Source organism: Hippopotamus amphibius, chromosome 10 (genome assembly GCF_030028045.1).
Source record: "Hippopotamus amphibius kiboko isolate mHipAmp2 chromosome 10, mHipAmp2.hap2, whole genome shotgun sequence".
In the NCBI taxonomy this organism is placed as follows: Eukaryota; Metazoa; Chordata; class Mammalia; order Artiodactyla; family Hippopotamidae; genus Hippopotamus; species Hippopotamus amphibius.
Genome location: NC_080195.1, coordinates 115,613,249 through 115,755,368, shown reverse-complemented (window position 1 = coordinate 115,755,368; position 142,120 = coordinate 115,613,249). Strand labels below are relative to the sequence as shown.

Sequence of the window (142,120 nt, the reverse complement as noted above, 5' to 3'; positions counted from 1 at the left end):
CCTGGCCCTGTCTGTGGCTGTGTCCCAGTTGGGGGGTGAGGGGGAAGCCTGGGGGTGGTCGCTGCGGGTTCCGTTGCCTGGTCTGTGGGGAGGTCCCCCACCAAGTCCCGGCCCTCCCCCCTCCTCACTATGGGGTCCTGCTGTCCCAGGAGCAGCTTCCCAGACCCCAGGATGGACCTTCAGGACCCTTGGGTGAGGTCCTGTCAACAAGGACAGCTCTCCAGTACCCTAGGGGACGTCCCCTCCCTAACGGCCCCTGAGCAGGAACGAGAAAGCCTTCAGGATGGAGACCCCGCGGAGAGGGCCCGGCCCCCAGTGGGAACCCTCCAGCTCCCTGGCCTGGTCACCCAGCAGGTCGCCATTCGGCTGCGACCCCAGGGCTGTGCTTGCTCGCAGGGCCACCCCCCCGCCACGCTCCAAGCCCCACCGGTAGCCCCAGAAGCCCCGGCATCTGGGTCCCGTCCCCCTGCCTTCCTGGCTCACAAACCCCTTCACCATTTTGCCGTTTTCAATAAAGATATGAATTTAGGTTAAAAAAAAAAGTTAATTTCTTATCTGCATCTCATGACAGTTCAATTTTTAAAAATTTAAACTAAATTTAAAAAAGACCAAGTCAACCTCCACTCATCAAGGGACATACATTGTTTATGTCACTTCTGTAAGAACACCTATTTTCTAAGTGATAACATTTTTAACGCACCACAAAGCGCTTGGTCAGGGAGCGAATCTGCTCTGCAACGTAGGTGACGTCTAACTTCCTGCCGCGGCTGCAGCCCCTGCACACCGTCCTCGGTCGTGCACGTCACACTGAGAAGTCACCTGGCCAGGTTTCCTCGTGTCCGAGTTCCATCTTCAAGTGAAGAGGGCGAGGCTGCAGGGGCCTCGGGTGCACTGCTCGGCAGAAAGCGGGGCAGGGGGGTTTCAGGCTCAGAAAGCAGCCCGTGGACCACGCCAGGAACCGACCCTCGGCGCCGGCTCCAGCTCCCGGGCAGCAGCGTGCGTGGCGGGCTGCAGAACCACCGAGTCCCCCTGTCCTGTCGCCTGCGAGTGGAAGGCAGACCCATCCTCTGCGGAGGAAGGAGGTAAAAATACGAGGCTGCACGTGTGTCATACGTACAAATCAATGAAGCTGTGTGGACACACGTCCCAGGACCACAGGACCTGGAAGGAGACGGGCCTGAGGCGCTGTGGGGTCCAGGGCTGGGCAGCGGACGCAGGCGAGTCCCCGACCTCCAGCAGGCGCATCTGATCCACCCCCAGGTCGCCTGGGGTTTAAAGGACTGGTGTCTGTCCAAATTCTTCTGCAAGTCGGCTCTTCCACAGAAATCGGGCAGATGTTGCCCTAATAAGACGCCCCTGTCCTGGCCCTGCGGGGACTCTGCCCAGGAGGAGGCTGGTTGTCCCCAGGAAGCTGTGCCCACTGCCCCCTGGACTCTGGACCCACCCCTTCCTCGCCCGAGGCTCGAGGCCTGTACAGCGCTACTGGCTGGCTGCCCTCAGCCGGGGATGCGATGCCCGCTCTCCCATGGCCGGGGCACCCGGCCTGTCTGCAAACGGACCCTCCACTCCCCCGGTGCCAGGATGCCACGTGTACTCTAGGCGCCCCGCTGCCAGGTGGGTGGGGGCAGCGGGCACATCTGCACCCGACAAGCGCAGGGGGCCCTGGGCACAGGGGCCACGGGGGCCAGTGTGGATGGAGGCCCGGGGCCTGCTGTCCACCTGAACCCGTCCCCATCGCAGCAAAGGGGCTGCAGGTTCCACAGGAGGAAACGGAGGCCCAGCCAGGTGGAGGGGCCGGCTGCCCCCACAGCCAGGAGGGCGGAAGCCCAGGCTGCTGGTCTGGGCTCTGGGCACGTCCCCGCTGTGACCCCTGCCTTCCAACCTCACTGAGCAGCAGGTCGGGGGCCCCCAACCCTGCAGGGCCATGGCGCTCCACACACGCGCCCGCAGCCGGCCCAGGGCTGGGGTGGCAGGCGGGCACCCGGGCACACGCTCGGCAGGAGCACCCGCCCCACCCAGCGCTGCACCCGCCAGAGGCTCTGCCCGAACGGCTCACTTCCTCCCACCCGCTCAGCCCCGCTCCCCCGTGGAGAAATGAAAAGTCAGGGCAAGTCCCCAGGCCGCTTCCCAGGAAAGTCCCCACAAAGTCCCGCTCCCTCCGACATTTTCAGGGGCTTATTTTAGCCCAAGGAGGAAAGGGGATTTCTTTCTCCCGAGTCTGACAGGCAGCGCCCATCACGTGTCCTCACCCTGCCCTGCCGACCGTCCCCAGCTCCCGCTGAAGCCACGGAGCCTAGAGCTTCCCGAGGGAGCTGACCAGGCGGCACCCACAGAGGTGAGGGGACGGGCCCCAGGCCAGCGCCCGCCGCACCCCAGGACCGGGGGACGGGCCCCCCGGAGCAGCGCCCGCCGCACCCCAGGACCGGGGGCACTAAAGTCTCCAGCAGCAAATGCTTCCCCTGAGCAGCTTGCTTCACACCTTTCTAGGCGTTTCTTGGGGCAAAGATGTCTGCAACTACCCGATCAGGGTGCCCCCCCCAGCAGGGTCAGAGCCCCTTCCCACGGACAGGACGCTAGATGCACTTATAAGTGGCGAGAGAAGAGGGGGATCTTCCGGAACAGGAGGTGTCCTGCGTTCCAGGCGGTGTGGGGGGCCCCAGGGGACCCTGGTGGGGGGGCAGGGGCTGGAGGAGGTGGTCACGGCCGCAGGAGACATACTTGGGTCCTCCTCCCGCGTAGCCGCGGACCTTGGGCTCACGGGGTCTCCTGAGCCTCAGTGTCCCCTGAGGCCACCTGGTTCCAGCCCCTACCTCCAGCTATCCAAGACCTGGGACCACCCACACCTGCCACAGTCCTGACATCCTTCCCTTCCAGTCTTTGTTCCTCTCTGCTCAACCCCAAGGGGTCGGTACTGTGGATCACTGAATTTCATCCAAGCCTGGACACACATCCACTCTGCGCCAGGCCCCTCCCTGGGTGTGGGGTGAGCACAGCTTGGGAGGGAGCCCTCCAAGCAGGGGAATAGCCCGTGCAAAGGCCCTGGGGCAGAGGCACTGGGACAGCACAGAACAGCCACGCTCAGAGGGGTCAGGGTCCAGGTGGGCCCGGATATGGCCTGGTGAGCTGGGCACTCTGGCGATGTCAGCTGGGGGAGCGGGCTCTGACTCCCGCCCCTCTGACCCGGGCAGGGCTCCCCCAGGCCGCTGGCTGCTCAGTGCTCTCCCGAGCTGCTGGCTGCCCTGGTGACCCCACTTTCACACGGGGTTTCCCCGGGAGTATCTCTGTGGCAAGGAGCCTGACCAGGGAAGTCCCAGACCACAGCCAACGAGGGAAAGCGGGCTCCAGGCCCAGCTGGGCGAGGCATTGGCGGCGGAGCCTGCAGCACTCCTGAGGCCTGGCGCTCGGGCTCCAGCTCCTCCAAGGGCAGAGGGCGCGGGGTCATGGGGACGCCAGCCCCGCGATACAGGAGGGCCCGGGAGGCGGCCTCCATCGGGCCTCGCCCCCGCACCTGGCGCTGGCCTCCCGGCCTCTGCGCTGCCCTCAGTCCTGCAGCCACCGCCAGATGTGGGCACAGCCCACGGACCTGAGGGCCTGAGAGCGGGTTGCCCCCTGGGAAGTGACCCCATCTCTGGGGAGAAGGGGGGCGGCAGAGAGCAGGGGTGTGGAGGGTGCGGGGTCCGGAGCACAAGGACCACCCCCACCCCTGACCGCTGGTAGAGGAGGCAGGAGTCAGCTGCACCGGGCGGGGCCGCGGTGTGACCAGCGGCAGGTGCTCTCGCCCAGCAGGCCCTGCCCCACCCAGAGCAGCCCCAGAGGCCGCAGGGCGTGCGCGTGGACGGCAGCTGTGCCATGATCCCAAGCCCGGCTGCGAGGCGGGGCTCCAGCGCTGTGATAAAGGGGTCACGCCCCAACGCGGAGGGACGGCAGGGGTCCTGGGCCTGGGCTGCCCGCCAGCTCCGGAGCGCTCGTGGCAGCCGGCGAGGCTGTGGCCCCCGAGTCCCTGCGCACGTCCCCCACCCCATTCTTGTCCTGTGAACCAGGCAGCCGGGGAGGCCCCTGTCCTGAAGGAAGGGACGAGGGGACACCCCCACCCTGCCACCGAGGGAGAAAGCCTAGGCCTCGCCACCACCCTGCAGGCTGTGGGCAGCGTGTCCCTCTGAGCCACCCCCTGGCCAGGTCCCTGCTGGACGATGCCCTTCCGGGCCCCTTCCTCACCCCTCCTGCTCTGCCCCGGGACCAGCGTCCCCTCCGAGTGTAGGGCCCACGTGGAACGCATGGGGTTCTCCCGAAGTGACCCCGCTAACCGGAGTCCGCTCAATGATGGACCTCGCGCGGCCGCCCCAGCCTCCACACCTTCTCCTGGGCGCCGGCGCAGCTGGGGTCCTGTCTGACCCCCCCACCCCGTGCCTCCAGGGTCTGCGTCCCCTCCCCCGCAGCAGCCAGCTCTCTCCTGCTGCTCTTCCTCCAGGGAAACCTCCAAAACCGGTGTCCATCCCGCGGACCGGCTGTGGCTCTCCCAGCGCCCTGACATCATCGCGGGTGTACCTTGGCAAGAACCCGCAGCCCGTCACCCCAGAACCAGCACCCCCCGAGCCCTGACTTCTGCTGGTTGGCCTTCTTGGCCCCACTGACCACCACCGCTCCACTCTTCCCACCCCCACCTTGGCCTCCCCAGACCCCGCTCCAAGGCAGCCAAGCCATTTCCCTTCGCCCCTGCCTGCCCACTCCAGGGTGACCTTCCAGGGATGCTGCCTGAGCACGGACCCCGGGCCCTAGACGGCGCTCATCCCCGTCGCCCTCCGGCCCGTGTCCTTAGCTCTGTCCGCACCCTGGTGGGTGCACCCTTGGCGTGGGGATGGCATCCCTTTCTGTGCAGTGATGGTAGACACCTGCCATGTCTGGACGTGAGCAAACCCTGACCCATCCCACGGAGCCCACTGCCTGGTGGCCCAGCCACGCCCTCACGCGCCAGGGCCCACGGCTGGACGTGCCCGTGCCCCTCGCCTGCGGCACCCACCTGACCCCCCACAGCCCCCTCAGGAAGCAGCTTCCTTACTCTCCCCATTTCACAGGTGAGGAAGCTGAGGCCCAGGGAGGTGGGCGGCTTGCCCCAGGCCACACAGCACAGAGGACAGAGCTTGTTTGGAGAGCAGGGGCTCTGCCTGCCCCCACGCCAGCCCACCTCGCGCCTGCGGGGCCGGCCCGCCAGCCAGGGGGAAGCCCCCGGGGGCATGCGTGCAGGGCCACCTGCCCCGCCAACATCCTACAACACTTCACACGTCAAAACGTTTTTAAGAGTGGAACGCCGTCTGTGTACAAAGCATTGCTTGTGGTATTTTGAGGAAACGGAGTCGAATGTGAAACATTCTTCAGATTGGTAACACCCCCGTCCGGGGAAGACTCGGCGCAGGCAGCTCCGAGCGTGGGCTTCTGGCCACCGCTCTTCAGCGCAAAGAACCGCAAGGAAATCCGAACCTGCCCCCCGTGCCGAGATCAAGGCTGAGATTGTGAAACCCAGGCGCTGTGAGTAATAGCGTGAAGTTCTTAGAAACCGAAAGTTTCAGTGCAAGGAAAGGTAACACAGCCAGCCAGCGCGGGTGAGGGCCCTCCTGATGTCACACTCGAGAGATGAAGCCATGAAGCCGCCGTGCCCGCGCTCACCTGTGTGTGCGTTTACTCTGTGCTCTGTATTCTAAGCTAGTTGATGGAATGCTCTAGACACACTGCCACTAGAAGCATTTGATCTTGCCTGGGCCTAGCTTTCAAAATCCCCTTCCCTCCTGAAAGGAACCCGGCAGGTGGCAGACCCGAGCCGGGAGGGAGGAGTACAGGTGCCGCTGGGAGGAAAGCGCTCGCCACCTGGGACGGTGCGGGGGGGACCCCAGCGGCCACACTGTGGACACTTTGAGCATCAAACAGAATAATGTCTGTATTTCACTGTAACACGTTGAATGAATAAAAATCCATAAATGCAGAGAGAGATTTTTTAAAACTCTGAGGCTAAATCTAAACCAAAAAAAGCAAAAGGGACTGGAGGAAGGGAAACGAGACTTTTCAAAGAGGAACACCAGCCAATAAACACAGAGGCACCGATGAAGTTAGAGCATCACCACCTGTGGCCGCCGTGTGACCACCCACCCCTCCTGGGATGGAGGCGGCGGTGGAAGCCACCGGGTGAATGTTCCTGGGGACCAGGTATCTCTTGGGGCTGAAGTGGGGCCCCAGGTGACTTAGGAGCTGGCAGGGGCGGTGTGCCTGCCCAGGGGAGGGGGCACAGATGCCCCACGGGCTGCCCTCCTGTGCTCGCTGCAAGGACCTGGCCAGAGGCGTCCAACCGGAGCGTGGCAGCTCAGACCAGGGGTTCCCACCCGCGGCGCTGCCGACCTGTGGGGGGCTGCCCTACACGGTGCAGGACGTGGAACAGCACCCCCTCCCACGTGATGGCCGCAAACATCTCTGGGTGTTGGCAAATATCTCCTGGGGGCAAAGTTAAGATTAAGGACTGCCACTCTAGAGCCAACCTCCAGGTTCCGGGACACCAGGCCGGGGGACAGCAAGCAAACCAAACCCTACGGGGGGCAGCGAGGCAGGTCCAGCGTGTGGACACGGTCCCGCGAGCAGGCTGGCTGGCATCTGGGCGGGGAGGGGGGCAGCTGCTGCCGCGATGTCCTCAGGGCGGCGAGGTGGCTGTGGGGTCGTTCTCTGCTGTTCTCCTCATCCTGGAAGTCTGCTGAGGGGTCTAAGGTCCAAATGTCTACAACTTGCTTTTACAATGGTACATCCAAAACCAGCATGTATGTTGGTATCAAAAGAAGTACAGAGAACTTGGTAACTGTTTTCCTGGCACAGAGAATGTGGGCGTTCAGTCTCCTGGTCTTCAAACTTTCTAGACACTTCGCAGTTTTCACCATGTACACCCATTAGGATGGTTATGACATAAAAACAAAGAAACAGAAACACAAGTGTTGGTGAGGATGTGGAAACATTTCATTTATTGGTGAGAACGTAAAATGGTGCAGCTGCCGTAGGAAACAGGACGGTGGTTCCTCAAAACATTAAAAATAGAATTGCCATATGACCCACTTCTAGACACAGATCCCAGAGATCTGAAAGCAGGGTCTCAGACAGGCTTTGTGCACCCGTGTTCAGAGCAGCAACACTCACAGTAGCCTAGGGGTGGAAACAATTCCAGCGTCCACCAGTGATGGATGGATAAAGAAAATGTGGTCCATCCACACAGCGGAATATCACTCAGCCTTCGAAAGGAAGGACACTGACACCTGCTACAACGCGGATGAACCCTGAGGACACGATGCTCAGTGACACCAGCCAGTCACAGAAGGACAAACACTGTCTGACCCACTTATATGAGGTCCCGGGAGGAGTCAGACTCAGAGACAGAAAGCAGGATGGTGGGGGCCGGGGGCTGGGGGAGGGGGAGTGAGTGTTTCATGGGGACAGAGGTTCAGTTTGGGAAGATGGAACGTTCTCGAGACGGATGGTGGTGATGGTTGCACCACGTGAGTGTACCCAATGCCACTGAAATACACACTGAAAAATGGTTAAGATTGTAAGTTTTACACTATATATATTTCCCCACAATTTTAAAGAAGGAAATATTGGTTCCAAAAAAGTTTTCACAGCAAAGCACGGAAGAAAACCTCAGGCTGATTTCTCTCTTGGACTCCAGGGTCCCTTCTGGAGAAACACCCCAGGCACCCCTGCTCGCGGGGCCGCAGCCTGCGCGTGGGAGGCGGGGGCTCGGGGAAAGGGGAACGGGGCCCTGGCCGCTCCCGTCGCTGGGCCACCGCGGGGCCGGGCGGGGGGCGGGGGGACTTCCGCTCTGTCCTCCGGAGTCTGACTGCTGCCCACTCTGTGGTCCTGAAATTCCGGCCCCACCGCCCACCAGCCTCCCAGCACTTCCCCAATATTTCCCGAGACCGCGGCCCCGATGCCCAGCTCTGGGGCGGCCGGCCCTGTGGCTGGGACACGCGCCCCCGCCGGCCGAGGCTCGAGGTTCCAGGGTTTCTCTCCGCTTCCCTCCAGGGGCAGCTGCCTCGCCCACCCTGTGTCCTGTGGCCCCTGCTGGCCATCCTTCGCTCGCCCCAAACCTGGAGGGGCTTGTGGGCTGGGCAGGCGGGCCAGGACCTGGCTTGTGGCTGCAGCCGCCCCGGGCACCCGGGAGCGGGGCGGGGGGCAGCAGGGCGGACGCGTCCATCCGCACCGCGGCCCCCCGGCCTCCAGCCGGGCCTCCCGCACCGCTGCTCTCCGGGCGCGGGCTGGCCGGCTCCTCCTGGACGTGGGGGCGACCTCCTGAGGCTGCGGAGGCGGGGTCCTGTGAAGCAGCTCCCGCTTGCCCCCGAGACTCCGCCCCCTCCCCTCGGGAGGTGCCTGGCAGCTTGTCGCTCCCGGGGCGGGGTGGGGGGAGGCGGACCAGGCGGAGTCGGGCTGTGGCTGGGCGGGCACTGCCTGGTGACGAGGGGTCGGGGGTCAGAGGGGCACCCAGAGGCACAGGAACCCCGGCGGTGGGGTGCGGGGAACAGGATTGTTGGAAGAGGTCCAACAGCACTGGACCCAGGACCTGGGGGTCCCCTCGCTCTCCCTGGGCTTGTGGGGGCCCCGCTCTGAGCCAGGTGGACCCCACTGCAGGGAGGGCGGGGGTCCCAGAGGGGGCGGCCTGGCCACCAGCTTCCTAGGGAGTCCCTGCCTCACTCTGAGGACAGGCTGTCCTCGGTCACACCGGCCACACTATAAAGACGGCCTCGGTGGAACCCCTGGGGTCTGAGACCCTTCGGGACGAGAGGCGTTTCTTCTGCATCTGTCTCTGGGTCTTCCCCAGGTCACCGCAGGCAAGTGGAGAGACGGAGGCAGCGGCCACCCCTCTGCTGGAGCCGGGCGCCCGAGGCCACTGGCTCTGAGCCCTAGGGGTCGGGGAGGCGGTGCGGGCGGTGGGGGGACGGGACACGCGAAGGTCTGGTGCGGCCTCTCTGCAGAGCGAGCAGCCCTCTGCGGTGCTGACCGCAGGCCGGGATGCAGACACTCGGAGCCCACATGAGAAGCTCCCTGTTGGATGTGCCCAGGGTCAGGGTCGGGTCAGCGAGGGAGCAGCCCTCGGGTCACTCCTCTCATGAGCTGGGCCCCCTGCGGCGTCTGGCCCTGGGGGGTTGAGGGCGGCGGGTCAGGCAGCAACGAAGGCCTTTGTTTTGCAAGAGGACAGCCTGCGGTCCAAGTTCAACAGCCAGGGCAGATGGGACGTCTGGTACTGACGTCTTTGAGCGGGACCGTCTGGTAGGGGAGGGGACCCCTCCCTGGGCAGCCGCACATGAGGCTGAGGCCCCCGTCTGGACAAACATCTGTCTGCCTGACCCTGCACTCGGCAAGGATCCCACTGCAAACCCCGGCTGACGGCGACAGGTCCCCACACGGCGCCCCGCCCGCCTCAGGCCTCGCCTGTCCTAGGACCTCGTGGACGCCGCGGACTCCGGGAGGGGAAGCCAGACAGGGAGCCGCCCGCTGTGCTGGTCACCCTCAGAACCCACACCCTGCTCTAACCCGAGTCTCTCGGCTTTGGGGTCGGGCCCTGGCTTTCCTGTGACCCCGCTGTGCTCCGCTCAGGACGCACATCCCTTTGGCTGGTTCTAGAACATCTTGGGGGCCCTCCTGCCCCCCGGTGAATGCACGTGGCTCCTCCAGGGACACGGCCCTCCAGGTGCAGGACTGGGGGCTGCTGGACACGGGGTTCCCAGCCTGGCTGTGCAGGGGGACCCCAGGGAGCTGTGAACACCCCGCTGCCCAGCCCATGACCCGGCCAAGCCAACCAGGGCACTTTGGAAAGCTCCCAGTTGCGTCAGAGGTGCTGCCGGGGTGGGGAACGAATGGTCTCGTTCCCTGCCACTCGTGGTCCAGAGCCCACCAGCACAGAGAAACGGGAACCAGTGGGAAACCCAGCCTCGGCCGCCCAGACACTGAGTCAGAGTCTGCTTTTCAGGAGGATTCCAGGGATTCCACGCTCAACAGCGTCTGGGATGCGCTGCTTCCTGAGAACTTGGCATCACTGTGAAAGCGGCCACATCTGGTCTGAGAGGGGCAGCCCCGCCCCTGCGGGTTTGGGTCTCCGTTCAGTGTCCTATCAGTTCCCTAGAGCTGCCGTAGCAAGTACACAGTGGCTTAAGGCAACAGAAAGTCATCCCGCTATGTTCAGGAGGCCGGAGGTCTGAAACCAAGGTGACTCAGCGAGAATCTTCTCCAGCCTCTCCTCTGGCTCTGGGGCCCTGGGCATCCTGGGCTTGCGGCTGCATCACTCCAGCCTCACCTCCGTCGTTACACAGTCTCCTCCTCCCGTGTGCCTCCCACAGGGACACCTATCACTGGACTCCGGGCTGATCCCTGTGACCAGGACCAGCTCATCACAAGATCCTGCATTTAATCACCTTTGCCGAGACCCTACTTCCAAAAAGGGGTCCAGGTGGACGTATGTTTTGGAGGGGGGCCACAGTTCAACCCTCCACGATCCAGGACGAACACCCTCCTCCCACAGAAAAGCAGCTGTGTCTGGGCCGTGCCGCCCGTGTGCTCTGCAGACCCAGCACCCTCGGGGACAGAGGGTGGGATGGCGCCCCCCGGGGGGATCATGGCCGAGGGGTAGGAGGGCTGGCCTTTTATGACGTCAACACCTTTAATTCGGTTCCCAGGACACAGGTCCCCAGGGCAGGTCTCCACGAACACGCCTGGAGCAAGATACGCGCAGAGAAGAGGGTGGGTGGGGTGGGTGGCCCTGCAGGGGGCGCCCCTGGGGAGACATGCGTAGGGCCCAAGACGTTCTCCCACAAAGGCGCCCGTTCAGCGCTGTTTCACCAGGCGTTTTCCTGCACAGGAAAGGCCACCTGTTGGGATGTGTGCCGGCCACCACCCCCACCCCCAACTGGTGCAGGGCCGCGGACCTGGCCCTCCTGGGCTGGCCGGCATCCTGGGGCCCCCCTCACGGCACCCCCTCTAGCCAGGCTCTCCCTCATCCTTGCCCCCAGCCGGGGCTCCAGGAAGCCCTCGGGTGCGAGATGGGAACCAAACCGGCTCCCGGCTCCTCAGAACCAGCGTGGGCTGCTGGGCTTGGGGGTCGAGGGCACCAGAGACCACAGGCAGAGGCCCGCGCGGACTTACGACCCGGAGCCCCCGGCCCAGGCTGGAGGGAGCCTGCAGAAGAGCCTTCCTGACACTCGTCTTCATGGGAAGGAAGTCACTCGGGGCCACGGTTCGGCCCTAGCACGGCGGGGACGGAGGGGGCTCGCGGCCCAGAGACCCCAGAGCGGACAGGACCCCTGCCGGGGGTGGGCGGGCACCTCGGAGGATGGTGGGGGTGGGGGGCAGATGGGCCACACACAGATGCCAAGCGGGCTCTGCAGGCTTCTTGATACAACTGGACTGGCCAGGGACGGACTTGGAAGCCCGGCGGGGGGGCCCGTGGGGGGGCCCAGAGGAGCCTGGCTGGTTTGTCCAGCCCCAGGCTCTCGGTCACAGTGTGAAGAGGAAGGAACCCGTCTGTCCCCAGGCAGAGGCTGGATGCCGGATGCCGGGGCGGGGGAGTGGGGGGAGTGGAGGCAGGGGCACCCAGGAGAGGAGCACGGGTGGGGTGGGAGACACGGTGAGCGGGCTGGGCAGGGGGCTGAGCCTTCCTCCCCATGGCAGGCACCACGATTTACCGGAGCTTCCAGGAGAACAAGTCTCATGAGAGGAGGGCCCCTGAGGGCCAGGGCCTGGACGCCCCGCGCGGGGAGCCCCGCACGTGCTCTGACCCGCCTGAAGTCGGCGGTGACGGGGGGGGCCACGGCAGACGTGGCGACGGGGTGGGAGGGCCGGGAGCTGGGCCCCAGCCTGCAGTCCTGCGCAGCCCCGCCTGCCCGGGAGCACAGCCTTCACTTACCTGCCCGCCACCTGCCCGCTCGTGCAGACGACGTCCAGTTGACTGTGTTCAGAACCTGGCTTCTCTCAGTCTAGTAAAGGGGAGCCTCCCCCTGAGAGGCAGCCGGCCCCCCGGAGCCACCCACCCAGGCCGCGGGAGTGGAGAGGAATCGTGCCATGTGGACTCGGCCACGGCACAGCGGCCTGGCACGGGGCTCCCAGGAGAAGGGCGCCTCTGCAGAAGCCCCAGGGAAGGCCCTGGGACCCTCCTGCCCAGTCCGAGGAGGCCCGGCCCTCCAGGACCCCGGCAGGCCCGGTCCCGGCCCATCATGCTGGAGCATCCTCGGACGAGGGCCTCCCACCACGGGAACCTCCCGACCCTGCAGCTTGGCTGGGCTGTGAACACTCAGAACCTCGATCCTGTCACCCCGTTTCTGAGAAATACCCTGAGGAAAAAGCCTCAGGGGCCAAAATGTTCTTCCCAACATTATTTTAATCAGGAAAAGCTGCAAACAACCCCAATGTCAGCCATAATAATGGGGTGGGGGAGGGAGTTTTATGTCAACACCCCTCGAGAAAACACCACGGGGCGTCCAGGAGTCCCCGCGTCCCAGCAGGAACGTGGGAAAGGCCGTGAGAGCACAGGGCTGCTCAACCAGGGTGCATCGCGGGGTCTGCACGTCTGCAAGCACGGAACACACCAAACACAACGTGAGGCTGCTTCAGGCGGCAGGACTGGGGGGTGATCCCCACAGAAACAACACACTTGAACACGGGCGGGGTGGGCAGCCCGGCTGTCGGAGGAGCCCCCGGACGGCCCCCTGCCTTCCCACACTGGTGTCACGACGGGGTCCCTCCCTGCTGGGACCAGGGATGATAAGGGCCTTTCCACAGTTGGAACCGTCTCCGTGTCCATCTGGACAAAGGGTGGCACGGCCACCCCCCCTGGACAGGCACCCCCTCTGCGAGAGGCAAGGCTCCCCACCGCTCGCCCTCACGGCCTGAAGGCCCCCTCCCTCAGCCCAGCCTCCTGAGAGGCCCCAGGACAGAAGCTCCACGTCACACAGCATCAAGCGGACCCCACCACAGGACAGCAGCTGTGCACCCTGACATCCTGGGACCTGGCCGGCGAGGGCGTTGCCCTGAGTCTGGGCGAGGGGCTCCACGGGGTCCTGGGGTTTGCTTTGGTGTCCCGTTGTCTGGCTTGGCTGGGATTGCTGGGGAAGAGGGCAGTGTCCACAGAATCAGAGGCTTACCTCGTCAGGACACACCCTCAGACACACCCAGAAACCCTGTTTAACGCGGGTGCCCCAAGGCACAGCTGACATATAACGAAGCATCACAGAAGGGCAGCGGCCTGCAGGGACCAGGGCTGGCCGGGGGGCCTTGTCTTCTGTCCTCCCGCAGGAGCCTGGTGTGGCTGAGCCCCGCCGGGCACAGCATGGGACTCGAGACACCGTGGCCCAGGCTCTACGTTCGAAGCAGACTCACTTGATAAACGACTGACCTCTCAGAGCCATCGAGCGCCTCCATAAAGGCTGGTGCCTGGATGGAAATCCCCTTCAAAATCCCCAACGGGCTCCAGAGGCGAACTTCCTCCTCCGGACCGCGCGGAGGGCTGTGACGCCAGCTTCACCTGCCAGAGCGCCAGACTCTGTGCCGGCCCCGCCCTGCAGGCACAGCCAGGCCGGTGAGAGGACGAGGTAGGTCCCACCCAGGGACAGCGCAGGCCCAGGGCTGCTGGCGGGGCCATGCTCTCACAGGTCACCCCCAGCCCCTCCGTCCTCTGGTGCCCCCCCCCCCACCTACCCACAGTGGGCACGTGCGGTGTCCGGCTCCAAGAACCAGCCTAGGCTCCCACCTGGGCGGAGAGGCACCTGGGACCCCGCGTCCCACGCCTGAGGAACGGGGAGGGGCGAGGGAGCACCGCCCACCTGGCCAGCTGGGACTCCGGAGGCCCTGCCAGGGCCCGGGATCCAGTGATCACCTCAAACCCGTCATGCTGGCCTTCCCACAACTGTCTGCCCACCTGCGCGCCACCCCCGCCATCAATCCCTCGGCCCCCATGTCTCAGGTGGCTTCTGGAGAGCCAGTCCCGGGCAGCCAGGGGGAGCCCCGGCTCAGAAGAGGGAGCCCCCGTGGGCACCCCTGGGGTCACGTCCCAGCCCTGGAGGCGCTGGCCATCAGAGGCTGGGCTCTGGGGAGAGAGTGGCCGCCAGGCAGCACCCTGGTGGCCGCCAGGCATCCCGGGCCCCACTGCTGTGCTCACGGACCAGCAGGGAGCGGCAGAATGTGCTCCAGGGTGGCTGAGGCCCCACCACCATCGGGGGAGAGCTGGGATCTGACCCCCAGACTGCCTCTTTCTTGATCTCTTCTCTGAGCACTAGCTCAGGAGGGTGTCCAGGATCTAAAACCCGCGTCCACCCGGCGTGGACGCATCCTCCAGGCAGGCAGGCGGGCGGGCAGCTGCTGGGTGGCATCTGGGGTCCTGGAACCGACTCTGGTGGTGGCCACATGGCACTGGGACATCCTTGTCACCACCAAGCCGTAAGCTTTAAAACAGCTGAAATGGCAACTCAATTATAAACAACAATCCCTGTCTCACCCCCTGAAAGCCCGCGGGCCGGGGTGGGGGGTGGGAGCCGGAGCCTCCGTGCGCCGCGTCCTGGGCTGTGCTGGGGCCAGCTTAGGGCCAGGGCCCCACGAGCCTGCCAAGTGGGTCCCAGACGGCAGCCCCATTCAGAGACCACCCAGGAAGAGCTCTGCTGTCAGAGGGGCCCTGCCTGACCCAGCGTGGTCAACAGCCTCACCTCCAGCCTCCGGACTGACTTTTAAAAAAAGATGGTTTTATGAGCTGACGTGTGCCCCGCCCCCACTCCCCAAATCCATCTGTGGGAGCCCTGGCCCCCAGCACCTCGACATGTGACTGCATTTGGAGGTGGAGCCTTTAAAGGGCTGATTATGTTACAACGAGGTCAGGTCACTACAATGGGTGAAACTCAACCTGACTGGTGTCCTCGTGGGAAGGGAAGGTCGGGACACAGACGCGCAGAGGGATGACCGTGCGGGGACACAGGCAGGGCACGGCCGGCACACGCCCGGGGGGAGGCCTCAGAGGCACCCTGCCGACTCCCTGACCTCACACCTCGCCTCGGCTGCCGGGAGCGGACGGCTGCTGGGTGGGCCGCCCTGCCCAGGTGTCTGTTGCTCCCCTTTTGACCCCCGTGGGGCACCGCCGTCATCTCCAAGACAGGGACGGGCCCCTGGGCTGCGAGCCGTGTCCCCGTAGGACCCCAGGCCACGTGCACAGAGCCCACAGCAGGCGTGGAGCCTTCCAGCAACAAGCCTCTCGGAACTTCCTGCTCGGGCCGGATCAGGGCACCACGAGGCCCTTGCTGAGGAGTATTTTAGTACTTCTGCTATTTGACCTCAGCCCACACCAGGAAGTGCAGGCGAGCATGAAAATGAGACAGAAAATATCAAAGAGCACATTTTTAAAGAGAAGCCACGGGTTATGATATCTGAATTCCATAAATTCTTCCCAAGGCCCCCAGCATGTCCCTGGGCCTCGGTCCCCAGCTGGAACACTCTTCTGGAGCCAAGAAGTGAGGCTGCACATGGGGGGGTGGCGGGGGGGGGGAGGGACATGGATCCAAGGGGCTGGAGCACCGACCAAAAAGGCCAGGGCCAACCGTGCCTCCGCGGGGGAAATGGTGGGCGGGGGCCCGAGCTCCTCACCGGGTACCGAGGGGCCCCGAGGCCCAGTCTCGTGGCAAAGGCAGGAGGCCAGGCCCGGGCCTTTGAGGGCCCCCGGGGGCTGGGCCAGGCCCCATCACAGCGGGAGTACATCACTAAGTCTTGCCTTTAAAACCAGCCACCACCCCACGTGGGGTCAGGACACCTCTGGCTTCCCGTTTCAGCACATCCAGCCCGAGTCCCCCTCCCCTCCAGGCAGAGAGGTGGGGACCCGCACGGCCAGGGCCCCCGGGAACTGCAAAAGCCTTTCTGTGCAGGGGAGAGGCAGGGGTAGGCTCTGGACTGCTCTGCTGTTGTCACAGCAACAGGGAAAGCTGGGTCCTGAAGTCAGACCCACCCCCACCCCACTCCCCACACAAGCTTCTGCAGCACTTGGCCACCAAGTCCAGGCACTCAAGAGACTGAGGGGTGGTTGTTTTCCTTCTGGCTGCAGTGGTTTTCTACGAAGGTGACTCAGGCTTCGAAATAAAAAATAATTACCGTTTACGCAATGCCTACAGGCTGGCATCTCCCTGACTCGACTCTAGACACTGACACATTCCTGTACACGCATGACGTGTGCACTCACACACCTACATGCACACACACACACATCCACACACACCAACACATACACACCTGCATACCAGCCGCACCCCCCCCCCACACCAAACCCTCGCGAGCCCCCGTGGGTGCTGCTGGTGGCCACGGGGCCCACGCGCTCACAGCACCCATCTTCCAGCGGCACCAGTGGGTCACGGAGCACCTGGCCTCCTCCAGCGCTCAAGCTTGTGCCAACATCTATCCCAGAAATCTGTCCCTGCCCCAGGCATCCAAATAGCCGACCTCAGCTCCCAGAGGACTCGCGTGGGCGGCCGGACCTGACCGCAGAGCCCGCGGGTGCCTGGATGCACATCGGGGAGCTGGGCCTGCCTTGCTGGGGTCGCCTGTTCCAGAAACACCTGGCACCCACCCTGGCAGCTCCTGTCCGCACGTGGACGAACCCCGAGCACACAGACACCTCGGGTGTTCCTTTCCCGTGAAACCACTCTGCTTTCCTCTTGGACGGACAACAGCTGTGGATGTTCACCACACCCGTGACCCTCCGAAGCCCCTCCCCACTCCCTTCACTGTGGACCCGCCAGCAACCCGGCTGCAAGGCCCGCTGCCCAGTGAGCCCCCCTCCTGATCCTCAGAGCCCGGCCTGGGGCACGCTCACGGCACAGCCGGGGCAGAGTCCGGCGAGCAGGGCCGGCCACCCAGGGCAGGACAGGCCCAGGCCCCACCTGGGCAGAGGTGGTGCTCACCAAAGTCACAGACGACCTGCTCCTTTGTGGACCCCCGAGGTGTGGGGGTCTCCTGCACCCTGGCCACAGATGGGCCGTGACCTGGCCTTCCCTCTGACCACCACCTGGATGTGAGGTGTCTGGGGACCTGCTGGCATTTGGCACAGACCATTCCAGATGCCACCCCTGCGGCCTGGTCACACAGGTGGGGCAAGGCGCCTGTGGGGCAGCTGTGGGAGCCCCAGGTGTCCAGGCCATGCGCTCACGCTACGGACCCTGGCTCAGCCTGACCTGGGCCCTGGGCTGGAGGCTTGGACTCGGTGTGAGCAACAGCCCCGCCCGTGGGGAGGTCGGCCAGAGGACAGACCTCACGTCAGGGGAGCTGAGCATGGGCAGCCTGCTGGACAGGCCTCTAGCCCAGCCTGCAGGGTGTGTGTAGCAGTTATCCCCTGCTACGTAACGAACCACCCCAAAACCTAGTGGCTGAAGACAGCCATCCCTTCACGGCTCATGGTGCTGCGAGCAGGCGGTCGGGCTGGTCTCCCGCGGGGCCGCTCGCGCCTGCAGCCACTCGGGTGGTGCGCGCCCAGACGCGCAGTCAGAAAGCCGTGCGGCGTGCACACCCCAGCCCACCGCCCGCGGCGGGACCGCAGGGTTCACACTCCTCACCTGCAGGGCAGCACCGGCTCTGGGCCCCGGCGGGGCTGAAGGATGCGGCACAGACAGCACCCGCCTGCCACCCGCCCCTCGCCGAGGCAGCTGCGGCAGCTCTCCAAAGCCAGCACGCCCCCCACCCCACCCCAGCACCCACCCACCCCCTTCTCACGGGAGTGCTTCCAGCTCCGTCAAGAACAGGCAGGGCTTCCAACACCACACCCTGCCTCCCGCAGAGGCACCTGACGCGGCACGCTGGGCCGAGGCCGGGGCCAATGCCACAACCGTCCGCCCGGCTCGGGTGTGGGGCCCGAGGGCTAACGCTCGCCCCGGCACAGCACAGGTTAAAGGCAACATCACGCCACGAACCCAGAACCAGGCACGTCAGAGTCAACCTGCAGAAGATCACGATAAAGAAAACACCCTGGAAGAAGCCAGAGAATAAAACACCTCACCTATGAGGAACAAAGGTAAGAACTACATCTGACGTCTCCTCAGAACCCACGTGAGCAAGGGCAGAGGGAAGTATTTTAAGTGCTGAGAGAAAAACCCACCTAGCACTCTATACCCTGTGAAATCGTGAACTTTTATTTTCCCTTCTCTCAGCAGATCTAACAGATAGCAGTCTGTTCAAAATAATAACAGCTACAACGTGGCCGAGGACGACAGCTTACGGACGAGTGAAGTGAAGGACAGCCTTGCTCGTACAAGGCGGGGGGAGGAGTCGGGAACGCTCTGTGAGCAGGAGGTACTCACCACCCGTGAAACGGCACAGGATTCCTTGAAACTAGACTTGGCATAGGTGTAAATGTATTGCAAACTCTAGAGCAATTACCAAAGTAAAAAAGAAGTAAAATCGATATGCCAAGGAAGGAGAGAAAACAGAATCATATAAAATGCTCAATCAAAACCATAAAAGGCAGAAAAAGAGCAGAAGACTAAAATAGGAACAAAGACCAAAGGCCACGAGCAGAAAACAGTAACAAGTATGGCAGCTATAAACCCAACAACATCAATAATCACTTCAAATGCTAGAGGCCAAAATACACCAATTAAAACACAGAGATAGTCAGACCCAACTACATGTAGTCTACAAAACCCCACTTTAAACACAAAGACACACATAGATTAAAACGAATGGATGCAGAATGACATACCGCGTAAACACTAACCACAAGAAAGCAGGAGTAGCTGCGTTAACTTCAGACAGAGCAGACTTCAGTCAGGAAAGTCATCAGGGATAGTGAGGGCATGACACAGGGGTGAAGGTCGGTTCCCCAAGAAGACTTAACGATCCTCAACAAGTGTGTTCCTAACCACAGAACACCAAGCCACACAGGCAAAAAGTGACAGAACTGCGAGGAGAGGTAGACGGTTGCAGACTGTGACCCCCCGTCTCAGAAATGGTCAGATGCAGGACCAGGAAGGGCACGGCTGAACTGGCCACCGCCATCCACCGTCCACCGCTGGAGATGACTGACATCTGTCAGCCGCTTCATCCCACACCCGCAGGACACGCGTTCTCCTCATGTTCGCATGGAACACTCACAAAGACAGATCACATTCTGGGCCGTAAACACATCTTCACAAATTTAAAAGAATAAAAATCATCCTCTTAGACCGCAGTGACATTAAGCTAGAAACCAGTAACAGAGAGACAGCTGGAAAAGCCCTAAATACTTGGAGATTAAACAACATACATGGATCAGAGAAGAAATCTCAAGAGAAATTTAAAAATATTTTGAACTAAGTGAAAACGAGAATACAACTTAAAATGTGTGGGATGTAGCTAAAGCAGTGCTTACAGGGAAATTTATAGTATGGAATGCATATATTAGAAAAGAAGAAAGATCTAAAACCAATAATCTAAGATTCTACCTTAAGAAACTAAAAAAAGAAAAGCAAATTATAAATCCAAAGCAAGCAGAAGAAAAAATAAAAATTAGCAGAAATCAATGAAATTGAAAACAGGAAGTTAATAGAGAAAAATCAATGACACCAAAGGCTGGTTCTTCTTTGGAAAAATCAGTAATATGAGACATCACTACAGATACATAAACGTTAAAAAGATAATAAAGGGATACTATGAAAAACTCCACAGTCACAAATTAACCTCGAGAAAATTAACAAACGCCTTGAAAGTCACATCTGTGAAAACTGCATAATAAGAAATAGACAGTCTGAATACACATTTATCTATTAAAAAAACTGAATCAATTACTAACTAATCTTCTAAAACAGAAAGTACCAGGCCCAGATGGGTTCAGCGGTGAATTCTACCAAACACTTAAAGGAAAAATTACACCAATTCGCTACAATCTCTTCCAGAAGACGAAGCAGAGGGAATACTCCTACTTCATTCTACGAGGGCCAGCATCACTCTAATACCAAAACCAAAGACATTACAAGAAAAGTGCAGACCAACAAATCTCATGAACACAGAAGCAAAAATCCGCAACAAAATATCAGCACATCAAATCCAACCATGTTTAAAAAAATGATACACCACAAGTAAGTGGACTTCTCTCAGGTATACAAGATTGGTTCAACATTTGAAAATCAATTAATATAATCTGTCACATCAACAGACTAAAAAAGAAAAATGACATAATCATATCAATTGATGCAGAAAAAGCATTTGACAAATTCCAAGACCAGTTTATGATAAAAACTCTCAGTAACTAGGAATACAGGGTAACTTCCTCAACTAGATAACACCTATGAAAACCTACAGCTACCATCATACCTAATGCTGAGAAACTAAAAGCTTTTCCACAAAGATCAGGAAAAAGGTAAAGATGTCCTCTCTCACTACTCCTTTACATCAACATACTGGAAATCTTTGTTTAATACAATACAAGAAAAGGAAATAAAAGTTACTCGGATCGAGAAGGAAGGCATAAAACTGTCTTTATTCACAGTATCAACAGAAGACCTCCTGGAACTAAGAAGTAATTACAGCAAAGTCGCAGGACACAAGGTTAATATGCAACACAACACAGGAGAGCAACCTGACTTCAAGACTTACTACAAAGCTACAGTAATCAAGACAGTGTAGGATGGGTGACAGAACAGAGAACTAGATCAGTGGAACACAACAGAGCCCAGATACAGACTCACATAAATACAGTCAATAGATCTTTGACGAAAGAGCACAGGCAACACAACAGAGCAAAGATAACAGAAGGTGCTGGAGCAACTGGACGCCACGTGCAAAACAATGGCTCTGGACACTCCTCATAGGAATTAACTCAACATGGGCCACAGGCAGGAACATAAAAGGCAAAACCATAAAACTTCCAGACAATAATATCAGAGAAAACCTAGGTGACCGGGATGTGGTGACGCCTTTTTAGATACAACACTAAGGGCACAGTGTATGACAGAAACAGTGGTAAGCTGGACCTCATTCAGACTGAGGACTTCCGGGACTCCCTGGCGGCCCAGGGGTCAGGACGCCACGCTTCCACTGCCGAGGGCTGGGGTTCAACCCCTGGTCGGGGAACAAAGATCCCAAATGCAGCACAGTGCAGCCAAAAAAAAATCAAACACTTCTGCTCTACAAAGATACAGTCAACAGAATGAGAAGACAAGCCACGACAGAGAAGAATAACTGCAGAAGAGACATCTGAGAAAGGACTGTTATCCAAAACACACACAGAATTCTTAAAATGCAACAAAAAGAAAATGAACAACAGATTTTAAAGTGGGCAGAAGATCTGAAAAGACACCTCATCAAAGAAGGTACACAGATGGCAAACAAGTATATGAAAAGCTGTGCCACATCACACGTCACCAGGAGGAGGAAAATCAAAACAGTAACAAGCTACCACTTAGCACCTAACAGGATGGCCAAAATCCCACCTGTCGCCAGGTGATGACCCCTGACGCTGGGGTGGACGTGGTGTCCTCACTCACTGCTGGTGGGAGTGCAAAACGGTGCAGCCACCATGGAAGACAGATTGGTGGTTTCTTCCAAACTACAGATACTCTCACCATACAATCCAGCAATTGTGCTCCTTGGGCATTTACCCAAAGGAGCTAAAAACTTCTGTCCAAACAAAAACCTGCACACATGTTTATAGCAGCTTTCTCCATAATTGCCAAAACCTGGAAGCAACCAAGATGTCCTTAAGCAGGTAAATGGATAAACAAACTGTGGCCCATTCAGACAATGCAATATCATTTCAGCATTAAAAAGAAATGAGCTGGACTTCCGTGGTGGCACAGCGGTTGGGAATCCGCCTGCCAATGCAGGGGACACAGGTTCGAGCCCTGCTCTGGGAAGATCCCACATGCCACGGGAGCAACTAAGCCTGTGAGCCACAACTATTGAGTCTGCATGCTGCAACTACTGAAGCCCACACGCCTAGAGCCCGTGCTCTGCAACAAGAGGAGCCACTACAATGAGGAGCCTATGCACCACAATGAGTAGCCCTTGCTCACCACAACTAGAGAAAGCCCGTGTGCAACATCGAAGACCCAACACAGCCAATAAATAAATAAAATATATTAATCAAAAAAAAAAAGAAATGAGCCATCGGGACTTCCCTTGTGGCACAGTGGTTGAGAATCTGCCTGCCAGTGTAGGGGACACGGGTTTGATCCCTGGTCCAGGAAGATCTCACATGCCATGGAGCGACTAAGCCTGTGTACCATAACTATTATGCCTGTGCTCTAGAGCCCTCGAGCCACAACTACTGAGCCCACGTGCCACAACTACTGAAGCCTGAGCGCCTTGAGCCTGTGCTCCTACAACAAAAGAAACCACCACAATGAGAAGCTGGTGCACTGCAACAGAGAGCAGCCCCCACTCACCACAACTAGAGAAAGCCTGCGCACAGCAACAAAGACCCAACGCAAAAAATAAGTCAAAAATAAAATAAAAAAAAAAAATAAGAAATGAGCTATTAAGTCATGAAAAAGCCTGGAAGAACCTTAAATGTATATAGTAAGTGAAAGAAGCCAACCTGAAAAGGCTACAGACTATGATTCCAGCACACGACACTGTGAAGAAGGCACAGCTACGGAGAAGCGGGAAGCTCAGTGGCGGTCACGGCGCAGGAAGGGGGAGGGAGGAAGGCGCGCAGGCTTTAGAGCCAACTCGCCCGCAGCACCGGAGTGGTGCACACGCGTCACCACACACACGTCCGTCTGAACCCGGAGGATGACCGCCACCAAGAGTGGCCCCCACGTCACCTGCAGCAGGGCCAGCTCACCAGCTGCAACAGACGCACTGCCTGGCGGGGGTGCTGACCACGGGGGAGGCTGCGTGCGGGGCGGGGTGGGGGGGCACGACATGGGAACGCTCTGTACTTTCCAGTCAACTCTTCTCTGAACCTAAGACCGCTCTACAAAATAAAGTTTATATAAAACAAACAAAAAAACGTATCATCAAGGAAGTCGTGCAGGAAAAGGAAGCTGCGGAAGGGCAGGTGCCATCCAGCAGAGGGGCCTCGGGGGAGGCGTGGAGCTGGACTGAGGGTAGCGGTACTGGGGCCTCCACGTGAACACTGCCCCCCCCCACCGTAGGCGAGCTGCACGGGCACGCACCTGTGAACACGCACACACACACCCCACACACACACGGGTCACAGACCATGAGCTCACAGCAGACCAGGCAGTGTGGCACGTCCCCTGCAGAGTGGCCCTGGGGCAGAGAGCTGAGGGCTGAGGGGGCTGCCGATAGAGGAGGGGGTCCGAACTTTCCAGATGGAAGGGGCTGGAGGGGTGGCAAAGAGGCGCCCACAAAGGGGCCCAGACAAGGGAAGGGGCAGGGATGGTGGGGTCCAGGAGGGCCTTGGGGAGATGCTTAGCCCTGACCCTGGGGGCGCAGGCGGGAGGCGGTGGAGGGTGGGACGGGGCCCGGGGAGCCCGCCTGCCCAGGCCAGGTCGACCCCAGGAGCCTGCGTCAGACCCGAGGACGGCCGTGCAGCACCCCAGTGGCCCGGCCTCCTGTCAGGGAGCCTCCAGGCACCCACACTGCCTGTGCTGTCCTTGAACTCCCTGGCCACACTCCTGGGAGTGTGGGGGGTTGTGCCCGTCCCCGCTGGCTCTGGGACGCCGCCTGGCACGAAGCAGGTGCTCAGTCCTCATCAACCTTCTCTGCGCCTGGATGCCCTGGCCCTGGGCTGCTGGGGCCCACTGGGCTCGCCCACGTCTCAGATGTGCTTCCAGAGCCAGGTTCTCTGCCCGTCTTTCTGCCTGACCTGGGCCTGCAGTCGGGGACCCCCTCCCAGGGCTGGCGCCAGGGTTAAGCTGGCAGATGCAGTGCCAACAGGACAGCGTGTGGGCTGGCACCGTACTTCACCTCCGCAGGGGCCATCCTGCACCGGGCAGCCCGGTATTTTGTATGGAAAAGTCAGGGGGACAACAGTGAACTGTGTGGTGATACCAAGCGACCCCACAAACATTCTTGGGGCTTTCTTGTGAGCGCTCCCTTCCCTCTCTGCTCACCTGCCCTTTGGCCGGGTCGCAACAGGTGGCCGCAGAGGAGGTGGAATCCAGGCAGCCTGTCTCTCTGTGCAGGGCCCCACCCCTCGGGCACAGACGCCCCGCAGCACCTGAGACTCCCCCGCCCCGCCCCGGCCGTGGGGTAAACCCGAGAGTGAGGCCCGGGTGCCGTGCGGTGCTGGCTCTCAGGCCACGGCACCCACTCTGCTCTGTGGGCACGTCCCCTGGCATCTCCAGAAGGGGCGAATCAAACGCAGAGCAGAGGGACCCAAACACGGAGTCGAGACGAACCGCTGATCTAAACATGGAGGTGAAACAGCAGCTAACACAGAGTTCAGAGGGTAACCCCGGAAACGCCTCCATCCCGGGAAGGGAGGGGAGGAGTTTTCTTCCACAGGATGACAGAAGATCACAAACGGTGAAGGTGACCCACGGGCCAGCACCAACTCAGGAGAGTCTGCCCATCAAGACAGCATGCAGCGGGAGAAGAATCAAGGTGGCGGAGTAGGAGGACGTGTGCTCACTCCCTCCTGCAAGAGCACCGGAATTACAACTAACTGCTGAACAATCATCGACAGAAAGACACTGGAGCTCACAAAAAATCCACCCCACATCCAGAGACAACGGAGAAGCCGCATGAGACGGTAGTAGGGGAGCAGTTGCATTAAAATCAAATCCCATAAATGCTGGGTGGGTGACTCACAAGCTGGAGAACAGTTATACCACAGACGTCCTGAGGGTTCTGAGTTCCACGTCAGGCTTCCTAACCTGGGGGTCCAGCAACGGGAGAAGGAATCCCCAGAGAATCAGACTTTGAAAGCCAGTGGGATTTGATTGCAGGACCTCCACGGGACTGGGGGAAACGGAGACTCCACTCTTGGAGGGCACACAAAGAAGTGTGCTCACCAGGACCCAGGGGGAAGGAGCAGTGACCCCATAGGAGACTGAACCGGACCTACCTGCTGGTGTTGGAGGGTTGCCTGCAGAGGTGGGGGGCAGCTGTGGCTCACCGACGAGACCGGGGCACTGGCAGCAGGGGTTCTGGGGGGTGCTCATTGGTGTGAGCCCTCCCAGAGTCCACCATTAGCCCCACCAAAGAGCCTGTAAGCTCCACGGCTGGGTCACCTCAGGCCGAACGACCACCAGGGTGGGAACACAGCCCCACCCATTGGCAGACAAGCAGATTAAAGTGTCACTGAGCTCCACCCACCAAATCAGATTAAAGCTTTACTGAGCTCCACCCACCCAGCCCAACCCACCATCAGTCCCTCCCATCAGGAAGCACCCAGGAGCCTCCTAGACAGCTTCCTCCACAAGAGGGCAGACAGCAGAATCAAGCAGTATCAGCAGTATTTCATCTTGTGGAACTGAAAATCACAGCCACAGAAAGGCACAGAAAATGAAAAGGCAAATGACTTTGTACCAGATGAAGGGACAAGATAAAACACCAGAAAAACAACTAAACGAAGAGGAGATAGGCACTCTTCCAGAAAAAGAATTCAGAATAATGATGGTGAAGATGATCCAGGACTTTGAAAAAAAGACTGGACACAAAGATCGAAAAGTTGCAAGAAAAGTGTACCAAAGACCTAGAAGAATTAAAGAGCAAACAAACAGATATGCAACACAATAACTGAAATGAAAAATACACTAGAAGGAACCAATAGCAGATTAACTGAGGCAGAAGGACGAATAAGTGACCTGGAAGACAGAACAGTGATCATCACTGATGCAGAAAAGAATAAAGAAAAAAGAATGAAAAGAACTGAAGACAGCCTAAGAGACCTCTGGGACAACGTTAAACGCACCAACATTTGCATTATAGGGGTCCCAGAAGGAGAAGAGAGAGAGAAAGGACCAGAGAAAATACTGGAAGAGATTATAGTTGAAAACTTCCCTAACCTGGGAAAGGAAATAGCTACCCAAGTCCAGGAAGTGCAGAGAGTCCCAGGCAGGATAAACCCAAGGAGAAACATGTCAAGACACACAGTAGTCAAACTGACAAAAATTAAAGACAGAGAAAAGTTATTAAAAGCAACAAGGGAGAAACGACAAATAACATACAAGGGAACTCCCATAAGGGTAAGAGCTGATTTCTCAGCAGAAACTTTGCAAGCCAGAAGGGAGTGGCGTGATATATTTCAAGTGATGAAAGGAAAGAACCTACAACCAAGAATACTCTACCCAGCAAGGATCTCATTCAGATTCGATGGAGAAATCAAAAGCTTTACAGACAAGCAACAGCTAAGAGAATTCCGCACCACCAAACCAGCCCTACATCAAATGCTAAAGGAATTTCTCTAAGAGGGAAACATAAGAGAAAAAAAGGACCTATAGAAACAAAAACAAAACAATTTAAATGGTAATAGGAACATATATCTAGATAATTACCTTGTATGTAAATGGACTAAATGCACCAACCAAAAGACACAGACTGGCTGAATGGATACAAAAATAAGACCCATATATATGCTGTCAGACCTAGGGACACATACAGATTGAAAGTGAGGGGATGGAAAAAGATATTCCATGCAAATGGAAATCAAAAGAAAGCTGGAGTAGCGATATTCAAAATAGACTTTAAAATAAAAAATGTTACAAGAGACAAGAAAGGACACTACATAAAGATCAAGGGATCAATCCAAGAAGAAGAGATAACAATTATCAATATATATGCACCCAATATAGGAGCACCTCAATACATAAGGCAAATGCTAACAACTATGAAAGAGGAAATCAACAGGAACACAATCATAGTGGGGGACTTTAACACCCCACTTACACCAAAAGATCATCCACACAGAAAATTAATAAGGAAACACAAGCTTAAAATGACACAATAAATTAGCTTCATTTAACAGATATCTATAGGACATTACATCCAAAAACAGCATATTACACATTCTTCTCAAGTGCACATGGAACATTCTCCAGGATAGGTCACATTTTGGGTCATAAATCAAGCCTTGGTAAATTCAAGAAAACTGAAATCGTATCAAGCATCTTTTCTGACCACAATGCTATGAGATCAGAAATCAATTACAGGAAAAAAACTGTAAAAAACACAAACACATGGAGGCTAAACAATACGCTACTAAATAACCAAGAGATCACTGAAGAAATCAAAGAGGAAATCAAAAAATACCTAGAGACAAATGACGATGAAAACACAACAATCCAAAACCTATGGGAAGCAGCAAAGGCAGCTCTAAGAGGGAAGTTTATAGCAATACAATCCTACCTTAAGAAACAAGAAAAATCCCAAATAAACAATCTAACCTTACACCTAAAGAAACCAGAGAGAGAAGAGCAAACAAAACCCAAAGTTAGTAGACGGAGAGAAATCATAAAGATCAGAGCAGAGATCAATGAAATAGAGACAAAGAAAATAGCAAAAATCAATAAAACTAAAAGCTGGTTCTTTGAGAAGATAAATAAAATCGATAAACCTCTAGCAAGACTCATCAAGAAAGAGGGAGAGGACTCAAATCAATAAAATTAGAAATGAAACAGGAGAAGTTACAACGGACACCGCAGAAATAAAAAAGCACCATAAGAGATTACTACAAGCAACTATATGCCAATAAAATGGACAACCTGGATGAAATGGACAGATTCTTAGAAAGGTATAACCTTCCAAGACTGAATCAGGAAGACAGAAAAAATGCAAACAGACCAATCACAAGTAACAAAATTGAAACTGCGATTAAAAATCTCCCAACAAACAAAAGTCCAGGACCAGATGGAGTCACAGGTGAATTTTATCAGACATTCAGAGAAGAGCTAACACCCATCCTTCTCAAACTCTTCCAAAAAATTGCAGAGCAAGGAACACTCTCAAACTCATTTTATGAAGCCACCATCACCCTGATACCAAAACCAGACAAAGATACTACAAAAAAAGAAAATTACAGACCAGCATCACTGTTGAAATTAGATGCAAAAATCCTCAACAAAATACTAGCCAACAGAATCCAACAACACATTAAAAGGATCACACACCATGATCAAGTGGGGTTTATCCCTGGAAAGCAAGGATTCTTCAATATATGCAAATCAATCAATGTGATACACCATATTAACAAATTGAAGGATAAAAATCACATGACCATCTCAATAGATGCAGAAAAAGCTTTTGACAAAATTCAACACCCATTTATGATACAAACTCTCCAGAAGGTGGGCATAGAGGGAACCTACCTCAACATAATAAAGGCCACATATGACAAACCCACAGCAAACATCATTCTCAATGGTGAAAAACTGCAAGCATTCCTTCTAAGATCAGGAACAAGACAAGGATGTCCACTCTCGCCACTACTATTCAACATAGTTTTGGAAGTCCTTGCCACAGCAATCAGAGAAGAAAATGAAATAAAAGGAATCCAAACTGGAAAAGAAGTCAAACTGACACTGTTCGCAGGTGACATGATACTATACATAGAAAATCCTCAAGATGCCACCAGAAAACTACTCGAGCTAATCAATGAATCTGGTAAAGCTGCAGAATACAAAATTAACACACAGAAATCTCTTGCATTTCTATACACTAACAATGAAAGTTCAGAAAGAGAAATGAAGGAAACAATCCCATTCACCATTGCAACAGAAAGAATAAAATACCTAGGAATGAACCTAACCAAGGAGGTAAAAGACCTGTACTCAGAAAACTATAAGACAGTAATGAAAGCAATCAAAGACGACACAAACAGATGGAGGGACATACCATGTTCTTGGATTGGAAGAATCAACACTGTGAAAATGACTATACTACCCAAAGCAATTTACAGATTCAATGCAATCCCGATCAAATTATCAATGGCATTTTTCACAGAACTAGAACAAGAAATTTTATGATTTGTATGGAAACGCAAAAGACCCCGAATAGCCAAAGCAATCTTGAGAAGGAAAGACGGAGCTGGTGGAATCAGGCTTCCTGACTTCAGGCTATACTACAAGGCTACAGTGATCAAGACAGTATGGTACTGGCACAAAAACAGAAATACAGATCAATGCAACAGGATAGAAAGCCCAGAGATAAACTACGGTCAACTAATCTATGACAAAGGAGGCAAGGATATACAATGGAGAAAAGGCAACCTCTTCAATAAGTGGTGCTGGGAAAACTGGACAGCTACATGTAAAAGAATGGAATCAGAACACCTCCTAGCACCATACACAAAAATAAACTCCAAATGGATTAAAGACCTAAATGTAAGGCCAGACACTATAAAACTCCTAGAGGAAAACGTAGGAAGAACACTCTTCGACGTAAATAACAGCGAGATCTTTTTTGATCCACCCCCTAGAATAATGGAAATAAAAACAAAAATAAATAAGTGGGACCTAATGAAACTTCAAAGCTTCTGCACAGCAAAGGAAACTATAAGCAAGACAAAAAGACAACCCTCAGAATGGGAGAAAATATTTGCAAATGAATCAACAGACAAAGGATTAATCTCCAAAATATATAAACAGTTTCTCCAGCTCAATATCAAAAAAACAAACAACCCAATCAAAAAATGGGCAGAAGACCTAAACAGGCATTTCTCCGAAGAAGACATACGGATGGCCAAGAGGCACATGAAAAGCTGCTCAACATCACTAATTATTAGAGAAATGCAAATCAAAACTACAATGAGTTATCACCTCACACCGGTTAGAATGGGCATCATCAGAAAATCGACAAACAGGGCTTCCTAGGTGGCGCAGTGGTTGGGAATCTGCCTGCCAATGCAGAGGACATGAGTTCGATCCCTGCTCCAGGAAGATCCCACATGCCGCGGAGCAACTAAGCCCGTGTGCCAAAAAAAAAAAAAAGAAAAAAAAAAGAAAATCGACAAACAGTAAATGCTGGAGAGGGTGTGGAGAAAAGGGAACACTCCTGCACTGCTGGTGGGAATGTAAATTGATACAGCCACTATGGAGAACAGTATGGAGGTTCCTTGCAAAACTAAAAATAGAACTACCATATGACCCAGCAATCCCACTACTGGGCATATACCCAGAGAACACCATAATTCAAAAAGACACATGCACTCCAATGTTCATGGCAGCACTATTTACAATAGCCAGGACACGGAAGCAACCTAAATGCCCATCAACAGATGAATGGATAAAGAAAATGTGGTACATACATACAATGGAATATTACTCAGCTGTAAGAAGCAATGAAACTGGGACATTTTTAGAGACATGGATGGATCTAGAGATTGTCATACACAGTGAAGTGAGTCAGAAAGAGAAAAACTAATATTGTATATTAACACATATATGTGGGCTATAGAAAAATGGTACAAATCAACCGGTTTGCAAGGTAGAAACAGAGACAGAGATGTAGAGAATAAACATATGGACACCAAGTGGGGAAAGCGGGGAGGGTTTGGGGGGAATTAATTGGGAGATTGGGATAGCAAGTTGTACACTCTAAATATATGCAGTTTATTGTAAAAAATTACAAATTACAAATTAAAAAAAAAAAAAAGACAGCATGCAGCAAAAAGACAGCGGAAGAAAACGTGTGTGACCTGCATAACTGACAAAGGGCCCGTAACCAGAGCACAAAGTCACTCCCATCATGAAAGATGGCCTGACAGATGACCCACAGGGAAACGGCCTGAGACTCCAACGAGCGCTTCGCCAAAGTGGGTCCCCAAAGTGCCAGGAAATAAACAAAGAGGAGATGCACCTCAGTGGACGTCGGAGAAGCCAGAGAAAACCACGGGAACACCACCCACAGCCACCGGGTGATGGGAATGAAATAGGAAGGCCTGCAGATCCCAGGGCCAGATGCTGTGTCCTGGGGCGAGGCACACAGGACCCGAACAGACCACACCCGGAGCCCAGCGGCCGCGGCCTCGGCACACCCCGCAGAGGCCACCCTCGCGGGACACGGACGCCCAGCGGAGGACCCTCCAGGAACGTCTCTGCAGGGGAAAGCCATGCAGCCGGGGCCCCTGCGCACGGACCGGGACATACACCATCGCCCGCGCCTCCCGCAGAGCCGAGGGGCCCAGGATCCAGGCAGCTGGTCATTCCATGGAAACTCAGCCAGGTGCCCGCCTGTGGTTTTGCTTTCTTCTCTGTACACACGCACGCGCACATGCTGCTGCGAAAACCTTTCAGTGAAGGAGTTCCTTAGGATGAGCTGTTAACCCCGACGGAAGCGGCGAGGCTCCCGGAGCTGCACGGGAAGGACAGCCCTGGCCACGGCTGTGCCCGCAGCTGTGCCTCAGGGGCTTGTGTCCCAGGGACCCCGCCTCCCGGGAGAGGGACAGGCCACCAGAGAATGCAGTTCCCACGTCGGAAAGACTGGCTGGCACGAGATACCGGGGGACCGAGGGCACCGGGCGGGCGTGGACTCAGGCTCCACTGTCCCTTCCACAGGCCCTGCCCACCCTCCCTCACGCCCTGGGAAACCGCTGGAGGCGCGGCCGTCATGCTAGCTGATGTGGGCGTGGGGCGGGGTGAGGGGCGGCGCGGTGACCTGTGACTGCACCCCCCCCAGGCCGCCGAGACACAGCTCCGTGTGGACTGGACCCCACTGACCCGCCCGCTGCACCGCACCCAGCAGCGCCCTCAGGGCCAGGCGAGGACGCGGTGGCACCGAGCGTCCGGGGCGCCCTCCGGGGTCGTGGAGCGCAGGCCAGGGGGCCATGCTGGGACGGGCCGACCCCCGGTGCCGTCCCGGAACCCAGCCCACAGGCCCGGAGGAGGCCCAGCCAGCCCCCCACGCCCCCTGCACTGCTCCTCCCGCACGCCCCCCCACCTCCCCTCCCCTCCCCTCCCGGCGCGAGCCCCCCGCCCGCTGGGCTCCGGGGGCCTGGGGGCCTGGCACGGAGCGGCCCGCGCCTGTCTGGGGAAGGCGTTTCCTCCCCCGGCCAGAGGGCCCGCCCGCCTCAGGAAGCCGCCGACGGCTGTGATGCGCACACGCACTCCAGCGTACAGACTCTTTTATTACTAATAAGAGGGCATTCTGGTCTCCCGATGATGAGATCCGCACACGTAAAGGACGTTCCCTTCCCAACGCCACGGGAGCCGCTCTGAAGAGAGCCCAGCCAAGCACGGCGGCGCCGTCGCCCTGCCGCGCGCACCGAGAAGCGAGAAGCGAGAAGCGGACCGGGTTTCAAGCCTGAGGCTGCAGGCGAGGCCGGGCACTAGCGCCCCTCGCGGAGGGCAGTCCCGCCGCCCCGGCCTCCCCCTCGTGAGGGGCAGACCCCTCACATCGATGCCCTCCCGACCCCGGCTGTCGGAAGTGCCCTCCTCACAAAGAAAACGCCTGCAGGTTTAAGCAAAGAAATCAATTTCTGCCCAGGTCCAAGCTGACAGGAGCGCGGCGCCGCCTGGGGGGCCAGGCTGAGCCCCGGCCCCGAGGGCCTCACTTGCCGGCGAGTTCCAGCACCTTCCTCACCATGGCCCCGATGCCGTCGTGGATGTGGTGGAGGGCGGTGTCACACATGAAGGCCGGAGTCGTGACCACCTTGTTCTTCTCGTCCACATGAGCCTCGTGACACAGGTTACGGAAAAACACCGTGCAGCCGGGACCACCGAGGACGTGGCATCCGGCGCCCCGCCCACCCACATCCCCGGGAAGGGGGCTTTCTGCACCACCTGCGCTACTTTCACTAAAGACCCTGGAACCAAGCTCCGAGCAGCTCAAGACCCAGTGAACAGGGCACTGCTTCCTAACGCGTCCCAGCAGCGGGCCGCACGGGACCAATGGCTGCAGGCTTGAGCCGGACGCCCAGAGCACCGGCCGAGACCCCATGGCCACCCTGAAGGCAGCAGCAGCACCTCCACCTTTCAGAGCAAGAAACTGGGCTGAGCACGCTTGTCTGAGTGCCCACTGTGAGGACAGGGGCCAACCCGACCTGGGCCGCACCCCTGACACAACCCCAGCTCCTGCCCCAGGTCCCCGAGACAGGGCGGTGACAGAACTGGCCTCGCCTCCCCGCTAAGACCCGCTTCCTGGACCTATGCCAAGGCCCCAGGTCCAGGGCTGGCCGCTCTGTGCTGGAGGAGGATGGACATTCACACCTGCAAGCGGAGACACAACCCAAAGAGAGCACGCCCCTTCAGGACAGACACGCTTCAGGACAGACGCTGGCCGGCGAGACCCCTGGGTCCAGGTGCAGAGCTGGAAGGTGGAAAGCCTGTGGCCCGAGGCTCTCTACGGCCACAGCACAGCTGGTGACCTCAGAACACAGAGGACCCGCTCACAGGAGGAACAGGGGTGACGAGGCCTCCTGCGGTGCCTATCTGCACCACCCAGGGAACTTACGCTGGGTGAAGGTGAGAAACCCCCCCTTCACCCCGGCCTCTGCCCCACCACCGGGCACGCGCTCTCCCTCCACCGCAGGCAGCCCCCGGCCTCCTCGTCACAGGGCTGCCCCACCCCGCACCCCCGCAAGCCCAAGGCCATCTTCGTGCCCAAACCAGCAAGCCCCGGGCCTGGGGTGTGCCGAGCTCCGGCAGCGTGGGTATTTGAGAACGCGGCCCCCGGGTGGGGGAGGGCTCACAGCCTCGGGCGCTGCAGCCCACCCCCACCACACACGTGCCCTGGGCACCCCCGCCCACGCCGCCCCCGCTGCTGGAAAGATATGGTCACTTCCGCCACACAGTGCTTGGCGCCCAGGGCTTTGATGACCTCCGCAGTCCCGGCATGCGGCCACGTGCCGCCCTCCTCCTGCTCGTGGCCCACGGTGACCTCAACGCCTCCGAGCACCTTGGCCGCGAGGACGGGAGCGATGCAGCACAGGCTGAAAGGTGAGGAGAGGGTCAGCTCGGGACTGCGCGTGGGGCCGCCTGCCCGGGGGGCGCCACAGGGCGGCTCGGAGAACGAGGTCAGCCTCGAGAAGGAGCTGCACGCCAGTGCTGCGGGCTCGGGGACGCAGCGCCACAGCCGCTGGAGCCCGCCCCGCCCCGCCCCGCCCCCGGGCCGCCCAGGGCGGCTGTGAGCAGTGAAGGGTGGGGGAGCCGTGGGGGTGGCCAGCTGAGCCCCGGCTGCCAGACACGCACCAAGCACCCCACGTGGTGTCCAGGGCGCGAGGGCCCCCCCCCCGCCCCAGAGAGAAGGCCCCAGGAGGTGCTGTCTGCGGCCCGAGCTGTCAGGCGGCCTGTCACACAGTCCCGGAGCAGCTCTGCTGTACCGACTGGCTGTGACCTGATCCCCTTCTCTGCAGGGGGTGCGGGAGGCCGGGCACATGGGCAACCAGCAGCCTCGCCTGGCCTGTGGGCGTGGAGCCGAGGGCCCTGTCCCAGCAGCGCGCCAACCCCTGTCCCTCCCCCGTGAGCAGGCTGTCCCCAGGGGCGCCCAGGCCTGCAGGCTCGCCCTGGACGCCTGCCCTCAGGGCTGCTCCCCTGTCCCGCTCTTCCCCAGGGGCCTGCTGACCAGCAGCTCCCGAGCCCCGGGATCAGCCAGCGCGTGGGCCTCCAGGAGCCAGGCCCGCGTCAGCGCTCCGCCAGCCCCGAGCACACACGGGGGGCCTGCCGCAGCAGCTCCAGGCTGGGCCGGGCCCCCTGCCCTGGGGTCCCCACCCCGCTGGGCTGCACCTGCCGCCCCCCTCTGCTCACCAGGCGCTGAGTCGACTGCAAAGCCCCGCACCGGAGCCACTGTAAAGGCAAACACGTCCCAAGGACGTATCTACCGCTCGTTACACACAGAGACAGCCACCTCCGCCTCTGTGCCGGGACCACGAGAGAAACCCCCCGCCCCGAACAGGGGAGCATCATGGGAACCGACACCTCGGGAGCCTGTCGAGTCACCAGGTGCACAGGTGCCTGGCGCGGGGCGACACCCAGAGATGGGCGCTGGGCCGCCCGCCTGTCTTTGGCCGTGGATGCCACCGATGGAGGCCGGCCAGGCGGTGCGGGCTCCTGCGCTGCGGGGAGGGAGGCACAGGCCCGGCTTCTGACGAGCAGGCCGAGGGCTGACGGCACAGCCTGGAAGGGGACGCGAGGTGCTGACCTGGAAAGGCCGTTTTGCACGTGGCCGGACAAGCCGCTGCTCTTAGAAAGAGACAGACGAGGGAGCGGCTGCAGGGGGAGCTGAACAGAGCTGCCCGCGGGGACACGGCAGCCGGGGCAGCAGAGAGGCCCCATCACGCACCCCCACCCCAGGGCAGTCTGCTCACTCAAGCAGGCAGGGTGCCCGCTGTGAGGTGGCCACCCTGCTGGGCTCCTGTCCCATTTGTGGCACTGTCCCATCCTTAGAGCGAGGGCGCTGGGTCCCCCCGGGCGGTGCTGCCCCAGGGGAGCGCCCGGGGAGGGGGATGGGCTGGGCGCTGTGCTGCCACGGCGCCGCCTCCTCCGGGCATCGGGGGCGTCTGGGGCGGGGGCAGGAGGCGCTGCTGGCTGCCGGGCAGACGTGCTCCTGGGCCGCCGCCGCAGGCGGAGGGCGCTCTGGGTGCTGAGTAGGCAGGGCCTCCGGTGTGGCTGCGGGTCTGCGAAGGATGCCAACCCCGGCGGGCCGTGCCCCCCAGCCTCTGTGCCCCGTTCAGACCGAGCGCTCTAACTTCCGCATTCTCTTCCAGTCTGTGGCGGAGGGCCCGGTGGACCCTGTTTCTGGTGCATCTGCGCACCGCTGTGTTCCTGGGAGAACCTCCCCGGCCAGGGACGACCCCAAAGCACGCAACCCACAAGCTCCAGCCCCAGCGTCGTGGACCAACCACGCCCACAGTGAGGCAAGACCGAGCACCCACACCCCACCCACGCTCGTGGGAAGGGCAGCCTGACGAGCAGGTCTGACGACGGGCTCGCCGTCACTCCTCCCTGAGAGCCCCCTGGTGCAGGTTCCGGCCGGCCTCACCCGTCTGCCAGGCCGAGGACTGCGGGCCAGGCTGTGAGCAGGGGCTGGGCCCGTGGGGGTGGGCCTAGCACGCGGCCGCCACAGGATCCAGTCCCCGAGGACGGGCAGCCGAGAGCGACAGGGCTCGGGAATGCTGCTCGCAATAGCCGAGGCGCGAGGAAGGGGGGGGCCCGCCAGCTGAGGGGCTGCTCCGAGCCGGACGGGAAGGCAGAGGCCAGGCGCAGGAGAGGGGCTGGCAAAGGCTAGGGCCAGAGAAGGGCTACAGAACCTTCTAGGCCCTGAAAGAACCATCCCCTCTCCTCCCTGTTAAGTCACCAAGAAAAATTAACGTAACCACACAACCACAGCATTTTCAGAGCTGAAAAGCACCTCTAAAATCACATGAAACCCCCTCACTTATAACAAGGAAAGGGACTGAGAGTTTCCAAAACCACACAACTCCAGGCGCCAGCTCCTGGCTACGGGCAACGGCCACGACCGCAGGCTCCGCCACTGCCCCTCCTGCAGCGTCGCCAGGCCGCACGTACCCGATGGGCTTCCCAGCCCGGTGGAACTCCTTCAGGACACGCTCCACGTCTGCATTCACCTTGCAGTCACCCCCGTCCACGGCGAACGTGCTCCTGCCACGAGAAGAGGCTTCCTCAGATCTCAGGGCTCAACGTCTGTCCGCCTGGGGAGCCCCAGCCCCGGCGCCACCCCCCGGGGTCCCGCGTGCTCCGTGATCTTCTCAGCCACCGAAGGAAACACTTAACATGGGTGTGCAACTACGTGTATGTGGCCTTCCACACAATTGCGTGTATACGTGTTTTTTTTGTTTTCTGACACATAAAGCAGCATAAAGAGCAAAAAGAGGGAGGCCAGCGGCGGTGAAGGGGCAGCAGACACGCCCACCGGGTCCCCAGCCACCCGCTCGGCCCCCCGGGCACAGCAGCACGCGCTGCCGGCCTAAAACCAGTGACAGGGCCTGTGCGTCACTGACGAGGGGAAGAACCCAGATGGAACAAGACCCCGTCTTTCTCAGCACAGCAAGAGCACTGGGGGGTCGGGACTGGTCTCCCGCCCGGTCGGTGGGCTCGCGCCAGCTCCATCTCCTCGGAAGGCAGACGGCCCGGGCCCGTCAACATCCACAGGCCGGGCTTCCTCTGCCCCGGCACCCGGTGCGATGACGGGACAGCCTGCGGGCATGAGGGACACTGGCCCCCCGACGTGGTTTCTCAGGGTGTGTAGGCGCCTCAACACGGGTCAGATCTCACACTTTAAATACACATACGTCAGCTACGCCGCCAAAAGCTATCAAGACACAGAGAGGACGGGAAGTCTTGGGGTCCCCTCAGCGCCGGGTCGCCGACGTGACAGGAGCCGCGTGTGCGGCTGTCAGACAGCGGAGGGACAAGCCTTGGCGTCACGTGGAAGACGCAATGTGCAGGACGAGAGGCCACCCCCTGGCGGGACCCTCAACACAGACACACGTGTGCATCTCTCGGGACGTGAAACACTGGCGAAGGGGCCGGGGGGCCCTGGGGTCGCGGGCAGCAAGGACAGGGTCTCCACAGTGAACACGTCACTGCTGCCCCATGTGCACTGCACAGACCACTGCCACGGAGCCGGCCTTTCCTGCGGAAGGGACACCGGGACCGGCGGCTCCCCCGGGGGTCTGCGGGCTCACAGCCGTGGACGCTGGCCCGAGGCCCCACTTCCTCCAACGCCGAGACGCGCCACCACAACGTCACCCGGGGTGGTCGTCAGCCACAGGGACACAACCCCAGCACACCCTCGCGCCACCCTCATGCCGGGCGCAGCCTCAGGGCCGAGGGGAGCACAGCTCCCCCTCCAGAGGAAGAGACCCGGTCCCACCAGCACCAGCCCGGCCATCGCAGGCTGTGCCCCGCAGCCTCCCGCCAGGGGCTCAGGACCACGGCCACGCGGGGCGAGCACTCCCGGGCGGGCTCTGCGAGAGGCAGGGCACAAGGCGGGGCGGGGGTCTGGACTGGCCCACCTCGTGGCAGGGAGGGAGGGAGGAAGGACTGTGGGGAAACCGGTGGGAACGGGGAGAGGGGAGGCTCTGGCGATGCCCGGGAGCGGGCGGAGCCTCCAGGGGTCAGGGTGCGGGCGGGAGCCTGGGGACGTGAGCACCTCCGCCCTCGCGTGCGGCCCAGGCCGTGACGCACACCGCACCGTGTTTAAAGCCCCGATGCCGCAGGCACAGCTGCATGGAGCCTTCTGGCAGTGCTCCAGCCACGGGCGGGCGAGTCCCCTCCGTCATGGGAGCAGCAGCCCTGCGCCACGTCCGAAAGGACGTGCTGGGCCAGGGAGGCCAGCGCAAAAAGATTTCCATGAAACGTGGAGGAGAGAGAAAGGAATCAGAGAACAGAAAGGGGACCTGAAACCCAAAGCACGTCACGGCAGCAGAGTGACGGCCTCCCAGGCTCCAGGTCTGGTCGCTGAGGCAACAACCCTAAGAGCAAACAACCCAAAGGGCTTCCTTTTTCCATCAGGACCATCCTCCAAACGGCCCGACCAGAAAAGGCAGTTTTCCGCGCGGCAAGGTCCACAGGAGCGAGATGTCTGCGGGGAACACGTACGTGGAGAGGTTCTGACATGACGAGACCCCCAGCACCGCACCTGGAGGACCAGGTCCCAGGAGCCTCCTCCCACTGGGGTTCCCTGTCACGCAGCAGCCACGTCGTCGCTGGGCCTATCCCCTCAAGAGCTGCTCCCACCACCACAGCGTCCCCATCTAACACTCCAGGGGAAATGCAGGAGACCCCAACCTGCAACACGTACAGGTTTTTGGCGGCTCCGAAGCCCCCGGGGAACACGGCCGCATCGTGGTTGGCGGCGCTGAGCTTGGCCAGGTCGGCAATCTTGCCGCGGGCAATCCTCGCCGACTCGGTCAGCACGTTCCTGGGAAAGAATGGAGAGGGCCCGGAAGGTTCAGTGCTCGGAGAGACGGGAGAACGGGGCAGGACGGAGCCACCAGGAGACAAGAGGACCCGTCCTTCCGGCTCACGGGCCTTCATGAAGGTGACACCACAACAGTGACCACGGTGAGCCCACGCTTCAAGCGTCTCTGGGAGCCCTTTCAGATGGGCGCTTCTGAACCACCATGCCTGGTTCCCCGGCCTCGTGTGTCATTCAGGGCCGCCAGGCGGCATTCAGCAGGAGGAGGGGTGGTGATGAAACCGAGCAGGGAGCATTAAGAAGCAACTCTGAGGGACAAGTGAGGCAGCGCCAGGACTGGCCGCAGCCCCAGGAGACAGCCCCACGGTCCCTTCCCGCCGCCCCGTCTCTTGGTGCCTGCACCTGGAGGGCACCTGGGAACCACAGCCTCCAGGGGCCGTCACCCTGCAGTCCGGAGCAGGCCAGAGGGGAGAGGTGGGTCTCAGGGGACGTGAGGCCAGGGCCGCGCACCCCTCAGGAACAGAACTGCTGATGTGAGCTGCTCACAGACACCTGAAGCCCAGACGGGTAGATGAAACCAAACGGATGCACACGCCTTGGTCAGAATGCAGGTACGAGGAGGTCACCCGGGGGGAACCTCCCTCCACGGTTCCGACAGCGCTGGAAGGTGAGGCACATCCTGAGGCCCAGGACAGCCCCGGGACCACCGCTGTGAAGTCCACGTGAACGTGGACTCGGCTCCCAGCTAAGACAAAGCAACCGCGTGCAGGTTCTCGGAGGGTTTCAACCCACCCCAACCCGCATTCCAGGATGAGAAGGCCCGTACCTGGTTTCGCCCTCAGCAGGCTGGCCCTTGGTGTGGTCGATCACGTGCATCTGAGGGACGTCAGGAGCAAAGATCTGGACCTCGGCCCCGCCACGGCTCAGGTGAACCAGTATCCTGCACGGGAGGAATCAGCCTGGACTCTGACACGCGCCCGGCCCAGCTCTCCCGCCTGCCGCAGGGTGTCGGCCGCCAGGCAGACAGCCCTCACACAGGTGAACATCCTCTGCCACTTGCAAACGGTTTTGACTTGCTGACGACCCAACACCCTCCGTGTGAGTTCGCTGTCAATGAACTGGCCTCTGGAGACCGGCCAGCCCCCGAGCTCTCTTTACAAATGAGACTGTAAGGACGGGCGGCCCGGCGGCTGTCACAGCCCGGGCGTCTGCATTCCCGGGCGGCTTCCGGGTGCCCTCCCTCTCACGGGCCAACTGACGATGGCCTTGAGGGTTTCAGGAAAGCTTCTGGTCTCCAAGGTAAGTTCAGTGCCTTGGTCTCCCCAACCTTCCCCCTCTTGGGGGTGGGAGACACGCAGGTGTCCCCGGGGGCTGCTGAAGCGGATAGCATTTACCAAGAGTTGCTCTGCGCCAGGCTCCAGTCCACTCGCTGGCACGAAACCTGTCCCTGGCAGGGCTGTCACCACTCCCTTCCAGAGAAAGAGGAGGCACAAGACTGGGACCCCAAGACAGATTCACAGCCGTCCCCCAGCAAGGCTGGGCCACCTGGGCCCGGGCTCTGCTCCTCGGAACCTCACGGGCATCTGACCCACAGCTCCTGGCTCTGCTGGGAGGCTTCCAGCTGCTGGCCATTCCTCGCCTCCTCCTCTCTCACGCCCCACCACCAACCCCCAGCCAGAAACTCGCCTGGCCCTCTGCCACCCACCAGGGCAGCACGCTCCAAAGGTCACTCCAGGCCCGGTCAACTCCAGCACACGCTGGCCACCCCCAAGGGGAGGGCTCAGGGCCACACACAGCCACCAGCCTCAGGCTCCTCTGGGGACCGGGGAGGCCCGGGTCTGGGAGCGGTGTGTTTCCCAACCACTGCCGAACGCCTCTCCAGCTAAGGCCCACCCTGACAGCCCCTACAGTCCTGCGCACAAAAACTTTTCAAATAAATACATCAACACAAACTACTCGACCACAGCCAACAGCCCACACCAATGACAGCCGCCTACACAACAACCCTGGAAAATCACACTGCAAAGACGGAAAAGTGCTCTGATTTCCAAAACACAGCACTGGATGACGCCAACGTTTACAACACGTGGGTGTGAAAAACCAGAGAGTAAGAGTTACGCGGTTACCGCTGTGCGACAGCCACACAGGACACTAAAAACCTCACTTTGTGGCTCCTGGTATTTCACGTGCAAGACACACGCAGAACATGAAATGCCTTCCTTCACGCCCCCTGCGCCCCGTCAGTCCCCTCCCAAGGGTGAGCCACCCAGGGGCTTACGAAGAGGCTTCATGGAGTTCCGTCCCGTCATAGACCCCACATCCGGACAGCACCTGTGGGGGCAGAGGCCTGGTCACGGCGGGGGGGGAGGAGGGGGACAAGGGGGTCCTAGTGGGCATGGGAGAGGGTGCAGGGGGCACAGGGGAGGGTGCAGGGGACACGAGAGAGGATGTGGGGGGCATGGGGGGGACACGGGAGAGGGCGCGGTGGTGCGGGAGAGAGCACGGGGGACGGGGCCACGGGGGGAGGGGAGGGGCCACGGAGGAGGGTGCGGGGGCACGGGGACACGGGGGAGGGCACGGGGGCGCAGCGGGCGCCCGCGGGCAGGGCCTGGGTGGGCAGCCCGCCCTCGCCGCCCCGCCCGCGCGGCCCCTCGTCCGCACGCCCCGCCCGCCCGCTCACCACTGCGACCCTGGCCCCGGGGCGCGGCGCGGAGGCGTGGAGCGCCGCGCGCGGGGAGGACGCCGGCCCGCCGAAGGGCCGCGGTCGCAGGCCGGGACGCGGCAGGAAAACGCGGGTGGCCGCCAGCCCGGACGCCGCCCGAGCGCCGAGGGCCGCCATGCCGCGCGGGGACAGCGGGGCCGCGGGGTCACGGGGTCACGGCGGACGGGGCGCGCCTGCGCACGGCACGCGCCTGCGCACGGCCGCCTCCTGCCCGCGAGCGCGCCGGTGGGCGGGGCCGCGCCTGCGCAGTCGCCCGGGGCTCGCGCTCGGCCCGGCGCGCGGGGGTGCGCGGCCCCGGGAGGCGCGGCGCTGGGACACGGTCTCCGGAGAGTTAGCTGCGGTGTCGCCACGAGACCTCAGCGGGCCCCCTGCCGCCCCTCGCGGGGGTGGACGTGGGCCCCTCGGTGGCCCGGCTGGCGGTGCGGTGGGAAGGCCCCGCGCCAGGCCAGGCCTTTGCCGGGAAAGGGGTCTGTCTGTCGCAAGGGGGCGAAGCTCGCATCGGCGCCCCCGCGGGCTCGTGTCGGGGCGCAGGCAGCGCGGGGCCAGGGGGCCGGGCGGTGGGGGGCGGCGAGCCAGCGCGGGCTGCGGGGCAAGCAGGGAGCGCGCCTCAGGCCTCTTCCCGGCCGCAGGTGCTGCGGGCAGCGGGGCCTTGGCCTGCGACGCCGGCGCGTGATGTGCGGAGCCCACGGGGGTGGCCCCCCGTTCTAGTCCTCCCGCGCGCCTGCCCGGTGCCCCCGTCCGCACGTGGCTCCCCTGGTCCTCTGCATCGTTTTGTTTCTGCCTCGGGGCCCTGTGACGCGCGGCAGGTGCTTCCAGTCGTGGCCTGTCTTTGGGTCATCCCTCAGCCTCGAGGGATGAGGGGTGACCACTGCTCTAGCCACTTCCTGCTGCTAAGGGGAGTAGGCCCAGCAAGGGCTTGAGGAATGAAACAGTGTGGCTGCAGCTGGACACGTTCTCGGGCATCGAACAACCTCTAACTGGGGGTTGTTGGAGGGGCTGGTATCCCCCCGGTTCAGTATCGACACGACAGAGGAACAACCTGGTGACCTGCAGTCCTCGAGAGACGAACTTGACGTGAAAGTTAAGAATTACAGGCCCACACAGAAGAATCGATGTCACTGTGGCTAAAGGAAGCCTCGGTGGATAGAGCTGATTAGACGCAGACTTCCTGGGGAGAGAGGCCTCTACGGATTCCACGCCTCCGGCAGGATTGGATGCTGTGTCACCAGCTGCTGTGTTGGTGTATTTCCTTTTACGTGCAGTGGTGTTTGTACACACGCAGCAGGTGTGGCAGCCACAGACACGCCTCGTTCTGCCAGGAGGTGACCGAGGGCTGCCGTTAAGCACCCGTTCCCTCGTTGGCTACGCACCTCACCGCGACCTTCACTGGTGGAACTAGAGGCTGACGTTTTGGCCAGTCCTTCCACTGAGGTGGGTGGATGTAGCAGGGTGGCCTCGGGGTGGGCTCCCCTCCCCTCGGCGCTGCTCACCCTGGTGCTGAGCCTGTGCCCGTGATTATCAAGCCGCAGGCCCCCTCCTTTTTGTCTGCTTTCCTGGGGTGGACGTGTTACTGACCCTTTTGAGTCCAGCCCCAGCAAGGCTCCTTCTGCCCACTGTGACGTGTGCCCCTAGACAGAGAGCAAGTTCAGTTCAGAAGCAAAGGAAAGCTTTATTCTTTGATCAAAGAGTGGAGAGGTAGCAGCTTGTTCCAGAGCACAGGCTCTTCCCTGAAAGGCCGGGGCAGCGCTGCTCCACAGGGTTCTTGCAGAGGGAGAGGGGAGTCACCGTGGGTCAGGCAGGTGCAGCACTTCTGCCCATGGCTCACTGGTCGGGCTGTTGGCCCAGCGGCTTTGCACTGGGAACACTAATCTGACACGTTAGGTGGGCAGCCCCTGCACATGGCCCCCCCACAGGCAAGTGAAAATAGACTAAACACAAAAGAAGTTGGACCAGTATCACCTGGATTCCATCTTATCCTTCCTGAGGACCCCAGTGGGCTTTTCTGGGGACATTTCCTTTGGCAGTTGGCTCTCTGGGCCCCAGAGAGGAACACAGATCCTTCCAGGGTCCACAACAACCATGTGTGTTTCCAGAGAGGCCAAAGCACTGGGGCACAGGTGACTGGGTGGCACGTGAGTGACATGAGAATGGGCCCAGCTCGTGGGGTCTGGTGAGCTGTGGGCCTCTGTGTTTGCAGGCCTGTCGCGCCAACTCCTCTTTTGGTGTGCGTGGACCCATCCTTGCCATTTGACGGGCTCTTGGCAGCTGGCACGTTCCCAGGCTCTCCAGGCAAGTTGGGAGTACCCTTGGAAGGCTTGACCATCTCTGGTTTGGGTCAGTTCCTTTGCTGGCTCATTTTGGACTTCCCGTATGGAATAGTTAATCGAGTTGGAAGGTTATAGTTTTCACAGGCACCCACTTGCTGGGGTGTCCTGGGTTGCAAAAGAATGGCAGGTCGGAGCTCTGTAGGGAGGCATTTAAGTACCTCGTTAAAAGAACTGTGGAGCGAACAAGCCGAAGTCGAGTTAGCGTGAGAATCTTGTTTCGGGTGTGGGTATCGGTAGTCTCTAGAGGGAGGCCACGGTTACATCCTTCAGTCCTCCTGTGATTCTCAGTGGGGGCGCCTGGGAGCAGTTCCAGGCTGGCAGGGCTGGGTGCACCTTCCCCCACCTGGGGGTCAGGATGACACAGCCAGTGCTGCCTTTCACCCCCTGCTGCCTGGCTTCTGAGAGGTGACTCAGAGCGTCGGTGTCCCAAGCCCGGTGCACGACACCACTGGCAGAAAGAGGGGAGGAGGAGGAAAACAGGGTCCATCCCAGTTCCTTTCAGGACCATGGGGATAGTTTACAGAGGGGTTATTTCCATCTGAAAATACAGGACTATCGATGTGTTTATTTTCTAGCTTATCACCGAAGAACAGAAGGGGCTCTGACAGACATCATCATATTTACAAAGGAACTGATTCCACCTGAGGGAGCACGTGCGTTTCATAAGCAGACAGAAGAGCACCGTAAGGAGAGCACAGTCCCACCAGACGAGCAGGAACCTGCCTGCCGTCTATCCTAATGACGGTCCAGGGACTCACACCCGCACCTCTGGTGACCTGCAGGCTAGGGCCTGCGTGCTGACCCTGGAGGCTGTCGCTGCCAGGGACCAGGTGCCTGGCTGTGGTCCAGGCCGCCCTCATGAGGCACATCGTAGGACGCAGTCCTTCTCTCTGAGCTGGCCAGCAGGTGCGACGGGTCTCCCTGGGAAGCCTGTCCAGGCCCAGCCCCAGGGCTCTCCGGGTCCCTCTCCAACGTCCGAGTCAAGGAGGTGCTCCCTGCCCGACCCTGTGCAGGGATGACAGGGCTGGAGGCCTAGGCTGGGGCCGTGAGGGCGAGCCGCCCGCCCGGCTCACCTGTTCCCTGGCACAGAGGTGCCAGCAGGCAGGTGGCTCAGCTCCCCCAGCAGGACAGTCACACCCAGGACACATGACAAACGCTCAAGTTCAAAGGTCAGGCTTAATACCTACATTTTAGAAATGCATGTTTTTCATCTCTAAACTTATCAAACTTCTATATAAAAAATATAAACACTCTCGTACAAAGTTTGAGTCTGCATGTGTGAGCCCATTTGCCTCTCCGCGAGGCGTTTTCAAGGGCAGGTGCTCCCGGGCGCCGAGCTGTGCCTGCTGGGGACCCGTCAGCTCGCGCGCGGACCCCGCGGCCGCGGTTGGTTCCCCAGAAAAGCGAGTCCTGGCGACAGGGCCCCCGCGTCCCGGCCGCCCCGCCGTCCTGCCTCGCCCGGCGACCCGACCAAAGCCGGCGGGGCTGCAGGGGCGGCGGGCTCTAGGCCAGCGGCCCGTCCCCGTCCCCGGGGCCCCCCCGGAGCAGGCGCAGACTGTCGTCACCGTCCTCGGACGCGTCTGCCTCCTCCTCGCGGTCCGGCGCTTCCGAGGGCCGCTTCAGGCCCCGCTGCTGGGAAAGGGCCAGGGCGTAGCGCATGTGGTAGCGGTTCCAGTCGCAGCTGCGGAGCACACACGGGGGCCCCGTCGGTCAGGCCCCCAGTCAGCCGGCACGGGCTGCAGGGAGCCGCCCGGCGGGGAGCCCGCCCGCCCGCCCGCCCGCCGCGCCCGAGACGCGTACAGTTTGGAGACGTCGTCCCAGCGGCGCTGCACGCTCTTCTGAAGGAACTGAACGGCCGGCAGCAGCGTCCCCGCCCTGGAGGGGAGACGTCCCTCAGCGCGGGCCGCCACCCCGAGGCGCGCCGCCACGCGGGCCCGCCCAGCCGAGGCCCCACCTGCACTTCAGCTTCTGCCCGTGGGCCGTGAGCAGCTTCTGAGTCCACCTGAGGTAGAATTCCAGATGGCGAGACTCTTCGAAGGACGAAGCTAAAAACTCCAGCACCTTCTCCACATACACGTCAGGCAGGGAGGAGCTGACGACCTCAACTGCCAGGGAGGGAGCAGGGCCGGCTCAGCCTCGGGAGCGCCGCGCCCACCCGTGGACCGGCCCCGCCCCGCCCCGCCCCGCCCCCCAGCCCGCCCCGCCCCGCCCCCCAGCCCGCCCGCCCCGCTCACTCTGGTCCCAGGGCACCGCCTCCAGGGCCTCCTGCAGCAGCTTCCGCTCGTTGAGCCGGAAGGCCAGGAGGAGGGCCCTGGCGAAGTCCCGCCGGCGCAGCGCCGCCCGCACCCGCGCAGGCGTGACGCTCGTGTCCAGCTGGAACGGGTCAAAGAGCGTCCGGGCGTCCAGGGAGTAGACGAGCAGCCCCTCGGTGGTGGTGGCCGCCCAGCAGCGCCCTGGGAAAGCAAGCAGACGGAGCACGGGCTTCCTGAACGCTGATTTCCGCTCTGGGTTTTGGAGAACAGGTGCCGAGGACGTCCCCGGGGTCCCGAGAGCCGCAGCGCGGAGGGAGCCTGGGGACGCCGGCCCCTCGGGAGGGAGCCCCTGGGCCACTGCTGCGGGCGGCCTGTGAGGACCAGCCCTCCGCAGCCCTGTCCTGCGCTGTCCCCCGCCGGACGCTCCGAGGCTGGGGGCCGGGCAGGGGATGAGGCCGCCTCCGGGGTCGGCCCGATGGGCACACAGGCAGGGCGCTCAGGGCAGGGGCCCGCCTCCCTGCTTCGAGGCCGGGCGTGTCTGAGGCCACAGCAGCCACGGCCGTCCTCCAGCGAGGACAGGGATGACCACGTGTTACCCCAGGGGGTCGGCAGACACACTGTGCTGACCTCGCCCCGGGAGCAGGGTGGCAGGTCCCCTACGCACACCGCAGGCCTGGGAGCTCATCAGGACCAAGTCCACCCCTCCCACGCCAGTGACCTGACGCCCACGGCTCACCGGTGGGAGAGAAGCGGAGCGAAGTCACCCTGATCTCAGGTTTGAAGTGCCGGGAGCTCATGTCACCTGGGAAGAGGCACCGCCCGTCACAGCGCAGCACGGGCCCTCGCCGTCTGCCCCACGAGGGGAGCCCCGCCCTACAGACCCGCAGCCCTGTGCCGAGGCCTCGGGTGCTGCCTCACGGGCGCTGCCAGCCTCCACAGACGAGCCCGCAGGAGAGATGCTCTCATGGGCTTGGCCTGGCCAGCAGCCAGCTCATCTGCTCCAGGGAAAAGCCCCGCCCAGCCCAGGGCTGCGAGGCAGGCAGCGCGGTCCCAGCCCCTCAGTGCCCTCGGGCCCATGTGGGGAGAGGAATAAGCACAGGACCGGGCACAGGCCAGGCGCCCAGCCCCTCGCAGGGGCCCCCGTGCCCTGGCCACAGCACCAGAGGTCCTGGACGTCAATCGCGGCAGCCCCGACAGGAGAGCAACACCGCCGTCCCCCGTGCTCACCCTTCTTGACGCCCGGCAACGGGATGGCGACCCCACCCTCCTCGGCAGCATCTTGGTCGATAAGCGCCAGGTTGCCAAACTCTGTCATCTTTCTTCGGTTCAAAAATTCCTAAAGGGCAAAACCCGGAGGTCTTGTGGCAGGAGGTGGGGGGAGGTTGCGCTCGCCTGCCCCACCCACCCCGTGCCGCCAACACAGGGACAGGCCAGCGCCTCCCTGAGCGCCTGCTGCCAGCCCCGCGGGGGGTGGATTCTCCAGCCGGCCACCTGCACGACGGGCGTGTGGGAGCCTGCGAGGAAGCCGCACAGGGGGCGGCCCCCGCTGCCATCTGCCACGGCCCGTCCTGCTGCACGTCCCCGGACGAGACGCCCCACCCCCAGAACACCTAGGAGGGGGCAGCTCAGGGCCGCACACAGAAGCCCCTCACCTGGCAGGGGGGCCAGAGCAGGTGACCCTGGGCAAGCGCACCTGCCGGAGGCCCCCAGGCCCCCGTGGAGCTGGGGTGTGAGGAGGGCTGCGGGTGAGGCCGGGCAACCTCGGGCGTTCACAGCAGGGACCTTGTGGGGGTCCTGTGCAGCCCCCAGCCCTGCTCTGCGGCCCTGCAGCGCTCACTCACCTCCATGGCGTCCAGAGAGAGGTTGCAGGAGATCTCGAACTTCTTCCTGAGAATCTGCTCCTTGACATGATAAATGCACACAAACTTGGACATGCCTCCCGCCAGGATACTCTGGCCATCCGCGGAGTAGCACAGAGTGGTGAAGGCCCTGCGCGGAGGAGACGCGGACTCAGTTGCCACCCAGCAGGCAGACAGCAGCCTCCCCAGCATCCTCCAGGCTCCGGCCTAAACCCTGCAGGGTCAGAACCCGCGGTGCAGTCACCAGGCCCCTCCCGGGCCGCACAGCCCCGGGGCCAGCGCTGCAGCCTCTGTGAGGCAGGGCTTTCCACAGGAGGACCACGGGGCTGCATCTGGGAGCGTCCCGCTGAAGTCAGAACGAGGAGGGGGCCGACCTGCCAGCCACCCTCATGGCAGCCGCGCGCAGGACCAGGACCAGGCCTGCCCCGTCCCGCGGGCTCACGGGACACGAGGCGGTAACCTTTGGCAGAGGACTGATCCGACACAGAGAGCACGAGTGGCTACAGGGACACGAGTGGGCCACCGTCACAATTAAAAACGTTTGTGCTTCAAAAAACCCCTTTGAGAGGAAGTGAGACAAGCCACGGAAGGAGCAAAGGTGTTTGCAAGCCGTGCATCTGACCAGGGTCTCCTATCTGGAGTTCACAGGGAGCTCTTACAACGCAGCAATACACACAGCCCGCCCACTCAGACAGACGTTCCGGATAGAAGGTTCTCCCAAGCCCACACACAAATGGTCTTTCAGCCCATGAAAAGATGCCAGAAACACCTGTGCTCGGGGAAACGCCAACCACAGCCAGGAGGCGCGGCTCACACCCACCACAACGGCTATGACTGTAAAAACAGCCAGCAAAGAGCATCGCTGACGACGCAGGGAAACCAGAAGCCCCTGCCCTGGGGGGCACGTACACGGTGCAGGCTCTGCAAGACCGTCTGCGGGGTCCGCAAAAGCTTAAACAGGGTCATCATGGAGCCCAGCAACGCCGCTGCCATGGCCGCACCCAAGAGAACTAAAAACAAGGGCCCACGAACTCATCCTTGGGGCGTGAGGACGCGGAAGCCTGTTCGTCCACACGGGCCCCGCCGATGCGCCACTCCCTCTGGGGAGCTCCTGGCTCTGGGACGGCCCCGCCGACACTCACTTGCCCTTGGCCGAGTGCTTGGCGGTGATCTTGTCCAGCTCCTTCCTGCCCGTCTTCAGGTCGTGCCTGCCCTCGATGGAGCCCGTCTGCACCGCGCTCTCAGGGTCCCAGAAGGTGATCTGCGAGTTCAGCGTGGCCACAGCCAGCTCGGCACCGTCGGGGCGAAAGGTCACAGCCAGGGCTGAGAAGAGACGCGGAATCAGGGCCAAGGAAGACCCTGGGCTCCAGCCGACGGGCCACACGGCGCTGCCTTCATCCCAGCACCCTGAGGGCCCGGGGGCCGCGGGACACGCACGAGGCACGACGAGCAGGGGCAGCCTGGTGGAGGGCTCTGGGCGGGAGGTGTCACACGAGGCCACAGGCAGACTAGAAACACAGCAGCTGGAGCCAGGGGTCTGTACAGAGGTCCCCAAAACACGTGGGCAGCCAGCGTCCAAAAGCCTGAATCGGAGCCAGGCAGGGCGGCGGGAAGCAGAGACCGAGAGCCCCGGGGCCGACGATGGGCCCCGTGAGGGCCGGACGCAGGCAGCTGGGTCAGTCTTCACTGCGACCCATCAGCTCTGCAGCCACAACTGGCTGCGCGCAGGACGCTTCACCCCCACGCGCCGAGCCAGGGCTCCGGGGCAGGGCCTCACACCCAGGATGCGGCAGGAAGCCGGCTGCAGCCGGCCTCCCGGGAAGCCCGACGCCAAGTGACACAACCGGGCCGCCAAGCCCACCAGCCCATCGCACGCAGGGCCCTGGGCTTTCCCACACACACGACTGAGACCGGGCCCTCCCCCAGTGCCGCTTACCGTCGGAGGTGAGGGCCAGCGTCTCCGTGGTCCTCCAGCTGTCCGCCATGTCCCACAGACGCACCGTCCTATCCCAGGAGGCGCTGGCCAGGACCGACTTCACTGGGTTAAAACACAGACCGCTGATGGGCCCCTCGTGGCCAGACAAAACCTACAGCCATTGAGAGAAGAGCTCTGAGGACGTGAAACCCTCAGCGGCCCGCCCTGGTGTGCAGAGGCCGCGGCGCTGGGCTGTGCAGGAGGGGGACGAACCCCATCTTGCTGTGGGCCAGGGAGAGGAGCCCGCCCAGGGAACACCTGTAAACAGCACTGCCCGTCCCCAGGACGTGACCTCTGTCCCCACGCCTCTCAGGTTAGCAAGGGCCCCTCCCCACACCCCAGTGCTCCTGGACCTTACGTCAAGGAGCCTGCCCGTCTGCATGGACCAGATGAAGATCTCGAAGGAGTCCTGGGCCCCAGCAGAAACGATCTCCCCACTCGAGTCCACGGCCACACAGGAGAACTGGGTGGGGCGCGGGGACGTGAAGGTGCGGAAGTTGCGGTACCTGCAGGAGGAGAGCCCAGTCGGGACAGTTTCAGGGGCCCCTGTGTCCTCGTGGGCCTCACCCACGTCTTCCCAACGAGCCTGGAACCCTCAGCCTTGCTCTCACAGCCCAGCGCACAGGGAGAGGCTGCGGAGCCGGCATCCCCGCAGGAAGGTCACCTGTGAAGGTCAAAGGCACGCACGGTCCCGTCCATGGAAGAGGTCACGATGACATAGCCGGTGGTGGTGAAGGTCACGCCAGTGACTCCACTCGAGTGCTCCGTGAAAGTGATGAAGCAGAAGCCACTAAGGGTGTTCCACACCTTGACCTGTGGCGGGGAGGGCCCACGTGGGCGCCCCTGTAAGCGAGGACTGGAGGGCTGCGGGGGGCACCCTCCCACGCCAGATAGCAGCTGCCGGCACGACAGACCCCTTAGCCACATACAGGAAACAGACCCCCAAAGCCTCTCCGCTCAGATCCGCCCAGTCTGCAGACGGCTTCTCAGGAGCCCAGACGAGGCAGGCTGAGCCCCAGAGCTCCAGGCCGAAGCCTGCCACTGGGGCCTGGCCACGGCGCTGCATGCCCCTCAGCCGGGCCAACAGAACAAGGACCGCGGCCCCCCTGCCGCCCACCTTGCCGTCATCCCCGCCGGTCACGATGTACTGCCCGTCAGGGGAGTAGGCCAGGGACACCATGCTGTTGAAGTGGCCCTGCTGCTTGAGCACGTAGGACTCGCTCTGCCACTCCCACACCAGCAGCTGGCCGAGGCCTGCGGGGCGCACGGGCACCGCTCGTGATGCGGCTCACCCGGCCCGAGGCAGGTGCCGCCGGCCTGCACCTGAGCGAGGGGCCCCGGTGCGGAGACACCGGCCTCCCGCAGCACCCACCAGAGGCCCGGCCGGGATTCAGGGGCACCGGGACTCAGGACGCAGAGGAGCGTTTGTGCCCACGTTTCACGGGCGGCTCCTCCGCGGCGAGCTGCCCGGCTGCCGGCCTGGCCCCAGCGCCTCGGGTGGGGAGGGGGTGGGGCCGGCCGACTCCAGGAGGAGGAGCTCCGCTTCCGCCCTCACAAACCCGAGCCCCAACCTGAGCACCCGAAGGCGATCCAGTCCCCGGAGCTGTTGATGGCGACGGACGCAACCCTCTGATCCGAGATGCTGTGGAGAAATGCGGGGCGCGGTCAGCACAGCAAGGGGATGGTGGCCCCGCAAGTGAGGACAGGGCCAGCTCTCCCCGCTGGCGGCACCTACTTCCTCCCCACCCTGTTACTAGAGGCCATGATTCACTTCACTCAGCGCGTCAGAAAACCCAGCATTCTCCTGCCCCGTGTTCAAACACTCGAAGCTGCGTGAGTTAGTGAAACCAGTACTTTGCATTTCTCTCTGTCCCAAAGATGCAGGAGAGGAAAAATAAGAACAGGAAACAAAAATCGTGTGATCCACACATGGGACCACAGCTCCCTGTGACTGGGGTGGGGGACTGCACGTCTACGATGGGGGGGCAGCAGCGCCCCAGCCCTCTAATCCAGGGCACACGCTGGGGCAGGTGTCCTGAGAGCGTCCGTGCGGCTGGCCGGCCTCCTGGCCACTGCACGGCCCTCGGTCCAGGCAGGCACAGCACGGCTTCCGCCATCCCCCCGCCCGCCCGGCAGACAGAGCACGCACACACACGTGTGCAAACACGCCCACCCACACACGACCACGCAGGGCAGAGGCGCTGACCTCAGGGAGTGGATGAGGTTGAACTCCGGGAGCTCGTGAAGGTGGAAGATTCCGGAAGCAAAACCAGTGACCAAGAGGTGGACCTTCTTGTGATACGCAGCAGCTGTCAGATTATTAAAATCCCCTTCTTTATTAAAAAAGTACCTAAACAGACGAGGACACAAGAACTGTGGGAGGAGGACCAGAGAGCCTGGCTGGTCTCACAGCCCCACCCCGGCCTCGGCCCCCGCACCCAGGGCAGGCAGACACCCCCACCCCGCCCCCGCCCCCGGCACGCAGGGGCAGCCTGACGGCGCCGCCCCTCATCCAAGGACGAGCCCCCTGCCACGTCCTCGCACGTGCAGCTCGCGCCCCCGTCTCCCCACCGCACGCTGCCCGGGACTGCACTTCCCTAGATGGGCCCTGTGCCCGGGGTCCTCCCCCGCCGACCCCTGCCTGGGGCCCCGAGGCAGGAGTCACAATCCAGCCCCAGAGGGCGAGATGCCCGCCCCGTGCACGGGGGAGACCTACTTGGCCAGCCGGGAGTACTTCACTTTCCCCTGCTGCTCCTCTGCAGCTGGCGCGGCCTTCCCCCGGATGGTGGTCTCCCGCTCCTCCCCCTCCTCGTCCTCCTCGTCCTCCTCCTCCTCTTCCTCCCTCCGCAGCAGGTCCGCCTTCCAGCCTGAGGGGGCTTTCAGCCTCAGCCCCTCGGGGGGCGTGTCACACTGCCACACACACAGGGCTCCGTCCTGGCTGAGTGTGTACAGCTGCAGAGAGAGACACACGCAAGCGCAGTCACCACCCTGCCGCCCGGCCCACGCCCACCCAGGCTGCAGGGACACCATCCAAGCCTTCCTGGCTACCGCGGCCCCCAGCGACCCCAGGGAACCAGGAGCAGCCCCAGGGAAGGACTCAGCGTTCACGCGAGGCTGTCACCCGGGACGTACGTCCAGGCTGCGGGACTCGAAGAAGCAGGCCACGATGGCATCCTTGTGTCCCCCCAGCGCGTAGTAGATGAGGTTGTCCCAGCGCTCGGCCCCAAACACCCACGTGGACATGTCCTTGCTCCCAACTGCAAAGCACCTGGGGGGTGGGGAGTCACAGCTCGGCCTCGGGCTCACAGGTGTCGGCCTCCCCGTGGGGTCCCAGGGCACAGGGGAGACGCCCAGGGCACCAGGCAGGGTCGGGTCTGCACCTCCCCTGGGTGTTGGCCGCATCCACCTGTGCTTCTCCAGGGACCAGGTGCCTCCATGCTCGTGTGTCACTGTCCCTCCGTGCAAAGCAGTCTCTCACGGTGGAGGGGTTGGGGGGGGAGTGGAGGCCCAGGGGAGCCTGAAAACCGACCACTGAGCCCATCGGGGGCTGCAGGGGACCCTGCTCCTCACACCTCCCTCACTCACCCTCAAGCCCAACCAGAGCCAACTCTGCTTACGGCAGGAGAGCCTGACGTGGGCCCAGGCCCCACAGAAGGGCGGGAAGGGTTATCAGCTGTGGGGCGCCCCGCCCCGCCCGCAGACCCACCCCGAGGAGCCCACCCGTGTCTCCCGTGGACACACTGCAGGCCTGGAGGCCGCACCCCCTGCTCTGTGGCCCAGAGCACACAGGAACAGCGGGTCTGACCTACAAAGCGGCAGCCACCTTCAGCCTCCCCCGCCTCCCCGCGCACAGAACACAGGGCAGCGGAGACACAGCCAGCAGCTCTCAGGTGTCTCTGGGGACAGCTGGGCCAGAGCCCTGCCCCAGCGGCCAGGCTGGGAGATGCCCACCCGCTCCCCCCCGCTGCTCTGGAAGCTCAGCCACAGGACGCTGGCTCATCCCGGTCCTCGTGCAGGGCCGCGCTCTGCTTTCTGGTGACAAGGGCCAGGCAGACTTGACTCGGAGCCTGGAGCCAGGCCTGCGTCCAGCCCCACGTGGGGCGCGTGAGAGGCCATTTGAGAACGAGATGGGGACATGACAAGTCACCCCACGTTCCCTAACAAGGCGCTGTTCACAGGTGCCCCTCGATCCCCTCCTATGCCCAGGCCCCCCACCACCAGGCCTCACCGGGAGTCATCGGTCCAGTCAATGCAGGTGGTCTCATCGTACGGCCCGAAGTAGGTCTTGTCCAGGACAAACGCGTTGAATTCTCGCTTCCTCCCAGGGGCGTGGTACATCTGAGCAAGGTTGCCTTTTGCAACGACAAACTTCCTGCCGCAGAAATGGCTGTCATCAACACCCAACCCCAGTGAGGGTCCTGGCCCAGCTCGGAGCTCTGCAGAGGACAGTTCTCCCGCTCTGAGGCCAGCTTTCTTCGAGGGGCAAACCTGGGGCCCTGACCCTAACCCTGCCTCCACAGGCCCTGGGTCCCCCCGTCTCCAGGCGGGGACAGGGTCAGAGAAGAAGCAGATAGTCCCCAGGCCCCGCCACACTTCTGCCTCGGAGCAGAGGTCCCTCCTGGCCCTCTCACTGGCCCAGGAGGCCTGGCCGAGCTTCGACAGCCCCAGGTGGAACTGAAAGGAAGACACGGACTGACGGGCCCTGTGATGGGAGCCAGGGAGTGGGCTCTGCCCGGGACTCCCTCTGCAGGGTTTCTGAGCGTGGACATGGGCGGAGGCTCACGTCTGACTGCTGGAGCTGCCCCCTCTACGGCATAGCCAGGCTGGCCCGGGTGTGAGCAACCCGGGAACAAGCCCCCTTTCCTGCAGCCCTGGAGCCCAAAGCAGGCCCGGCTCTGGCCACACCCTCCTCACGGTGGACATCGGGTCCAGGAGTCAGTGCAAGTCAGCACCAGGGCTCCTTCGTGGCCTTGCTGTCTGGGGACTGAGACCCTCTGAGGGCCACAGCTACCCTGGACTAGGTTTTGGACAAGAACCCCCAGAACCTCCCCCTCGAGGTGTGAGCACCAGCCCTGGGGGAGGGGAGGAGGGGCCCATGCAGCCCAGATCTGGCGGGGGCACTAGCTCAGGGACCGTCTGTGGCTCCCACGGTGACATCCGAGCCCACAGGGGCACGTACCTGCCATCGGGGGAGAATGAGATGCTGTGCACAGCACCCGTGAAGTGGAAGCGGTGGAGCACGGACCTGCAGACCAGGCTGACCAGCAGCGCGTCCCCTCCTGCGGGCAGGAAGGGAGAGCAGACGGAGGCCCCGCGGCGCACACAGACGGCAAGCGTGAGGCGTAGGCATAAGGACCGGCCCCACGGCGCGGGCGGCACACAGTCAGGAAGGACGCCCCGCACGCCTGCCCGAGGCCCGCTGGGGCTCCACACGTGGAAGCAATCGGGGCGGGGCGGGGACGGTGCAGGCCTCCACACCCAGAGGTCTTGGTGTTGGCCTCAAGCCGGACACCCGCCACGCCTGCCCCAGCCACTACCCCACCCGCCCCCTCTCGGCAGAGGGCGGTTACCTTCATCGACAACGATGGCGAGGCGGCCGTCTGGGGACAGCCCCACGCACTTGATGTTGTACCGTGTGGCCAGGGGCAGCGTGTCGGACTTGTTGCTGGGAGACAAAAACCAGAGCCGAGCCGCTATGGTCGTGCTGTCAGGCGGGGGGGGCCGGGCCAGCCCGGACCAGCAGTGCCCCCACACCCGCCTCCCTGCCCCTCCAGCCCAGCACAGCCCCGGGCCCGGGCTCCTCAACCACGCCCTCCCATGAGAGGGAGAGAAAATAAGACAACGTCCTGGAGAAAGTTTTGCAAAGCATGTGAAAACCTTAAAAATGGGTTTTTAACATGTCAATTTTGCTTCCAGGACCTCATCCAGAGAGGACCCTGCAAACATCTAGTCAGGAAACTGGAAACAAGCCAGCTGTCCAACAGCAGGGTGAGCTCAGGGACAGCACATCCAGTACAACTTTTTGCAGAAATGGGAAAAGTAAGTAAAAGTAAATCACCACGGGATTACATTCTAACTGTTCTCTGTTGTATCACACAACCACGTGGTCATTACTCTAGAGAGCCCCACCACCATCATCACCAGCAATGACCCCGCCGGCAGCTGGCCCTGGGTGCACCCTGCGCTTTAGGAAACAATTTGCAAGAAAGGCAAGTACCAAGGCCCCATCTCACAGATGCGGAAACTGAGCCCTGTAGAGACCCAGGCAGCCTCTGCAACAGGAGGGTCTCGCCCAGGCCACCCATGTCTGCAAAGGGGTGACAGCCTCCCCTGCTCTGAGAAGACAGGGATGGAGCCATGAGCTTGCTCAGCGGGAGACAGAGCTGCTCACAGTGAGCACGCTGGCCAGGCGGCAGGCCAGGGCGGCTCCCACGCCCCGGGCACCCCCTCCCACACATTTCAGCCACGTGATGTGCAATTTCTACCTGGAAGTGATGTCAGTGACCTCGATACATGGGGTTCAGCTGAGAGACTAGAAGGGAGAAACCGGAACCCCTACAGCCAGTCCCACGGCTGCCCGTGGGCACTGCAGCCCCTCTCGGGCTGCCTCACCTAACCGGGGTGCTATTAACAGAAAGGTGAGGAAACACTGTGTTTTCACCTGCAAACCACAATGATTGCTACTGTTAATGTCCTTTTAACATACTTACTTTTTTAGGTCAAACACAGTGACTCTGTTTCCCACGGGACTGATAACTGAATTTCCATCACACGTGAAATTTAAGTTTCCACATCGATAGACTGTCCCCAGCAAATTCGAAAACTGAAAAAAAAAAATCATTGCCTTAATACAAAGACAATACAACTCTGGGAAAGGGCTGAACAAGGTCTCTGGTCAAGGAGACGGTGCCGAGCCCCCGCAGGCTCCCTGACCATCCCCAGGGTCCCTCTAGCCACCCCCACACCACTCCCCCCACACCCTACAGGGCTCTGAACAAGAGGAAGAAGCCAGCCCAGTCCCCAGGGGCCCTGATCCCGCTGGGGTGGGTAAGGGGCACGGTGAGCCCGAGGAAGCCTCGAGACAGCGGGCATCTGTCCAGTGGAGGAGAGGACAGGACCCACGTTGCAGGAAGAGCACAGCTGCGACAACAGAGCAGTGTCCCAAGTGCATCCCGAGTTCAAGGCTTCCTGAACGGGTTAACCTGCCACAGCCCATCTGTTCATTCATTCAACCATCAACCGCCCTCAGGTCCCACGGCCGGCAGGCGGGCAATGGAGAGACAGCCGAGATCACGAGGGCACCGTGCTGCCCAGACAGCCGACCCCAATGGCAGGAGAGAGAGAGGCGCTTCAGAGGGTGGTCAGGGAAGGACCCCCGGAGGGGCCACCTGAGCTGGAGCCCAGATGACGAGGAGCATCTGGAGCTACAGGCAGGCGGGGCCCTGGGAACCCCAAGGAGGCCACAGGGAGGAGCCTGGTTTTAAGCGGAGGTGAACCACGACGGATCCCCTTTTCTGGAGGTCACACTAAGTGACCCTGGCAGCCAGAGTGGACGCAGGGAGTCGCTGAGGCTTTGGTGCCATTCCACAGAGAAGGCGACGGTGTCGGAACCAGGGAGATGACCCAAGGAATGGAGAGAGCGTTCAAAGCGCAGGCCCCAAGAGGAGCCGGACGGGGAGGTTCGGGTCACAGTGGGGGAGCAGTCTGAGCAGGAAGACCAGCGTGGCCGGGGGATGGAACTGCCGGAGGCCCGCGCCGTGGCCCGCGCCAGGCCACGCCTGTAAGGAGCTGGGACCCGGCTGAGGGGGAAAGGCCCCGGCCGGCGGCCCCGCGGCAGAACAGCCTTCAGGGGCGTGGCAGCCGCGGGCGGGACCGCGCACGTGCCCAGGGCTCCGGACCCGCGGGGGGCCCGCTGTGCCAACGGTCCTGAGACGTGGGGAGATGCAGAAGCGCGCCCGGCGGGCTCGGCACCTGTGCTCCCGCCCTCTGTCCCCGCGCCCTTCCCACGCCACGCGCTGCGGGCCCCGCGAGCCGGGACTTCCGTCCGGGTTGGTTTCCGCTCTCCCGCCCGAGCTCAGCCGGACCCTCCCGGCGCGCTCCCGCCGCCCCGGCCCCGGCCCCGTCCCCGTCCCCGGCGCTGCGGCCCCTTGCGGCCCCAGGCCCGGCCTGTGTCAGGCTGCAGGGTGAGGGATCGACCGGTGCCGCCGGGCCCAGCCCGCCCAGGCCCGACTCCCTGCCTCGAGGGCGCCGTCTCGAGCAGCGACTCCACCGGTTCCCCGCGCTAAGGACCCCGCACCGCTCCCGCCCCGCGCTCACCCGGTACGCGAACTTCATCTCTGCCGCCACACGTGCGCTGCTCGCAGCCTCTGCGCCCCGCCCCTCCGGCCCACAGCAAGCACTTCCGGGGCGGGAGCGCGGCCCCGGGCCACAGCGCCACAGCGCCACAGCGCCCCCGCGGCCCGGAGGAGCGGCCCCGCCCCCGAGCCGCGGGCCCTGCCCTCTGGCCCCGCCCCCGAGGCGGAGCCCCAGCCCGCCGGCCCCGCCCACCGCAGTGCAGGCTGGGTCCGTGCAGGCTGGGTCCTCACCGGCAGGGGCCGGGCTTGGACAAACTGTTCAGGCACCACGGAGAGTGAGAAGGTCCAACCCCACGCTTATTTCTTTAAAAGCTCAAGATTATGAAGTGGGGACCAAAACAACGAGACTCCGTTGAAAACCTTTCCCAAAGAAAAGAAACTATTAGTGATGCTACCAAACACAACACAGGCAGATAGCCTGTCAAACTTCAGGATGGCAAATGTCTACACAAAACTCGAAAACTCTGGAGACTCAAATGTGAGTCTCTTACCCCTAGTGAGCTATTTATTGGGTAACAAGTTGTGAAAAGTCCCTAACGCTCCCTCCAAAGTCAGGAACAAGGGTTAGGGAAAGAAAACAAGCAAATCCTTTAACTTTTATGCACTCAATTTTCACAGTCCACAGCAGAAGAGTGAAGTTCATGACAGCGACTTTCTTCTTAAAATGTGCATTTTCAGAATTTTAATGCTTACATTTTAAAGTCTTAATACAACGGCTTCAGTCTAACAATATATTACAGAATAATGTGGAAAATGACTCCCATAGTAAACCACGAAAATGGAGTTAATGCCTGCTGTATCAAAGTCACCAATTTGTCACCTTTTCCAGCCGCAGAATCCCAGCACACCGTCCTAACACTGCTTTTGGGTCTCACAGCCTGATGCGTAGGATGCACTTAGAGAAAGGGGCATTTTCACGAAAAATCAAATTTTAAAATCACATAGGATTGATTTCTTTTAAAGATCACAGTTGACAATAAAACATTTACATCAGCCTAGTTTGTTCTTTTATAAAAAGTACTATAAGTTTTCATTTTATACACACACCTGGAGTGTTTCTTTAATTTCATTTTATAGCTCACTTTTATTTTAAACACTGAAGAAACACTGACTAGAGGCCTGTGTGTCCTCTCTGCTAACCCTCTACAGGGCACCCAGCGCCACCAATGGAGATGCACGTGGGGCCAGACCTGCTGCGGCTGCGCAGGTGATGGAGCTGTGGCAGAGGCCATTCTTAGATCAAGTGCGGCAGTTTCCACATCACAGTCAGAAGAGTTATAATTTTTCCAATCATAGGACACCCTATGAAATTCACCAAAATTATAACATTTTTTTCATTTGCTAAGTATTTACATCTTCCACAGGTATTTGTAAAATGGCTGCATATTGTTTCTTAGATGCACATTTGATATCTGGCTTCGCAATTGTTTAACAGCTGCTACATCTTCGCCAACAAAACCAGCTTGTCTCAAACACATAAGCCTTATTTTAAATACAACAAAAATCCAATTACAGCTTTTTAGTTAAAAAAAAAAAGACGAAGTTTTAGGTGACAGTCTTCATTTGTGTTAAAAACAACAAGAACAACAACAGAGGCACCCATGTAACTTAGATCGCGAAAAGACCTTCTGGGTAATCAGGGGGAGAAAAACAAACCTGTGATAAATTTGATTTCATTCACTTTCCAGACATAAGAAACTACTATAAACATTTTGGATTTCCCCTTCATTTTTTCCCCTCTAAATACGTATGTAATTAGAGAATTTCATCCTGGGATCAGAACCCAGCACAAAAGTCAACCAGAAATCAGGGAAGCACTGACTCCCTTTCCCCCTTCCAGAAGGTGAGAGGGAATGCTACACTACACCGGAGGAGGGGTTCCTTCCCTGGGCTCTGAGGCTCACCACGCGGAGGAGAGGCTTTCATGGCAGAATAAAGGACGGAAGATCTCTTCATTCACAGGGCTTGGCGGGTCTGTAGCGCAATCATCAATGTTTACAATAAAACGCATGTTAGAAGCCCTAAATCATCACTAGAGCCTGAACTTCCAACGCGCCTGGTCTATTAGTTTCACACTGCATATAAGGAAGGCAAATTTCTGAGAAATTTAATTAAACATAAAAGTACTTATCTTCTTTGTACACTTCTCCAGTTGCTATAAATGAAAACTGGGGCGGGGCGGGGGGGGGGGGTGGAATCACCAAGTTTATTTGTTAAGCAAGCTAAAAAGCCCACGTACAGGAGAGAAAACGGCGGCTCTGCTCTATGTGCCTTCTGCCAGGTGCCCTCCTGCCCCCGCCACAGGCTGGTGACGCCCAGACAGGCAGCTGGAAGGCTCCTCCTTCTCCTCTAAGGCTCACACATCTGAGGCTATTCACGAGGCCCCGCCCTCTGCTGGACCGACTAGACTCACTTGCATTAATCTGGTCAAATTCAATTCCAACCACACTTTCCCAGTGAATTAAGAGTTCTCTATTTCATATGTACAAAAATACATTGCTTTGGAGAGCTGGAAAAGGTTTAATACATACAACACTTATTTACAAGCTGTGACTTTCACACCAATAAAAACAAACACATTTATTTTTTCCTTGGTTTTTGGTGCAACTTATACATAAACATTATATCAGTTAGTCTGTACTTTTAAAAATAATAAATCGACCATATGTACAATTAAATTTACAATCTAAAGCAAATTAATCCATTTGTATGGTATGACTGCAACCTAGTGGAGAGCAGAGAATAACAGTCCAAGACTTTCGTCCTTCCTACAACCAGACTAAGAAGTACACTGAGAAGACCCTTCGAGTCGTCGTTTAAATGGAACCTCTTAATTTCTGAGACTTAAGGTGCAAAAGAAAAATACAGATTATACAGTTACAATTACATGTAAAGACTTTAAAGGTGAGAGGAAAACAACATATTAACCCCCACAAATATAATGATAATTAAAATAAATATATATTTAACTCCATGTGTATACGATACCTAATCAGCATGGGGGAGAAGGGAGAAGGGGCTCCAGAAACATTTGTTCCTAAATTATTTTAATACCAACTTGTTTCTCATGCCCTGGTCTAGTCTTAAAGTACCTTTAAAATGGCTCCAGCTGACGGATGCTCCAGGCCCACCCAGTCGACATCCCAAGGCACACGAGGGGTTTTGTCCCCCGCCCCCCACAAGAAAGGGTGTTATTCTAGAAAAGCACAACTAGATGATCTGGGGTAAAGGACTGTGTTTTACCCCTTGGGAGACATACAAATCCACCTGGTCCAGAACTTGGGCAGCCGTGTGACCAGAAAGGCACACGTGTCACTAATAAGACCCCTGGGCTTCCACAGAGAACCAGCAGATGACAGGCTGCTCAGGGGAGAGAGCCCTAGCAGCTCTCTCCTGAGCAGGGGTGTGTGAGGGGCAAGGCAGGGTTCTGGGCAAACCCTGGAGGACAGCCGCACAGGGATGGGGAGATGAGAAAATAACAAGGCGTCGTGCACCCCGGACACGCACAAACAATGATGGCCAGCTGCACGCTGAACGTCTCGGGTGCTTCCACGGCCGGGCAAAATCACCAAAAGTCTGGTTAGAGCGAGGAGGTTACCATCGAGTCAGGATCCTGTCGCGTGCACGCCCGCCTGGTCTGGGGACTGTGTGAGCCCCGGGCGTGGTCATGTGACGCTGACTTCAAGAACATGGTCGTCTCTGCTGGGGATGACCAGGACCTGCGTGCCCGCGCTGGCGTTGAAGGCCTGGCCAGGGGGCAGCGCCCGGAGCCGGGGCATGGGCAGGCCCTTGTGCTCGCTGCCGGCTGCCGTGCGCACGCTGCCCCTGCTCTGCACGCTGCCCCCATCCAGCTGGTCGTCCACGTGCTTGTCCACTGACAGGCTGTCGTTTTCTATCCAGCTATCTGCAAAGCGCATAGGACGTGAGACGGAGGCCACCCCGCGCTGACCCTCTCCCCACCCCGGGGAGCTGCCAGCCTCCTGTTCAGGGCACTAGGGTGACCTTCGGGGCACAAGGATGTCAACGGCGGCCTCGCCCTTAAGAGATTCTAACACCCGGGCCCTAAGCGGACTGCTCTCCAGAGCAGGGCCCCAAGACGTGTAACCCTGACTTGTGTCTGGCCCCGAACGTGGGCCGTTGGACAGCAAGGCTGTCGCCGCACGGAGCGGTCCCTCACTCCAGCACTGACAGAGCCCTTACCCGCATCCAGCTGTGAGGAGTGCGCAGAGTGATGGGGGAGGTATTTGAACAGCCTGACGTCGGGGAGGGGCAGGTAGCCCGCGAAGAGGGGCATCACCTCCATGTGGACTCTGTGAGTTGCCTGAGCAGCCACAGGCATGGAGATGACACCGGAGCTCTTCCCGCACACCGCCCAGTTGCTGCTGTTGTCCACAACTGAAACACAGAGGGAGGGCACCGCCTTTACCCTGGAGAAGGACCTCAGCGTTCACACCAAAGCAAGAAACATCACCAGCCTGACACCACACAGCGTGAAGTCCAGAATCGGAGCGTATATTCTGTGTCTCGATGCCTTGTAACCACACCTCAAAGTAACACACATCTGATTTAATAAGTAAGATACAGGTTGGGTGCACAGGAAAAGAATCACTTTTTTCCCTCAAGTTAATGAATGAGGAGGGATTCAGTTCTGCTTTGAGACCCCCTGAAAACGCGGTGTGAGGCTTCGAGGGCATGGTGGTCCCAGTGTAGAGTCAGGAATGGTGACAGAACAGGGCGCCAGCTCCTCTGGTGAGTTTGGGATCGACCAGCAGTCTGATCCCAACTCTGCCACTCAAAGCCTCTGACGGGATGGGAAGAAAAGATGTACGTAAAGCACTTAGTTCCTGTACGGGTACCTCGGGGACGCTTAATAGATGGCAGGTGCTGTCACGCACACGAATTGTTAAACCACAACTGGGACGTAATTCAGTGCAAACACCTAATGAGCAGTCATTCAGAAGCAAGCAGGACAGGATCCTTGTTCCTGAGCAGCAGACGACCTTGCACAGAGGTCACAGCATCCCTGCCGTGGAGACATAGAGCAGGAGCCCAGGAGCACACAACTGGATGCTCTGTGAGCAAAGACGGGGTGGTGGAGGGCGACCTCTCTGCAGGTGGGGCCGGGACACCCGTGAGGGCACACGCCTGCCTTCCTCCTGGTGCTGACACGCCCTCTGGTGGGAAGCCCGCGGGCCTGAGCGGGAGCCGGGGCCCCATGTGCACTCGGACTTGAGGCACCGTGTTCTTCACCGCCACACACTTACAGGAAAAAACTGCCAGTTTTAGCTAAGGCTGTCCTTCATGAAGCACTCAAACGCAATTTAATTTTATTAATTCAGCCCTTTTGTACATATCTCTTTTTTTAACTTTAATTCTGAGATGACTATAGACTCATAAGAAGTTGCGAAAGAGGAGAGCGAGGCCTGTGCGCCCACTGCCCCACCTCCTGTCACAGGGAACCAGGCCTGGGCACAGCTCAGGTCACCCACCACTGAGCTCGCTGGGGCCTCAGGCACAAGGCAGACGTCATCTCAGAAACGGATGGCACACGCCTGCCACTTCAAACAAGTCGCCCGTGATTCCGTGTGAAACTGATCAAAACTCAGCATTGTGGAAAACTTGCATTTGCCACGGTGAGCTTGGCAGCGTCCCGATACTCCAAGACCATCCTGCTGTGCCCCCGTGACCCTGAGACCGGGGTGTGTCTGCGACCCTGAGACCGCCATGACCGAGGCATGGGTTACCAAGTGGTGCCTGGGTTACCAAGTGGTGCCTGGGCAGAAGAGCCTTCCAAAACTCACGGAGATCAAAGGACTGAATGAAACTCAGCACGGAACGCCCACTCGTGTGACTTCAGAGGCCACGTTATAACCAGCCTGTAAAACACTCCTGCTTGTCGAGCTCTGGTGGAGCACCAGACAAGAACATCCGGGGTTATCTGAAGGCTGCTGAGAGTCCTCCCTTTACCAATTACAAACCTGCATTCGTGTACCTCAACCACTGCAGTCCATCACCAGACTGAACGCAGCAGACAGGAAAATTCAAGTACCTGCCGTGAGCCAGACACTAAAGCGATTTCAACTTGAAAGACTGCACGACGTCCTTCTTCTCACTATATTCACTGTTCCGGAAAATAGTTCATTTTCGAGAGTATTACCACGTAATGGCTTCCCTATCTTTTTAAAATAAGTAAATAAATTTATTTGTCTCCTTAGAGCACTAATGGCCTGACACAAAAACCTGAGAGGTGCTACTGAAGCAGCCCAGGCCCGGGAGAGACTGGGGAGGGAGGAGGGGCCCGGGCACGTGGGGGGCGGGGTCTGGGTCGGGGTCGGGGGAAGGGAAAGGGGGTGAAAGGAGGCTGGAGGGAAAGGGCAGGAGGATGACGGCAGGACGCCTGGCGTCTAAGCGATGGGGCCTGGGCTCTGCTCCGGGGGCTGGGCCCTGGCTCACAGCTAGAGAGGACAGGGCAGCTCCAGGGCCACTGTGTGCTCAGCCCTGAGCCCCACAGCTGCTCAAGTGCCTGTTGGAAAAACGACCCCACAGTAACCAAATTCAACATCCTGCGGGCCCAGGACCACATCATATACTGGAACATTCACACGTGCTCTTTCAATCTAGAACGTTCTCTCATCAGACAGGGAACACTACACTTTGTGAAGGCAGGGTTGAGCACACAGTCAAGGAAAGATGCCTCCAGACCCACCTTCATACATAAGCTTTGTGGAAAAATACTCGTCAGACTCTGTGAGCGCTTCATCCTTGTCCACCTCCAAGAGGTCCGAGAGCCGCGTGATGGACACCTCCAGGGAGCAGAGCGCGCCGGTCCTACAGTGCTCCACCCCCGGAGGGGGCGATATCTCCGCCTTCACGTTATACAAGGTCTGGGTGGGAAAGGAGACAGATAGACAGTCTGAGGCAATGCTGTCTGAGGCCATCGTGGCGCTGCCCACAGACTCGAAAGAGAAGGGAGCGGAGGAGCGGCTGTGCGTCTGCTCCCGCCGAGCTACGGGCTCCACGCAGAGACGAGGCCCTCAGGAAGCCCCACCTCAAGAGCCATGAACTCCCTTCCCAACGTGAGCATGTCCAAGCACCTCAGGAGGAGGAAGGGCGGCCCGTGAGCGTGTGTGGGCCTGCCACCCGGAGCCAGGTCAGCCTCCGGCACCAGGAGTCCCCACATCCACCGACCCACGTGGACTCACCTGCCTGTGCTGCTTCAAAGCGGACCCCTGACCCGTCACTTCACCCACGTGCACGTCAGGAGGCGTTACTAAAACCCACGGACGTTTCCTTACCAAAGCACACTACCATTATCACAACTAGCAAAATTAACATGAGTTCCTTGGAAAGGTCCACAATGAACTTTCTCCATGATGTTTCCTCCTCCGTGACCTATCGACTTGGTGGTCACACCTGTTCACACCCAGGACAAAGGCCCCAAGCCTGCACAGGGGATAACGGCCTGGCCCCCGCACGCAGCAGCTGCACTTCCGGAGGAGAGGAGAAGAGCAGCGCCAAAGGGGCTCATGGGAGAGGCCCTGCCTCTGAGAAGCTCCACGACCAGAGCCTGTCCGGTCCACAAGGTCTGCGAGGGCAGCCGGACGAGGGTGACCTGTGCTTAGAGCTGAAGAGGCAGCTCCAAGTGACAGAGTGATGCGGTGGCTGAGCTCCTCAGTGCATGTCCTCGCACACGGCTTTCTGGCCGCTCTCGGGAAGCAGGGGCGGCTGGACCTATGTCAGCAGCAAGGGGGTTCCTGACAGCAGCTGCGGGCACGGCGCCTAAAAAGAAACCTCACCAGAAATCAACTCGGCAGATTTTCAACAAGGGTGCCAAAGCCACACAACAGGGAAAGAATGGTCTTTTCAACGCGTGGTTTGGGGGCACCTGAGCAGCCACGCAGAAAGAATGAATCTGGACCCCACCTGTCACCAGACACAAAGTTCCCTCAAAGCAGATGAGACTGAAATGTAAAAGCTAAAACTGTAAAACTCTTGGAAGAAACCATAGGAGGAAATCTTTTTTGACTTTGGGATAAATGATTTCTTAGATCCTACACCCAAAGTACAAGAAATAAGAGACTAAGCTGGACTTCATCAAAATTAAAAACTTTTGTGCTTCAAAGGACACCATCAAGAATGAAAATACAACCACAGAATGGGAGAGAATACCTGCAAATCATACGTATGACAAGGGACTGAATAAACAAAGAAACACGACTTGATAAAAAGACAACTCTACTAAGAAATGGGGAAAGGACACGACTGGACCCGCTCCAGGAAGACACACGAACGGCCAGAATGCACAGGACAGATGCCCACCACCACCAGCCGCTGGGGAGAGGAGAGACCGGCCCCCACCCTCCGGGAGGGCTTCGGTCAAGAGAGAGCAAGGGCAAGCGCTGGTGCGAATGCAGAAACTGGACCCCTCACAGGCTGCCCGAGAGAATGTAAAGTGATGTTTCTTCAAAACATAGTCTAGCGGCTTCTCAAAAACTTAAACACAGAGCTACCACAGCGACTCCACCAAGGAATCCACCTAAGAGAATGGAACACGTACGTACACGTAAAAACTTCCATGAGGATTTTCACCACATTATTCTTCGTAACAGTCCCAAGGTGGCAACAGCCCAGACAAACGAAAAATAAAATGTGGCCCAGCCACACGGCAGAGGGTTACCCACCCGCAACAAAGAACGAAGTCCTGACACATGCTGCGAAATGAATGGGCTCTGGAAACAGCACGTTACGCGAAAGCGGCCAGTCTCGAGAAGACCGCACACAACACGCCTGCACCTGAACAGGCAAAGCACAGGCACACAGGCCTCTGGATCAGGGGTGGCCCTGGGCTGAGAAGAGGAAGGAGGGGGTGAGTGTGAACGGGGCACAGGCTTCTTCTCAGGAGGGTGAACGTGTTCTAAAACACAACAGAGCCACTAGCACAACTGTGTCAACACACTAACTTCACTGATGTGAACATTCCAAACAGGTGAATTTCATGGTATAGAAACAAAATCTCAATCAAGCTTTTTTAAAAAAGTGGTATCTGTATTTCTGGTCCTCATAATACCAGTTTTGAAGAGAGCAACCCACCAGGTATTTTTCTCTGGCTTTTTACTAAGCTTGTACTGTTCTGAAGGAAAATTTTTCCTATAGTCAATTTGAAAAGGAAGCAAAAAAGACAGAATAGTAACAGTGGAAACTGCTAACTAGTTAATCTCATCTACAGTGAGCAAACCAGATTAAATGTATGCAGACACTTTACCATATGAATAATTTAATGTTCAGCTGCTGCTAACACATCAAAAGGCAACTGTTTGTCCAACAAAAAGATGAACTAAGCTAGTGGTTATGTTTAAGACTAATAATGAGAGCTCAAGGAAGCTGCAGGGTCGAAACAAATAGTCTTTTGGTTGGAAGGAGGTATTGAAAAAGCTGCTGCCATCAAGAGCTATACACACAAACACCTTCTCAAATAAAGTGTTGTCTGACAATCTCAGCTGTAAAGAGAAGAAAAGGGAAGAACACCACAAAACTGTGTATCCACACTTTGATTTACCTAACACCAAACCCAATCATCTCACTACAGAAACAAAACACGACTGCCTTTACTCACCTAGCTCTAGGCTGTTTTTAGATCCACACCTAACATGCAGGTTAAAGAAAATCTCCTTCAAGTTTCCATAATACTTCCAGTTTTTCTTTTAAAAAACTAGAGACTAATGCTCAAGATAAAAGGACTCTTAAGAAACAGGTGCAGGACTTGCCTGGTGGTGCAGTGGTTAAGAATCTGCCTTCCAACGTAGGGGTCACAGGTTCAATCCCTAGTCAGGGAACTAAGATCCCACGGCTGCGGGTCAACTAAGTCCCGAGCTGCAACTATGGAGCCCAGGAGCTCTAGAACCGGCATGCCACAACCAGAGAGAAGCCTGCACGCTGCAACTAGAGAAACTCTCCACAACTAGAGAAGCCCGTGCACACAAGAGACTGCGTGCTGGAACAAAACATCCCACATGCCGCAAGGAAGTTCCCCTGTGCCGCAACCAAGACCCAACTCAGCCAATTAAATAAATAACTATTTTTAAAAAAAGAAAGATAAAAAGGAAAGAAACAGGCACAGGACATGACTAAGTCAACGTGAAGAAGAGAAAAGGGAGGAGAGGCAGGGAGTGCTGTGTCTGGAGGTGACCACGCTCAGGTGGAGCCCTGCAGCGGGGCATGCATGTCACATGTGCCACCCGACCGGACCTCAGGCTCTGACCACAGACAGCCAGTCAGGGCCTCCACGCCCCGTGTGCTGGCTCTCCTCCGTGATCACCCGCTTCACTATGTTGAAAGAGTCTGTCTGATTTTTAGAAGATAAGGACCAGAGCCCCCTTCCGCCTGCCCCCCCCACAACCCCACCAAAACATAGGGCAGTACACACAAAGAAGTTCTCCACTTGGAATTCGCAGGTATAGGGCTTCAGGGAGACAGACAGCCGTTCCTCAGAAGCGGGGCAGAATCCGACGGAGAACCGGCAGTGCAGAGAAGGGGGCGGCTCCCGGGTCCACTTCAGCTCCCAGACAAAGAACACCGCCTGCCTGCTGTGGGCGCGCTGCAAGAGAGTCGGCTGTCACTGTGTGCACACGTGCCGCGCAGACCCCGCCCCCACGCTCAGTCTAAGGGGGCACCTCCAGGGGCTGGGGGAGTCCGAGAGGCAGGCGCCCGGCCGCTTCCTGACACGCCTGCGTGGGTTGGCGTGCCCCACCTCTCCGGGGTGTGTGTGTGTGGGGGGGGGGGGGGGGCGCGGGGCGGGGGGCCAGGTCCGCCACCCCCCCCCCAGGTGCAGCCCCACCCCCAGGTGCGCCACCCCTCCAGGTGCAGCCCCGCCTCCCGGGTGCAGCCCTCCGCTGCCCTGCCTGGCCCTGTCTTCTAAGACTGCCCTGAGCCGGTCAAAAGGATTTTATGATTTTTTTTATGATTCCTAAGCTCTACAGCACAGGGGATTCTTTTAGAAAGAATAAATAACATTTATAAGGTACAGTATCCCATACATTCCCAAAATGGAAACCGACATCAATTACAGTGACATCCTTACACCCACACCAACTACCGTGTTCTCAGCACCAAGATAGGTGAGGAAAGGGACTGGCCCACCTCAGCACCAAGTCCACAACTGTAAGCTCAGTGACAGACTCGGGAAGCATTTGAAACGGGTCAAATGTTGGGAAGAATCCTTTGAAAATGTTAAAGATCAGACATCCATTAAGAAAACCTCTGATCTTCTAAACACTCAGCATAAACTGACTGAATAAAAACACACGCAACAAATGAAGAGAAAAAGCAAGGCCAGGATTCAGCCAGGCTGTGTGAACGTGAACATGAATGGCACCCGAGAGCCCAGCGCTGGGCCAGGCAGGCGCGTAATTATGGGCAGATCCGAGCAGCCACGGCCTTGGGGATGACGGCGTCCACGCAATAAGTATGAGACTCAAGGACAAGACTGGAGTAACTCTGACAAGTGTAAGATTTAAGTTTTCTAAAAATACAGATGTCAACCTATTTCCTACTCCATGTGCCGTGCCACTTGGCCCACAGTGAACCCCGAACACGCATGTCGCAGCAAGACAGCTGCGCGTCCGGGCGCGCTTCCCTGTGCAAGCGCTTTCCACCGACCACCAGCGAGGTCGTTCCCTGTACGGAAAGGCTCAGCTGAAAGCACACGGTCGCTTCCATCAACCTCACTGCACTCTGTTCTTCTCTGTGTAATGCTGAGAGGTTTGTGCTCAGTTCCAGTACACGGGTACCTGTTCAGACTCTGTGTTCAGCGGTATTAGTTGCAGGTCGGTACTCTCACCAGTATCCACAAGATGACTATCTGACAGCTGAAAGTCAAGTTCTGACAAGTTTTGGACACACACTTGAACATACTTCCTAAAGGAGAAAAACAAAAAATAAGATTTTGACATTTAAGGACTTTATTAAATATATTTTGGCTGTATTAAGAAGATGCTCTGTAGGAAATTGAAAAAGTGAGCAGAAAAGAACGAGTTGTTACATACATTTCTACTTTTGATTTCACATGTAAAAGTGTCAGAAAAAAACAAATCTTTCTAAGCAAGCTCTTAGGAAAAATGGGCCAAAGACTATTCTATTTTGGATACATTATAACACGAGTGTAAGTGATTTTCCTAAACATATAATAGCTTGCAATGAATAACGGACGAACGAGTAACGATTCCTCTTCACCAACAGAAGTGATGATTACTCGCTGAGAAACTAGGTAGGTACAGAATTCACTTGAATTTCTGTTACACATAAAGAGGAGTTCTGAAAAGCCAGTCTCAAGTAAAGCAGCTCAGATTCTCTGCAGAGCTGCTGGTGTTTTTAACCACCACACACTGAGTCTCTCGATGTAGAGACAGATGACGCACAGGACGACACTGCAGACTTCCTTGCCCAAACACTAGATCTGAACCTAGTCGAGCCTCGACAGTGGTGGATCTCAATCGCGGGCAATGTCTGGAGACATCTGTGGCTCTCACACTGGGGGTGGGGGGTGAGGAGTGCCCCTGGCAGAAAGGGGGCAGCCAAGGGTGCTGCCAACGCTCACAGCACAGGGTTATGTGTCCGAGCATCAGTCGTGCTGAAGTTGAAAACCCCGCTCTAGAGGTACCAGAAGGCAGCTGACAGGGAACTAGTTACACAATCCCACAAGGACATGACCAGTGGACTTTAGAATGGCAACTGACCCAAGTCTGTCAATGGGCCAGTGGCTTGAAAACAGGGGGAGGAAGGATAAGAAGGGATCTCAGAAACAGAGGGAACTCTGAATCCCGCATCCTACAAACCAACTGTGCAAACTCCCTTTTGAGACAGCTGGGGAAGCCTGACCGTGGACTGGGCGCTGTAGGCCCCAGGGAATTACTGTGAATTCTAACAGGTGGACGGGGCATCCTGGCTATGAGAAAACACGCTCAGTGTCACCAGTGCCAAGCTCTGAAAGGCAGGGCCTGCATGCAGGGGAGCCTGGGAAAAGGGCCTGGGGTCCTTTACCGGGTCCCGGCCGACAGCAGGGAGTGCGTGGTCCTGAAGGGCATGCTGAACGTCAGCGCGATGACGGTGGAGTAGATGGACCACGGGCAGTCGATGGACACCTGAGGAGAAACGGGGACAGGCATTCACACCCTGCATCACAGGTGACAGGCACCGCCACCACCATCCATCCAGATCCACGATGGCTGCCGGTTTCCTAGACACCTGATGTCTCCACCACCCCTTACAGAGAGGAAAGCCCACTAAAGATGCGCACAGACCGAGGCGGGGAAAGAGTCAGCAGCACAGTCTCCACGGCTCTGGGGCAGACGCTACAGCCCATGGTGCGGACCCCACCTCGCTATTTCCACGTGCATGTGGCCACGACGCCAAATGCATCCTTTGATGTGCGGGAGGTTACGACAGAGTGCTTTCAGTCACTTCTGTGCAGGCGATACTAATGTCGTTAACTATTACAAAATTAAGTGAATTATCCAAACTCTTAATCCACATGACACTGAATACATAACTGAAAACCAATCAACCCGGGGGCATCATGTGGATCAAGCTATTAACCTCCTCAAGGGTCTCAAATTTCATTTTATTCCCCACGGAACAAATGAATGTAGTGAGTATAGAATCTGTGCTTATTGATATAAGTATCATCTTCGCCTCCTGAACTCTGTATCAGATAGGGGGGAAGAAATTTCAAGAACTGAAAATTAAGACATTATTTTTTAGGTCCCGCCTTGTCTGCTACTCTATGCCATAATTTCTTTGAAATGACTGCATTTATTAGCCTTTTATCCTACTGCTTTTGTGCATTCACTTCTTTTTTTTAATTATTCAATTTATTTAAACTAAGAAACAGGAAAAAAAATGACAAAAAAAACCAGTTCACCCGTTTCTCTCAACCCCTACTCCACATCTCGGGCAACCACCAATCTGTCCTCTGTATCTATGAGCTTGGTCTTCATTTTCATTTTTTAGATTCCACATATAAATTAGATCATATGGTATTTGTCTTTCTCTGTCTTACTTCACTTAGCATAATGCCCTCTAGATCCACCCATGTTGTCGCAAATGACGAGATTTCATTCTTTCTCATGGCTGAGTAATGTTCGTGTGTGTGTGTGTGTTTCATCTTTACTCATTCATCCATTGGTGGACACGTACACTGCTCCCATATCTTGGCTATCGTAAATAACGCTGCAATGAACATGGGGGTGCAGACATCTTTTTGAGTTAGTGTTTTTGTTTACTTCAGAAAAATACCCAGAAGCAGAACTGCTAGATTGTATGACAGATCTATTTTTAATTTTTTGAGGAAGCTCCATACTGTTTTGTACAGTGGCTGCACCACTTTACAACCCCGATAACATGAGGGTTCCCTTTGCACCAGCACTTGTTATTCGCTGTCTTTTTCATAACAGTCATCCTAACAGGTGTTAAGATGATATCTCATTTTGGTTTTGATTACATTTCCTTGATGATTAAGTGATGTTGAGCAACTTTTCACGTACCTGTTGGCCTTCTGTATGTCTTCTTTGGAAAAATGTCTCTTCAGATCTTCTGCCCATTTTTAAATCGGACTGGTTGTTTTTTTTTGCTATTGAGTTGTATGTGTTCTTTATACATTTTGTTTATTAGCCACTTTTCAAACATATGATTTGGAAATACTTTCTTCCATTCAATAGCTTGCCTTTTCATTTTGTCGATGGTCTCTTTGCTGTGTAGAAGCTTTTTAGTTTGATGGAGTCCCATTTGTTTATTTTTGTTTTTACTGCTTTTGGTGTCAGGTTGAAAAAATCAACACCTAGGCCTATGTCAAGAACTTACTACCCGTGTTTTCTTTTAGGAGTTGTATGGTTTCAGGTCTTACTTTCAAGTCTTTAATCCGTTTTGAGTTCATTTTTGTGTACATTGTAACGTCCAGTTTCATTCCTTTGCATGTGGTTCTCCAGTTTTCTCAACACCTTTTACTGAATGTCCTTGTCCCATTATGTATTCTTGGATCCTTCATCATAAATTTATTTCTGGGCTCTCTATTCTGTTCCATTGGTCTATGTGCCTGTTTCCATGCCAGTGCCAGACTGCTTTAATTACTACAGCTTTGTTAATACACTAATAGTTTGAAATCAGGGAGCATGATACCCCCAGCTTTGTACTTTTTTCTTAAGATTGCTTTGGTTATTTGGGGTCTTCTGTGGTTCCACACAAACTTTAGGATTGCTTCTTCTATTTCTGCAAAAAATACCATTGGAATTTTGATAGGGACAACACTGAATCTGTAGACTGCCTCAGGTAGCATGGACATTGTAACAATATTAATTCATCCAACCCATGAGCATGTAATATCTTTCCATTTATTTGTGTCTTCTATTTCTTTCAATTAATGTCTTCTGGGTTTCAACACACAAGTCTTTTACCTTCTTGGTTAAATTTATTCCTAGGTATTTTAGTTTTTGATGTAACTGAAAATGGCATTGTTTTCTTAATTTCTCTGACAGTTCATTATCAGTGTAAAGAAATGCAACAGATTTCTGTGTATTGGTTTTATGTCCTGTAACTTTACTGAATTTGTTTACTAGTTCTAACAGTTTTTGCTGGAGTCTATATAGAGGTTTTTCTATATATAAAATCATGTCACCTTCGAATAGTGAGTGTTACTTCTTCCTTTCCAATCTGGATGACTGTTTTTATTGCCTGATTGCTCTTATCTTGTCCGTTCATAGTGGAACACGCTCCTGTTTCTTCACTTTGCTTGTCTTTCTGCATCACTTTCTACACAGCAGATGAAACAACGCTGCTCCCAGCCCTGAAGGCGTGGCCCTGTGCAGGAGGTGAACCTTGCCGTCCAGCTCTGGCCCAGCTCTTGGTTGTCTCTCGAACCTCCGTGCTTGGCCAAGCAGCCTGTCATATTCTTAGTGGCTCCTAGTGGTTGAGGATGTGCCGAGACCTGTCAGTGCCCCACAGGGGAGGATCTCAGCACCTACATGCAGGCTGTTTGGAAGCCAGACCCTCAGGCAGCACCCTTTAAAAGTATGCAAAACTACAGTCTTGTGGGACCACGAGCACACACTTCTATCCTTGGGTTGTTCAAAAGCCCTCAGAACTGGTACGTGTGTTACAAGAGCTGGACGGACTCAGAACAGGCACGATGCTAGTGACAGGTTCTATAAGCTGACGGACTTTGGATTTAGGACCAAAGTCACGGATCTCTCAGATAACTGTCAATAAACACTGGCACCAAGGCATAAAATGATAGCATTTCCTCCTTGCTAAGCATGATGTGATGTTTCCGGGAACAGAAAGTGAAGCACGCTGAGACACAGAACTCCCTCTAGCCTAATCACCAGGACAAATGGACCCTGGAGGCAAACTTACTGCCTTCTAAGCAAAAACTGTATCTCTTACAATAAGCTGTCCTTCCTCGAGTTAGGACAGAAAAGTTAAGAGCCTGTGTGTCTTTGTCTTTGCAAGACGTACGCCTTATCTAAGAGGGGGTGAGTCACAGATGTAAATGCTAACCCTGACCAGAGCCTGCGGCATTAGGACCTGGAAGTCTGCCCCTCAGGAGGAGCCATCTCACATGCACGGTCCTTCAAGACAAGCAGCGCAGACAGGGGCTGCCTCCACGGCTGCGCAGTCCCAGCCTCCCCTTACTTTGTGGTCCATGGTTGCCATGCGCTGGCCGGCTTTCTGCGTGTCCTCATGCTTCCCATGGGGCTCTGTCATCCCCAGCCCGATGCTCTCCCCTCCAGCTGCCGGGGCTGAAGGTAAAGAGAGAACTTCCAGTTCAAATTCGATCACGTGATATGCAGGCGCAGCCGGCAGACTGATGCTCGTGACCTTGTCGGACGACTGAACCCGGAGCGACGCATCAGAAGCCTTTTCTAGGAAAGACAGAAAAAGTCACTTCCAACACAGTCCCCATTTCCTTGCTCCTTTCTCCTCGAGTAGATGATGGGCCCAGCAGTGAAGTTCCAGCCCAATTCCTGCTGCTCACACACACGTGGAAGGGTGTAACTAGGAAGGATCACAGTGGGTGGGAGACTGGAAAATTAGGAACGAAACCCCCGAAGACTGAGCAGCACTGCACGAGAGCTGTCTGTTCGAGCTCGGCTCAGAGAACTGTCACGGGGCTCAGTCTGAAGACAGAAAATAGGCACTTCACGTGGCCCACCCAAGACTGCATGCGTCCCAGTACGACGTGCTGCCACTCCATCCTACCACCAGACCAGCTCCCGCTCAGAAAGAGAGCCACGTCCTCCCCTCGCCATATCTCGTGACTGGGGACTGGTAGAGATGGGACTTTTTTAGGGCTTTCTGCTAGAGCCTGAAAAGGCTGAACAGCTTCTGCTTTCTGCTCAGGGAAGCTGAGGAGGGTGGAAGGAGGCTGGAGGCCAGCAGAGCAGCACTATGAGCCCGGGCCCGGGCAGGAACGCTGCGTCACAGGACCGCAGGGCGGCACTGCCCCTGAGCACGGGCACAGCTCTGAGTCTAGCCCCTCACATGCAACGCCCCACCTAGGGGCAGGGTTCCAGTCCACCTACAGGTGGGACCCTGCCATGGAAGAGCTGCAGGAGAAGCGGTCCTCAGATGCCACCTGAAGATGGCAGAGTGATAGGCTCCTTATATCCACACGGTGCGTGACAATGCCAAGAGCCCACCTTCGCCAGGTGACTGCCACCTCACCTCTCGTGTTGGAATAGATCACAGCTCTGTTCTCTTCATGACACAGGATAAGCATGGCTTCTACATTGCTGAGCTGGAGGCTGTCCCCGTTTTTTACTGTATAATGGCCAGTAGTGATAGTGAACTTGACCTTCTGAGGAATACCAGCCAAAAGGCTATCTAAAGGGAAAAAGACAGCAATTAGCATCACTACCAACCAAGAGTTCCACTGGAAGGCCTCCCATAGTTAAGAGGACTCTGTTTCTTCTACTAGAGAAGGTCTGCTCACTTTAAATACTCCACAAAGTCGCTCAGTGTCCATCTGCCTACCCTCACTTTTCATCCCAATTGCGTGGGCTGCAGAGTTGAGGGGGCCCTCGCTGGGAACAAAAGAATCTGTGAGCCTGAGGGGCCTTATCACCACCCCAGTTTAGCGAGTCAGGGACCCATGGTGGCAACCGTGTCTATGAGGGTCTCAAAATTTACCTGCTAGTCACTTATTGAGAGAGAATCAGATAATGACACTTAAGAAAAAACTAATGAAATTGCACATGCTGCTGCTATTCAGATTTTCCTCTGGCCTTTTCAGGTTAGGCCTCTTCCCGATCTTTAGTTCAGAAGCAGCTCAGAAGATATGGGCAGAAGATACGATACACTTTCTCCTGGGTGGAAATGGAGGGGGCAGGAATGGGCTGAGGTTTCTGAGAATCAGCTCCAGGGAAGGCAGGAGGAAGAAGGCCAGAGATAAGACACAAGGAAGAGGAACAGCAGAGGAGAGAGGGAGGGAAGGCGGGAGGCAAGAAAGGGTGTGCGGGCCAGAGCGGCCGAGGCGTGAGCCGGCCCCTCCCAGGCCCTCCCAGCAACACGGCTCAGCTTTCTCACAAAAGGTTCTCTGACGAAGAATCATTTTTGAGAGACTGTGGTGTTCTGCATCTGAGGGCCTTTCCAGGTAGTCATGGGAGAAGTTTCAAAGCATAAAAATAGGGAGTTTGGAGAGATTAAATAGGAAAAAAGCTTTCCTTGATTTTTTTTTCCCCGAAATGGAAGAAACAAGCAAATAAATACATTGTTTTCCAGCCTAAACCACTGAGACACTCCGTAGTGTTTTCCTGACGTGCCATTCGGTCTTCGGTAATCTGTTTACACCAACTCCTCCTAATTTTAGGACTTAACACAAAGGACAGCAGCACTGGATTTCTCAACTCCCATGCCAGCGTGCCACGGTTAATCGACATGTTCAAAGGAAAAGACTTTTGATCGAAGCACAGATCGTAACTAATCTAGCATTCAGCCTCTGAGATGGAGCTCTAAGCAGGAAATTATATCTACTTATTAAATTTTCTGCAGTAGACATCAGCTGATATTTAGCTAATTTTCCTCTTATTTTTTTTTATTTTCAGATACAGAATGTTTAGTAAACATGAAAGTACCAATTACAGAAAAGCAAACGTTCAGATGAACAAGAGCCAGAGTCAGTTCCCAGGCAAAACCTCCACGATGCTCCCCGAAGTGTCTCTTAAAGAGGGACACAGCTACAGAGGATGGGAGCGCAACGCTGCAGAGGCCTCCTCTCCCGTGACTCCTCACAGTAAAGGACTGAGGTGCAGCTCAGGACACCCGCAGAGCACCCCGCTGCCCCCCGCTCACCGGCCAGCGGCTCCACGTGCAGCTGCGGCTCCTGCGAGTACACGTCGTACTGCACCAGCGGGTAGATGTGAGGAAGGACAAACCACACCGGGCCCACCGAGGCGCACAGCTGCCGCAGCGTGTACGTTCCTGGCTCCTTGGCCTGGGGGCAAAACGAAGCATTGGCACAGCCGTCCCCACTCCTGCAATGACAAGCTCCTGGGGGAAGGCCCAGCCGTCACCCTCCTCATCCCGCTGCTCTAGGCTGGCATGTCTACACTCCGCTACACTCAGGTTGTTCAAAAGACCCCTCGGCATCTCTCAATCGATGATTTTCTGAGTAACTGATGCTTCAGTTTGACTTTACCCTTAATAATGCATTCTCAATGTCGTAAGCTTTGTGGCATTCTCTTCTGGAGAAGGTGTTTAATGGAGACACCGAGCATGAAAGTTCAGACGTGCTCTAAGACTAGACTAAAAGCACATGTGGCAAAGAGCTGTACTTCCCCTGGCCTCTTTGGTCAGGGGAGCTAACAGAACCCGCTGCACTGGAGGAAGCTCTGTATCGGACGGGGCAGAAGCCACTGTTCTGCCATCCATCCACACAGCCACAAAAGGAAAAAGAAAGCTTAACATGAACATGCCATCTTCTTTAAAGCGTCCTCATTTTAACAAATGAGGGTACATTTTAATACAAAGGGAAAAAGTCTAACTAAATCCAGTGAGAACACAATTATCTATGTTAAGAACTTCATTCAAAATTTACCAACTGCCTTAAAATTATATACGTATAAAAGATTTTTTCAACACGTCAGTCTATTTTTCTGTAAGGATAAAATCAAAGCCAGGTTAACAGAACAGAGGCCTCTCCTGGACTCTCAGCTTCTTCAGACGGCTCTCGCAAGCGCCACCCCTCCCTGACTGCCCTTGTAGCCAGCCCCCCAGCCCCACGCATACCTGCGTCTGGAATGTTATCGTGTTGGGCCCTGGTTCCAGAGTCACATCGGTGCACTTCAGCACATGGGCCCCATCCTCCAGAGTCACACCTGCTGATGTTTCCAGAGATGCGCCGCTCTCCTGCCTCCTCAGAAGCATGTGAACATTTTTGCAGATGATCCCTGTTGTGTTCAAGGAATTGTCGGAAGGACTTCTCTCCAACATCTCGTACAGCTCCAGCGCGGGCAGGCTGTTCCGGGACGTGGGGAAAGGTGAGGTCTCTGCAGGAAAGCTGACCATCCCGTTGGCCGTCTTGTGCCTGGTGAGCCACTCGGCAGTCTTCCGGTAGCTGTTCTGCTCGATGCTGAAGTGGACGTTGATGGCGACCTGCTCCACGGGGACGGGCACTGGCATCTGACTGCACACGGTTATCTCCACGGACACGACACCACCCACATGGACCACAGCATTGGAAGGGGTAAAATGGAGATCTCTCAATTGTGCAAAAGAATGCATAGGGAGTACTATTTTGTGACCTGTAAATACACAGTACCATGTTTTACTTCCTAAGTCACACTTCCAGACGCTACAGAGACAGCAGGACTAGGTCACTATTGGGCCGGCAGGAAACAATGACGTGCAAAAGAGATGGTTCAGACCCTCCCAACCGTGTGCCGTCTTCACTCACCAAAAAGAGTTATTTTGTCAAAAGCAGAACAGAAACACATGCCTAGACAACTCCTGGAAATCATAAAGCCTGAAGAAATTAATGTTTCTAAGTGCTGTTTTGGCAAACTCAAGAGAAAGACAGGTCAACTAACTCCTCAGTTTCAAAATAAGATGTGTAAAGTCTAATTCCTCGTGCTGTTTCAAGGAATTCCACCACTCTCCCACCCACATAAAGAAATTCTCCAGTAAAGATGCCCGAATCCCTCTGTACATCTGGAAATAAACCCAGGTGTGTGGCGCCCTGTGAGGTCAGCCAATGAAGCAGGGAGCCAGGAGGGCAGCGAGTCCCCAGCCCCACGGGCACCGTCGGGGGAGAACCCACTGTATCCTCCAACTTCCACTCCACAAGCACTGGTGTGTCTAGAAAATCCACAAGGCCGCTGGACTGACCGGTAAGTATTTACTGAACAGTACACAACTGAAGGCTGTGCCGATACCGATGCTGTAAAACCACAAAAAAAAGGACAATCACGGAATATTTCTTCACAGAGATGCCACAGGAGGTTGGTAGGAAAAGTGTAACTGCACAGTCTCACGTACATGCCACACACAGCAGACCTGGCACACAGCCCTACAAGGACCAGTCTGGGCACATTAAAGAATCTAAGACACACATCAATGCCGCGTTGCCCGAGAAACCCAGGCGGATGGCTCAATGTGAGTGAAGTGCCCCCCAGCAGCCAACGACCACAGCAACTGAAGCCAAAACCTCTGAGAACACTGGCTTTCAGGCAGTTAGCAACTGCTCTGGACTGAATGCCATCTCCCACCACCCCCCAAGTTCTTAAGCTGAAGCCCTACCCCCCAGTGTGATGGTACTTGGAGGTGGGCCCCCTGGGAGAGTTAGGGTTAGATGAGATCATGAGGGATTCATGCCCCTGCACAGGACACAAGAAAAAGCCTTCTCCATACCTCCCCCGTCTCTCCCCCCACCTCCTTTCATCCTTCTCTCTCTGAATCTCTCCATCTCCCCCCTCCCGTCTCTCGCCCCACCCCTCTTCCCCCTCCTTCTCTCCTTCTGAGTCTCTCCATCTACCCCCCCACCACCCTTTGTCATGAAAGGACAAGTCAGGAAGAGAGGCCTCATCAGAAACCCATCCTGCCGGCATCCTGACCTCAGATGTCAGCCTCTAGAACTGTGAGGAAATAAACACCTGCTGCTGAGACATCCAGTCTGTGGCGCTTTGTTGTGGCACCCCGAGCTCAGGCAGTGACTCTTTTACATAAATATGCCCCTTCATAAACTGAAATGAGAAGCTAAATATTACAAGAATTGTAATCTTACTACCAGCAATATATGTAAAGTATATCTGCCAAAACACTTAGCCTGAACCTAAGTCTTTCAGATCTACCTTCCTGTTGGACACTCCCATAGGAAATACTCAGCAAACCTCAGAAGGTGAGACAGTCTATGAGACACCTGGCTCAATGTCTTTAAAAAGTCAGTGTCAAAAAAAAAACCAAACACACACACACACACAAAAAACAAACAAAAATATAAAGTCAGTGTCTTACAGCCCACATGTCAAACAACTGCTGAAGGGAGGAACACAGTGTGGTCCGTCCACACAATGGAGTATTATTCAGTCACAAAAAGGGATGAAATACTGACACGCTACGACACAGATGCATCCTGAAAGCATTGTGCTGCGTGAAATAAGCTGGTCACAAAAAAACACATATTGTGTGGTTCCATTTACGTGAAATATCCAGAACATGTATCTTCAGAGATAGAAAGCAGATTAGTGGTTCCCAGGACTTGGGGTGATGGGGGGTGGTAGGAGGAGGTTGGGAGGAAGTGAGTGTGGGGTTTCTTCCAGGTGATAAAAGTGCTCTAACATTGACTGTGGGGGTGGCTGCATGTGTCTGTGACTACACTAAAAGCCACTGAGTTGTACACTGTACACCGTGAATTCTATCTCAATAAAGCTGTTTCATTTTAAAAGGTCAGTGTCTGGAAAAAAGCAAGAAGAAGAGACGGGAAGAACTGTTCTAAGCTAAAGGAGAAAAGAGCTATAACAACCAAATGCAGTGTGTGATCCCTGACTGGAATAGTGGAGTCCACTATACTTTGAATATAAAATAATTTGCAGGAACACTTTTTGAGACAACAGGGGAGATCTGAAGAGGAGCTAACTTGGTGGCCCGAGTTAGAACCTTGTCCATTGGTGGGCACGGTGGTTAGGGGACCACCCTTGTTTTCAGAAGATGCTACACTGTTCCAGGGTGAAGTGCTACGTGTGGTCCGGAGCTGCGCTGAAGTTTAGCACAAAGGAAAAAGTAGAAAGAAAGATTACAGACACATTTGCTACACAGCAAAATGTTAACAAGCGCTGAATCGAAGGGATCGGTGCGCATCATGCAGTGTACACGCTGTTATTCTCGCTGCTTTTCTAGAACACTTGAAACGTGTCACAGAAAAGCTAAAAGCGAGCCTTACCTGGGCTGCCTGTCTGCCGGCGGGCGAAGCTCAGGATCTCCCTGCAGAAGTGCTCCCGCTCGTCCTCAGTCAGGTGCCGGTCGCCGGCCAGGAGGCTGCTGGTCTGAAGGTAGCTGAGTGCAGAGTCAAGGGGCCTGAGAGGACCGTGCTGGGGCGCTGCGCACACAGCCCTCCGGCGCCCAGAGGGTGCAGCCTGGTGGGTGCTCCCCTTCCTCGAGGACATTAGGGGCTCAAGCAGAGGTCAGATGCGCTGACCAGGCACCAGCTGCTGGACAACACAGTGCACGTGTCAAGCTGGGCTTTTCTCTCCCAACTACCAGGCATTTGTTAAACACTCAACTGTGGGCACGGCTGCTGTACAAAGAGGAGAGCAGCTCTCTTTCGCAAACGTGTTCAACTTAAAGGATACTTCTCAATTTGCCCGAGGTGTTTCTGACACTCAGCGAGTTGCTTCCTTGTGTGTGTGAGAGGCAGGGCCCAGCCCTCAGCCAGGTAATTCTTCAAGGCTCCTTGAAGATAGACTTCGGCCTTCTGGGGAGACTTTTTCCTCCTTGCAAATCAACAAACAGAAGCTTTCGTTACGGGTCGCGATCATCAACAATGACCCTTCGTGGCCTGCTCTCCACCCTGGTGCCGCCTGCAGACAGCCCTGCTCCGACCCACCCTGGTACGAGAAAGAACACAGAACCAGGAATACATGCCTGGACCCGAGCAACGCCCTCAGGCGGATAATCCCACACACGCTGTTTGCCCAGCGTCCTACACTAGCCACAGAGCCTTCAGGGCTGAACCTCCGGACAAGAACATGAGGGCATCATTCACAATTCCACGCTGACACAGAACGCCAAGCGGGAAGGAAGGGGAAGCCTTGGTCCATAGGCGCACAGCTAGTTATGCAGGCAGCTCCAAAATCTGGGCTCGGGGCCACACGCCCTGCTGAAGACAGGCCAACACAGAGCTGTCTACACGGGCCAGCCGACAGCAGAGTCTGGGTCAGCTCTGAAACTCAGGCAAGAGTGCTGAGCATGTCTCAAAGATTTACAGAGAACTGTGACGAGTTTAAATAGCAACACATACCACCCAAAAGAAGATCTTCCCAGTCCCAATTTACACCCTCAAGGTGTTCAGAGTAAAGCAAAGTTTAAAACCCAACTAATGAGAGCTGGCGAACGCTTCGGTGACAGCACGGACGCCCTGGCCTTTCCCAGAGGGCTGGGGCTCCTGACCTCGTGGGACCAAGGCCAGCACTACACAAGCTCTCGCTCTCTAGGCATCCTGGGGAAAGATTCCAGTCTTCACTACCTTACTTCTGAAGCAACGAGAGTTCCCAAATTCTCAAATAAATTTTAAACCTATCGACTCCATGTGTCCCCCGGCTAGTCCGTGGTCAAGCCAGAACCAGGAGCAGAACCCAAGTCTCCGGTTAGCAGGCCAGCGACCCCCCTGCAGCTCCGAGCCTCAGGTGGGCTCAGCTCACAGCGTGTGAGGATCTGGCCTCCCTCCAACTCCTCAGACACACCAACAGGAGACTCAGGAGAGCCAACCCCAGCCCTCCCAGCTGCTCCAACCACGCCTAGAAGCCTAGCAAGTTCACCTAGGTGACCCACAGGTCCCTCCGCAGCCCCGCAATCAGTTAAAGTAGTTAAAGTAAATTATTCTTTCTTGTTTCCTCTAATGAAATTACTGACTACAGATTTCAAGATAGTGTTTCAAACAGACATTTCCTCTATTAACACTCCTTCCCTCATCGTTCATGTCTCTTCTCAGTGCTCTGAACCAGCAGCCGCACTGCCAGCAAGGGGTCTTCTCTTTGACAGGCCATTTGTCAAACACGTGAGAAACATGCCACACGTTAAGTCCTTTCTCTGGAATCCACTCCAAGGGTGGAGCCAGACTGGAAATGCTCACGATGTGTGCACACCCCAGCTCGCAGGCACTCACAGCTCAGCCCTCTCTCACCTCACACATCACATGCTTCACGTCACGGACCTCCAGGCTCTCCATCCTCCAAGGAGGCACTTAAGAGCAACCAGAGAAAATGCTACCAAACACATACTACACACTGCATATAACATTATACACGTCATCTACGTGTATATACCGTTCACATGTAAGTTCGTTAAATTAAACACAAAGATTAATAACAATTATTGAGGCTAATAAACTGAACTCTATGGTTTTCAGGAGAAATTTTCTTATAAAATGATGACTGGTTAACAGTTTACACTTTTCATTCTGCAAAGTTATATACACTTCATATTAACTCCTCCCTAACAAACCTCTTAGTTCACACACGATGTCTGAAATTCAAAGAAACGTTCAAAATCAATTACATGTAAAACTCCGCCAGATCCTTTCCAACGAACTTAGCAGACCGAATTCTCCCAATACTTGTATACATTTCTATGGTGGCATGGGACAAGTCCTGCGGAAAAGCAAAGAATCAAATAATTCTGCATTTTAATTTTAATGCTAGACAAATCCTATATTTACTTACCCAAAGCTGAAGCAAAAGACTTATCAATATAACATAATTTTTTACTTTGCATCTCTTTTTGTGTTATTTGACTTTTTATGTAATAGTGATTTATACAAAGTTATTACCCTGTATATAAAGTATAATAATAGAAACATGAACTCAGCAGGCATAGAATTTTTAACTTTTTTCAAAGTATTTTCCACATGTGGGTAACATTTTAGATATTTTTCTCACTTTTTGGATGACAGAGACAATATTATAGACTACTGTCAAATGCTCTTGAATTCACCACCACCTGGGAATGCAGATGGTCTGCTGAGCTTCTACTGCACTGCCTTCTAAGACTGTCCAAATTTAAGTCCTTTAAAATCAAGCACAATAGATCTGTTCAGGTTCAAATTGTTTGTCTGTACACAGAAAACCATTCACTATCCTTTCTTAGAACTTCTGTTTTACTGAATGAGCAATACCATGGTGAACAAAAGTATAAACATCCAAAGGTGCTTTTATGCCTAATTTGCAGCGCCATGGACACCCAGCTATTCCAGGTGTCATGCACACTCCCTAGGGCACCAAAGGGACTTCAAAGGCCAACAAGAAGGAGGCCCCAAACACCAGCTCACTCCCAACTCAAATGTCATGAAGTAGCAAAGCCTCACAGAGATGGGCTTTCTGCCATGGGTAGACGGGGAAGATTCGTAATACTTACTAAGTAGTGTTTTTCAAAAGCTTCTACAGATGATAATGCTTCTTTGAGTTTCTTATAAGGACTCTGAGCTGTGTTGGCTTAAACAGAAAGAAATGAGAGTCCTTATTTATCTCCGTTATGTGCAATCATATGAGTTTACATTCAGCCTCAAACGTCACAGGAAAAGGACTCCGTCTGATGTTCGTGGAAATCACAAAAACGCATGCCAACTGAGACAACCTTATTACTACATCCCTGTCCAGTGAACACACTCACGAAATAGTCGTCTAAACCCTTCAGGTAATACTTTTACCTTTACTTGGGGCTAGAATTTTTTTTAGTATGTATCACAAATCCTACAATGAATTAAATGACGTCCGAAATGATGTGAAGTGGTCTCGGGTTGAAACAGTGCAATACACACATCACACACTTTCCCTGACAAACTGATTCAATCCAGCAGGAGTCCTCTCGGTCATTAGACACGCTTTACTCAGCAAGCGTTTTGTTAAACCATACTCATCACTATGTTCGTACCTAAAAGAATTAGTATTGTTCCTCTCAAAGTGCTTTATTACCCAGGAGTAATTTACTCAAAAAAGGATTTGTCTGGCCGTATCGTTAGAAAAGCAAATCCTCTGCAATTCAGAGGGAGACTTCACGTGGGCTGTAAAAAGTCATGATCCCACACCAGGCAGGAGGATCTCAGCTCCTGGACCAGGGATCAAACCCGCACCCCTTGCAGTGGAAGCACAGAGTCCTAACCACTAGACCGCCAGGGAAGTCCCACAATTTCTTAAACTGTTCCTGACATTTCTTTATGTTATGTATTGATCTGGTCAGCTAATGATGAGGTCAATTCCCAAACGGTGAGTAACTCCACGGCAGGACCCGAGTTACATGTGCCGGCTACAGCCGACACGCTCGCTGCTTTCCACCACGTGCAGTACCTGTTTCGGGCCGCTCGGCTCCCAAGCCTGCCAAAAGGTCAACCGTCCTGTTGAGGTCTTCTGAGTTAGGTCCCTTTTCTGACACAAGTCCACACAGATAGCCCAAGGACTTCAGCTGTTGGGATAAACCCAAAATGTCAATTAATTTGCCGTAAGAGTCAGCAGAGAATTTATAAATTTCAATATAAAATTAAAATCCATCTAAGCGCTACAAGAAATTCAGCTCTCCTACTGAAATGATTCTTATCTAGACATAAACACATATCTTACTGGGATCATTTCAAACTCAGACCTTCTCCGTGCTAATCCTCTGAGTGGCTCTGACGCTGGCCATTCCCAGCCCGGCTGTTCACCCTCCGTGCTGTCCACTCCACCTCCACCCCTCCCCCAGCGGGCCTTCCTGCTGCCCGCCCAGGACCACAGTCACTTTTTGCGCCTCTGCACGAGGTTCCCTGCTCACCCTCTTTCCCCACCCCATTCCTGGCGCAGAAGCCCGCCTTCAGCACGTCTGCAAGACACAGGGATAGTGGCAGGGAACCACTGCACCCCTGCTGCTACACGCGGCCAGCGACCCGGGGAGGGACTAAGTGAGCAGCTAACTCCGCCCCACCCTGGAGGCACCGCCCCCACGGGCTCCCTTGGCTCTCGGCAGTGACCTTCTCCGTGGCGTAGCTCCACAAACCCACGGTGTGGGCGATGTTCGAGTCTATCTGCGCCCGGTCGCAGCACCCTTCTATCCTCTGCAGCACCTCCAGGCAGCTCAGGAACACCCAGCAGTCCAGGGCGCCAGGCGGCACGGAGACCTGAGGGGGCACAGGTGCGGGCACGTGAGGAGGCCGCTCGGGGAAGCGCCCGTGCCCTCCTTTGCCCCTGCAAGCGCTACCCAGTCTCTGCAAAACTACACGAAAGAGAGATGGGACGTAGCCACAAGCACAGCAGCTCACCCACGGGAGGAAAGGAATTGTCTGTGTGCAAAGGCACGACTTGGTGTCACGTTCCTGGGGATGACGAGTGGCCTGATAGGGATGTAACTTTCAACAATGTGCTTTAAAAGCTTACTAAGAGAAGAGGCCTACAAAAGGCCGACTGTCATCACTTACTCTAAGTTTGAAAACTGGTCACCTCTCAGTTTAAAGAGCACACAATGTGAAGCTGGGAGGCTAAGACCTCAGATGACTACTTGATCACATCTCAGAAGATCATTTCCAACACCAGAAATCTGAATATTACGTAGATATTAGATGATATTTAGGAATTGCTATTAACGTTTTAGGTGCAATTATGTTTGTGAAAGAGAGCACCTGTTGCTTAGAGATATAATAAAATAAATGTTAATTAACAGAAATTCAAAAGCATCTCTTATATGTGATCAATTCTAAGATGGACTATTCTTCTGTGTTTCAGTGTCTCTGACACAGGAATGTCCCACAATCAAAGGCATCTTAACACTCACACTGACAGTGCAGGCTGTCCTCTCGCTGGCACTAATACCATGAGGTATCTTACAACTGGGGTCCCAGGGTTGGTGAGGCACGCTAACTGGTCCTGTTCAAAGTGGGAACGAACGAGGTGATGCTACATCAGGTGACAAGGGAAGAGCTGCATAAGCTGACGAAACCCTCTTACACGAGAAGGACCCTTCCACACGCCCTGGGCAGACACACAAGGGCGTGCCGGCAACGGCAAACAGCTGGAGAATTGCTATTAACTGTTCCTATAAACGTTAAGTTGCCCAGTCTTTGAAAAATGAAACAAACTACTTAGATTCTTTGAAAAAAAATCAGTACAGAAAAAAAATTACATGACCAGAAGCAATTTTCATAAATTGGTATGACTCTCTTGCCCAGACAATGGACCACCCTCAATGAGACACACAGAGAGCTGGTTGGCAGGACGCAGCTTGGGGACCCTGGACAGAGCACATGCCTCCCCGCCCCCCTGCCCCCCGCCGGGCGAAAAGGGCGGGCTCCACAAGGTGCACAGCCGAGGTGGGCACACACGCCCCAACACACATGAGGGGTGCCAACAGCCCACACGGGTCTCACGCAGGAGCCACACGTCTGCAGACAGTGGACGCCCGTGTCCCTCTGAAGGCTGCCCACCCCAGCACCCCACACTGCCCGTACCTGACAGAGTAAGCCCTGCCCACCGCGAGGGCCAAGCCCCGGACGAGCTCACGGCTCTGCCGGGCCACCTGGCACACAGCGGTGCTCTCAGTGTCTCAAAATTCACAGAGAAGGATGCAGAGCGCCTTTCCGTAGACCACGGGGCCCTTTGGATAACCTCCTTTGTGAACTACAGACTTTTAAAAACTAAGTTCTCAACTTACATTCTTTAGTTTTCTTCAAGCCTCTCTCCTCTTCTGATGTCAGTATTATTGGTCATGGCAAGAGCCATTTTCCAAGCATAAAATTAAAGGCATTCTTTTCATTCCCTTTTGCTAAACCTATGTTTTTTATATAACTCCAATACTGAAAACCCCAGCATTTGACGTGAACCCTCACGGGGCTGCCCCTGCTGGAGAGCTGCAGCTGCGCCCGCCCCATGTCTCCCGACACCCCGCTTGTGCCTCCTCTTGCACTGTACACGCAAAGCCAACATGTATTCTTTTGCTTGTGACCTCTCCAGCTACACTATGTCTGCAAGCTTCGTCCATTCCAAGTTCATTCGTTTCCACTGCCGCAGACCAGTTTGCCGTCTCAACAGACGGCAGTAACTGTTTCCCTTGTACGTGATGGACATTTGGGTTATTTCCACTTTCCAGCAGTTATGAATAACGCCACCACGAGCATCCCTGCACGACCTCCTGGACACACACCTGCGCACACACTCCTGCACAGCCCAGGGGCGAAATGGCCACTCACGTGGCACGCGCAGGTTTGGCCCCAGCAGCGCCGCCAAACAATTTTCCAAAATTGTGGCGCCAACCACCACACTTCTCCACAAGGAGTGCATCCCGGTTTCCCCCAAACACTTGTCAGCCCTTTCCACTGCAGCCACTCTGAGGGGCAGGGGGGTTCACTGTGGTGTGACTCTGCATTTCACTGTAACTAATGTGACGGAGCGCCTTCTCATATGCTTAACGGCCATGTGGATATGTCCATTTGCCCATTTTCTATTGATTGGTCAGTCTTCTCAGCTGATTTCTGAGTTCTTCCCACATCCTGGGTAAGAGCCCTTCCTGTGCAGCTTGCAGCCCTGGTCCACTCCGTGGCTGCCCTGTCGCCCCCCAACGGTGCTGACTGATGAAGAGAGGCTCTGACTTCCATGTTGCCCAGTTTCCCATGCTCTTCCTTTCTGGCCAGTGCCTTTCTGTCCTATTTAAGAAACACCTGGTGACCTCAAGGGTGTAGATATACTCTCCCATATCTTCCAGAAGCTTTTCCGTTTTATCTTTCATTAAATAATAAGTACTATGTATGGGGTGAGATTCGGTTGACTAAGAACCATTTACTCATTGAATAAATCTTTATTCCGTGTATTCAAACTCTACTCAGTGCCTTGGCTCAGACCTCACGCCTCTCCCTCAGATGCTGGCGAGTCTCTAACTCTCCTCCATGCCGCCCCCTAATCCTCCGCTGCTCTCTGCCTCCACTCCCAGGTCCTAACCCTTTCACAGCACCGGCTTCCAACCCAAAGACAGCCCCCTAATAGCTATAGGATAAATCCAGCCCTGAAGCTGACGTGTGCTTCCGAAACCCGGCGGCCAATACCTCTGGAGTCTCACCTCCGAGCCCTGCCCCACCCCTCAATTTCTAGCAAGACGGAGCTCCTTTAGAGTTCCTTAAATAACTGCACTTTCTCTGCCTGAAACTCACTCTCTCTGCACCTGCCACCCAAGCCACGCCCACCTGGAGACCCTGACTCAGCCCATTAAAACCAAAGCTCCTAACACCAAAAAAGCAAATAACCCAATCCACAAATGGGCGGAAGACCTCAATAGACATTTCTCCAAAGAAGACATACTGATGGCCAACAGACACATGAAAAAATGCTCAACATCACTCATCATCAGAGAAACGCAAGTCAAAGCCACAATGAGGTATCACCTCACACCGGTCAGAATGGCCATCATCACAAAATCCAGAAACAATAAATGTTGGAGAGGGTGCGGAGAAAAGGGAACTCTCTTGCACTGTTGGTGGGAATGTAAGTTGGTACAGCCACTATGGAAAACAGTTTGGAGCTTCCTTCAAAAACTAAAAATAGAACTACCATATGATCCAGTAATCCCAGTAATCCCACTACTGGGCATATACCCAGAGAAAACCATAATCCAAAAAGAAACATGTACCGTAACGTTCACTGCAGCACAAAACAGGTGCTCAACGAATAACTGCTGAATGAATCAATCTCTTAAAGCCTAGCTCACACAAGAGCACCTCTGCAAGCCTTCCCTGGTACACATCAGGCACTGCCGATGCACCCACGCAAGCTGCCCCTCCCTCCTTGAGCCCCCCACGCCCCCCGGAACATTCCGCTCTCACTGCCTGGCAGCATCGGGCTCCGACGGCCTGCTTACACGGCCAGCTCTGTGCACTCCACTGTGGGTTTCTTGAGGGCAGGTGGGACCCACTTCTTCCTCATGTGTGGACCCTCTCCCCCCACACTGTGTTTACCACAGTGCCCAGCAGGTAATCAGCTGTTTCTTGAATGTTGCTGGGCAGTTCCTTCTCTAAGCCTTTTCCCCTTCTTCTGAGGACCACTGGCTCTTACTGGTGTCAACCCCTTTCACGGCTACCGCCTCCTCCTGTCCACTCCTACACCTCTCCCAGTTCAGGTCCTCAGGGTACTACCAGCGTAGCTAAAAACGGGGAGCTCTTCCTGGAGGGTGATTCCACGACGTCCACTAAAAGCTTTAAAGATGCACACATCCTTGCACTAGCCATTCTACTTGTATGAGTGCAATGCACAGAGATGCTGCGCAAGGATACACACTCCTGCAACCTCAGACACTGCTGAACAACCCGAATGTCCAACACAGGACCATTAAATAAATAGCAGTTCTTCTACAGACAGGAAGGCCAAAAAGAGAGCCTCTTCCTTTAGAACATGCAATGACGTCTCCTTCTGTATATCTGTCTGTATTTTCCAAATTTATACAGAGAAAATACTCAACTTTCAGTAAATGGGCGGAAGTTTTTTAAATGCTGTAGACAAAAAAGAAATGCTCTGCAATGGAGTCATGTGAACACACACAAAACTGACGTAACTTCACGGCTGTTACTCTGTGACCCCTAGCAGCTGTATGGGGTAGGCAAAATTTCCATTCTCACACATTTGCAATAGGAGAGCTGGCCCCAGGCCTTAGCTCACACCCCTGGGGTGCATGCCCCACCATGGAGGTGGCATCTGGCCACCACAGTGCCTCCTACTCTCAGAGAAGATATTTTAAATCAACTGATAAACCAACCAGGAAGTACCAGGACATGCTTTACAAACCACAAGAGCAAACATAACACAGCATTTTCTACAAAAGAAAAGCCACAATGAGAAATGCACAAGATGGTCGCAATACTGAGGCTTTCGGCTGTAAAAGGATGAGCCCCCGCAGCCTAAGCCTAGACGAGCCACATACCGGCCCAGCCTGTGAGCTGCCTGAGGCCCTGGCCTCTGTGCCCGCGCTCTGCCCAGCCCTGTGCGGCAGAACTCTCCATGCCGGCCTCTGGCCGTGGACGTGAATGTGAACAAAGCTCACCAGAAAGCTAGCCAAACACAGGAAATGAGTGTCATTGGGAGAGTAGAATCAAATGTACAGAAAAAGTAAACAATTTTGAGTCTTGAATTTTCATTGTTTCCATAAAAACTTAAAGAAACTCTAAGAATAAACTTTCCAGGTTAATTGCCAAACCACGAAACTTAAGATATAACAACCCCCGCCCCAAAAAGACCTAGAGAAAGAATCTCAATCGGGAAAGCTGAGAGAAGGGTTCTGAGCCTGAAGCCCCACACGCTCCGCAGGGCAATCTTGTGAAAGAAAGAGATGGAGACACTAGTAAGGAGTGTCACGCCGAGACCTCACCTGCCTGACCACCCTGAATTCGCATCCCCTCGCGGGTCCCCGACCCACACGCGTCCACTGCTGGGACCCGCAGGGCAGGGCGGGGAGGGCGGGGGGTCCCAAGGAGGTGGGCTGCTCAAGGCCCACGCTGCTGGCCTCCAAGCTACACTGTCGCCCTGCAGCCTGCCCCTCACGAAGGACGCCTGACTCGGGACAGGAGCCGAGCTTGGGGACGAAAGTGGAAGGCACCTCTGAAGTGAAGCACACAGGACAGGTGGCCCACGGAAGCGCTGCGCCCAGGGGGTGCCAGGCGCCCGCTGGGATCAACGACAATGGCTGAGCAGGCACCTCAAAGGGCCCGGATGCCCAGCCCACTGCCCTGACACAAGGGGACGCCAGGCAGGGCGCAGCCACACAAGCACCAGGGGGACAGGGAATGAGAATCCGTGTCCTCAGGGAGGAGGGGACGGGGCAGAAGCAGAGAAGCGCAGAGAAGGGCGACAGCTGTGCCGGAGAGGGGGCACCGCCACGCAGGGCGCAACCCCTACACTTGGGAAAGGGAGAGCGGGGTGCCAGCTGGGACGGGAGCCGCACGGAGCTCCCAGGCCCCCTACGGCCCCCAGGAGGACAGGCGTCCCAACCCAGCCCACCGCCGGCCAGCACGCGTGCAGGTCTCTTTCCAGCCAAGAGGTAATAAACTGACCCGTTCCGTCGACATCTACAGAACTCGGGACACAGGCCAAGCCAGGCAGGCAGACCCGCTGCACAGCGAATGAGTGGGACACTGTCCCCACACGCAGAAGAGAAGGGATCCGCAGTGGACAGAGATGCTGGTGGCATCCGCTCCACACCGCTGCCCTGGCCACCCGCCAGGTCCACCCCCACCTCCCCCAGTGCCTGCCCAGGGGGCTGAGTGGACCGCGTCCCCGGGCCCTGCCTTCCAGCTTCCGGAGGCCTGGAGGGGCCGAGAGGTAAGTGTGGGCGGCACCCAGCTCCTTCCTGCAGGGCCAGCGGCCCCCAGAGCGCCCTCTCCTCTCTGCAGCTGCCTAGTTAACCCTCTAAGGCAAGAAAAAGAATTTGAGAAAGATTTTGTGACCGGTTGGGCCCAGCACTCAAGAGGCTGGCTCAACCACCGTCCATGGTCTCCCACACCTGCCCCAAGCTGTACACCTCCTAGAAGTCCCTCCTGGGATGACCCCAATTTGAACGCGCCAAGGCTGAACTGCTTGGACTCTAATACACACCCTGTGTTTTTCCCCAATCCACGAACAAGACAAAATCTCTACGTTAGTAAAATCTCTACGCACCCACGAACACAGGTGGCGCTGTCCCACTGAAGAAGCAACTCCCCCCGCCAGCCCCCCCAACCCCAGTCTGTACAGCCAGATCAGAGTCGCCAAAGCAGCTTATCTAAATCTACTTGGTGAGAGGCAGCCACAAGAATATCATCTCAAGGTGGAAAACTATTTTTCCTCACACTTGATTAGATGTCCAAGGAAAAAAAATAATAATTTGACAAAAAGTCTTAAGTTCTCAAGTTTATGACTCTGCTAGCCTAGGCATCTCTTCCTTACAAATTAACTAAAATAATTTCTCTTCATTTGGGCCTAAAAAGAATGTTTAAATCTCTTAAGGTTATTTCAAACTAAGTGTGGAGCCTGCTACTTAGTTTTCTAGGGACACAACACAGAAACCACTATGCTATGCCAACTATTCCTACCACGGTTCCCCAGGTCTTCTGGAACTGTGCCCCAGCAGCCCTGGTGTGGGGCACGGGGGGAAGGACAGGAGCCTGGCTTGGAGGACCTGATTCTGGGACTAGTTACGTTACCTGTAAGTCTTCTAACCGCTTCCAGACCCACTTTCCTCATTTATAAAATGGAATTAGACATCCACTTCGATCTTAACCAGGGAATACTGGGGGGGGGGGGTTGCCCATGAGTCCTCTACTATATGTAACATTCTGTATGTGCACATGTGCATTTTCCCATGTAAAGAGGTCACTGAAACAAAAAAGGTGAGAACCCTCAGACTGGCCAGTCATTAAAGTTCCCTTACCTCACTAAAATGTTTACGATTCTATGGGCAGGAAAAGAGCTCAGCAGCCCTGGGGGATATTACTCTATGAAGACAAGCATTTCACTATAAATAAAGGACTTAAAGCTTCGCTGACTGGTGTTTTTCATACACACGTGCACACACGTATTCACAACATACCTCCGTTAAACTCTGTGCTACTAATGAACGTGGCACAGCTTGCTGTGTGTCACTCACATCATTACCGCCACGTTCACGTGCAAAATCATTTATCTGAAAAGACAGTTCTGAAATAAAACAAACGTCTACCTACAAAACCTAAATCTGCGTGTCCACCAGGTGAGTAATCTTTATGCGTGAAGACCAGCTCCCACACAATAAGCCAAAGTTACCTTAAAAAATATGAAGAAACTGACCTAAGAGGCTTGCTTTGGGCCAGTGAGAGTGAGCTCCACCGCGCTGAGAGCAGAAGTTACATTTTTAAGCAATTAATTAATCAGTGTAAAGGGTAAGTAGGCAAACAATATAGTAAAAATCAAGGACATTCAGAAAAAGGAAACTCCCCTAAGCACACACGCGTTTTCTACGCCAACAGTCGGGAAGCGGGGAAACAGGGAGAGGAGAGGACTCACTTCCAGGAGCTTCAGCTCCTGCACACAGCTGTGCAGCAGCTCTAGGGCGCGCTGAGCCACCTCCCATGGCCTCTGCAGGAAGAGGAGCAGGGTGCACTGGCGAGAGAACAGGTAACTGCGCAGATCTAACAGGGTGGCTTCTTGCCTCTGTATCAATTCGCGCTTCTCCATATCTATGGGCTTTCGGAGGATCAATCCGTTCCAGCTCTTCACCGGCTGGCAGAAAAAAGTCAGCCAGTTGGCACCATCTAAACAAACACACATCGTGAAAGGCGCTGACTGCGGATTCCTCCACCTCACTGCACAGGACCGTGAGCCCTGGTGGACCGACGGGCGGCTTGACGACACGACCGGTTAGGCCCGAAGCGCCAGCCCGCCCCTCTATTCTGCGGGGACCCCATCTAGGGTTGCAGGATGGGGCGGGGACCGCAAGGACACCCGCCCGGCACCTGGCATTGGGGGGACAGGACGTAGGCCACGAGGCACAACGCCATACCAGACCCAGAAGGTTCTTGGCAGGTCAGGACGTGATGAGACTGCCGAGCCGAGGGTCAGGGACACCTCAGGCTCTGTGGGCAGTCGGCCCCAGGAGCAGGCGTGAGGCCCAGGCAGGAGCGTGCTGTGCGGCCATCCCCACCGTGCACGGAGGAGCGGCCTGGCCCCGGGACCGTGCTGCTCTTTTTATCTTCCTTCCTCTCCACACTTTTCCTGACTTATTTAAGCCTCATGCCTGGCTGCAACTCGACCATGTCAATACCTGAGTCACTCTCCTAGAGGAAGGGACTGCAGGCACAAGGAAGACGTAGCAGCAGGAAGCAGAAGGGAAAACATTCTTTAACTGCCAGAAATTTCCAACAAGGCTCCCCAATTTTAACTTATAGCCCTAAGACTCAAATGTGATCTTAAAATAAACATAAGAAGCTGCAATAACAAGTTACTCAACCTCTATGAAAAACATGTTTTAATCTACCTTTCTCACTCCAAAAGAGAGGTGTCACGGCCATCTCATTCTACGCTCTCATCAGGAAGTGACTCAACGCTGGTGCACTGATGTTGCTAAATGTCTGAAGTGCCAGCCACAGCCACAGCAGCCTTTACGGATCTGAACTTAGACTCGGCTGATTCAGGGCCCTCTAAGTGAGGTGTCCCCCGACCCGTCAGGGTCCCTTTCCCAGCAGGCCCCTCTGCCGGGGTCCCCACCCCCGGCACTCCCCTGGCTCCCCGCACATTTCGGTCAGGCCTCTCCTCAGAGGGCCGCCCAGGCCACCTGTCTAACACTAGACAGTGCCCACCGTCACCCTACCCCCTGCACCCGTGGCCTCTGCTGCAGCCTGCACTCACTCGTCTCACTATCTCACTCTCAGTTACAGCTTTGTTCTTCTGTTTCTGTTTCCCTTCATGTAAACTCCGTAAAAGAAGGAATTCCATTTTGTTTCCTACTGTGTTTAGAACAGGGCCTGGCACAGAGTGGGCTCTCAAGCAAGTACCTGCTGTACGAATGAACAATCTTACTATTTAGCTGCTCAAGTTGGTCTAGGCTTACTTTTGGATTTTAAATTGCCCCAGGTTTCTTTTAAATTGAGAGAACAAAGAAAGTACGTGACGTATAATGTAAGAAGTGTGTAAGCTATCTGAGATGTGTATGTATAGTGCAGATATGTAAGATATAAGAAATGGGATTTTACCTCTTCTAAATTTTTTAAACTTAATACTTTGCTTTGGTTATATGTTTATGTTTGTGTCTCAGCAAGTAAAAGATCCAAACCTGAACTGCATAAAAACTGTTTTGGAGTGCGACTCAACAGGTGACATTTCATCACTCCCAGAACAAGGGTGGCGCCCACGGTCCACACTGACTGTCCCTACGGGTCTCTTAGCAGACACTACGGTGGCTCCTTGGAATCACGCCTCTCTTCAGACACTGTGACAAGTGTTCTCAAAAGAACCCCCAACGAGATGTCTCTCACAGCACTGCTTGTGGTAGCAGGAGCAGAAACAACCCAAATGTCCAACACTGGGGGCGGCTAAATAAAGCCTAACAAATCCGCACCGCGAGGCACTCTGCAGCTATTACCAGGAAGGGCTCAGACCCTGCGGTGTCAGCTTGAAGAGATGCCTGCAATGGACTGTCAGTAAGAACAAGCAGCTACGGACAAACGGCATGATACCACGATGCCATTTCTATCAAAAAACGTCAAGCAAAGAACAGTGAGCAGAATTATAAACTTTCCCTTCGTGTCTGGGCTGCTGCGCTCATGCTGTACTTCTAGGAGACTTTAAGACAGCCTTTAAACGTTTAGGAGGAAGATGACCACCTTTACAACGGTGTCATGCAGGACTCTCTGTAATGAAGGAACCCTCAAATACGACAACGACAGCCTCTCAGCAGAAGAAAAAGGCCCCACGCGTACGCCAGCAAGCAGGCACAGGGTCAAAAGCATCACTAGCCAGCTGTGCGCTGCAGGAACGACACTTTATGTCTGAAAAGCAGCTTCTTAAACACTTCCATTACTCAAAATTTCTTCTACAAGTGTAAGTGACTAATTCTTAATTCTCATTTCATTTCCTATAGGAACCATGGGAATATATCCTACATCATCTGTTTTTCAAAAAAAAAAAAAACAAAAGATGATCTAATCACTAGGTAAATAAACAGCGGCTTCCATACTATTCAAAAGTGGGGGAAGTGATGTTGAAAAAAGCATTTGTCTCTAAGACTTCGTTACTCACCCCCAGCACCAAAGTTGACAACATACTGAGAAAACAGGGCATCCAGCTCATCGTACTGCACCAGGGCGTCTTCAAACTGCTGCAGCATCTCAAAAACAAAGGCAAGTTCCTCCTATTTACCCAAAAAAAAGTTTGAAAAAAAAGCAAAAATATACATCAGTGTTTTGAACCAAGCACCCGTGAACGACGACAACCGAGACGAGCGTGTGGCCCTGTGGGTCACGCTCACGCTGTGCCAGGAGAACACCGATTCCACGGCCACGCCGGCCGACGTCCACACACACAGGACCAGGGAGAAGCAGGGCAAGGCCAGCACGCTTCCTGGAAGCCCCCCGCGACCTGCAGGCAGATCGGGCCTGACTGGTCAGCCTCTCTCCTCGGTGTTCCCCCTGCTTCCCCAGCACACACTTTTTCATTAGAATTCTGCTGTATGGAAGAGTGGAATCTTCACCTCCATTTACTTATGTAACGAACTATTTATTTATATATAGTCTATATCTATATAGACTCACGGATACTAATTTCACCCCTCGGGTTAAACCCAAGTCTGTCAGTACTTCCTCCATTGTACAAACTGCCCCCGCTCTGGCCATCAGGAGGCTCCTGGGGGTGGTGCACCATGTCCTTTCACCAGACCTCCACCTTTCCTTACGCACCTCTTTACCTTCTGGTTCTACATGATATTGTATTTCCCCTACACCAGCCCTGGAATCAACTGCTTCCATAAGGAGCCCTGGCACCTTTTACTGGAGAATGCAATTTAGAAACCAAGATCTTGGCACTAAGTGTGCTCACCGCTACTGAGGTGTTATTTTTCTCTCGGCCCCAACAGAGGAGAGAGCAAGGAAATACGTGTACAGGTATCAGCCCTCACCTACACACACACATCTATATTTGTGAGTCTACTAGCCCGCCCACCAGCCAGACAACCATGGGTTCACACTGATTCCAGACCAACACCACTGGGTTCATTTAGACTCCCTTTCCTTCTTTGTTACTCTTAAAAATAAGTTTAATAAGCTTGAAGGGTAAAGAGACAGGGCAATCTGAAAGATCTGTCATAGGTCAATCACACATGGAATTATGAACACATTCAAATTCCCTTATGTGACCAAAATCATCCAAATGCCACTACGACAGAAGTATCAGAGTAAGAGATAAACTTCAAAATTTCTAATGAGAATTGGTCTTTTATTTATTCAAAGTGCATTATTTTTTCAGTAATTAATATACAAGTGATATTTAAATATGAAAATTATGCTTTTTCAGTCAAAACATGGTAAACAAGAACAAGGAACCCTAAGAGCAACATTTGTATCACTCTGCAGTGCTAGGAAGGTCTCCTCCCCCAAACTACTCTATTATACATCCCTTTGTTCACTTAGGACTTTTCTTCTTAAAGAGAGGGAGTTGATTACACACCACACTTTTGTAGACTAGAGTAAAAAAAACAGCTTAAGACAATCTTTTGCTGGAACTGAAGGTTATAAAACCAAACTACAGAGGAAACAGTCTTGGGAAGTCATAATCAAATCACAGAGCCAGGCAGGGCATGGACGTCTCTATCAACAGGATCATGACCTCTGCTGGGGCTCCTGCGCCTAAGCCATGTCCACAGCAGACACCCCAGGAGGCCCGAGACACTAACAAAACCATAATTACTTGCGGACAAGGCCATTTCATAAAAGGCTAGATGCCAAGCTCTGAAGCAGCAGGGCAGCTGATGGAATAATTACTCAGGAGACCATCTCTGATCCTCCTGAATAAGCCAAGAGAATGAAGCATCATCTGTTAGCTACTATACTGTCTTCTGTCAACATGAATTACCAAAGAGAGCTGCCTTATTCATAAAGAATGAAAGAGGGAACGAGAGGAGAAGGAAACAGCCTAGTTCTGTGTAATCAGCCAAGTACCTGCACCATGAAATATTCACAGAAGCTCCAGCCTGGCTCAGTCCTCTTCTCCCTCAAGGTTCTCATGTCATCCTCAAACTTGCCTAGGTTTTTGGTAAAAGACATAAGAAGCAATGTCCTGAGTTTGGTCAGGAAGGCATTCCAGGATTCCTGAGTTCGGGAGGAGTCCTTCAAGGGGTCGGACAGCACGACACACCTGTGGAGAGATGAATGCACTGTGCAGAAAACCACAGAACCACTGCCCAATGGTGACCACTTTCCTGGGGTGCAAGTTGACTTCCTCCCTCCCCTTCCTTTCTTCCGTCTCTAACTGGTGAAAAACATTAGGCCTGTGGTGAGAAATGAGATTAGGAAAAGGCTTCATTGTGAACTGATCTAATGCCACATAAGCAGTCAGTGCTGTCCCCAAGAGAGCTGCTGCAGAACAGACTGGAAAGGGGGAGAGGGGTTTATGGTGAGTCTTGAGTCTTAGACCCCGTCTCCAATGCTCTCTGTAAAATAAGGTGAATGTGTCTCCCTCAGTTCCCAAACCCCATTTGCCCTGCCCCCTTCAAGAACCTCTTTTGGTTCCTTACAATTGACAGACTAAAACTTAGATGTTTTAACCTGGCACACGAGGACCATGACGACATGGACCAACCCAGCTGCCTAGCTTTGATCCCTACTGCCTCCAGCTCGAGGCCACTCAGCTTCCCATGCTCTCCCGTCTTCATTCAGCACCTTCCCAGTCACCCTGCACAACATGCTCAGCTGACACATCCTCACTGAACCTCTCCCCAAGCCCCCGCCCCACCGTGATCCCATGACACTGATTCCACAGCCACTGACCCTGGAAACACTTTCTCTCTTTGTTGGTCTGGGCTCTCCCACCAGACTGTGAGCTCCTCAAGAGCAGCATTAATAAATGATTAATAAATAAAGGCTTAGAAGGTTATGGCTTAACTTAAAGGTATGATACAATTTCACTACAAAAACACCTTGTATCCATGGTATAAAAATATCAAAGGCATAAAATTACAAGTGTTTCCAATGGATTTGGAAAAAGCAACATATTCATCCAAGAGGTTGTAAAAGGTAACTTCCTTTGTCCTCAATAACAACAATTTACAAAGATGAATAAATCTGAACTCAAATAACTTTTAAATGTTGATGCTATGAGTTTCAACATTTCTTCCCTGTAAGTACTTTACCTGAACTGCCAGCAAATCGGGAAATGAATGGATTCTAAGTTTCACTTTCTCTAGGCCCCATCACACCTCCTGGAGGAAGGACTAAACCTATGGATTATACATCAGTGGACAAAGGGAGAGACAGCCATTGTCTAGACGGTGCACCACGTGAGTAATCAGTACCAGGAAGAAAACTAAAATCGGCACCTGGCTTTCATCCAGTCATTTGCCCCCACTAGACCCTGTTTCTTCCCCCGAAAGAGAACGGGGTCCGGTTAGCTCGCTCCTGTGCCCCTCCCCCGAGGACTAACGTGTATTTATTCCCCATATGAGCTCCTAGGGTCTCTCAGCCCAGCAGTTTCTCCTGAAGGCATTCTCAAGGACTGTCATCATCCCCATTTATTCCTGACCAGACACAGAGTCCTCTGTGCCCACAGGAGTGGGTGAAAAAGGAAACGGACCCAAACACCAACCACCAAAACGGTATTTCCCTTCCGTGACCTGGTGCGTGTCAGCCAGACAATACATTCATAACCCTCTCTTATCCCTCACTACCACCTTCACGTCTACTGTTTCCACATCTTCTCTCACTACTCAAACAACAAACTATGCTTCCGAAATTCACACTGAGCGTAATGAACTCATAAAGGGAGAACCCACAACAGCTCCTCCAGTCAGGCTGGTGGGGCTGATCTGGAGTAGAGCCGCGTCCACAGAGCACGCGGCTGCACCGTGAGGAGCTCTGGGCTGGGTCCCCACCAGTCACGGGGGGCTGCTGGCACAGACAGTTAACACGCAACCCTCTGTTCCAGCGATACTCACCAAAAGCCTGAAAATGCACAAAAACTTTCACTGAGCAACTTTCCTTTTAGGGAATTATCCTAAGGAAATAATTAAGGATGCAGATAACATCTGAGCTAGAAAGATGTTTATAATGTTTATATAATAATAATAAGCAAGCAATAACTTATAAGACCAGCAGAGGACTGTATAAATAACTTACAGTGCATTAATACTATGGGATATTATCTATTAACTAACAACAATACTGTAGAAATACATTTATTGTCCAAAGAAAAACTTTTGTATTAAGTGAAATCTATACTTAAGGAGTATAGATTTGTCAAAGATGGCTTTGCAAATTCATGAAAATCAAAATGTTAGAAGGCATCTCTAAATACTGAAAACAAAATGTTAAAATTTTTAGTAAGTTAAATTTTATGTATGAAAAATAGTCATTAAAAGCAAGTTTGTTTTAAATGGGCCTAGCAGAAACATACTTTTGGCAATTAGATAAAATTATAATATAGACAAAAGTAACCAATAGACATTTCGAAAAAATTAGTACACAATTTGAACTTTTCATAAGTTTAGACTAATATCCCCATTGGTACCAATTTATTTACTTAATAAAATCCTAAACAAATATGATTTCTTTTGTTATATGAAAAACCACTCAGAGGCCGTGTGGGTTTGCCTTTGGGCTCCCCCGGCTCAGTATTTCCTGCAGCCTGCTTTCCCAGCAGGTGGTAAAGCAGCTCTCTTCCCCAGGCCTCAGGGCGGTCCACCCTCCTTTAAGAACAAAAGTGTGATTTACACCTGCCCCACAGAGGGGGAAGGACACTCAGTTACGGAGCATCTCGTCAGAATGTTGAGCTGACTCCTTTGAGATAACTACTTTATGAATAACTGACCTTAGGAAAAAGTCCCCACAAGCCCAGACTGCACGAAATTTTCCTAAGATAAGCCATAAGCTCGGCCACCTAATTCAAACTTTTAACTAAAGCAAGCTTGAACGTCACCGTGTGCCGTGTTGTGTGGAACACAGAAAGGAAGCCCGCACGTGGCTCCCTCCCCTGAAGAACCATCAGCCCCTCAGGCCGCATCTCCTCCCTCAACTCCTCACGCATCCCTCATCTCTTCGCCCCCAGAGCAGGCCAGGTCCCCTAGTCCCAGCTATTGCTGCCCTCTGGAACCTTCCAACTGAGCACCTGCCACCGTGAAGACCACATGTGTGATAACCTGGGTATGAAGGAACGCCCGCCTCTGCCACTAGACCTCGCCGCGCCAGAGCAGGGATGAAGCTCACCGCTGCACCCCCAGTACCTGAAGTGCTGAACCAGCAGATACAGACTAAACCTGGCCAGGTGTTAAGACATATGCTGGCCGAAAGAGCTAGGCATGGGATCCCTGCAGACAGGAAGTGAGCTACCCCCAGGAGAGAACAGGGCCCAGACAGGGCAGAGCAAGAGAGGAAAGTAAGTCCAGGCACTAAAGTTGCCACCGAAATTTCAGGTTCCCTTTTAAGGTTTCTGAAGGAGATTAAGCCAGCATTTTTTAACTTCTGTTTTAAGGAACTCTTACTAGGTGTTAAGGTAAACAAACAAAACACAGGGTCCCAGAACCAAGAAACATCCAAGGAGCTCTGCTGTACACAGGCTGCAGACTTCTCAGAGCCCTTCCTGTGCAAACGCCCGTCACTGGCCTTCCAAGGGGACCCACTATGGTCTCTCCCACCATCACCAGACCTCGGGGCCTCCTTTGCCAGGCAGCTTGCTGCAGATGACTGTTCAGAGTTTCTCGCAGGGCAGCCCAGGAACTCCACGAGGAAAGGGACCTGGTCTTCTCTTCAGCACTCATCACATGCTCAAGTGTCAGGCACAGGATGGGTGCTCACAGAGCAAATATTCACTACCAGCCAGAAGTCTGTAAACTGTGTCACCCAGACTACAACCCGATGAGGTAAAATCAAACATACACTTACCTGTCACTCTGTTTATTACAAAAATCATTTCTTATTTTGTCCACAATAGAAGTTCGGGGAAGGATGTTGGTTTTGTTTTTTTTCTTGGCATCATTTTCAACTACCACTATTAACCAGTCCATGGAGCTATGAGCTTTCAGAACATTCTGCCACTTGGTGAGGTCATCTTTTACTGTAGCTTTATACACTTCAGTATCCTGAAAGTAAATAAGTCATTGTGAAATCAGGAAAGTCAGCACCCTTTAGGTTACACGGCAAACGTGTCCAAAAACAGAGAAGACAGCATGCTTTTCTGCTCTGGGACGGGGACGCACCACGAAAGCCCAGCGCCGGTCCTGACTGCTGGCACTCTGGGCAGGCTCGGCGCCAGGCCCCAGGTACGCACGTCCCCAAGACCAGGGACCCCAAGGGGAGGTCCAACAACGTCACACAGGAAGAGAGGGAGAGGCAGAGGGCCGAGCAAGCTGCCCACAGCGACACAGTCTGCTAAGTAAGTTGGGACTTTAGAATCCAGGTCTGCAGGGCCAGAGGCCTGGGCCCAAGCACGACAGGGTCCCATCCAGTCACAGCCCTATCTCGATGGGAGAGGCGAGCGGCTCGTCCCGCTGCACGCTGGCTGCCATCCCAGGGGGCGACCTCCCCGTGGTCTCCTCCACAGACCCTCAGCGCTCCGGGAGCCCCCAACCTCATGCCAGGCGTGGGCCACGTCAGAGGCAAGGTGGCTTCAGAGGTGCATCCGCGCGAAGAGGACCATCTAGGGCTTTTGAAAGCTGTTCCCATTCACGTGGACCCACAGGGGAGCCTGGGCCTAGAACCCAAGCTGCGCCTGACTCAGAGCCCCACACGCCAGCCTCAGAGCCCCGCACGCCAGCCTGCCAGAGAGCAGCCCGCCTGCACGGATGCCCAAGGCCAGCCTCAGCTCTCTCCCAGAGAGGAGCAGAGAAACAGAGCTTTCTTCCCTTCCTAACTCTGGTTACAACTGACCTTATGCTCCATAAATCCACTTAGCAAATGCAGAGTGAAAATCTAAAACCAAGGTGCCTAACTCATTTCAGTATCATGCACTTAAAAACCTCTGGAAACTACAATGAATAGCTAGTGTCTAAATATATACTTTCCCCTCTTTTAATAGAAAGATTCCTTACTATCCTGCCCATATTTTCTCTGGATTTTTTAGTCTCTCTCAAATAACGCTCATGTGATTGATTCATGAATGAGTTAAATCTCAAATTCTGTATCAAGTCCCTCTTTTCGTTTAATTAGTAAGTGAAAAGTTCCAAAAGGTGGTACTTAAAAATTTTAAAAAGTGCTATGTCCTCAGTTTAACTTCGAAACAACTACAACCTAAAAAGCATCTTTCGGTTAAAGATCAAGAGGAAAACCATCCTGCAAAAATCTAATTTCTGTGAATTAATACCCGGCAGTAACACATGCATATCCTGCATGTTTCCCGTACGGTGGCCATGCTCAGGACCGGAAGTCTAGGTTTGACAATGCCGGTGTTCTGTCAGAACCCAGATGCATGATGCCCGGAAAGTGAAATCAAAAGGCCGGGGCGTCAGCCACAGACCCCAGCAGCTTGAACATCAAGGCGAAGACACAAATCACAGGGCCCTCCCAACCCGCCCCCATCCGCACAGGAGCAGCGAGAAGCCGTAAGTCCAAGGCCATCCCAGGGCTGCTTCTGGGCACCCTTCACCAGCCCCTCTCTTGGGGACGCCCTGTGTGCCAGCTTGTGGGGACTCTCGGGAAGAGGCCTCACTGAGCAGCAGGCTGGACAGAGCCCCCAGAGTCCTGGAGGAATCAGGAGTAGAGAATCCAGCTTATCACTCATGACGGTGAGCAAAGAGTGAATACTCCTGAAAAGGCTCGCTGACTCTGCAGAAGAGGAACCCAAGCTGAGCCACTGAGGTTAAGGGTCTCTCAGGAAACCACAGTGAAGAGAGGAAGAACCCATCACAGGGAGGAAAGGGGACAAGGGGGCCTAGTGGGAAGCAGCCGCCCTGGTGCCGGAGCCAAGCTGGGTGAGGAGGGCATCACAGTGCAGATGACAAAGGACGGGTGTCCCAGGCCAAGCAGGGCCAAGAGGGCCCCGTGTGGAGTGGTGGGTCTCTGGAGGTGGGGAGGGGGTGATTCAGCACAGAGCCTCAGCCCCAGGGCAGGGGGCCCCCACCACGGAGCAGCGGAACAGCGTGACAAGAGAAGGTTCATAGGCAGAGACGATTCAAATAAGCAAAGAGATGGAGGATGATGGGTGCCTGGCTTCCCCAAGCCGGGGAAGGGCGTTACGAACACCGAGAGGAAAGGAACTAGAAGCGGCCCTGTGCTGCTGGACTAGCACTGAGTCATGTGTGTAGACACACGTGTGTGCAGACAGAGCTACGTATGGAGGCAGACACCCATGTAAGTGCACGTGGGGGAGGGCACATGTGCATTTACACACGCAGTCTCGACTGTGCCCACCGAGAGGCTCCGCAGCAAAGAGCACACCAAGCTCTAGAGCTTGGTTTCTAAATACACTTTCCCACTAAAACACCACCAGGGCTCCTTGGAGAAATGACTGACCCCGGGCTCAGGACAAGATGACCCTGGAAGGGGTGCTCAAAGAATAAGGACATTTCGAAAGGTCACAGAAATCTGGGACAATGTGAGCATTACAGTAAATAATGATAGTAATGGACTACACTCCGAAAACCAGAACCCTGTGAGCGCATCCTGATTACCAATCAATACAAGGGATATCACTTCCAGACAAGATGAAGTGACAAGGACCAGACGGACACAACTACCTGAAACACCCCCCACAGCCAAAAATGAACCAAGGATTTTCAGGACTCTGGACCTCAGACAACAAAGGACAGTTATTCCTGAGAAAAGAAAACAAGCGGGGTGAGCCCTGCAAGAGGCCCAGGTGACTGCCCAGAAGGCAAAGGGAGGGACACTGAGGTCAAGGCTGGCAGACTCCCTGTGTGGAGGAGACTAAGCCCAAGAATCCTGGGAGACAAAGGCAGGTGGCTTCAGAGGAGGTTAGAGCACCAGAGAGGAGACAGGGGCACAGGGAGGTCCCTGGAGGTCTGCAGAGCGGCCCCTCGAGTACTCAGCAGGGAACTCATCAGCATGTGCGTGTAGAACTACACAAAGCTACGGAGAGGAGAGGCCGTCTGGCAGGACTAGACCCCCACACAGGGCAGGAGCAGTACTTACTCTCACAGGCCAGACTGAAAAACCTCTTAATCCACAGGGCACTAGACAGAGAACACAGGAAGTAACAGATAATTAGTCCTAGACTAGTCACTGTTCCAGACCGACCAAGTCACAAAGGCAGTCTCTAAAAGGACCAAACTTAAAAAACAACTTAAACAAAGCTCAAGAAAACTTCTAGGATTCCATAAAATATGAGCACCAAACAAGATAAAATCCACAATGTCTGGCAACCAATAAGAAACTTCCAGGCAGGCAAAGAAATAAGATATATGACCCATAAAAAGCAGACAAACCGTTCAACAGAGACAGGCTCAGAAGACACAGACCATAGAATCAGTAGACGAAGCCACTGCCATCGTGACTGCTGCCATGTTTCACACGTTCACAAAGGCGGAGAAAGACTGATGGTAAGCAGAGACAGGGAAGATATTTTACAAGAAGAGGGACAAGACCCCTGTGGAACTCCTAGAGATGAAAACCACAACATCTAAACTGAAAAATACACTGGATGGGATTAAGAGCAGAGTAGACACTGTAGAAGAAACAGTCAGTTGATGTGAAGGCACAGAAACAGAAATTATACAAATGAAACAGAGAAAAAGACTGATGAAATGTCTGCAGTACACTGAGCTGTGGGACTTCAAATGGCCTCATACATACGTAACTGGAGTCCCCAAAGGAGAGAAGAGAAAGAAGAGAAAAAAAATTGAAGAAATACTGATCAAAAATGTTCCAAATCTGATCAAAATTATAAATCTCAAAAGTCAAACAAACAAACAAAAAAACCCAAGCACAAGAAATGAAGAAAACTATACCAAGGCCTATCATAATCAAACTGTTTAAAATCACTGATAAAGAAAAACAATCTTAAAATACCAAAGAAAAGATACTTTGTGTACAAAGTAACAAAGTCAAAAGTCAAAGATTTCTCATTGGTAACAATGGAAACCAAAAGACAGTAGAGCAACATCTTTCAGGCTCCGAAAGGAAAAAAAAAAACTTCAAACTAGAATTCTCTATTAGGGAAATACTTTCCAAAAATAAAGATGTCCTCAAATATACAACAGCTGAAAGAACTCATCACCAAGGGACCTGCACTATACAGAAGGTGAAAGAAGTCCTTCACGCAGAAGGAAATTAACACCAACCGAAAATCTGGATCTACAGAAGGAAGGGGACACCCTGGAAATGGTAACCATGCACACAGATGTGAAAGACATGTTTTCCTGTGTTTATTCTCTTTAAAACACAATTGATTGTTTAAAGCAAAAATAGTGACGATGTACTGTAGGGTCTACAGCACACAAGATTGAATGCACACCACAACACAACAAAGGGGAAATGAAAGTGCGGTGCTGTGATACTCTTACACTATGTCTCAAGTAGTACAGCATGACTTGAAGGAAGGAGATGTTACAGTGTATACTATAAACCCTGAAGCAACTACTGAAATAACACAACAAAGAGTTTTACTCTTAAATCTAAAATCCCAAACACTGTCAACTTGCTCCAGAAAATGTTCTTAACGGATGGTAAGAAAAACTATGAATAAAACAAAACAAAAACTAAAACAGGGACTTCCCTGGTGGTGCAGTGGTTAAGAATCCACCTGCCAATGCAGGGGACACGGGTTCAATCCCTGGTCCGGGAAGATCCCACATGCCACAGAGCAACTAAGCCCGTGTGCCACAACTACTGAACCTGAGTGCCACAACTACTGAGCCTGCACGCCTGGAGCCCGTGCTCCACAATGAAAAGCCACTGCAATGAGAAGCCCGTGCACCACAACGAAGAGTAGCCCCTGCTCACCGCAACTTAGAGAAAACCCGTGTGCAGCAACAAAGACCCAATGCAGCCAAAAAATAAATTTATAAAAAAATAAAAAGCCATAAAGAATGGAGAAACAAACCAGATCCCCAGAGGAGAAGATTCATGATCATTAAACTTCCTCTCTGTAACTTTTGTAAGGTAATCCCAATCAACACACCCTCAGTCTTTGGTTTTCTCTTTTCAATGGCTGTTCCCGTTACCTATGGTTTTGTAACAAACCGCTACAATATGTGGTGGTCCAAAAGACTTCCTCTGCTCACATATCGACACCCTGGAGATTTGGTGGACAGCTCGTCTGCTCCACCTGGTGCCAGCTGCGGCCCTGGGAGCAAGAAGGCAATGACACGTCTGCTATGGACGCTAGCCTGTTGACAGGATCTGCACACCTCCAGACAGCCTTCCTACGGGGGCACTGACTTCCTCAGAGAATGGTGGCCACGCTCTAACAGCAAGCATCCCAAGAGGATGCAACAAAAGATATTAGCTTTTACGACAGTCTCAAAGTCACAGCGTCCCTGCTGCCAGTCTGAGGCCCACCCGGATTCAACTGGAGGAAACACAGACCCAGGCTCTCATGGCAGGAATGTCACTGCCATGCAGAGAAGAGCATGTGGGGTGGGAGACACTGGTAGAGACATTTTCGGAAAATAAAATCTGTACGCCTAACAATCCGATTCTAAAAGTTATATGGAAAAGACAATGCATACTAGCCAAGAGATTTATTTTAAAAGAACAGATATCAAAACATATTATAAAAATGTAATTAAATGTAATTTAAAAAGTCTGGCACAGAACAGACAATGACCAACAGAACTGATATGTGCAGAATATTTTACATAAAGGATGTTGGTTTAAAATAAAGGTGACATTTTTAATAAGTAGGGAAAATGTAGGCTATTATGAAATAATATGAGGTCAACTTGCTACCCATTTAGACTACAAATTAGACCCTGAACCCACATCGCTCCTATTATACACAAAAATAAATTGAGCTATAGAGATCCAAATATAAAACACAAATTATAAAAATATTAAAAGAAAATACAGGAGAAAATCAGTTATTATCTTCAGATAGACAAGGCCTTCCTAAATATGAAACACTAGTCAGAAACTATGTTTTTAATGACATATTTCACGCCATAAAAATAATAAGTTATTAATATCCATGCACTAAATAATACATCAACTACCTATACAAAACAGAAACCACAAAAGATGCAGGAGAAACAGAAACATTCTAATAATAGAAGACTTTAACACACCACTGTCAGTTAAAGAGAGATCAAGCGGGCAAAACAAAATATGAGTGTAAATGACCTAAACAACATCATAGTAAGGCAGCTCTCACAGATGCATATTTAACATTAAAATCTAAAAGCAAAAGCAAATACATTCATGGGACATTCATAAAAACTTTATTAGACCACAAAGGAAACATTTCATAAAGCAGAAGTATTAAAAACACCACTCTGATCACAACACAATAAAATTGGAAAGTTAAAACGAAAAAATTTTGAAATTTCCTTCTGGAGATTAAAAAACTTTCTGTTAAACTATCAACAGTAAAGGGCAACACAAACAGAAAATAGAGAATTTCTGAAAAGTAATAATAGAACACTGGGATATATTTAAATTCACACCTTTAAAGACCTATATCACTAAAAATTTAAGAATGAAAATAAATGCATTCCCAATCAAAAAAAACTAGGAAAAGAACAAAGTAAACTATAGGAAAACAGAAGGAAGGAAATAATAAAAACGAAAGCAGAAATTAATAAGGTAGAAAACATACTAATAGTATGTCAGATTAATAAATAAAAATCTTGGTTCTCTGGAGGAAAGAATCAAACAACTAGCTAATTTAATAAACGAAGAAAGGAAGAAAACACAAATATAGAAAATAAGAAAGAACGATGGGGAAATAACTATTGACACAGAGCACATTTTAAAAGTCGAAAAAAGACTACTTTATACACCTCAATGAAAAGAAGTTTTAAAACTGAAATGTATAATTTCTAAGAGAAATACAGTTTATCAAAGTTGACAAATGGCTGAAAAAGACCAATTTCCATGCAAGGGATACAGAAAGTAATCAAGAAACTATTTGTACAAGAAAGTACCAGGCCCAGATGGTTTCCAGGAGAACATCAAACCCTAGAGACCAGACAGCACCAGTGCTACATAAATTGTTTCAGATGTAGAAAACAAACAAAAACTTCCAACTTCTTTTTATGAATCAAGTATAATATTGATACCTAAATCTGATAAACATGTAGCAAAAAAAAAAAGTTATAGACCAATCACCTGTAAATAAAGACGCAAAAAATCCTAAATAATGTGAGCAGACACCAACACCACATTAAGGAAACAGTACTGTGACCACGGGGAACACACCAGGAATGCAGGTGTGGGTCAATAATCAGAAACCCATCAATGGATTCAACATATTAGCAGGTCTACGTGGGGAAAATCATGATTATCTACACCAGGTGAGAAAGCCTTCAACAGGATTCAACAGTGTATTCCTAATAAAAGCCCTCGAGAAAACAGGAACGGATGGAAGTTCCTTCATGCACTCACTCAAATTCACCTTATTCCCGCAGCCAGCCCCCTCCTGTGGGGAGACACCAAAGGCATTCCCATCAAAGTCAGGAACAAGGAAAAGATGCCCAAAGTCTCCACTACTACTGGACAATGTCTTAGGACAGGAAAAGCAATTTGAGGCATAAGAATTGAAAAGGAAAAAATAAGACTCTCTGAAGGTGACAGGATAGGGTATCTGGAAACCCCTAGACTTTGGGGCCTAGAGAACCAGCGATAAAACTAACTCAAACAATAAAAGAATTCAGCAAGGTTAACATGAAAAAAATCAACAGTCTTCGTATACACAAAAAAAAACAACTAGAAGACAGAACGGGAGAGAAAACCCCATTGACAAGAGGAACAAAAAGGTAAAATACTTAGAAAAGAAATCTGATACTAAAATTCATATGGAAAAATACGCATGCCGGAGCAACTAGGCAAACACTGTAAAGGATGAGCCCTGAGAGGCCCGGCCCGACCAGGCAGAAACGTGGGCTGTGAGTCTAGGGAGAGCATGGCTGCAAACTCCGAGCTCCTCCCGGAGGCTTGTCTCCGGCGGGAGGACGGGTGCGGCAGTCCTGAAGCCATTCTACGCACACCGCAGAACTGGGCAGGCAAGGGCACACGCTGACGCTGGCAGAGCCAGGGTGGACATGAACACGGGATGGGGAAAGGCTAACCTCAGAGGCGCAAGTATCAACTCCTGATGCTGAGCACACGCTTTCCCAGCCCCGTGGAGCGAAAGGCGTGGAAGCAGGGGCACTCCCGTAGTGCCAGGGGAACCAGGGTCTGTGAAAAAAATGGTTGATTCCAGCGCAAGGGTAGCAAAGGACAAGAACCCAGAATACCTTATTGAGCCAGAGAGTTAGAAAGTGCTCAGAAGGACAGAGGAGTCAGCTTGAAGCGACTCTCCCTGGCCAAACCTGGGACAACTTGAACATCAAAATAAGCAAGGATAACTGGCTATAAGGCACTAGATAAAACAGAAGCCCACACAGGCCCTTCCCTAGAGCAGAGCGGTGAGCGACACACGCAGGGAGGTGGCATGTGCGAGCCTGGGCAATGACTCGTTCATGAAGCATCACCACTGGGGGCTACATCTCATCTGGGTTTTGGAGGGGTTCCCATCGCTGCGTGATAGGGGTGCCTCCCAGGGCATAAGCTCCCAGTGCAAACAGCATGGCTTACGCTGAACGTGGGCGTTCCCCCGAGAGTCTAGAGTTTTGCTGTGGGCCAGGCAGAGGCTGCCTATGCAACTGGCCCGATAAAAACCCTGGACAGCGAGTCTCTAACGAGCTCCCCAGTGGACAACACCTCACAGGTGCCATCACAGCTGTTCTCGGGGAGGAAGCCCATCCCATGTGACCCCACTGGGACGGGCTACAAAGCAAAGTCAGCAAAGGCAAAACGCGCACGGGGTGAAGGGGAGACCAGGCATGAGTTTCAAGTCCTTTCTCATTAAAACGACAAAAACTACTTTTCTGCATCCTCAGTTTCAGGTTAAAATGTCACAATATGTAATGATTTATGTATTTTGTATACTGCAAAATGCTTGTTTAATTATTAGAGTTAAAACAGACAGGAAGAAATGACCCACAGAATTTTCTACTTGTTCATGAAAGGCCGTGGTGCCCACAGCAGCGTCCCTCACTCAACGGGTGTCCTGGAGCGTCTCTGGCACCAGGCACAGATCGTGAGTTAGGAGATACAGTTCCCTGCCCCCAGAGCGCCTGCACACCAGCACCAGAGACAAATAAGGGTGCTCAAGTAGAGTGACTGCCATGACGGTGAGGACAGGATGTTATGAAAACAAAGCTGAAAGTAAATACCGAACACACCTAGTGCCCACTACGGCCCAGTGAGAGGGCTCACAAGAACTGGAAACACAGGAAGTGAGACTATGCCTGGTGATTACCACACGCGTACTGCACTGGGCCATGGCACAGCAAAGCCATACACTTGGCTGAAGGATGGAGAAAAGAGAATACCAAAAAATTAAAATTAAAAAGTAAATTTCAAAAAGTATAGCTGTCTTAGCAAAACCCAGACCTGTGAATTCTTAACCCCATTCTAAGACATGTTCTTGTAACTTTTCCCGTTAAATGAATACTTACACAGCATTCCGTCCAATAAATATGAAGGAAGGGGAAAGTAAGCAGAGCTTTGTTTCCTTCTTTGGGCAGCAGCTCCTCTTTGAATTGAACAAAGTTAGATTCTAGGTGAATCATCTTTGGAGCTCGGCCATAGGACCTATAAACAATTTTTAACAAGTCACTGAGAAAGATAATGTTCAGCAGAAAGAAAAGGAGAAAAAGACAATAACAATTTAATCATATCTATGAGTTCAGAAGTGCATGCATGATAGTAACACCGAATTTTAACTGTTATATATTCTATCCAAAAAGATACTATCAATTATTTTTAATAGTTCATATGTACATGTCAAAGCTCTCCATAAATCTTTCATTTTATTCTATTTGCAACAACACCGACTTCTGAGAAAAATGGATGTTAGTCTATAGGCACTCTCAAAGAAGAAGAAAAGAGTTTCCCAAATGTCAAAGTGCAGTTTGAAGCTATCAACGCTTTAAACTGCTTTAATACTTTTGTGACAACCTGTATTATCCAAAAAAGAGAACTGTCTGGTGAAAAAGAATAGATTCTCATTTGCACAGCATAAATAAAATAGTGGTAACGTCCTCCACTTTTTCTCTACTCAAGAACAAAGAGCACATAGAGAAACCCCACAAGCTACACGCATCTCATCTATGGCTATCAGAGGGTATGGATGCTGTTTTATTATACTTCTAAAAGCAAATTACGCTACATACATTTTTTCCACACTTCCATTTTCCATCTCTAGTTGTTGTGTCTCTTTCACATATCTATAGCTGGATTTTGTACTTTTTATCCAATCTAAGGAGTCCCTGTCATTAATAAGCTGAAACCAACCATACTTAATGTGATTACGCTTGAACTTGCGGATGTTCTATTTCAGACTCTCTTAGTTTTTTCTGTCCTTTGTGAGATTAATCACGTTTTCTTTTTTCATCCTTTTTCTCTGTTAATTTGAAAGTTTAACCATCTATTTCTCTTCTGCTGTTGGTTATAGTTTAATTTTTAATATGCATAAACTTAAATTTCCTTTTCAAAGACTACAGTTAACGTCTACCTCTCCTTGAACAAGACAAAGATATTACGCTGTCTTCGCTCTGCTCTCCTCCACCAACTGCAATTCCAGAGTTTCCATTTTGAAAAGCACCGACACCATCATAGAGCAAAATGTTCGCTGCACCTCGCCTGCTGGCAGCTGCTCCCTTCATCCTGTGAACTTGTGGATTTTCCTGTTTCTTGAGACACGTTCCTTTATTACTTCAGAGAGAGTAGCACAGTTTCTGCTCATACATGTCTGAAGATGTTTCCCAACTATCTCCCTCCGGTGGCAAGCAGCGAATGTCAAACGTGAAAAGCACCCTGGAGGGTGCACATGTGGCACTGAGCAGTCAGTGTGACGGGCCAAGGCCCAGCAGGCATCCTGTCTCTCCCAAGGCCCAGGAGGCCAAGGCAGTCTTCCCGCTTGCCTGAGTGTGGATAGTACAGAACTCTAGATTTAAAGGTACTTTCCCTCAAGCCTCCCCTTAAACGCTGTACTCCGTACTGCATTTTGAATGCTGCTAGAGACTGCAAATACGCTTGTTCTTCTCTCCCTGCTTCCTGGTACAGCTTTCGTTTGCTCTGTTTTGTTTTCATCCTACTTGACATTCGACGGTCCTGCCATCTCCGAACTCACTTCTGGGAAAATCTTAACGCCAGTTCTTCCAGTAGCGCCCGTCCTCCACCCTCTCTGTACTCTCTTTCTGAAACGTCTTCCACAGGGACGCTGGAACTTACGGACTCAGGCTTCACGGCTCAGCTTTCCCTTCCTGCCTGCATCTCCAGCTCTCAGCATCCAACTCCAGAGTTTACAAGCGTGATCTCCCAACTCGCTGCTTTGCTCTTCAGCTACACAGCAGTTCACTGCATCAAGGAAAGTTTCAGCTTCAATTTTTTCCCCAAAAAATCTAATCAGTTAAATTTTTATCAAAGTAACACATACACATTTTAACACATCAAATAGTACTAAAGAGCTTTACACACACACACACATGCCATGGCAGAGGGGGCCCTTCCCTGGGCCTTCTGTCACCCCTTTCCACCTGGTCTGCCCTCACCTACCAAGGCCCTGGGCACTGTCGCCTGTCAGGGACTCGCCCACTTCTCAGGAACCCACCTCTGCAGACACACGGCTCAGCTTTCCCTCCCATTCCTCAGTCCATCCTTCCTTCTCCCAGAAAGGCATCCATGTCTCTGCTGCCGCCACCTCTGCCCTGTCCTTGAACATTTAGGCCTTTCTAGTCCCCTTTCACATTTAGTTTTCAAGAAGCTGAAGAGATGAATACGTGCATTAAATCTATTCAGTGACTCTATTTCATTTTTCTTCTCATACCCCCCTCCTTGCTGCTTCTGTCTCTCTGAGTGTCTAATAACGTGTGCTTGAGACCCTCTGCAGGCTACTCCCGTCCTTCAGGTTTCCAATTCTTCCTTTGCTGGGTTGTTTTCTCTCACTCCCAGCATCAGGCCTCCTCAGATGTTGAATCATTTTTCTGTAAGAGAACTCGCCCACGTTCTGTACACTCTTTGTATCACATGCTGGTAATTAAATACATTCCTTGTAACACTACAGTCAGGCACAAAATTAGACTAGATTCAATAGAGAGCCTGGTAAGTCGCCCAGAATGTTAATTCCTCACGTCAGCAGGGTACAAACTGGTGGTCAAAAAGGAATGATGTAGCAAGAACCAGAATTACACAAAGATGAATAACAACAGGAAATTTTTCATATACCTTGGGTATATTACCAAATCACAACCCAAACATTTTCTACAAATAATATCTAATCTTACCAAAAATTAGTCTTCTAGTAAGATAATTCAGTCAATTATTTCCTCAGAACAAGTCATTAGAGGAATAATTACAAACAGCAGGGCAAATGGGAAGATTGATCTGGTTTCACTCCTAATTTGTAAGTAGCATCTTTCTGTACACTTCCTCATCCTTAAGGGAAGAGCCAGCAGCTCGGGTGGACAGAAGTCCTAGTAAGGCCGCAGGCAGGGCACCTGCTCTAACGTAGAACAGGAGTGTGCGTCTCCTTTTCAAAACGCCATGAAGAATCAGAAGTCATTCCCATAAAAGGGGGCCTTCAACTCAGAAGAACTGTCCTGTTTCTATCATCCTATGTCTTGTTAAGAAAATCAACACATTCCTTAGAGAAGCAGGCCCACAGATTACGTGGCCACACTCAGTTTCCTGAGAACTTAGGCTGTAACTTTTACTACTGATACTTCACTTGCTCCCACGAATGCCCACAAGACAAGGAGGGAGATGCAGCCAAAACCAGAGGCGCCGTACCTTCTCCATTCCATTGGTTCTCTCGGGAGCTGCTGAGAAAGCGTCGGATAAACAGATGTAAATAAATTCTGATCTCCGGCACCTACAACAGGAATAAAAACAGCATTTTTAGGTAAAAAGAGGAAAAAAAAAGAGGGCTCTAAAATTTATTTATTCGTATTTTTAGACAATTTAATAATGCGGCAAAATGACATTAGAAAACAAGATTGTTTCATATCTTCAAATAAGTATCTCAAGAAAAGCCTGCACTTGACACGTGATCTAACTTAACGCTCACCCGGCCTCTCTGGGGGGTATAACCCTCCCCACCAGGAGGAGGAGGAGAAGGAGGAGCAGGAAAGTGGGATCCCTGCCCGGGGTCGGAACGCTAAGGAGAGGCGGAGCTGGCCCAACTCCACCCAGCCTCGCCCCTGCATAGGCTCACACAGCCACCTCTTTCTTCAACTTGGACAAAACAGCCACGAAACTCCAGGCAGAGAAGGAAACCCAGACAAGTGAATGTGAGTTTCTTCACCAAGACAAGCTCGATGTGCATCCAAAGGCCAGCAGGAGCTGAGACACACAGGACGCTCTCGGTGCACGTGTCACCCAGCACGCTGGACATGCCTGCGCTCATCCAGCGCGCACACATGGGAAGCCCTGGAGGCAGACCCGCCTCACAGCCCAGGAGCGCGGAGCTGAGAGGTCCCCGTGTCTGTCAGGCGCACACCGCTGGCTGGTGGCAGAGACCAGGGAGGAGCCCAGGAGTGTCTGACTTTGCTCACTCAGCTGTTAACTCTGCTCTTTCATCCTACCTTTGACAGAAATGAAAAATCCACTTAGCACTCATAAAATGACACCATAACCACAGCACACTTAAGCTTAAGAAGAGCCTTTTTGTATAGATGGCTCAAATTCTTACACTCAAAGGACCCTCTAACTTTAAGCAAAACGATTTTCCAAACTGCTTTTGTATTGATCTAAAAAATCGTTGGGAACTGATGTGGGCCATTAACACATCTGCCTATGTTGCTTCATGAGCCTAAAAACCAAACCAAACCAAACCTCCCCCAAACCACACAACAGTGTCAAGCCACTGCTGAGAGGAACAGAATTTCTGGGCAGCTGAGCTGGTTGTTGGAGAGGCAGGGGTGCCCGGTGACTGGACACTGATGCTGAAAGGCGGACGGCCTGGGTCCCATCTGGACCCCACCACCCACCCACCCGCTGAATAAGCTTGCGGACACCATGGATCCTTTCTGTGCCTCAGGGACTGTCTGTGAAATGGGAAAATAAGAATAGCTCCCAACAGGGCTGTGGGGAGACTGAGTCAACACATTTACCATGATCTTGACCAAGGCCTGACACAAAGTAAATCCTTAATGAGGGTTACTATTAATAATTTATTGTTGACATAGAAACAACTTTTCTGTTTTAACTCATCATTTTTCATTGTATTCATTTATTTGATAATTGTCTTAGAAATCATTAAAGTAAGAAAACCTTCAGTTAGCTTCAGATTTCTTATCTTTGAGTGGCAGCTCCCACTACTGCCTCTTTAAAAGGCTCTAAGATTAACATATAAAAATCACTGCTCTTTGCTAAAAAGAAATTAGGGCAATCACATGGAAGCTTTCTCCTTCCACTTTTACATATATATAATTATACGATCTTGCAATAAAGTCTCACATAAAGGTACAATTAACCTATGTACATAGAGCAAACAAATGATATGCCTCCTACACGCCCCCTCCCAAGTGTCCCCCACAGGAAATCCTGTGATACAATACAAAACTTGTCTAAATGGAGACCCTAAAGTAACAATTTTTCTTACATTCAATCATGAAATAAATCTTTAATCTGTGTCCTAAATTTAATGTTAAGAGATTATAGGTCGATTAGCACATCTGTCAAGGGCAAAGATGTCATCTGACAATAACTGGGGCTTAACATGTGACCATTTGATCTCAGTGCCTGTTAGGAGCTGAACTGTGTCCCCGTAAAATTCATATGCTGAAATCCTAACCCCCAGTACCTCTGACTGTGACTGTATTTGGAGATAAGGTCTTGAAATAGGTGACTAAGTTAGAATGAGGGCTTTAGAATGGGCCCTGATCCAATTTGACTGCCATCCTTATTAGAGAAAATGTGGATACACAGACAACAGGGTGGGAAAAGATCACACAAGGACACAGCAAGAAGATGGCTGGCCACCTACAAGCCAAGGAGAGAGGCCTCAGAAGCCAACCCTGTCCACACTGTGATCCGGACACTTCCAGCCACCCAAACTGTAAGAAAACAAGTTTCTGTTGTTTAAGCCACCCAGTCTGTGGTATTTTGTTATGGCAGCCCTACTAAACTGATACAGCACCCCTAATTTACATTTGAGGGTCAAGTTCTTCTCACCCATTGAAATTCTACATTGACTGAACATGAAATGAAGAAAAGCCATCATGATTTTCTCAGAATATAGAGCTATTATTAATGATAATACTCGTCTTTATATTGAGCATTATGAAAATAGAGATGTCTTTGAAAAGAGGCTATAGAGAGCCAGAGCTCTAAAAAAGAGAAACAGGAAAAAAGCTTAGGTGTAAAACCCCAAAAGAATTAAATCCAGGCTTATGTGACAAGTAATTAAATTAACAATGTATACTTTGTAGCTCCCCAAAATAGCCCAGCCATTTGGCAGAACAGCCATTCCAGTTCTGAGGTCTGAATTGTTAAGAGTACCTTCGTTTTGATCCCATGGGCAACAGGAGCATGAGAAAAACCAATAAGGATTCAGTTGTTAGAAAACAGCTACTGGAAGCAAAGCTGAGGCTTAAGATTGATGTATTCAGAGAACCCTGCCCAGAAAACTGTGTTTATTTTTCTTACTCAAGAGGTCTATTAAAAGAGTCAACTCAGACTATTTATTTCAACAACTAAGATTTTTTTATTTTTATTTTGGTGAGGGGGAGACATCAAAATAATTAGTAAGAGTAATTCAAAGCACAAGCCCATTAATATTGGGTTGGCCAAAAAGTTCCTTCAGTTTTTAAGTAAAAATAAAAAGACATTTTTCATTTTCACCAAGAACTTACTGAACAATGTATTCACTGTTTTGTTCTACTACCTTCTGCCATCTTTCAGGCTACTTCATAATTCCATCTTCCCAAAACTTCTTATCTTTTTGAGCAAAGAACTGTTCCAGGTATCTTTTACAGTCTTCCAGGGAACTGAAATTTTTTCCATTAAGAGAATTTTGTAAAGACCTAAATAAATGGAAACGCTTGGTGCGATGTCTGGTGAATATGGCAGATGAATCAGAATTTCCCAGCTAAGCTACGACAGTTTTTGCCTGGTCATCAGAGAAACATACGGTCTTGTGTTATCCTGATGGAAGACTATGCGTTTTCTGTTGACTAATTCTGGATGCTCTTCATTGAGTGCTGCTTTCAGTTGGTCTAACTGGGAGCAGTACTTGCTGGAATTAATTGTTTGGTTTTCCAGAAGGAGCTCATCATAGAGGACTCCCTTCCAACCCCACCATATACACCACATCACCTTCTTTGGATGAAGACCAGCCTCTGGTGTGGCTGCTGGTGGTTCATTTCATTTGCCCCACAATCTCTTCCGTTCCACATTATTTAATGTACAGTATCCACTTTTCATCACCTGTCACAAGCTGTTTTAAAAACAGAATGTTTTCATTACATTTCAGTAGAGAATCGCATGTGGAAATATGGTCAAGAAAGTTTTTTTCACTTAACTTAGGTGGAACCCAAACATCAAAGCAATGAATATAACCAAGCTGGTGCAAAAGCTTTTCAGCGCTTGACGTGGATACTTTGAGCGTGTCGCCGTGTCCCGCATGGTATAGCGTTGATTGTTCTCAATTAATTTGATCGCTCTCAACTTCAACTGGCCTACCCGACCCTGGAGCAGCGTACGGCGAGAAATCTCCAGCACGAAAGTTCGCAAGCCACTTGTGACCCGTCTGATTAGTCACAGCACCTTCTCCATACACTGCACAAATCTTTTTTTTGCCTCAGTTGCGTTTTTACCTTTCTTGAAATAATAAAGCATAATATGCCAAAAATGTTGCTTTTTTTCTTTCATCTTCAATGTTAAAATGGCTACACAAAAATTCACCAATTTCAGTAAGTTTTTTCTTAAATGCACACTGATATGACAGCTGTCACAGTACAGTCTAACGAAACTGTTTCGAATGAAGTTAAAGACAACTAAGAGCTACTAGAGCCATCTTATGGAAGAAATGGAACAAACTTTTTGGCCAACCCAATATGACTCTCTCTCCCTGTGTGTGTGTATGTCTCGTCACTCACTTGAGGACACGTGGACATGAGGACGGGGTGAGTTAGGGCACCCTCAGGCAATTCCAGGGGCGTGTGCAGACCATCAGCAGGGCGCTTGGCAGCACCCCGGCAGGAGGGATGACTGACAACAGGCAGAGGGGCCTCTGAGATGTAAAGGGAAGCCTCGGAGGCAGCAGCCTTGCTCTGCGGAGGGAGCAGGCGCTCTGTCTGGATGATGCCCAAGCCCGCTGCCGCCTGCCCCCTGCTGAGCCTGAGCCTGAAGGCTGAGGACAGCCCAGCTCAGACGTTCCTCAAGAAAGGCCCCACGGAAGGCGGGCAGAGCCCTGGGTTACTGATTACCCAAACCTGTTTGTATTTACGCCAGTTGTGATGCAACTTGCTGTTGCATGCAGTCAGATGACTGATGCAGACCTTCGCTATTTCCTGAATTAAAACTGCATTCTCTGACATTTTTAGAAGCATATGTTCATGTATTAATCACATAACTTTAAACTTTTTATGTTAAAAGCGGATAAGAACCAATTAAACATCGGGGGGATTCAAAAGGATAACTTCAGTGACAAGCATAAATGGGTCATATTTCAACAAACTCAGCTTAACATTTTCTTAAAATTTTTAAAACAGAAGGACTTGAGAATTCAATTATAAAGTAGTTAACTTTTACCAACATACAAAGATAGTAACACATGTCCCACAAAACATAAATAACTACAGATAAAGATGTATCATTTAGATTGTATTTATTTGTTTGTTTGTTTGTTTGTATTTGGCCACACCGTGCGGCTTGTGGGATCTTAGCTCCCCAACTAGGGATTGAACCCAGGCCACACCAGTGAAAGCACTGAGTCCTAACCCCTGGACCATCAGGGAACTCCCTCATTTAGATTTTAGATGACCAACACTAAGACAGTAAAAAACTGGCTATTTTTGAAACAACTCTATTTTTCAAAGAAGTCAATTATAACTAAAAATAGAAAGCTGTAGGCAAGACAGTCTTTTAGACCCAAGATGCTATCACTAAGATGAGAGTCTAAGCAAAGATGAGTTACAGGCCCAGACAAACCCAATGAGGATGCAGCAGACCCACCACGGCCGTGGTTGGGGCTGGTCACATACTACATCAGTCATACATTATTTGTTTCACCTTTCACCAACCTGAAGAGCAATGGAAACTTCTACTTTCAATCATTTTATGCACAAAACTTTTATTTTAGGGTCCATTAGAACTGCAAAGTCACAGTTAGTGTCAAGGCATTTTTAAAATTCAGGTTTTCAATTCTTATCGGTCAACTGCAACCAGAACAGAATCAGCCTTTCATTAGCACTTAAAGAGGACTGACTCCACAGTCCTGCTCTGTGTGAAAATGCCTCCAGCAGACAGACAGACAAGCAATGCTTCATCCTCCTGAAAATCTACGCCCAAACCAAACCATGCAAAGTGGGAGGAGATTACAGAGGGGCTCACAGCCTGTATCTCAGGAACGTGGGAGGTCTAAACTAGACTAAAATAAAGGCATACATTCTCTTAATCTAGAAGAAAATGTTTGCATCTGTGTTCAAAAAGCCATACATCTGTTGTTGCTAATGTTCCTATAACGTTTATGTAATAATTTAAAAAAGATTTTAGGACTTGATTATGATATAAGATTGAACTTGGCACTGAACTGTCTACAGAAAAGGTAGCGTAAATTACCAAATGTGGTTTGAATGCTCCAGAGCTACCCATTACACCTCAGGGGAAACAAAAGGTTGAACTGAAAAGTCACCTCTCAGTTGGGAAGGACACGGAGTTTTCATATTTATAGAATCATTACTTCCTATGGTTTTCTCCCAGATGTGTTAAGGGCATTCAGAAACCTACGTAACTGTCCTACTCCCTGGGGCCAGTGAACATGTTACATTACACAGCAAGGGAGAATTAAGGTTGCAGGCAGATCAAGGCTGCTAGTCAGTTGACCCTAAAATGAAGAGATGACCCTGGATGATCTGGACAGGCCCACTGCACTCACAGGGGTCCTTAACTAGGGAAGAGGGAGGCGGAAAAGCCACACCAAAGAGATGGCATCATGAGAAAGACTGAACTAGTGTCATTGGCTTTGAAGATGGAGGGGCCCAGAGAGCCAAGGACTTGGAAGCCTCTAGAAGCCGGAAAAGGCAAGAGACGGATTCTCGACTGAAGCCTCCAGAAGGATCAGCCCTACCTGCACCTGGATTTTAGCCTAAGAGACCCATGTCAGACTTCTGGTCTCCACAACTCAGAGAGAATATCTTTGTGCTACTTTAAGGCACAAAGTCTGTGTAATTTGTTAACAGCAGCCACAAGAAACTGACACAACTATGAAAAGTGTATGACAAACTTAAAAGGGAAAAATAAAAGCATCTGATTTGCTACCTCCCACCCCAGCCAAATCCATGTGATACTTCTGATGTGACGCTCCGGGAGGACGTGCTAAGCTGCAGAGGGTTGGCCCCAGCTGAGAACGAGCTAACAGAAGTCAAGAGAGGCGCCATCTGCTTACCCTGCTGGCAGAGCTCTGCATTCGCCTGGAGCCCTCCCAGCAGCCCAGGGCCCGGCTGAGTCAAGCGGCTCCAGGCACCAGAGCTGGGCCAGGCCGCACCCAGCAGCCCGCTCTGGACTTGACACTCCCGGCTGCCGCTCTGAGCGGCTTCTCCATCTGCTCATCTTACTGTTTCCTAAGGGATCCGCAGTGGCCACACTGACATCACTTGGGCTGAAAACACAGCTTCCAGAAGACCTTCCACCGACAGAGGGCACCTTCCTGCCACAGCATTCCACTGTTTCCAGTGCTTAAACATGCAAACTGTGACAGTCCCAACGCAAGTATAAAAACATCAGGAAATGACCACCATGAGAAAGTGGCAAATGAAAACCAAAAGTGAACGCCAATCTGCAGCTTTCCTAAACACCTGATACCATGTATTTTCAATATCACTATCTTTATTTGGAGATTTATGCTGGGTAGAAGATCCTAAATAAAGATTTTAAATATGTGTTGATATTCTCATACAATACAATTCTTCTTCAAATTCTATAGTGAAATCTCAGTAAAAGGAAATAGGAACTTTCCTAATAAAATGCATCTCTCATTTTATCTGAAATTGCTGAAGACATGCAGATTACTCAGGGTGTTGAAAGGAGGGCTGTCTTCAACTACCTAGTGGGCGATGTCTCCCACGGCACCAGCAGGTGGAAAAGGCCAGGGATGGGCCATGGCTCCCCACGAAGCCGTGTGTGGTGGGAGACACGGGACCCTGCCTCGGCTCCCCTGCACCTGATGCTCTCCTTGCTGGAACCCTGGAGAGCAGGCCGCTGAGGAGGGGCTGGATGAGGGCCAAACAGCCTGTGTCAGGCCCTTCCAACCAGAGATGCTATGACTTTACTTCTGAACAAAAAAGTCAAAGAAAATACATAATTTATCTAACACTGTAGAAACAGCCACTCTTTAAGCCCGCTGTTAACAAAATAAAGCTGCACGTCCCTGTCAGGCAGCTCTTTCCTATTTGAAAACAAGGAGTGTTAAGGAGGGCACTGTCTTTAACTCTAAGCTCACATGCACTCACCCTCAGACCACATGTCACAATTTCTCAACAGCTTTCAGTAGAACAGACGTTCGAATGGACGATAAAAATGTCCAACGTCACAAACAGGGAAGTCACTGCAACCTATTCAACACTGTGTAAAACATGCACGTATTCGCCATAATTTATGTATAATGTCATTGTAGTAATAAAATTTATTAATGCCTCAAACTGGTAGCTCTTTCATGGGGAAAACCAATATCAAATGTGTAATCGTGGAATACGGACGACCTCCCCACGGTCCTCCCAGAGTAGCTGCACGTGGAAGGCTTTCACATTTGGGAGTCGGGGCAGAAAGTGAAGTCTAACAAGAAAGAACAAAAAAGACCCAAACGGTACCCAGATGCTGTAAGTAGAAATCAAGGGGTAGCCTGTGCGCGAAAATGACCAGGCAACTGACACCCCACTGCTACACATAACACTGTGCTCCCTTCATCAGAAGGTGCATATTGAAAAGAAAAGCAAATGAACCTTCCCACAGCTCTCCCACACACCACAGAGGGCAGGTTTAAAGAAAAGTAACCCTTACAGTAGACATGATGGGATCACCTGCATCTGGCTGTCAGCTGTCACACAGATCCTCTGTGTCAGGCCTTCCAAAATGACGGTGATTTTACATCACAACTCAGTACACCCAGCCATTTCCTCACTAGCTTTCATGTTAGGCCTGTTCCATCCAGCTCTCCCCCGAGCCTGACTGTGACAGGCACACGTGCTCCCTCTCCCCCACTCTGTGTCCCTCACTGCCAGTACCCAGTCTACAGAACAGTCACCACCCCCCAGGTGTGACCAAAGGGACAAAGTACAACATATGAGTGTGAATCAAGTTTCATACTGTGGGAGTTTGCAGAAAAGGAGCTTCAACCAAAACACAGAGACCACTCGCAAGATAGAAAGTCCCAAAGTCTTTCTTTTTTGATGTGGAAGACAAGTTAGCACACATGCCAAGTGTTAAGGTGGTCTGAGAACACGCTTCTAACCAGGGGAACAGCGGTCACCTTCTCTAGCACTCAGAGACCACACTAGATGTAACATTGAAGAGTTTCAACAGGGAAAGAAAGATTGGATACATGCACCTAAACATAAGACTTAAGAATCAGCCTGTGAAGGTTTACACATTTTAAAAATAAAGGAAAGATACTAAGATTGCAGCAGTTTGAATCACAGCATTGGCAAGTTGAGGAAGAGATCTGCTCGCTCCAGGCCCGCCGCGACCTGAGGTCTCAGATACAAGGGCTCCCAAACCGCTCTTTCCCTGGATTTCCCCCTTCACCTCCTTAAATTCTGTTCAAAGACCACTCACTTTCTCAACGTGGCCTAACTGTAGTTTTCCAAAGGTGCACCACGATGAAGGGAGATTTGAAAACATCTAGCAAAAGTAAGTGTTTACCACAGCCCCAGCAATCCTTGCAGCGATCAACCCAACAGGTACACAGGCAAAATGAGAAAGATGCACACGCGAGGCTATTCAATGCAAGACTGTGTCAAATAGCAGAAGATGAAACCATTCAAATTCCACGGATGGGCGACCAGCAGAGTAAACCATGGCACATGGACACGAGAGTTCTAGAGGACCTCAGGAAGGAATGGGCAAGATCTCTACACACTAATGTTCTCCGGGAAACGTTAAACAGCGAAGTGGGAAAAAAGTGTGTGTGGTTCGCAACCTCTTACCTAGGAAGGGGAAATACAAACATGTATGAATGTTTCCTATAGCGGGAGACTATTTAGGTAAGGGAGGGGACAGGGAGAGAGGACAGGGATATATGCTAGATAGTTTTAAATATATTGTGTTGGTAGACTTGACTTTGGAAGCATGTAAATATTTTACATAATTATAAAACAAATTAAATTTTAAAAAAGCTTTCCCTAAAAATATCAGGAGAAAATAAATGAGGTTAAACCTATGTGCAGTTGGTAGGTATCTGACTATTCATTCCTTTTTTTTTCTTAATTAATTAATTTATTGGCTGCATTGGGTCTTTGTTGCTGCACACAGGCTTCCTCTAGTTGCAGTGAGCCAGGACTACCCTTCGTTTATGGTGGGCAGGCTTCTCCTTATAGCGGCTTCTCTTGTTGCAGAGCAGGGCTCTAGGTGCACAGGCTTCAGCAGTTGTGGTGCACAGGCTTAGGTGGTGCACGGGCTTAGCTGCTCCACGGTATGTGGGATCTTCTTGGACCATGGATTGAACCCGTGTCCCCTGCATTGGCAGGCGGATTCTTAACCACTGCGCCACCAGGGAAGGTCCTGACTATTCATTCCTAATGGGATAACACATCCAAATGCCACAAAGAACCACTAGAAAAGTTTTAAGCCTGTCTTCACTAGTCGCATTGGTGGTGGCAGAGTTAAGGTGCTATTCAGGGGCTGTGGAAGGTGGAGTCAGTAGTTCCCTAGACTTACAGCACCAGCAGCCCCTGCATATTTGTTAGAAGTGCTCATTCCCAAGCCCCATCCCTTACCTGCTCAGTCAGAAACCCTGGGGTAGGGTCTGGCCTCAGGTTCCAACGAGCACTCCACGGGGTTCTGATCCATTCTGAGAACCTTGCTCTAACTCTACCATCCCCAAGCATCCCTGAAAACTGGAAGAAAGGAAACATAAAAGAGCAGGAGGAAAGCAAATATAGAGGACAAAGCAGTTAAATAAAAGCCTGAAGTCCTGAATTTGAATTGAAAAGATCAGAGTGAACTTAGGATGTGTTTTTACCTTTGAAATTCCTAGCTCTGTCCCCCGGAAGAGGCCCAGCAGCAACTAGAAGCCAAAACTGGGGTCTCCAAATACCATCTCCCACTGGAAGGAATCAGGGCTCCCTGTAGAATGGCTGACTCCAGGCCCAGGGCAGGAAATGCACAAAATGAGTCCCCGGAACATCCTGTCATACCAGAGAGCAAGGAAACTAACAAAGACTCCTACCACTCAGAAGCCAGCTGGCAAAGACGGAAGCTGCACATCAGTAAGGACAACAATCACAAAGGACTGAAAATCAAGTATGTTTAAATCCTTAAGTTCATAACGATACTAAAAACAAGACAACAACAGGTAACTGAGCACCAATGAAGAAGACTAGTGAACCAAGTCACCCTGAGAAGTTCCGTAAAGGAGCAGAATCAAGCACTTCGTCTGCCCTTCCTGTACAAACGATACCGCTGGTAACTGAATAACACAAGGGTGGGTCAAAAATTATCCACACTCTGGCTGCAGAATGACTCACCCACATATAAACAAATGTGTGTGTGTGTGTACACATACACACTCTTCACAGAAGTCTTTCAGGTAATAAATGAAGAAATGGTAAAGTCAGAATACAACCCACTGCTGTGCAACCCTTAGGGGATCAATGACATGAATAAATCTCTGCCAACAGCACAAAAAGAGAGGCCACCGGACACCACGCACCTGCTGATGGAAGAGCACACCACCACCTGTGCAGCAGTCTTGCCAGAAAAATCCAACCCGCCTCTGAGCCAGCCTCAGGCTCTGACACCTTACAGGAAACAGAGGACAGAGGATGGTGTTCAAGGACACCACAGGACACAGCTGTTAAATCCAGGCAGGGGACCCCAAGATACACCCCCTGGGCTCTTCATCAAGCTGCAAGGAACAAAAGAGGGATGGAGGGGAAACCAAGACTTCAAGAGAGACTGAAAACATTTACCTAAAAACCTTATTTGGATACTAAATAATTCAAAGAAGTTTTTAAAAAAAGACATTTCTGACATATTGGAAATGTAAACATTTAATATCTGATACTAAGGACTTTTTTTTTAGATAAAGGTTTTGCAGTTATGTTTTTAAAAAGTCCTTATCTTTTAGAGACACATATTGTCTATTTAGGCTGCCACGACAAAACACCCCAGATGGAGTGGCTTTAACAACACAATTGTTCTCCTCATCGCTCCAGAGGCTGAAGTCCAAGGTGCCTCTGACTGGGTTCCCGGTGAGGGCTCTCCTTCCTGACTTGTAGAATGCAAGTGCTCTCCCAATCTCTCTTCCTCTTATGAGGTCAGGGACCCCACCATAAAGTCCCCACCCTCATGACCCAAGCTAATCCTGATGACCTCCCAGAAGGGGAGCGGCTAGGCTTCAATACATGAATTTGGGCGGGGCACACAAATACTCAGTCCAGAACACATTCATTTACTAATAAACGTGTGGTGCCCGAGGTCTGCTTCAAAATCACACAGAGCTGGAAGGAATGGGGGGCTTAAAGAAGGCTGACCATTCAATCAATTGCTGAAGTTGAGTGATAGGTTTGTTGGGTTTCTTCACATGATTCCTCCTTTTTTTTTTTTTCTTTTTTACATATTTGCAAGGTTCCATAATAAAAAGTTTGAAATGTTAACACTTCTGCCGTTTCTCTTCCCCCTTTCTCTTTCTCCTTTTTTCCCTAGCACATATCACCTTTTACATCATATAATTCACTATGTATACACACTATCTCCTCTTGCTAGAACATAAGCTCTAAGAGGGCTGGGGTCTTTGCTCACAGGTGTAACCCAAGCACCTACAACAGCGCCTGGCACGGAAGAGTGTGTGCGCCTAGCACACATTCGCTGACGGGGACTCTAGCCCAACTCGCTCATGTTCTACACTAGGCAACTCAGGGCCCCCAAAGGACAGGATATCCTACAGCAGATGCAATGACGGTGCTGGCTGTCAAGTTCTCAAAATATGAATTTAATTTTAGAATGAGTAAGATTACAGCTTACTACTCAGTACGGCTGCCCTACTCAATTCTTCGATTGCTGAACTGAAGGAAATGATATTTGTATTTTTCTTAACTCTATGGCAAACGCTTTCCCTCTGGGATAATTTTAGGGACAATCCCCCCTTCCGCGTGGGCAGACAGCGTCTGACGCCCTGACCGCTAAGTAAAGTCACGGTGGAGCAGAAGTCAGTCACCTTGCTGCTGGTCCTCGCTGCACAACCAAATACTGAGGGGTCCTGGTCAGGCACAGGGAAACTGGCCCCAGGTCTTCAACCTCAAAATGACCCGCTGGCCCTTCCCACTGTTCACCTCAATGCTTAGAAACTTTCGAGCTGACCCAGCCAGACTAAGAGTGCCTACAAATGGTAGCTACAGATGTAGTAAAAATTGTTACCACAAGGCTCTACCTAAAATTCCAGATCTGAAATTTATGCAACAACTTCCAAACACTAAATAGATCTGCTAAAAATAAGAAAAATTTCCAAACATATAACATGCCCTTGTGAAACCAAGGTCTAAGCCTGTCAGTTTCTTCATAATTTCTCTGCACTTTTTTAAAAATTTTGCAAACAAGGACCTAAAATAATATTGAGGAATGAAACACCATGTAATACATTCATAGGAAACCAAATAAAAGCATGTATTTCCCTAGGGGGGAAGAAAAGGAAAGAGAAATTGCAGAAAAGGTTCATCTTTTCCTAAGAAATCATCCCACCTTGTGTCACCATCTCAAGGCCGAAATTCCAGATGTCAGGGTATTGCTCCTTGGCCAGAAGCACAGGGAGGACAAGCCTCCAAAGACAGAAGCGACATAAAACCAAAGACACACGCCGCGTGCCGCCCAGTGTGCACCTGGATGCCGATGCAGACGCTGCAGTGAGGGAGTTGGGTGGGGCACCCAAAAGACCCATCCACGTCCTGACCCCCCAGGACCTATGAATGAACCTTATTTGGAAAAGGGGTCTTCAGAGATGTGATTAAGCTCAGGCTCTCAGATGAGATCACTCCAAGTCATACATGGCTGGGCCCTAAATCTAATGACAATAAGTCACTTGTCAGGTCAGATAAGAGACAGGAGAGAAAACGCAGGGAGACAGAAGGCCATGTGAAGACAAGGCAGAGCCCGGAGGGATGTGGCTACAAGCCAAGGAATGCCAAGGGTTTCTGGCAGCTGGGAAGAGGCAAGAGAGGGTCCCCACCCACCCCACCCAGAGAGCCTCGGGGGGGGGGGGGGAGCACAGCCGTGCTGATACTCTGCTTTTCAACTTCTGGTCTCCAGAACTGTGACAGAATAAATTTCTGTTTTAAACCATCCAGTTTCTGATAATTTGTTACAGCAGCCCTAGAAAATTAATACATATGGTACAAAATGCAAAAATGGAACGCACATCTTTCCTAGCACTACCCCAATTCATCTTTTAGATATGTTTTCGGCCATACCTCTTATATGTCAAAGTAAACACAGCTGAAGAGGCAATTCAGAAGAGGTCCAAGCACAAATAAACACATGAAAAGAACCTCACTAATCATCAGGTATATAACACCAAAACAATTCTGACAGCCTTGGGCTGGGCAAGAAGTTCTTAGATATGATATCGAAAATATAATCCATAGAGAAAACACTGGTAACTGCACTTAATCGGAATTTAAAATGTTTGCACTTCAAAAGACAGACGAACTAAAAGACAACCAAAGATTAGAAGAAAGTATCTGCAAATCATACCTCTGATAAAGGAGGTATATCAAGAAAATACAGTGAAAGCTTCCAACTCCTGCAAACGTGCAAAGCAGCGCCACTCACAACAGCCAGGAGCTGGCAACTACCCAAACGTCCACCGAGTGGTGAATGGACAAAACAGGCGCGGTCCATCCACCCAGCCAACACTGGTCAGCAACAAGGGCAGCAGACCAGAGCTGGTGCAACACGCGCGACCCTCAGGCACACTGGAGAGTGAAAGAAGCCGGAGAGAACACCGCATTCACTTCTCTGAAATGTCTAGAAAACGCAAATGGACAGGGACAGAAAGCAGACTGGTGGCTGCCTATGCCTGGGGATAGGAGCACAGATTAACTGCTAACAGGTTTTTGGGGTGATGAAGATGTTCTAGAACTGAATTATGGTGATGGCTGCACAACTTTAAACACTTACGGACAGAGGATTACACACGTACAATGGACATTAATTTTATAGTATGTAGATTAAAGTTCAATAGAGCTGTTCAGAGGAAAAAAAAAAAAAAAAAACCAACTGTGACAGTTTTTTCCCATCCGTCAGACTGGCAAAATTTAAAAAGATGACTCCTATTCAGTGGGGCAGAGTGTAACTCAGAGGACAGTCTTCTCACAGGGCGATCTGGGAGCAGGTTTCAAAATTTCACCTGCTTCCCTCTGACCCAGCCAGCACACTTCTAGATTCCATTCGTTATAATGAAATGCATTCCTGCTTTACGTACACACTTTCAAGGTTAAAGTTTCATTTCTTAAAGTTACAGATATATCTTCTTTCCAAGACTTCATCCACATGGCAGGCTGACAGTCCCTCAGTCCTAAACGTTCCACAGCAGAAGCTGAATCATGGACCCAAGAACGCTCTGGGTGGGTCATAGCTAAATTCTACTGACTTGTAGTAGAGAAAGCATATCTGAACACAGCTCAGAAGGACCACCTCAAAGATTATGGTCCCTACCAGACCACTGAGCTTCTCTTTTACTGGATTAACATGTATTTCCTCGATTCAAAAACTCCAAACAGAGAATGTCCCAGTATCAAAACAAAAACAAAAACAACTACGTGCATAGCAGTTTACCTAAAAACAAGTCTGAGTGATCAGGATTCAAGCTCTCCAAGCATCTTTCTATGAAGCCATCTGATCTTGATGAGACATGTACTTAAAGAAAATAACTTTACACCATCAAAAGCTCCTACCTTACGGAGGCATTCAATGATGTATAACACAGTTTCTCCTTTAGAGTAATGTGTACTCATTTATTGATTTAATTTCTTCAACAAATATTTACTGAGCACTAACTACGTGCCCAGTACTGCCCAGGTGCCAGAAACACAGCAGTGAACGTACCAGATGAAGCTCCCACAATCCTGAACCTCACACTCTATCTAGTTCACAGGCAGCCTGGGTTGGGGTGGAGAGAAACAACCAACTACGAAAAAACAAACGTTTCTGTCAGGAGTGCTGAGCCAAGAAAGAATAAAGTCAAAGGGGTGCCCAGGAGCGGAAGCGGGAGGGAAGCACCCAGGGGGTCAGGAGGGCGACGCGGGCACAGGGGCTGCAGGGATCGCGTGGTTTAAGGCACAGCCAGGAGGCCAGAGCCGAGGCCAGGGGCTGGTAGGTCTCGGGGGGTCTCACAGCCCACAGGAATATCACACTGAGAAGGTGCGTGGCCCCTGGAGGGGCCTGAGCAGAGAAATTCTATGCTGTGACTTGTCTCTCAGAGGGACTGCCTTCAACCCCAGCCCTACGGTCAGGCTGGAAACAGGGCAGCCAGCTGGGAGGCTGCTGGGGTCCCAGGGAGGGATGAAGGGGGCCAGGGTTTGGGGGAGCAGCAGTGAAGGTGGGGAGAAGGGGCTGAATTCTAGATCACTTCCAGAGATAAAATGCTATTTGCTGGTAGTCAGCTGTGAGAGAAAAAGAGAAGTTGGGGATGACTCAAGGTCATTAATTTTAAATTTAAAAACCAAATATTCCCTAAGACCAAAATACATTTAAAATCCACGTTAAGAGCAGTTCCAAAGGAATGCTCTGACTGAAAGTGGGGACGAAGGGAGGAAAGACAGAAGGACAGGTGAGATAAAGGAAGGAGAGAAAGCCCAGGAGGCTCTGGGCAAACGGTAGCAGGGAGGCTGTGAGGCGCGAAGGGGAGACTCTGCGGCTGCGCAGTCCCCATCCCCGTCTGTCATCTAGACCCAAAGCCCCGGCCACAGCAGAGGGCGTGGAGACCAGCAGGGAGCCCCCAGGTGACAAGCACCAAGTCGTGCAACCCATGTGAACAAACACTCCCTCAACTGGCAAAAAACTTTCTTTAGACAAAAAATTCTTCAGTAAGTCACTTGCCTTTTCAATAAAAGGCAACCAAGTTGGCCTTTCCCACCTCTCGCTGTGTGGACTAACCACCATGCTGTGAACTACTTTCTAGGAAAGACTGGCTCGTGTGTTATGTCTGCCACGCCTGATTATTTCAGAGATTCATCCGTGCTTAAAAAAAAAAAATCAGACCCTTGAGTCTCATCTGCATAATCCAAACTAGAAACTCTTCAGAAACACATCTTGTAAACCAGGCATGTGAGCTGAAGTTCAAACGGAAAAGGAAGCTTTTCACTTCTAAATTATCAGTTCGAATCCTCCCTAGAGTTGGGCTAACATACTAGTAACATGGGTTCCCAAACGTGTACCCAGGTGCCTCAGGATACCGCCGCAAACCCACAGAGGGCCCAAAGGACGTTCCCCATTTATGAGAGGAACAACAATACTAGAGATGTCCCAGGCCCCAGCTGAGTTAATCAGTTTCAGTACTACATCATGCTACATTTCTTTCAAAGACATCATTATCATTACAAAACAGGGTAGCTGCTGTGATAAAAGGCAAGAACCACCCCCCTCAGATAAGGAAAGCAGCAGTGTCCAATATGATTCCCAGGTGAGAGAAGTTGTGCAGTGCCCAACAGGTGCAACCATCCCATCAGTATGTTACTGTGGTTATCTAAGAATGAAATAAAAATTTTCCTCCAATTCATGTGTTTTTTTTTTTTTTCAAATAACTACTGCTGGGACATAATACTTAATAAAATTATTTGAACCTAACTACTTAATAAATGGAATTATTAAATATTCTTTTTAGCCTAGAGGTGCCATGAAAAAATTACTTAAGAAACTAAAGCCACCGTAAACAGAGAAAACTGAGAAATCTCTCCTGAGTAGCTAATAATTTTTTCTGCACTTTCATCACTCTTCTGAGTGCTTTACACATATTCTTTCAACCCCCGTATCAACCCTCTGAGACTGGTACCATCCCTATCCTTATTTCACAGAAGAGGAAGTTGTCACATATAAGTCCTACCAGTCTTTAACCATGCACAGTTAAAAGTGATTTCTAAAGCAAGGGACGCACAGGTCATAATGCCTCAATTCCTGCCCTCCGAATACACCTCACAGAACTGAGGTGTCCTCAGGAGAAACATTTCTCCCACTTTGCAATAGCTGATTCCCTATTGGCTTAAGAATTCAACATGGGACTTCCCTGGTGGCGCAGTGGTTAAGAATCCGCCTGCCAATTCACGGTACACAGGTTTGAGCCCTGGTCCAGGAAGATCCCACATGCTGAGGAACAACGAAGCCCATGCACCACGACTACTGAGCCTGCACTCTAGAGGCTGCGAGCCACAACTATTGAGACCACGTGCCACAACCATTGAAGCCCGCTCGCTTAGAGCCCGTGCTCCCGCAGCAAGAGAAGCCACCACAGTGAGAAGCCCTGACATGGCAATGAAGAGTAGTCCCCGCTTGCCACAACTAGAGAAAGCCCGCACAGCAGCAATGAAGACCCAATGCAGCCAAAAATAAATTTAAAAAAATAAAAAATAAAAATGTCCTAATGCTTCAAAAAATAATAAAAATAAAAAATAAAAAGAGAGAGGGCTCCCCATCGAGCTCGGGGTGGGGGGGTGAAAAAAATAAAAAAATAAAAATTAAAAGAGAACATTTTACATTACTTTTCCAGCAATGAAACTGATAGTGGTTAAATCACAAGCGCCATATTTTCATGCTTGATAGAAAATTGCAATGTGCAAATTTAAGAACTTTAACCTACGGGGAGGAAAAATACTCCAACCAGGTACACAGCACTGTAGATCTGCTCGTTTTTGTTGCTTTTTCCCCTTTTGAAAATTCCTAATGTCAGATCTGGAACCCTAAATACAGAGATTGAGAAAAATTAAAGTGGTGACATGCGATGTGACTGAGTGAGAACAGATCGTCTGAACGGAACATTGTTCTCTCTCAGATACCACACAATTCCACGTTGACAGCATGCGCTATCTTAGGTAGGATGCCGACAGCCAAGAAAGAAGAGCCACAAATCAGTGGAATTACAACAGCTTTGCCTGCTAAATGAGATAGCTGGAAAAGGAACATCTCTTTCCTAACAAACCCTCAGATGGGAAACCTCGGTCTTTATTCCAAAGCAGAGAAATGATCCAGTGGCTGGAAAAAACAAAAAAGTCTAAGCTCTAACTTACATTTAGACCACATGGGCCTGCTGGATTTGTTTCAGATTCACTGTGCATCATTCTTCATTAGTAAGTTATACCAGAGGTATTCAAGCTGCTATGAGCAGGTGACTCATCGCCCAACATCATCATATCACTAGTACCGCAGGCTGCTCGGCGGACATCCCCGTGCATTTCAGACACATCCTCGGGTATTTAGAAGCTTCACCAGGCCTGGAAGTCTAAGCAGATCCTCCACCAATGTAGTCACTCTGCACCAGAGGCAATTAGGCAGCAGCTTCGGAAAATTTTAATTACGGACTGAAGACCATTAAAACTTTTAGGTAGCTTCAGAATATCATTACAATAATTTAGCAAGGTTTTCGAGTAATGATTATTCTGTTTACCCCTAATCTCTGGGGACTTTCCACTCTTCTCAGGCCACAAATAAACACTTCCTAAATGTACCTGAACCGCTAACATCCTACATTCTTCTCAGAAAGGCTGACACACTATTGATTTTCACTCCAAGTAAAACGTTCTAAATTCTGTGAAAAAAATTGAAAACGAGCATAAACTCTGCTTTCATTTTACAATGTACAAACACAAACCTCCTCAGGGTAAATGGCTGGAAAAGTATTAAACAGACTTTTGAAACTAAAATGCTACATACTAAGAGAGCTCCATACACAACAGCAAAGCCTCTAGACGGATTTTTTTAAAGCAATTTTGCTACCACCTTTGTCTACGTTGCTTAGACTAGCGGCTCCTTTCAAACCAAGTGCAGCTGAAAGCATGAAACAAGATAAAGAAAGTGTGACGTGGAACCAGGACAGCAGTGCTCACCAGAGCTTAAGTCCCAGACACACCAAAACGGAATTTCAAGTGCAAACTAGGAAGTCAGCCTTTCTAAAGTTAAAAAACCTTTAACTTTTAAAGGAATCTTTTTCATTTTTCAAGCTAACTTTCTCTGAAAGTCTACTGAAGCCACTTTCTTCTCTGAGACTCTAATGAATGAGTGGTTGTGCCTTTTAAAACAGAGATACCAGCAGGACAGACAAGTTTTAAATACTGGAAAAACCTCCACCAACACAGCTTTTACAATAAATTTGTAGGAAAGGAAACCATCCTTTAGCTGTCTTCATGCATGTGCGTATGAAACTAAACATTAGACATGTCTCAAACACTACTAGGATAACACTTTACCCATTTAGTCAAGTTCAACCCAACAGAGCTTTAGGAACTTTCTCTTCAGATGTTTTTACATAATACCTGTAGAAACATTGCTATGAAAATGTAAACTAAGGGGTGTGAGAGATTAATTAGACTTGCGGATTCCTCTGCAAGCAATATTTATCCAGCACTCACAGGGGGCAAGGCCCTTGGGGAGAAGTCTCCAGGGTCTGGAAGGCACGGAAACCTAACAGGAAGACCACCCCAGCCTGGCTCCTCTTCCCTGAGGATGCAGAAAGCACCTGGGAATTAACTGCAGGGCCTCCAGGTCAGCTCTGCACACACCTGTTCTCTCGGACAGAAAGTGTAATCTTGAGTAAGACTTTCAGTTGACAAGTGTCCTGGTGAAAAGAGAAAGCTTGGCTGACCTACGCAAGGGTCCGAACTTGGATGTGACACCGTCCATTTCCCTGAGAAAGTTTCTCAGCTAAAGATACAGCAACAAACTTCAACTTTAAACATGCAACTTCCCAGGGATCTGACAAGCGGAAGCACACAAGGAGAGCACCCATGAGTCAGAAAAAAGCGAGAGAGAGAGAGACAGGAGGGTGGCTCAAGACCTCCTGAGCCGCCCCTGCAGCCCGCGTGCCTGCCCGACGCGGCCCCGGAAAGAGCGCTGCCTTTCAGCGCGGAGGACCACTGGGAACAGCTGGCTGGAGAGAAGCAGCCGCCAGAGGTCTGCAACGGCCCCCCGCAGGCCAGCAAAACGTCAGCCTGCACTTCGGGACTCTCCGTGAGCCCGTGCGTTTGAAAGCATTCAATTCTGCAGCTTCGACTACAGACATCAGAGGGAATTTTTTCTGTAACAGAAAACAACTCCCTTGTGGGTGCACACATGTGGCACCAGGAAAGAAAAAAAAAAAAAAATCCACACCCAACACGGAGGGGCGGCAGCCCGGCGCTGCAGAGCGTGGACGCGCCTCCCCGCCGCGTCTGTGACACAGGTCTCCGCTCCGGGCCGGCGTCTCGGGGCGCCCGCGGGGAGGAGCCCCCGGACGCGCGGCAGCACCCGGCCCCGACCGGGCCCCGCGCCGCCCACGGCTCAGCGCGTTCCTGAGCCGCACGCCCCGTGCGCTCACCCGACGGCCGCACGCAAGCTCCGCGCGCGCTCGCCCCCGAGAGCCCGGGATCCGCCGCGGGGCCCGAGGGAACCGTGGGCCCGGGGGAGACCGTGCCCGCCGGGCCGGACGGGGCGCACGGGGCACCCCCCACCCCCACCCCGGGGCGCGCCCTCGGTCCCGGGCGCCGTCCAGCCGCAGCCGCCGCCCCGGCCACACCTGCCTCCCGGGACGCGGCCCGGCCGGGAGCGCGGGGGCCGCGGGGCCGAAGACCCGGGCCGCGGCCGCCGCCCCCTCGCGCGCCGCGGGCACTCACAGGTGACGATGGGCTTGTTCTCCATGGTGTAGACCACCGGCGGCAGCGGCTCCTCAGGGGCGTCCATGGGCGTCCGGCGTCACCGGCCCGGCCCCCCGCGCCCCATGGGCAGCCCGAGGCCGCGCCGGGCTAGCCCGAGCCTGCGCGGCGCCGCAGCTGCCACAGCGACGCCCGCCCGGCCGCTCGAGGCAGCTCCAGAGCCGGCCGCCCGCCCGCTGTCGCCGCCGCCCGCCGGCCGCATCCACTTCCGGTGCCGGCGCGCGGCGGTACCGCTTCCGGGGCGCGCGCCTTAAAGGGGAGGCCTCCGCGCGGCCCGGCGCGCTCCTCCGACGGAAAGGCGGCTCGAGCCGCGCGGGGTCGCTGGAGGTCTCCCCGGAGCCTCCCGGCCGAGGCCCGCGCGGGCCGGCCGTGGGCGGACAGGGCTGGCTGGGGGAGGGCGGCCGGGACGCGCCCGGGAGCGTCGCCCTCCGGAGTGCCCGACGCCGAGCACGGCCCCGGGGGTCGCTGACAGCCGCGTGCGGACAGGGGGACCCCCCGGGGGTCGCTGACATGGGGACGGGGGGGACCCTCCGGGGGTCGCTGACTTGGGGACAGGGGGACCCCCCGGGGGTCGCTGACTTGGAGACAGGGGGACCTCCCGGGGGTCACTGACTTGAGGACGGGGGACCCCCCCGGGGGTCGCTGACTTGGAGACAGGGGGACACCCGGGGGTCGCCGACCAGCAGGGGGACCGGCGTGCCCATTTCTCGCCTGCGTGGCGCTGCCGCGCGTCACCTAGCCTTGCTTTTCCCGGAGGCCCGGTGCCCGCGGGGTGGGTTCATTGCCACCGCGGAGCTGAACGGCAGCTGCCCCTTGCAGCGCTCTTGGTCTTGCGTGTCTGTTATACCGGTTTTGTGAAGTAGGAGTGCTGCCGTGAAGCAGAGCAGGGTTATAGACCTTCTCAGGACAAGCCAGACCCTCCGGCACCACGTGCCCCCGAAGGCTCCTCCCTCTGGATTCCCGCAGCACTGGCTCCCTGCCTCCGGGACACTGTGAAATTCTGGAACTAGGGGCTGCCTGTTACTCGGGCCCCCACCCACCCCTACACCCAGCCACGCACAGCCTTCCGTGGAGTAGGCACCTTTTGGGAATGCCACAAAATAAAACCGTACTTTAACTGCACGCACATTTCTCAGGCAAGGGCAGTAGGTTTGGGCTAACTTTTGCAAATGAAATAAAGTACGTGTATGTGAAACAGTCTGAGTGTGAACACAGAGGCCGCGTGTGTGCAGAGTGTAGCGCGGTGCGTTGTGGCTGGGTGAGCGGGCAAAGGGCGAGGTCTAGGACAGCTGGAGCCTGGGAGGGAGCGCGCCGGGGAAGAAGGAGCTGAGGATGGGAGCCGGAAGTCTGTGTGGGGTCCCAGTGAGTGCTCGCTGGGTGAGATTCCTCTGGGCTTACCAGGAAGACAGCAGAAGAGGGCAGAAATCCACAAATTTGATGGAAAACATTGACTTACAAATCAAGAAGCTCAGGAAAACCTCAGTAGAATACCTACAAGAGAGGACTTCCGTGGCCTTGCAGTGGTTAGGACTCCTCACTCCCAATGTAGGGGGCACAGGTTCCCTCCCTGGTCGGGGAACTAAGATCCCACATGCCGCAGGGCACCCCCCCTACCCCCACCCCCCAAAGAAAAAGAATGCTTGCAAAGGAAACCATACGCGGGCACACTACAGTCAAATTGATGAAAACCGTAGAGAAAAAAACCTTGAAAGCAGCAGCAAAGAAAGACGTGTTACTTTCAGGGGAACAAAGTTTAGAATTTCCACTGACTTTTCATCAAACAAAAAACAATGCTATAAGCCTTTAAAGTGCTGAATTTTAAAACCTCAGCCAAAAACTATGCATCCAGCAAAAATACTCTAGAAAAGGAGCACAGATAAAGATTTTTCCAGCTACACTTGCCAGCATCCGTGGCTGGCAAGCAGGGACGACAAGAAATACTATTGGACGTTCTTGAGCAAGAGAGGAAGTGATACCAGACGGACACTTGGATGTACCGGAAGGAAGGCGGGCCCGGGATGTAACCAGCAAATGGGGAACATACATGATATGCTTTTTCCTTCTTCCCACAGTTTCCTTAACAGAAAACTGACGGTTTAACACATACTTAATAACTTTGTGTGATGGTTTTTAAATGTATGTAGAAGTAAAAGATATGGCAATGGCAGCACAAAGGATCGGGTAGATGAAGGCTTTCACACCTTTGTGAGTGTGTTACACTTGTGAAGTGAGAGATTTCAGGTGCAGGGTGAAAAGCGGGAGATCTTGAGAAGTGTCGTAAATGAAGAGAGAAGACGGAAGGAATACAACACTGACTGGACAGGCTTTGATGTGAGGTGCACATATTCAGCCCTAGAGCAAAACTACTAGAAAAAAAAATAATAAAAGTCTTGGCTGGGACTTCCCTGGTGGTGCAGTGGTTAAGAATCCGCCTGCCAATGCAGGGGACACAGGTTTGATCCCTGGTCCGGGAAGATCCCACATGCCAGAAGCAACTAAGCCCGTGCGCCACAACTACTGAGCCTGGGCTCTAGAGCCCAGGAGCCAGAACTACTGAGCCCACATGCCACAACTACTGAAGCCTGAGCACCTAGAGCCCGTGCCATGCACCACAACAAGAGAAGCCAACACAATGAGAAGCTCACACACTGCAATGAAGAGTAGCCCCCACTTACTGCAACTAGAGAAAAGCCCGCGCACAGCAACGAAGACCCAAAGCGGCCAAAAAAATGAAATGAAAAATAAAATGAAATAATATAAAATATAAAATAAGAACCCCATAGTGGTTACTAAGACCAAAAAAAAAAAAAGAAGAAGAAGAAGTTTTGGCTAAGAAGCCAGTAGAGGAAGTAAAATGGAATAATATAAAATATTTGATTAATCCATAATGGAGGCAGGGAAGGAACAACAGAAGAAGAAAAATCAGAGGACCAACACAGGGAGCTCCCTGGTGGTCTGCTGGTTAGGACTCAGTGATTTGGGGCCCGGCTCCAATCCCTGGTTGGGGAACTGAGATCCCTCAAAGTTGCGAGGCGAGGCCAAAATTTAAAAAAATAATGAGAAAACAAAAGAGAGAGAGGACCAACACAAATGGCCAGCTATCACATGAAAAGATGCTCGGCGTCCACTGTAGAGCAGGGAAATGCAAATTAAGGTCATGAGGACATATCATTCCACATCTGCTCAAATAACAAAAATCAAATAAGTTAATAAAATAAAACGGATGATACCAAACGTAGACTCCAAGGCCAGGTCTCCACAACTTTAGTCTATTCTAACAGAGAGCTAAGTCCAGAGATTCTGAGAAGACAGTAACAATTCTTCCTTCACAGCAAGGCCAACTCTCATTTGGAAGAATTTTCTTTCTGGACGGAGGGAAGGGTAGGTCAAAGCCCTCCCGCTGTGCCCCAGGCAGCACTCCACTCGTGGGCAGTAAGCGGACTCCTGGGCTATTTCCCACCCCACCCCCAGCAGACCTATCAGAGGTGTTTTGTTTTGGTTGGTTTCTCACATGGGAATTTAGAAAATGCGTGAATCCAGCACACATACTGGTTTAGCAATTCTTTTCAGTATTGGTGAAAATGATGCCCTTCCTATTCATCGATGTCCGTTCTTTCCTTTTCTCCTGAGACAGCACTTGTTTTTTTAAAGGTTGCTGGAACTTGAGCCCTAACGGTCTTTCCTGGCAGCCCGTTACGCTATCTCCAGGCTGCAGAGAGCCTGTTCAATTATGTGTTGGGCTTTTGCAGATGCTCTGTCCAAAGGGAGGCCCCCCAGGGTTTGCTCCGCCCGGCTACTCAGGCCCTCTCCACGGAAGGCTGTGCCAGAACCAAAGGGGAGGCAGCAAATGTCCACAGCAGGCTTCTTCCTAGTAGCTGAAAACTGGAAACCACCCAGCTGTCCTTTGAAAGGTGGCTGGTTACACAACGTGTGGTCCATCGGCGCCATGGAAAACTACACAGCAACAAAAAAGACTGAATGATGGGTACACATAACACCTGGGTGGACCTTGACAGCATTGTGCTGAATGAAAAACTCCAACCCCCAAAGGCTATATACCCTATGATTCCGTTTATGGAACATTCTTGAAATGACAAAATTATGGGCGTGGAGAAGAGGTTAGTGGTTGCCAAGGGTGAAGGCGGGGGTGTGGGGTAAGGAGGGGGTGGATGTGGCTGTAGAAGGGCTGCAGGAGGGACCGTGTGGGCATGGAAATTTCTCAGTCTGGACGGTGCCAGGTCAGCATCTTGCTGTGATATTGTGCTAGGGTTTTACAAGACGCTGCCCCTGGGGGGAACTGGGTCAATGTTACCAAGTCCAGACTTGTACCATTCACTGCTCGACAGGCCAATAAATAGAGAGACAAGGTGTTGGGGAAGGAATAGCGACTTTATTCAGCAAGTCAGCAGCCCGAGCAGAGGGTGGACCAGTGTCCCAAAGAACCATCTTGCCCAGGTTTGGATGCTAGTTTCTTTTACAGAGCATAGAGGGAGAGGTGAGGAGGTAAAGTAAAACAGGCCCTAAGTTGTTGCAAGTATTTCCTGGTTGTAGCCAGACTCCAGGAGGGGACGTGTT

At 53.2% G+C, this 142,120-nt stretch overlaps 3 protein-coding genes across 14 annotated transcripts; all 3 read right to left on the bottom strand.

The window, feature by feature from the left end:
* Positions 1-31,940: 31,940 nt before the first annotated feature.
* On the bottom strand, positions 31,941-41,624 carry GATD3 (glutamine amidotransferase class 1 domain containing 3). 2 transcript variants are annotated; one of them, XM_057696777.1, is made up of 7 exons: positions 41,411-41,623; positions 41,009-41,061; positions 39,557-39,670; positions 38,614-38,733; positions 36,357-36,449; positions 33,626-33,781; positions 31,941-32,530 (listed from the first exon to the last, which is right to left on the bottom strand). In XM_057696777.1, the coding sequence occupies exons 1-7, from the start codon at positions 41,567-41,569 to the stop codon at positions 32,401-32,403; spliced, it is 825 nt and encodes a 274-aa protein (XP_057552760.1). In that variant the 5' UTR covers positions 41,570-41,623; the 3' UTR covers positions 31,941-32,400. The 2 variants fall into 2 exon arrangements, with proteins under 2 accessions (XP_057552760.1, XP_057552761.1); XM_057696778.1 differs by lacking the exon at positions 38,614-38,733 and having other exon boundaries at positions 41,411-41,624.
* Positions 41,625-45,026: 3,402 nt separating this feature from the next.
* PWP2 (PWP2 small subunit processome component) lies at positions 45,027-58,313 on the bottom strand. Its single transcript, XM_057696776.1, has 21 exons — positions 58,182-58,313; positions 56,576-56,688; positions 55,436-55,530; positions 55,045-55,144; positions 54,094-54,237; positions 52,998-53,133; positions 52,582-52,817; positions 52,072-52,215; positions 51,437-51,507; positions 50,983-51,119; positions 50,530-50,678; positions 50,224-50,371; positions 49,827-49,977; positions 49,033-49,213; positions 47,873-48,020; positions 47,259-47,367; positions 46,768-46,833; positions 46,014-46,232; positions 45,734-45,884; positions 45,580-45,654; positions 45,027-45,460 (listed from the first exon to the last, which is right to left on the bottom strand). The coding sequence occupies exons 1-21, from the start codon at positions 58,197-58,199 to the stop codon at positions 45,283-45,285; spliced, it is 2,769 nt and encodes a 922-aa protein (XP_057552759.1). The 5' UTR covers positions 58,200-58,313; the 3' UTR covers positions 45,027-45,282.
* A 601-nt stretch (positions 58,314-58,914) lies between these two features.
* Positions 58,915-137,731, bottom strand: TRAPPC10 (trafficking protein particle complex subunit 10). 11 transcript variants are annotated; one of them, XM_057696525.1, is made up of 25 exons: positions 137,507-137,731; positions 134,930-136,932; positions 134,503-134,602; positions 116,070-116,151; positions 112,736-112,871; positions 103,005-103,201; positions 99,072-99,267; positions 97,159-97,270; positions 94,429-94,676; positions 86,415-86,561; positions 85,759-85,873; positions 84,830-84,906; positions 83,975-84,066; positions 82,051-82,191; positions 81,642-81,754; positions 78,494-79,008; positions 77,558-77,699; positions 75,932-76,090; positions 74,900-75,129; positions 71,255-71,355; positions 70,006-70,132; positions 68,643-68,813; positions 64,926-65,103; positions 62,420-62,614; positions 58,915-62,123 (listed from the first exon to the last, which is right to left on the bottom strand). In XM_057696525.1, exons 2-25 carry the CDS (start codon positions 134,978-134,980, stop codon positions 61,885-61,887), a joined length of 3,864 nt encoding a protein of 1,287 aa, XP_057552508.1. In that variant the 5' UTR covers positions 134,981-136,932; positions 137,507-137,731; the 3' UTR covers positions 58,915-61,884. The 11 variants fall into 11 exon arrangements, with proteins under 11 accessions (XP_057552508.1, XP_057552509.1, XP_057552510.1 ...); XM_057696526.1 differs by having other exon boundaries at positions 134,930-135,197; XM_057696527.1 differs by having other exon boundaries at positions 134,930-135,171.
* Between the last annotated feature and the right edge of the window lie 4,389 nt (positions 137,732-142,120).

Coding starts and splice junctions, on each gene's coding strand:
- PWP2 (XM_057696776.1), bottom strand. Junction 55,531..56,575: donor ACTGTGTTTGACCTAAAAAA/GTAAGTATGTTA, acceptor TTTGTCTCCCAG/CAACAAGTCCGACACGCTGC. Junction 53,134..54,093: donor GACTGGACCGATGACTCCCG/GTGAGGCCTGGT, acceptor CCCACCCCCCAG/GTGCTTTGCAGTTGGGAGCA.
- GATD3 (XM_057696777.1), bottom strand. CDS start 41,569: ATGGCGGCCCTCGGCGCTCGGGCGGCGTCCGGGCTGGCGGCCACCCGC. Junction 38,734..39,556: donor CCTGCTGAGGGCGAAACCAG/GTACGGGCCTTC, acceptor ATTCTTTCCCAG/GAACGTGCTGACCGAGTCGG. Junction 33,782..36,356: donor CGGGCTGGGAAGCCCATCGG/GTACGTGCGGCC, acceptor CTCACCTTTCAG/CCTGTGCTGCATCGCTCCCG.
- TRAPPC10 (XM_057696525.1), bottom strand. CDS start 134,980: ATGATGCACAGTGAATCTGAAACAAATCCAGCAGGCCCATGTGGTCTA. Junction 86,562..94,428: donor AGGAGCTGAAGCTCCTGGAA/GTGAGTCCTCTC, acceptor GTGCCCCCTCAG/GTCTCCGTGCCGCCTGGCGC. Junction 76,091..77,557: donor GCACGTGGAGCCGCTGGCCG/GTGAGCGGGGGG, acceptor TTTTCCCTTTAG/ATAGCCTTTTGGCTGGTATT.